The sequence below is a fragment of the Scyliorhinus canicula genome, chromosome 7 (genome assembly GCF_902713615.1).
Source record: "Scyliorhinus canicula chromosome 7, sScyCan1.1, whole genome shotgun sequence".
In the NCBI taxonomy this organism is placed as follows: Eukaryota; Metazoa; Chordata; class Chondrichthyes; order Carcharhiniformes; family Scyliorhinidae; genus Scyliorhinus; species Scyliorhinus canicula.
Genome location: NC_052152.1, coordinates 161,248,547 through 161,392,725, shown reverse-complemented (window position 1 = coordinate 161,392,725; position 144,179 = coordinate 161,248,547). Strand labels below are relative to the sequence as shown.

The window sequence follows — 144,179 nt, the reverse complement described above, 5'->3', positions numbered from 1 at the left end:
CACAACAGAGACAAGTTGGAACTGAACCAACCCTCAGACATACAAACAGCTTTGTCCAACATGAATCTAAATCTTTTTTCCCCTAAATAAAAAACACACTTAAACTATACCTAATTTCTCATGTTTACCAGTACAAATATACATCCTGAAAACTACCTTTATTTTCTGAATAAATATTGGATAAAGTTCAAATTGAACAATTCTTTTTTTGTGCTGTCTTTTATTTCAGGGTGCGCACGAACAGCCCATCTGAAGTGATGATGTCCTGGATACCTCCTCCCCCTTACTGAAGGCCTGGTGACAAGGGCTGTGCGCTCAGGATGGTAAGGTGTGGAGGAAGCAGCAGAACACAGCTGAGAGACATGATTTGATGCATACTGGACATCTCCTCCCGAGCTGAGAATTCCAGTGGTTGACTCCACGATGTTTCTGGTTGCACCTTGGCTCTAATTGCAGCAGTGCTGCTCATGTGTGGTAAGGTGACGGAAGGGAGTCATGAGGCAAGTGTAGAACAGGTTGTTCTTGTCACAAGACTGCCACCCTCTGGCTTTATGTGGAAGCTCAAGGATGGTTGGCTAGTGATGGATGAAAACAGGTCAGCTGGTCTCGCACTAGGTCACACACCAGCTATATGTTCAGGGAGTAGGACCCTTTGCAGTTTTGGTTCAGTTCCCCATTGACACCCACAGAGCCACGTGCATGCATTTGATATATTCCTGCACCATTGAGAATCCTGCTACCCTGGTAAAAAAAAACATGTCCCTACAAATGTGTTCACGGATATCTTCAACCTCTCCCTACTCCGTTCTGAGGTCCCCACCTGCTTCAAGAAGACCACCATCATACCGGTGCCAAAGAAGAACCAGACAATGTGCCTCAATGACTACTGTCCGGTGTCCCTGACACCGATTATAATGAAGAGGTTGGTCATGAAGCGCATCAACTCCATACTCCCAGAATGCCTAGATCCACTGCAATTTGCATACCGCCGCAACCGGTCCACAGCAGAAGCCATCTCCCTGGTCCTACACTTATCCCTGGAGAATCTCGACAACAAGGACTCCTACAACAGACCACTATTTATTGATTACAGCTCCGCCTTTAACACCATAATCCCAGCCAAGCTCATATCAAAGCTCCAAAACCTAGGACTTGGCTCTTCACTCTGCAACTGGATCCTCGACTTTCTGACCCATAGACCATAATCTGTAAGAATAAACAACACCTCCTCCACGATAGTCCTCAATACTAGGGCCCCGCAAGGCTGCATATTTAGCCCCCTACTATACTCCCTATACACGCTCAACTGTGTGACTAAATCTGGCTCCAACTCCATCTACAAGTTTGCTGATGACACGATTGTAGTGGGTCGGATCTTGAACAATGATAAGTCAGAATATAGGAGGAAGATAAAGAACCTAGTGGAGTGGTGTAACGATAACAACCTCTCCCTCAATGCCAGCAAAACTAAAGAGCGGGTCACTGACTTCAGGAAGCAAACTACACACACCCCTGTCTACATCAACAGCACCGAGGTGGAGATGGTTGACTGCTTCAAATTCCTAGGTGTGCACATCACCAAAACCTGTCCTGGTCCACCCATGTCAACACTCCAACCAAGAAAGTACAACATCACCTGTACATCCTTAGGAAACTAAGGAAATTCGGCATGTCCAAATTGACTCTTACCAACTTTTACAGGTGCACCATAGAAAGCATCCTATCTGCCTGCATCACAGCCTAGTATGGCAACTTCTCGGCTCAAGACCACAAGAAACTACAGAGAGTCGTGAACACCGGCCAGTCCATCACACAAACCCACCTCCCATCCATTGACGCCTCCCGATGCCTTGGGAAAGCGGGCAGCATAATGAAAGACCCCTCCCACCCGACTTACTCACTCATTCAACTTCTCCCATTGGGCAGGAGATACAAAAATCTGAAAACTCACACAAATAGATTCAAAACTAGTTTCTTCCTTGCTGTTACCAGACTCCGAAACAACCCTCTTATGGACTGATCTGACTAATACTACACTACTGTATGCTTCACCCGATCTCTGTGTCTATGAATTTACACTGTGTACCTTGTGTTGCCCTATTATGTTGTTTTTCTCATGTACTAAATAATCTGTTTGAGCTGCACGAAGAAAAATACTTTTCACTGTACCTCGGTACATGTGACAATAAACAAAATCCAATCCTGATTTCCTATGCTTATAAGGAGATAGTGATGCCCTCTGTGTTTTTTTTATTCATTTGATGGAATGTTGGCGTCACTGGCAATCCCTAATTACCCTTGCTAGGCCATTTCAGAGGGCATTAAGAGTAAACATGTAGGTGAGACCAGGTAAGGATGGCAGATTTCCTTCCCCAAAGGAATATTAGTGAACCAGATGGACTTTTACGACGTTCGACAATGGTTTCACGAACATCGTTAGACTTTTAATTCCATATTTTATTGAATTCAAATTTCATCATCTACCGTGGTGGGATTTGAACCCTGTCTCCCAAAGCATTACCCTGAGTCTCTGGATTACTGGTCCCGTGAAAATATCACTACGTCACCTCCTCCTCCCATATGTAACTGATGTCGCAATGCATAGCAAATAAGAGATGCTGCCGATGTAGCTGGCATCAACCAAGAAGGATTCTGGCATATAGAAATTAAGGGCCATTGTGACTTTTACAGCACTATCTGCACTGTCCTGCCATGTGGTTGCAGGTCTGTTTAGAAGAGGTGGCGCACTTCAGTGAGTGCCTCGTTGTTAAATTAAGTCAGTTGAGATACTGCAGTTGGGCTGATGTGGAGGTAGGAATATTGCCCTCTGAATATCCTGGGTGGGTATGGTTACGAACCCTCCTCCTCCTCCTCTGTGCACTGCAGTGGCCAGCCTAATTGCTACTTTGTTCCTCAACCCAGACACAGGACCTCATCGCATATGTTTAAATGTTGCAGTTTTGAATTTTCATGGGGCTTCTCGCATTCTGTCACAATGAGCTCCAATTCGAAACCAACCTCAATGAATACCTCAAAATTGGGTGTCAGTAAAGATGCGCAGAAAACTCTCAATATGATTTTTACTGCTCAGGGGGAGCCACCGGTTTGGCTGTAAAATTCTTGCAGTGGAGCACCAAAAGTGGCAGCTGAGTATTTAAAGGAGTATAAATGCCCGAGGATCAGGAAATCAGCAGAGATCACTGTCGTTCAGTAACCAGGTTAAAGAGAAAGGAGGCCTTCATAATGTACTTTCCCTCCACTGGGGAAATAGCAGGACCATTATTAACACTTCTGATAGTCTATCATCACATTCCACGTAGCAGGGGAGTATATGGAAACTCATATATAATCCAGGTAAATTCACCAGAGACTTTGGACCTAATATGCTCCCTTCCCACTGCCACTGTCATCTGAGGACTAAAGAAAGATGGCCGATAGTAGTGTCAGCAGAGGCAAAGTGGGGTGGGGGGGGGGAGGAAGAATCCAGATTAAAGATGTTATCGCTAATCTCCTCATTGTCCACTGTTTTCATGTCTCATACTGGACAATCAAATGAGTTGGCAAACTGTAGTTCTATATAGAACATAGAGTGCATAAGCAGGCCATTCGGCCCATCGAGTCCTTTTTTGGACACTAAAGGCAGTTTTAGCAAGGCCAATCCACCTAACCTGCATGTCTTTGGACTGTGGGAGGAAACCAGAGCACCCGGAGGAAATCCACGCAGACACGGGGAGAACGTGCAGACTCCGCACAGACAGTGACCCAGCAAGGAAACAAACCTGGGACCCCGGCGCTGTGAAGTCACAATGCAAACCACTATGCTACCGTGCTGCCCAGAAGATATGTTTATCTTCTGGTTCAGTCTCACTATTGCCTGTAAATGCTTGGTCATGGGCAATTGTTTTCCGCTGGTTCATCTTTGATGGTGAAGTTGTGCAACAGGAAACAGGCCACCATGAACTTTGAAACAACTGGAAGCAATATGTCAGCCTTTCTTCATTCAAACTTCAATGTACTTTTGATCATAACCCTGCTTTCTGTGTGCATTTTCTTAAATTTTGTGCTTTGTGGCCGTTTTAAGCAAACTTTATGCTTTGGTGCCCAAGGAGGTTATCTGTCCAGATGTTCTTCTCACTTAAATAACCATAGATTGCTGTAAAAGGAAAGCATCATGATTGCTGTAGAGCACTGAAATTTCATAAACTTAATGCTATGCCTATGGTCACAAACCAGTTGCACATTCTGAAGTTGATGTGATATAAGTGTTAGTGCAGCCTTCTGCATATCATCAACAATGTCCTCTGGTGACCTGTGCCACAGAAAAAGAACAGTGGTTTCTTGTTCCCCAAAGTTTCTGTCCATAAAAAAGAATTTAATGATTTTCCAGGAGGAAAATTATGAAAGAGCGAGCACTACTGATTTGCAATTTCTGTTCAAATGTTATAACTACTTAATTTCCAGGTTATTTTTCTTTTCCCATCTTCTTTCATGGTTTTTGTGGATGGTTGGATCTCTCCTTTGTATTTTCACTTACTTGCTTCCCTTATGATTTTCACATTCTTTGACTTGTTATATTTTTGCATTATCTCACTGAAAACCTTTTATATAGTCTAACTACATTCTATGAAACTGCTTTTAGATCACTCACTCGCTTTGATGTACTTGTAAGTTCTCTCACTCCTTTTCATACCTTAATACAATTGAATCATAGAATCCCTACAGTGCAGAAGGAGGCCATTCGGACCATCAAGTCTGCACTGACCCACTGTAAGAACGAGTTGCCGAGGTCCACTCCCCCGCCCTATCTCCGTAACCCCAACTAACCCTTTAGCATGTCCTATCCACCTAACCTGTACATCTTTGGACTGTAGGAGGAAACCGGAGCACCCAGAGGAAACCCATGCAGACACGGGGAGAATATGCAAACTCCACAGAGACTGTCACCCAAGGCCGAAATCTAACCCGGGTCCTGGTGCTGTGAGGCAGCAGTGCTAACCACTGTGCCACCAGTGTACTTTTCAGTCGGCCAACACTGGAATTGCGAACCGTGATTGGGTGGAGAATCGCACGTAATGTAATAACATAATGATGTTTTTTTAAACTATATTTATTCTCCTTTTTCACATTTTCATCCAAATTTACACCCACCAAGAAACAATCAACGGTAACAAATACAATGTCAAACTCCTGGCCAACAATTCCTCCCTCCCACCAACCCCCAAAAAACCTTCAACATTTTAAATACAAACATCAAAGAAAAGGATTCAGGAATCCACCATCCACCCATACATAGTCATCAACAACATACACAGTCCAACCCAGCCCCACCCCCTCCCACCCCTAATGTTCAATGTCATCCAATTCCTGAAAGTGCATAATGAACAAAGCCCATGAATTGTGGAACCCTTCCATCCTTCCCCTCAACTCAAACTTCACCTTCTCGAGTATTAAAAACTCCAACAGATCCCCCCCGCCACGCCAGGGCATAGAGTGGAGAGACTGACCTCCACCCCAACAAGATCCGCCTTTGCGTGATCAGCGAGGCGAAGGCTAAAACATCTGTCTCCGCACCCACTTCCAACCCCGGCTGATCCGATACCCCGAATATGGCCTCCAGAGGACCCGGCTCAAACCTCACATGTACCACCTTCAAAATTACTCTGAAAACCTGCCTCCAATACCCTTCCAGCTTTGGACAGGAACAAAACATATGACCGTGGTTTGCAGGGCCCCCTGCAACGCTCACAAACGTCCTTTACCCCCTCAAATAGTTGTCTCACCTTGGCGTTTGTGAGGTGCGCTCTATACACCACCTTCAGCTGCATCAGCCCCAACCTTGCGCTCCAAATTGAGGCATTCACCTCCGGAGCACCTCACACCACAACCCGTCCTCCATGCCCGCTCCCAACTCCTCCTCCAACTTTGTCTTAAACCCATCCAACGGTGCATTCTCTTCTCCCAGAATCACCCCAAAAATCACTGACACCACCCCCTTTTCCATTCCCCCTGTCGTCAGCACCTCCTCCAACACTGTGGAGGCCGGCGCCACCGGAAAGCTCTGTATCCCGTTCTTAGCGAAATCTCGGGCCTGTATATACCTAAACATTTCCCCCTGCCCCAACCCATATTTTGCCTCGAGGGGCTGGTTTAGCACAGTTGGCTAAATAGCAGGCTTATAGTATAGAACAAGGCCAGCAGCGCGGGTTCTATTCCCGTACCAGCCTCCCCGAACAGGCGCCGGAATGTGGCAACTAGGGGCTTTTCACAATAACTTCATTGAAGCCTACTTATGACAATAAGCAATTATTATTATTCTAGCTCCTTCAGTTCCACAAACTGGCCCCCCCAGAAACAAATCCTTTAGTGCCCTGACTCCCTTCTCCTCCAATCTCTGAAAACTCCCATCCCACTTACCAGGCTCAAATCTGTGATTCCCCCAAATCAGATTTCCCTTCACCCCGCCCCAGCCTAAAGTGCTGGCGTAACTGCCTCCAGATTTTCAACGTCGCTGCTACTACAGGACTCCCGGAGTATTTCCCCGGGGGCCATCGGGAACGGGGATGTTGCCAACGCCCTCAGCCCCGACCCCCTGCACAGACTCTCCTCCATTCTCACCCACAGGGAGTTCCCCCCCTCTAACCGAGCTCCTCACCTTCTCCGCATTCACCGCCCAGTCATAATATAGTAAATTCGGAAGGCCCAATCCCCCTGACTGCCGTCCTCTCTGCAACGCAACAGCACCTTCCTCATCCTGGCCATCTCGCCCCACCCCCCACATATAAATGAGGCAATTGTCTTTCCAACCTCCTTGTAAAATGCCTTTGGCAGAAAAATCATCAGGCCCTGAAAAATAAACAAAACTCGCGGCAACACGTTCATTTTAATTACCTGCACCCGACCTGCCAGTGACAGAGGGAGACCATCCCACCTTGTCAGATCTGCTTTCACCCTCGCCACCAAACTCGCAATGTTATACCTATAGAGTTCCCCCACAATCCCGTGCCACATGCACCCCCAAATATCTATAATGAATCCCCGCCCTACGGAATAGTAGCCACCCCTGCCCCCACCCCTGGTCGAGACACCACAAAATATTCACTTTTCTCTAAATTAATTTTATATCCTGAAAAGACCCAAATACTCGAAGCAACTCCAATATGCCCCCCATCGACCCACTCGGTTCCAATACATACAACAGCAGGTCGTCCACATACAAAGGTACCCTATGCTCTACCCCACCCCTGCACTATCCCTTTCCACATCTCCGAACTCCTCAACGCAATGGTCAACAGCTCAATCGCAAGCGCGAACAGGGGGGGACATAGGACATACCTGCCTAGTCCCACGGTGCAGAGTAAAATATCCCAAATTCATGTGATTTGTGTGGATACTCGCTCTTGACTCCCTATACAGCAGCCTTACCCAATCTACAAATCATGGTCAAATTGCAAACCGCTCCAGAACTGTCATCAAATACCTCCACTCTACTTGGTCAAACGCCTTCTCGGAGTCCAATGCCACAACCTCCTCTCTCCCTCACCTCCGGCGGTGCCATAACCACATTCAATACCCTCCTAATGTTCAAAAAGAGCTGCCTCCCCTTCACAAACCCCGTGTGATCTTCACCTATCATCTTCGGGAGGCACTCCTCCAACCTACCCGCCAATACCTTCGCCAAACCTTTGCGTCCACATTGAAAAGTGATGTGGGCCAATACGACCCACATTCTGTCAGCTCCTTATCCTTCTTGAGCAACAGGGAGATCGATGCCTGCCCCAAAGTCTGTGGCAACACCCCCTTCCCTCTCGCCTCCTCAAACATCGCCGCAATTAGCGGCGCCAACTTATCTTCAAATTTCTTGTAATACTCCACTGGAAACCCATCTGGCCCTGCATCCTTCCCCGACTGCATCCTTCCAAATGCATCTTTTATTTCCTGCTCCGCTATCGCCCCATCCAATATGTCCCTATCCCCTTCCCCCGACTTCGGGTATTACAAACCATCCAGGAATTCCTGCATCTCCCAATTCCCCCCCCCCCCCCAAAGTGGCTTCGACCTATACAATCTCTCGTAAAACTCCTCAAACGCCCTATTAATCTGATCTGTAGCCACCACCAACCACCCTGCCCTATCCCACACCTGAACAATTTCCCTCGCACCTGCCTCCCTCCGAAGTTGGCCTACCAACATGCACTCTGCCTTCTCCCTATATTTGTAAACCGCTCCCCTTGCCCGCCTCAATTGGCGCCCCACCTTCCTTGTGGACAGACGGTCAAAACTCACATGTAACTCCTTCCTTTTTTCCAACATTGCTGGATCCCCATCTTCTGCATAACTCCTATCTATCTCCAACATCTCATCTATTACCCTTTGGCACTTCACCCTCTCATCCTTATCCACCTTTACCTTCAACGAGATCACCTCCCCCCTCACCACCACCTTTAGAGCTTCCCAAACCACCGCCTGCAAAACCTGCCCCGTACAATTGAACCTCACATAGTCCTCAATTACTTTCCTAATCTTATCACAGAACCCTTCGTCCCCCAACAGCCCCACATCTAATCTCCACCCTGACTTCTGCACTGCCCCCCCCCCCCTCCAACACTATATCCACTCAATGCGGCGCATAATCCGATATCACATTTGCCGAGTATTCCTACCCCTTAACTCGAGCCAACAGCGCCTTCCCCACCACAAAGAAGTCAATTCGCGAATAAACCTTGTGGACCAAGGGGAAAAAAGAATACTCCCACTCCCCCGGGTGCAGAAACCTCCAAGAGTCCATTTCCGCCATAAGTCCAGCCAGTTCCTTCGCCCCCCGCGACGGGAAATAGCGAGCGCGACTGTGACCTGTCTAGTTTCGGCTCCTGCACCAGGTTCCAGTCCCCACCCACTATCAATTTGTGTGAATCCAAGTCGGGGATTGCCCCACATACCTTCTTCACAAATCCTACATCATCCCAGTTGGGACCATATACGCTTACCAGCACCACCAGCCTCCCCCTCAATGCCCCTGTCACTATCACACACCTGCCTCCTGCAACCACTTTCTCCATCTGGAACCGTACTCTTTTGCAAACCAGGAGCGCTACTTCTTGAGCACTACCATCAAATCCCGAATGAAACACCTGGCTGACCCAGCCCTCCCTAAGCCACACCTGGTCCTTCACCCTCAAGTGAGTCTCCGGCAGCATCACCATATTAGCCTTCAAACCTTTCAGATACGCCAGCATCCTTGATCTCTTGACTGGGCCACCCAACCCCCTCACGTTCCATGTAACTATGCTAATCAGGGGTCTCTCACCGGCCCAAGCCCCCTTTTTATCCACCATTATTGTAACACCGGGCCTTGCCCCATGAGCTTGACACACCCCTATCCAAAGTTAACATTGAACCCCCTCCCCCTCCCAGAATTCCCCCCTGCACTTCCTCTCGAAAAACCCTTACCCAGTATCGATCACCCCCTCCCCTTTCACACCTCTTCGGCCCATCGAACCCTGCTCGCCAGGTTCCAATGTCCGCAGCCCTTCACCTCCGTTGTGGGGTCCCTACCCAAGGCTTTCCCTTGCCTCCCCTCCCGCCCCGTCCCAGGAAAAAAAATACCAAACCCAAACACCTCAATAAAATAACATAAAACCGCCGCAACAAAGAATGACAATCAAAAAACTTAAATTCTATAACAGCGTGAAGCAAATGAAGAACAATGTAGATCAAAAAAAACTCCAAAACATTTAAAATGCTTATACACTCTCCCAACTCCCCATTTACAGTCCACAACCTCTCTTCAGTCCCAGCCTTCACTTCTGCCCCAGGCCTTCTGTCCTCCCAAACGTCTCCGCCATCTCCACTGTCTCAAAATCTAAATCTCTGGCGTTGTGGGGTACCCTCAGCTTCGCTGGATACACACCAAATCGCACCCACCTGTTGCATAATGCCGTCTTAACACGGCCAAAAGCCGCTCGCCTCTTTGCCAGCTCCACCATCAATCCCTGGTATATGCGAACTCCAGCACCAGCCCACTACACCTCTTTCTTCTGCTTCACCCAGTTCAACATGTGGTACTTGTGGAAGCAGATGATCACTGCCCTTAGCGGCTCATTTAACTTTGGCTTTGGCCCCAGCGACCGATGGACACAGTCCAGTTCATACTGGGAGGGCTCTTCATCCTCCCCCATCAATTCCGGCAACATCGGGCAGCACGGTGGCACAGTGGGTTAGCTCTGCTGCCTCACGGCGCTGAGGTCCCAGTTTCGATCCTGGCTCTGGGTCACTATCCGCGTGGAGTTTGCACGTTCTCCCCGTGTTTGCGTGGGTTTCACCCCCACAACCCAAAGATGTGTAGGGTAGGTGGATTGGCCACGCTAAATTGCCCCTTAATTGGAAAAAATGAATTGGATACACTAAATTTATTTATTTTTAAAATAAATTTCGGCAACATCTTGGCGAAGTACTCCGTCGGCCTCGAGTCCTCTCCCCCTTCTGGCAAGCCCACAATCCTCAAATTTTGCAGCCTCCAGCGGTTCCCCAGGTCCTCCAGCTTTGTTCGAAGCCCCTTATTGGCCTCAACCACCCTCTGCAGCTGATCCCCCATCGAGGTGAGCTGATCGCTGTACTGCGACATGGCCTCCTCCACTCGCTTCACCTTCTCGCTCTGCTCCCTCAGCTCGGCCGATATCTTCACCACAGCTACCCTCACCGGAGCAACTTCCTCCTCCACCAACATCTTCAAAGTCACCACCATCTCCTTCCTTAATGCCTCCATATGCTTCACAAACTGCTTCCCCAGCTCAAAAGGCATCACCTCAGTCATCCCCTCTGTTGTGAACAGTGCGGCCCCATACGGCAGCCCAGCCTCCACCACCTTGCTAGCTCCCTGGCTGGCCCTCTCACCCGACGGTGAACACTCACTCCCTCCCTTCTTCACGGCTGTTTTCTGAATCCTTTCGTCATCCTTTGCCTTCCTTGTATATTCCTTCATTCAATAATTCGCAAATTGCCCCAGGACCGGACTTTAAAACTTCTAAAAGCACGCCTCAAGCAGAAGCCGCCTAACATGCAACTTCCCCTCTATGTGCCGCCCACCGGAAGTCATAATAGCACAATGATAAATGACACAATTAACCTGATAAAGTTTTTCGAAAATAAGAACTAAAAATGCTAGAAAACCCAGCAGGCATGGGAGCATCTGTGAAGAGAGAAACAGTTAATTGGGTGGGATTTTCCAGCCGCGCCCACCCGGCGACCGGAAATTTACATGGTCCGCGTCCCACCCGTGCCAATCTTGTGGCAGGCAGGGCGGAAGAATCCAACCCAATGTTTTAAGTGCAATATGACTCTTTGGATCTGGATATAGGTAGAAATGCGATGAATTTTGTGTTGTTGAAAAAGGAGGAAGGTAAAGGTGGAGCAAAATAGAAGGTCAGAGATAGGTGAGAGGGTGGAATTAAGTGGCTAAGATGTCATAGAATGCAAGGCAAAGGGAGTGTGAATGATAGTATTAAATACTAAAGCATTGGGCCAGAGTACATGTTAATAGCAGAACAAAGATCATCACTATCTTAGAGCAAAATAGCAGGGAATACTAGTAGTAGAAAAAGGGTCAGCACTCTGCAAAAACATGAGGGCAAGATACAGACTGGCACTTTGGGGGGGGGGGGGGGGGTAACAAAATGGAGGAAAGAGTTCATAGTCTGAAGTTGGTTAACTCAATGGTGAATTTAGAAGCCTGTAAGGTGCCTAATCAGAAGATGAGGTGCTGCTCTTCTAGCTTGCACAAGAACTGCATCCTCTCCACATGCACCTTGTCAAGACATCTCAGGATTTTATCTCTTTCAATCAAGTCACCTCTTTCTCCTCTAAACTCTAATGGATACAAGCCTAGCCTGTCCAACCTTTCCTCATAAGGCAACTTGCTCAATCCAGGTATTAGTGAAGTAAACATTCTCTGAACTGCTTTTAATGTATTTATGCCTTTCTTTTAATAAGGAGATGAATATTGTACATAATACTCTAGATCTGGTCTTACCAGTGTCCTGTACAACTGAAGCATAACCTTCCTACTTTTATATTCAATTCACCTGGCAATATGTGACAACATTCTATTAGCTTTCCTAACTACTCGTTGTACCTGCATACTAGCCTTTTATGGTTCATGTACCAGGGCATCCAGTTCCCTCTGTATGTCAAAGTTCTGCAATCTGCCACCATTTAGATAATAAGCTTCTTTTTTATTCTTCCTGCAAAAAAACGGACGGTTTCACATTTGTTCACATTATGCTCCATTTTGTTAGATCTTTGCCCACTCACTCAGCTATTGTCAACAAAGTTCCTGTGAATTAAATTATTTTCTCCAAGATTTGCCAAGCTCTGGCAAGTGGAGCTCGTCAGTGCAGAAAATGGGGCTAAATGTGGCCTCTTCGGGGAGTTGCCTGCTGAGGTCCCTAATCTACCCGGATGGGCATTAGATAGCAGGGTGTTTCTTGGTTCTCCGACCGCCAGGAAACACCTGGCAAATCTCGCACTACGGGACTCTGTCCCTATTCGTCGAATAGATCGCACCCACAATCTGTATCTGGGGCTGGTTTAGCACAGTGGGCTAAACAGCTGGCTTGTAATACAGAACAAGGCAGCAGCGCGGATTCAATTCCCGTTCCGGCCTCCTCGAAGAGGTACCGGAATGTGGCGACTACAGGCTTTTCACAGTTCCTTCATTGAAGCCTCCTTGTGACAGGGCTAAATCGCTGGCTTTGAAAGCAGACCAAGGCAGGCCAGCAGCACGGTTCAATTCCCGTAACAGCCTCCCCGAACAGGCGTTGGAATGTGGCGACTAGGGGCTTTTCACAGTAACTTCATTTGAAGCCTACTTGTCACAATAAGCGATTTTCATTTAATTTCATTTCATAAGCGATTATTATTATCTTGTTCATTGCTCTATCAGAGAAGGCATGGCTATCAATTGTATGACTTCCTTTTACTTCCCTTTCCAATACATCCATAGCTAGCTCTACTTATACTGGTTACTCCTGTACAGCCTCCTGGAAATCTGGCTCTCGACCCATTACATTTCTTATCTCTTCCTATGAACAGCTGTGCAGATATGATGTCCATTATACTTACAGTGCAACCATGTACTTAACAATGTTGCATGATGCGATGGAAAATGAACATATAAATATTGTGTACAAAAAGTTAGCTCTTCAACTTTGCTTTACTGTCAATACTAATTACATTGAGCAGGCTGATGGAACGTGCAGTGTAATATCATTTTGCATTCTTGATAGTTTTTGCGTTAATTGTACAGTGTAATGAAAGCACAGCCACAGAAGAGCATCCTTTATTTATAAACCAATTTTCTAAATTACATCTCCTTGAGATCTTTCCAAGCCTGCTGAATTTGTATCAATTATGCTGAACTTGAAAACACTTTGCGATGCAGCTTTGCATCCATTTGGCAGTGCAGTGAGGATGCCCTCATTTATTTCACAAGGTCGCTTAATTGCTATCAGAGAGAAGAAACTTATCATGTCTTTCTGGATGGGATTCCATGGCAACAGGTAAAAGGGCAGGATTCTAACAGTGAATAAATAGCTAATCAATAAAAAAACTCTTGTTATAGGAAAAACGATAAAAGTTAATTAACTAGAAAGTCTTTGCAGAATTCAAATATCCACAAACTATGGGGCCAATAACTGTCTTTCTGACACTTAGTTTGTTGCTGAACGTTAATGTTCTGCATCAGTTGATAATTTTACACTTTTAAACTGACTTGTTTGAGCAGTTACATATAATTATTGATGTGAACTTTGGCAGGAAAAATAGAAAGCTAGAATGTTTTTCTAAATGGTGAGAGATCAAAAAATTTTGACATTCAGAGGATCCTGGATTTTTTAACATTCATTTTACATGTTGTAGGCATTGCTGGTGAGGCCAACATTTATTACCCATCCCGACTTGCTCTTGAGAAGGTGGTGGGGAGCTGCCTTCTTGAACCCCTGAAGACTTTGAGGTGTAGGTACACACACAGTGTTGTTCGGGGCTGGTTTAGCACACGGGGCTCAATAGCTGGCTTTTAAAGCAGACCAAGGCATCCCAGCAGCAGGGTTCAGTTCCCGTACCAGCCTCCCCAAACAGGCGCCGGAATGTGTCGACTGCGGGCTTTTCACAGTAACTTCATTTGAAGCCTACTTGTGACAATAAGCGATTTTCATTTCATTTCATTAGGGAGGGGGTTCCAAGATTTTGACAATGTAGGAACGGCGATATATTTCCAAGTCAGGATGGTGAGTGACTTGAAGGGGAACATCCAGTTGGTGATGTTCCTAGCTATCTGCTGCTCTTGTCCTTCGAGATGGTACTGGTCATGGATTTGGACTGTGCTGTCTAAGAAACCTTGGTGAGTTACTGTAGTGCATCCTGTAGATGGTACTCACTGCTACTAGTTTGTCAGTGGTGGAGGGTTTGAACTTATTTGGAAGGGGTAGGAGTCAAGCGGGCTTCTTTGCCCTGGAGGTGTCGAGCTTCTTGAGTATTGTTGGAGCTGCACTACCAGGCTTGAAGATCAAGAGAATAGACTTAGAAGACGTAACTATGGTTTCAGAAATGCACATTGGCTCCATTGAATTAATTTCTTTAACAAGCCCCGTAATATTGCACTGTCATTGATGTTCCAAAATTTATTCAAGCTTCATAGGGATATAGCCCCAGTAAGATCTAGTAATTTAGTACACATTCATGATGGACTTGGGATGTATTAGTTCATTGTTATGCCATGCAATACATTTAGCAATTTAACCACTGGGAACCTGTAATTATTTAGCAGTAATTGTAATGTTTTATCATATTTCTGCTGCAATCAGTGAATGAGTAAATTATCCACAGAATATCAAAGGTCATGGATTAGAATCATAGAATGATGCAGCGGAGAATGAGGCTACTCAATCCATTGTTTCTGTGCTTGTTCTTTCTCCTTAGCTCTGTAGATATTCTTTCTTCAATATTTACCTAACTGTCTTTTGGGATGTTACTGTTGAATGTGCTTCCACTCTTTCAGACGGTGCATTCCAGATCGTGGCAACTCCCTGCTTCAAATCCATTGTTTGTTTGTGTCACTTCTGGTTCTTTTCCCATTTGTAAAGAGTGATTATGTGCTCGGCACATAACTTTAATTTTTTTTAAAACAGGTTTGGTTCAAATTTAAGTCCTGCTGTAATCAGAAATTGAATGTAAAATGTGCTTTTTTAAATTCTTCAAAACTTGTCAATGAGTGAAAGTTGACATTGCACTGTTTTTAATTAGTTAGCAGAACATTAAAAAGACTATTGGGAACCATGATATTTATATCTTTTTAATTTAGAGTATCCAATTCATTTTTTCCAATTAAGGGGTAATTTAGCTTGGCCAATCCACCTATCCTGCACATCCTTTGGGTTGTGGGGAGAATATGCAAACTCAACATGGACAGTGACCCAGAGCCGGGATCGAACCTGGGGCCTCGTCACCACGAGGCAGCAGTGCTATAACCACTGCGCCACCGTGCTGCCCGATGAACCATGTTAGGTTTGGATGAGGATTTTACATTAAATGCTGAGCTTGAATCAGGTAACTATCTATGGTTGAAAATACAGTGATTGATCTTTTATGTCCTTGGCTCATCTAATGAGTGTTTCACTTTGTTGTGAGTTATCTGTTTGTGCAATCAATGAATAGTTTAATTTGTACTAATGTATGGGATTTAATGTGGGAGTGATGACCAGTTCTTATTTCAAATTGAAACAGGAGTGCTAATTTAATGACGACTCTTTGTTAAATTAACTTTACATGAACTTTTGTTGAACTGAAGATTCACCACGACTGCGAGGCAGATCTCAGCAGCTTGTTCTTAACGATACAAATTTCAGTAAAGTATTTGCACCATCTATTGATTAATTTTAGCTTTGAAAGATGTAACAGCAGTTTCTGTAATAAAAGAGAGATAATCGAGAGTGATTATGAAAATTGTTACACTTCCTGGTGAATTCAACAGGACCAAAATCTGATGCAATTAAGAATTAATTTGTATTAAACAAATCTGTTTATTTAAAAGAAATGAATCTGCTAAGCACTCTTTAGAGCTGGGAAAAGAACCAGAGGCGACATGAACAAACATGATTTTGAAGTATCAAGTTGCCATGATCTGGAATAGACTATCTGAAAGAGTGATTGAAACAGATTCAGTAGCAATATTCAAATATTCCACATTAATCATACTTATTTTGTAGTTTGTTTAATTTTTACACCAGATTTTAGAGGTATGTACCACAGGATGCGTGATATTTTCGACCATCTGCCATTCTCCAGGTCAATAATTGGAGGGGGAAGTGGGATTGTATGTTTGGGGAGGTTGTGAGTTTAATTCTGAGACCTGGAGGAATACTCTTATTCCCAACTGGTCCTGCAAAAAAAAGTTTCAGACTTATGGGGTGGAATTTTGGCATGTTTTGACAAAGTGTCATCTCAGGTGGGGAAAGCGGATGGCAGCCTGCAAGTTTTTCCCACTGTGGCAAAAAAAATGAAAGGGGTCGGTCCCATGATGGGATCAATCAGATCGGGATGTCTCCGATGTAAATGAATAAAAAGTGAAGGACCACCACCCCCATAGAACCCCACCCCCATGCAACACCCCCACCCAGGCACTGCCCCCTTCAGTGCTGGGGAAATGCCAGGGGATAGTGCCAGGTTACTGCCCGGGGATGACCCTCTGCCTTTGGGGCTATGCTCACTGTGCAGGTTTTACTTGTCAAGTGCACGTTGTGAGGGCACACTGGCATAAATGGACAATTTAACCTGGTTTGGGGGGGGGGGGGGGGGGGGGGGGGGGGGGGGGGGCTACTATCAGAACTTAAAGTCCTGATAATATTTAAATTGATGCAAATGTCGGGATTCCCATTCCGCCGTTGGCGGAGATTAGGCACAATCACAACGTGAAATCCTGCCAGAATAAAAACCGGTTTGGGACTCCGGCACAATTGTCCGCCCCCTCCGCTGTTCCCACCCCTGAAAACAGTGGAAATCTCCTGCACAGAAGGTCTTTCTGTCTTCAGACCATCTGCATACCTGCCTCTGTCTTGTGGGAAGGCCTCAACACCTTCTTTGTCCAGGCTCCAGTTAAACCAGCATTGGAGTCCTGTTGACATAGTAAGAATCAGATTTATGCGGCCTGCACTAGCCAAGTGTCTCATTCACTGTAACATGTCCGAAACAGGTTGGGAATAGTCAGGATCTGAGGGACGGTGAAATTCTTTAATTGCTCACCCAACAGATTTCCACTGGACAGGGGGTTATAATTAATCCCTTGGACTTCTTTAAATTGTTTTCCTGTTCTTGAATGTAAATGTGTTGGATTCCACAGGTGCAGCAATGAGAAGAAAGCTTGGTAGGGAGGATCACACAGCCATAAAGGAACAATCCTTATTTTCTGTGCATCATGTGCTTTGTTCATGGGATATAATACACCATGCGCAGAAACAAAAAAATTGATTCCAATGTATGTTAAGCAGAGTATTGATTCGATCACATAACCTCTTTCGAATCACAATCCAATCACGCTTACAAATTTCACAGAATAGACTTCCAGCAACAGGAGTCGAAACAGTCCAACGATTTGTATCAGAGAGCAGTTAAATATATCTCTAGTAACATAGAAACATAGAACATAGAACAGTACAGCACAGAACAGGCCCTTCGGCCCTCGATGTTGTGCCGAGCAATGATCACCCTACTCAAACCCATGTATCCACCCTATACCCGTAACCCAACAACCCATCCTTAACCTTACTTTTTAGGAAACTACGGGCAATTTAGCATGGCCAATCCACCTAACCCGCACATCTTTGGACTGTGGGAGGAAACCGGAGCACCCGGAGGAAACCCACGCACACACGGGGGAGGACGTGCAGACTCCGCACAGACAGTGACCCAGCCGGGAACCGAACCTGGGACCCGGAGCTGTGAAGCATTTATGCTAACCACCATGCTACCGTGCTGCCATAGGGCTGGATTTTGTTTGAGTGACACAGGCTCACCCCACTCTATTCTACCCCCCCCCCCTCAACCATGCTCCCCTCACCCCCAACCCACCCACTAGTTGGTAAACCAGGAAGAACCCACATTGCTCCTGAGGAGAAGATCTAATGCAATAAATGACCCCTCTCCTTCCAAATGCCAGTCTATTGATTGGGCATAAAGTGCCAATGAACAAGAGCCCCTTCGATAGTTTGGTATGTGCTGGTCTTCCAAACATGAGCTCTGTCATTGATGGAATAGTTACACTTAAAGGTGTTACTTTCAGTTGTAATACTCCAATCTGTAGATCCTGCTTGCTCTGCCTACATTTGAGATTTCACTGTGCAAATCATTTATTCAGTTAGGCTATTAGATCGAGGGTAATGAGGAGAAATAGTGTGATTGCTATTCCATTTCTCACACAAAAACTTGAAATAGCTTACAAATAAATTGCACTCGATTGTACATAACAATGTCATTGACATAGTAAACTAACTGAAAATAACACTTAGAATGTGTGTGACAGTGATGTGTGTGACAGTGATACTTGAAGTATTGTGCAATTATTGAATAACGGGGTACTTGGTAAAGTAGTCGATGGTGACATTGAGGTTAGTGCCATGGGCAATAAAGAGGTGACTTGTCATATGCTCTTGACATGTCTCACACGTCTCGAGGATGATGTCAAAGTCATTGATCATTTCCATCTAATAGTATGTCTCTCATGTGAGTTTTCTGATCTGATCGATGCCCAGGTATAAGTGATGAAGTTGTTGAAGAATATCAGGTCACAAAGATTCCAGTATGATGACATATCTACCATTAGAAATAACTTCTTGGGAGGTGCCTAGACTGCCCCGATAAGGCAAAAATGAACTTGCGTGTTCCAGAATACGCTGAATTGAATCAGGCCATCCTTTGGTAATGGTTTTCCACAGTTTCCATCATATGGAATCTTTCCCTGTTTAATCTTGTATCTGCTGGCATTTGCATTGTGCAAAATGTATCAGCCCAATTAGGAGGTCTTCAAGTTCAACATTCAAGTCAAGTCAACTTTTAGATAGAAAGAACCAAAGAATCTGTGGTACTGGAATTAGGCTGAGAAGACACATAGGCCAGGAACAAAAACCTTCACGTGAGGTCCCAGGCTGAATTGATACCAGTCGTCTGCAGGAGCACTCAACTGAACACATAACTAATTATTGCTATATGGACTTTGTGATTACCCACTCGTGTTTACACAAAAGTACAAGACCATGCTATGAATATGGAACGCATTTCAGACACAGGTGATCAACTTTGCAGCAGGACAAAGGACAGACAAAAGAAGCCATCAGACTCCATAATAAGCTGATGGTTGGTCAGACAAGGGTGTTTCAGAGGACAATGAGCTTAATTGAATAGCCCTGATAAATAGGAGTATCCTGTTTTTCCAATTAATGAGTTGAGGTCTGGATGGGACAATGGAACTCTGGCCAGTTGTGGGCGTATACCCGTAACTCAATGCTAGCAGACCCGTATAAAGGAAGGAACATTTGGAACAGATCTTCAGCTATAACCTCGGAGTTCCCCAGGCACAACCATCGCAAGAAGAATACTTGGTTTCAAAGCCCAGGGAAGATATCCACATCGAGTGATTGTAGCCTGGCCAGTTTCCTTCACTAAGTGCGGGTAAAAGCTAAAGCTCAGCTCTGAGTTGGAGTCATACTTTGTTGAATGAGAGAATTGTGAATAAAATTGCGTCAAACGGTGAACCTGTTTTATCATTTGTTCATCTTGCAAATAAGGGCACCTAGGTAAAAATGTTGATTAATACACTAGTTGAAATATCAGATTTTACACATACAATAAATCAGAAAAGTGTTATGGTGTAGAAAGAGGCCACTTGATCCCTTGTGTCTCTGCCCTCCGAAACATCCAGCCTGATCCCACTTTCCAGTATTTGGTTCATAGTCCTGCAAGTTATGGCAATTTGATTGCATATCCAAAAACTTTTTCAATGAATTAAGGGTTTGGGCCTTTGATAACTTTTCAGACAGTGAGTTCCACATCCCACACCCTCTGGATGAGGTTTTTTTCCTCACCTCCCCTCTAATCATTCTGCCACTCACTTTAAATTTATGCTTCCTGGTTACTGACCTCTCTTGTATGGTAAATAGGCCCTTCCCATCAACTCTATCCAGGTCTCTCACAATTTTGTACATCCCAATCAAATCTCCTTTCAGCCTCCTCTGTACAAAAGAGGGCCCCTGCCTATGCAATTTTTCCTCATAGCTACATGTTGCCAGTCCTGGCAGCATCCTCATGAATCTCCTCTGTAACCTTTCTAGTGTAATTATATCCTTTCTCTAATGAAGCCACAAGAAGTGCACACAGTATTCAGGTTGTGGCTTAACAAATTATTTATACAGCTCTAACATAAATCTCCCTGCTCTTATATTCTCTACTTCAACTAATAAAGAAAAGGGTTCCATATGCATTCTTAAGATCTAAAGATATATCTTCTGTTTTTGAGTGGTTAGACAATATGCTAAGTGTATTCAATGTGATCATCACATTACCTGGCTGGTACCCAATCTCACAGTCATAACCTTGAAACTTTATGAAGAGATGTTCCAATCTTGGTGGTGTACTGGTCAATGGTTTATGCCAAATCATCTCCACTGGCGGTTTCTACCACATGTTAAGAACCCCACTAATGTTAATATATCGTAAAACCCAGAAAGATAACTTGGAAAACCAGTTCTCAGTGGTGTATATTTTCAATGTGATATAAAGTGGGGAAAGATATCCAAATGAGGGAGGAATAGCCCATTCATTTTGTGATCAATTAATAAAGAATATTTATCGACTGAAAAAAGAAAAAACACATGAGAAGAAGGACTATAATACACTACAACAGCACACTTAACTACACTGATGGCTATACACACGCAGTATTACATGAAGTTATCCCTTTGTTCCCAAGTACTTACGTTTGCTGAACTTTGTGAGCCTTTGTTCTCAAACATCAAATATTATGTAACTCTATGCACTAAATCCAGCAGATAATTACCACATACAGGTTATTTGTCCATGTTGGAAAGACCGTCTTCATTTTCAGCAAAGGGGTCATTTTCTCGCTTCGAGTTTTTCACTTTAACCGGCAGCCATTTTAATGATAACTTGTTTTCAGGGGAGACTGTTTCTACAGCTGGATATGGCTATGATGATAACTACCTCTACTATGCCCCTTTCTTCAGTTACTGTGCTACGGATATATTATTCTTTCACTTTGATGTTATTAGATTAGTGCCAGTTCCCTTGGGCGCGATTCTCCGCCCCCCACGCCGGGTGGGAGAATAGCGGGAGAGCCTCCCGACATTTTTCACGTCCTCCCGCTATTCTCCCCCCCCCCCCCCCACGCCCGACCCACGCCACGAATCACCGCTCGCCGTTTTTTACGGCGAGCGGCGATTCTCCGAGGCCGATGGGCCGAGCGGCCAGGCCTTCACGCTCGTTTCAACACGGCAACAAACACACCTGCTCGCTGCCGTCATGAAATGGGCGCCAGATGCCCGTTTGGGGCATCTGGGGGCCCGATTGGCACGGCAGTACCACAGCCATGCCAAGGGGGGCATAGTCCCGCAATCAGTGCCCACCATTTTCCCTCCGCCGCCCCACAAGAACAAGCCGCCACGCCTTGCGGGGCAGCTGAGGGAAAAGACGGCAACTGCACATGCGCGGCTGACGTCATCGGCCGCGTCAGCCGGCTTGACGCTTGACATGCAGCCTTGACGACCGTCGTCAAGGCCGCGCCGCCGTGACGCACGGGGCCACGCTCCTAGCCCCGCCCCGGGGGGAGAATCGGCCCCGGAAGTGGCCGTAAAGGCAGCCGTGGGTCACGGCCTGTCCCACGGCAGCCTTTAAGGTTCTCCGCATTTGCGGAGAATCTTGCCCCTTATCTCTCCACTTTGAAGTTACCTCTTTCATTTATACCCCATTGTTTTACCCTAGTCATATGGGTAAATACTTGATTTTCGCATTGGTAATTTGCATTTCAAAACCCCCCGCAGACAGCTGTCTTTATCTATTCCTCTTTTCATTTTATCCCAATTTCATTTTTAATCTTAATTTTCCCCAATTCTTAACACACAAAACATTTGCAAAATAGATTTGAAAATACATGACTCCAAACAACAAAGCTAATGGGCGGGATTCTCCGATGCCGCGTCAGAATGTCCGCGCCGTCGTGAATGCCGTCGCATTTCACGACGGCGCGAACGGGCCACTGGCAGCATCGATTCAGGCTCCGAAAAGGGGCCAGCAGCGGCGCCGCGAGAAACGCGGTCGACATGGCGCCAGAACAGAGCTGACGGTGCGCGATGCACAAGTCTGCCTCCACTCCTGCTGTACCGTCTGGGGAAATGCCAAGCGTAGTGGTAGGACCTATAATGCAAAGAAGTTCGACACGTAGTAAGTTGGCATGGGTGCCAGGCACAGCTTAGTTATAGAGGCTAGGGCACTTGTATGTGAATGTCACGATTAAAGTCACTGTTGCACCAAACCTCGAAGTCTGGTGGCTGAGGTGTTGTGAAGGGGACCGAGTGGCGCTGGGGTCAAAGGTCGGTACCACGGTGAAGCTGCGTTGGTCTGTAGCTTCCGTTTAGGCATCATCAGCCCCGACTGCAATGGGTAACCCCTATCGCCAAGCAACCAGCCCCTCAGCCGGGGGGGGGGGGGGGGGGGGGGGTGATCCTCAAACATGGCGGGGATGAAAGATTGTGCCAGTATAAAGGCATCATGAACACAGCTGGGGTACTGGGCGCACACATGCATGATCTTCATGCGGTCACAGACCACCTGAATGTTCATGGAGTAGGTCCCCTTTCTGTTCATGAACACGTCCCTGTCTTCCGTTGGTGGACGCATAGGGACATGCATTCCATCAATCGCGCCCTGGACTATTGGTATTGGTATCCTGGCCACGGAGGTGAATCCCGCTGCCCGGGCACCCTGGTGGGTGCGGTTCTCTGGGAACTGGATGTACCGGTCCGCGATGGCATTCAGGGAATCGGTGACTGCTTGGATGCACTGATGCCTGGGAGATACTGGACAGGTCCCCGCTCTGCGCCTGGAATGACCCCGTTGCGTAGAAGTTGAGGGCAACCGTCACCCTTACGGCCACTGGGATAGCATGTCCTCCCCCCATTCCACGTGGTGCCAGGTGAGTTATGAGGTGGCAGATATGGGCGACAGTTTCCCGACACATAGTGAGTCTCCTCCTGCATGCCCTGTCCGGCAGGACCTCGAAGGACATGAGGTGACGGTACACTCGAGGTCTCATGGGGCGTCTCTGGCGCCTTGGCACCACCACCTGCTCCTTCTTCTCCCCCTGTGCCCCATCAAGATCGGTATCCTCGTCCTGTGCATCCCCATCGATGTGGTGGTCATCGTTCCCTTCCGCCTCCTCCTGCTCCTGTCTGGTGGGTGGGACTGCAGCCTGCGCGGGTGCCACCTGCCCCTCTGCAGCCCTTGCCTCTCCTGCAGCCGCCGCTGCCACAGCTTCTTTGAGCTGCCTGCGTCGACGCTGCCAAAGGGCCACCTGCAGGGCACTGGCTCCCACGGCAGCAAACATTGCTGGCTGGTGCCCAAACATTAGGATCTGCGGGGAAACCGGGGGGGGGGGGGATACAACATGTTTAAGGATGGCGCATTGACATCTCAACAGCCTGGTGCCATGGGATACATGTGTGCCACAGCAGGCCGACTGGCATGTTGCTCCCGCGGAAACCCTCTCCCCGGAACATGGAGGCCCCCTGCCCTGAACCCCAACCCGACCATGGTGGCACCCTTCCTCTCACCCCCTTCCTCCCCCACCCCGAGCATGGCTGCACCCTTTCCCAGCCCCCTCGTTCCCCCCCCTCAAGCATGGCGGCACCCTTCCCCCTACTCCCATCTCCCCACCCACCCCCCCCCCACCAAGCATGGCTGCACCCTTCCCCACCCCACTCGCCCCCCCTCCCAAGCATGGCGGCACCCTTCCCCTTATTCCCCACCTCCTTCCCCCCCCCGAGCATGGCTGCACCCTTCCCCAGCCCCCTCGTCCCCGTCCCCCCTAAGCATGGCAGCACCCTTCCCCCTACTCCCCACCTCCCTCCCCCCCCGAGCATGGCTGCACCCTTCCCCAGCCCCCTCGTCACCGTCCCTAACCATGGTGGCACCCTTCCCCACACTCCCCATCTCCCCCAAGCATGGCGGCACCCATCCCCCCACCACCCCAACCCCGAGTATGGCAGCAGACTTCCCCGCCCCCCGTCCCCCACCCCCAAGCATGGCGGTACCCTTCCCTCCCCCACAAGCAAAGCTGCACCCTCCCCCCCCCCACCATCCAGCAGAGGGCAGCAGAGCAGAGCTTCTGATTGGCTGTTCCGGGGAGATTTGCATACGTGCAGTGCAGTCAGCGTATGTTGAAGGTGTACCTGCACAAGTGACTCGAGGAGTTCGACGGAAGGCAAGCATCCAGCAGAGGCCAGCAGAGCAGAGCTTCTGATTGGCTGTTCCGGGGAGATTTGCATACGTGCAGTGCGGTCAGCGTAAGTTGAAGGTGGTTTGTGAAGGGTCTGTTCTCGAGTGACAGCTTGAGTGGCAGGCAGTGCAGCGATCCCCTGTGGTCATTCCCCGCTATACCAAGTATACAGTTTTGGATACTGTTGCGGGGGACGACTTACCAGGGGTAAGCAATGGGGCACAGGTCTCTGGCACAGAGTCTGTCCCTGTTGCTCAGAAGGGAAGGGAGAAGAGGAACAGAGCACTTGTCATTGGGGACTCCATAGTTAGAGGAACAGACTGGATGTTCTGTGGGAACGAAAGAGACTCACGGTTGGTGTGTTGCCTCCCAGGTGCCAGGGTTCGTGATGTCTCTGATCGTGTTTTTGGGATCCTTAAGGGGGAGGGGGAGCAGCCCCAAGTCGTGGTCCACATAGGTACCAACGACATCGGTAGGAAGAGAGATGGGGATTTGAGACAGAAATTTAGGGAGCTAGGGTGGAAGCTGAGAGCTAGAACAAACAGAGTTGTTATCTCTGGGTTGTTACCCGAGCCACGTGCTAGCGAAGTGAGAAATAAGGAGAGAGAGGAGTTGAACACGTGGCTATAGGGATAGTACAGGAGGGAGGGTTTTGGTTTCCTGAATAATTGGGGCTCATTCTGGGGTAGGTGGGACCTCTACAAACAGGATGGTCTTCACCTGAACCAGAGGGGTACCAATATCCTGGGGGGAGATTTGCTAGTGCTCTTCGGGGGGGTTTAAACTAATTCAGCAGGGGGATAGGAGCCCAAATTGTAGTCCCAGTGTACAGGATGTTGAGAGTAGTGAGGTCAGGGATAGGGTTAAAAGTTCGAAAGAGGGCACCGGCAAGCAAGACGCTGGTTTGAAGTGTGTCTACTTCAACGCCAGGAGCATCCGGAAGAAGGTGGGTGAGTTGTCTATAGGGAGTTGTCTATAGACCTCCAAATAGTTCCAGAGCTGTAGAGGAAAGGATTGCAAAGATGATCCTCGACAGGAGCGAGAGTAACAGGGTAGTTGTTATGGGGGACTTTAACTTTCCAAATATTGACTGGAAATACTATAGTTTGAGTACTATAGATGGGTCAGTTTTTGTGCAGTGTGTGCAGGAGGGTTTTCTGACACAGTATGTAGACAGGCCAACAAGGGGCGAGGCCACATTGGATTTGGTACTCGTAATGAACCCGGCCAGGTGTTAGATTTAGATGTAGGTGAGCACTTTGGTGATAGTGATCACAATTCGGTTATGTTTACTTTAGCAATGGGCAGGGATAGGTATATACCGCAAGGCAAGAATTATAGCTGGGGGAAAGGCAATTATGATGCTATTTGGCAAGATTTAGGATGTATAGGATGGGGAAGGAAACTGCAGGGGATGGGTACAATCGAAATGTGGAGCTTTTTCAAGGATCAGCTACTGCGTGTCCTTGATAAGTATGTACCTGTCAGGCAGGGAGGAAGTTGTCGAGCAAGGGAACCGTGGTTTACTAAGGAAGTTGAAGCACTTGTCAAGAGGAAGAAGAAGGCTTATGTTAGGATGAGACATGAAGGCTCAGTTAGGGCACTTGAGAGTTACAAGTTAGCCAGGAAGGACCTAAAGGGAAAGTTAAGAAGAGCGAGGAGAGGACACGAAAAGTCGTTGGCGGATAGGATCAAGGAAAACCCTAAGGCTTTCTATAGGTATATCAGGAACAAAAGAATGACTAGAGTAAGATTAGGGCCAATCAAGGATAGTAGTGGAAAGTTGTGTGTGGAATCAGAGGAGATAGGGGAAGCGTTAAATAGATATTTTTCATCAGTGTTTACACTGGAGAAAGACAATGTTGTCGAGGAGAATACTCAGGTTCAGTCGACCAGGCTAGATGGAATTGAGGTTCAAAAGGAGGAGGTGTTATCAATATTGGAAAATGTCAAAATAGATAAGTCCCCTGGGCCAGATGGGAGTTATCCTAGGATTCTCTGGGAAGCCAGGGAGGAGATTGCAGAGCCTTTGTCCTTGATCTTTATGTCGTCTTTGTCGACAGGAATAGTGCCGGAAGACTGGAGGATAGCAAATGTTGTCCCCTTGTTCAAGAAGGGGAGTAGAGACAACCCTGGTAATTATAGACCTGTGAGCCTTACTTCGGTTGTGGGTAAAATGTTAGAAAAGGTTATAAGAGATGGGGTTTATAATCATCTTGAAAAGAACAAGTTGATTAGCGATATTCAACACGGTTTTGTGAAGGGTAGGTCATGCCTCACAAACCTTATTGAGTTTTTTGAGAAGGTGACCAAACAGGTGGATGAGGGTAAAGCGGTTGATGTGATGTATATGGATTTCAGTAAGGCGTTTGATAAGGTTCCCCACGGTAGGCTATTGCAGAAAATAAGGAAGTATGGGATTGAAGGTCATTTAGCGGTTTGGATCAGTAATTGGCTAGCTGAAAGAAGACAGAGGGTGGTGGTTGATGGCAAATGTTCATCCTGGAGTTCAGTTACTAGTGATGTACCGCAAGGATCTGTTTTGGAGCCACTGCTGTTTGTCATTTTTATAAATGACCTGGAAGAGGGTGTAGAAGGATGGGTTAGTAAATTTGCAAATGTCACCAAGGTCGGTGGAGTTGTGGATAGTGCTGAAGGATGTTATAGGATACAGAGGGACATAGATAAGCTGCAGAGCTGGGCTGAGAGGTGGCAGATGGAGTTTAATGTGGAAAAGTGTGAGGTGGTTCACTTTGGAAGGAGTAACAGGAATGCAGAGTACTGGGCTAATGGCAAGATTCTTGGTAGTGTAGATGAACAGAGAGATCTCGGCATCCAGGTACATAAATCCCTGAAAGTTGCCACCCAGGTTAATAGGGCTGTTAAGAAGGCATATGGTGTGCTAGCCTTTATCAGTAGGGAGATTGAGTTTCGGAGCCACAAGGTCATGCTGCAGCTGTACATAACTCTGGTGCGGCCGCTCCTGGAGTACTGCGTGCAGTTCTGGTCACCACATTATAGGAAGGATGTGGAAGCTTTGGGAAGGGTTCAGAGGAGATTTACTAGGATGTTGCCTGGTATGGAGGGAAGGTCTTACGAGGAAAGGCTCAGGGACTTGAGGTTGTTTTCGTTAGAGAGGAGAAGGCTGAGAGGTGACTTAATAGAGACATATAAGATAGTCAGAGGGTTAGATAGGGTGGACAGTGAGAGTCTTTTTCCTCGGATGGTGATGACCAACACGAGGGGAACAGCTTTAAATTGAGGGGTGGTAGATATAGGACAGATGTTGGAAAAAAGCTCTGTCCGTTGGATTGCTAAATTAACAAGTTTTTTATTTTTTTTATTTTTCAGTAGTTGGGAAGTTAGTTCAGTGGGAATGGAGGCTAGGGCAGTTGAATGTTCCTCCTGCAGAATGTGGGAGGAAAGGGTCACCTCTAGTGTCCCTGCTGACTACATCTGCGGGAAGTGCACCCAACTCCAGCTCCTCGAGAGCCGCATTAGGGACCTGGAGCTGGAGCTGGATGAACTTCGGATCATTCGGGAGGCGGAGGAGGTTATTGAGAGGAGTTATAGGGAGGTAGTCACACCTCAGGTAAAAGAAGAAAGTAGATGGGTTACCGTCAGAGGAGGGAGAGGGAACCGGCAGGCAGTGCAGGGATCCCCTGTGGTCGTTCCCCTCTATAACAAGTATACCGTTTTGGATACTGTTGCGGGGGACGACTTACCAGGGGTAAGCAATAGGGCGCAGGTCTCTGGCACAGAGTCTGTCCCTGTTGCTCAGAAGGGAAGGGAGAAGAGGAACAGAGCACTTGTCATTGGGGACTCCATAGTTAGAGGAACAGACAGGAGGTTCTGTGGGAACGAAAGAGACTCACGGTTGGTGTGTTGCCTCCCAGGTGCCAGGGTTCGTGATGTCTCTGATCGTGTTTTTGGGATCCTTAAGGGGGAGGGGGAGCAGCCCCAAGTCGTGGTCCACATAGGTACCAACGACATAGGTAGGAAGAGAGATGGGGATTTGAGACAGAAATTCAGGGAGCTAGGGTGGAAGCTGAGAGCTAGAACAAACAGAGTTGTTATCTCTGGGTTGTTACCCGTGCCACGTGCTAGCGAAGTGAGAAATAAGGAGAGAGAGGAGTTGAACACGTGGCTACAGGGATGGTGCAGGAGGGAGGGTTTTGGTTTCCTGGATAATTGGGGCTCATTCTGGGGTAGGTGGGACCTCTACAAACAGGATGGTCTTCACCTGAACCAGAGGGGTACCAATATCCTGGGAGGGAGATTTGCTAGTGCTCTTCGGGGGGGTTTAAACTAATTCAGCAGGGGGATGGGAACCTAAATTGTAGCCCCAGTGTACAGGATGCTGAGAGTAGTGAGGTCAGGGATAGGGTTAAAAGTTCGAAAGAGGGCACCGGCAAGCAGGACGCTGGTTTGAAGTGTGTCTACTTCAACGCCAGGAGCATCCGGAATAAGGTGGGTGAGCTTGCAGCATGGGTTGGTACCTGGGATCTCGATGTTGTGGCAATTTCGGAGACATGGGTAGAGCAGGGACAGGAATGGTTGTTGCAGGTTCCAGGATTTAGATGTTTCTGTAAGAACAGAGAAGATGGTAAAAGAGGGGGGGGTGTGGCATTGTTAATCAAGGAAAGTATTACGGCGGTAGAAAGGACGCTTGAGGACTCGTCTACTGAGGCAGTATGGGCCGAGGTTAGGAACAGTAGAGGAGAGGTCACCCTGTTGGGAGTTGTCTATAGACCTCCGAATAGTCCCAGAGATGTAGAGGAAAGGATTGCAAAGATTATTCTTGACAGGAGCGAGAGTAACAGGGTAGTTGTTATGGGGGACTTTAACTTTCCAAATATTGACTGGAAATACTATAGTTCGAGTACTATAGATGGGTCAGTTTTTGTGCAGTGTGTGCAGGAGGGTTTTCTGACACAGTATGTAGACAGGCCAACAAGGGGCGAGGCCACATTGGATTTGGTACTGGGTAATGAACCCGGCCAGGTGTTAGATTTAGATGTAGGTGAGCACTTTGGTGATAGTGATCACAACTCGGTTATGTTTACTTTAGCAATGGGCAGGGATAGGTATATACCGCAAGGCAAGAATTATAGCTGGGGGAAAGGCAATTATGATGCTATTCGGCAAGATTTAGGAGGTATAGGATGGGGACGGTAACTGCAGGGGATGGGTACAATCGAAATGTGGAGCTTTTTCAAGGAACAGCTACTGCGTGTCCTTGATAAGTATGTACCTGTCAGGCAGGGAGGAAGTTGTCGAGCAAGGGAGCCGTGGTTTACTAAGGAAGTTGAAGCACTTGTCAAGAGGAAGAAGAAGGCTTATGTTAGGATGAGACATGAAGGCTCAGTTAGGGCACTTGAGAGTTACAAGTTAGCCAGGAAGGACCTAAAGGGAGAGTTAAGAAGAGCGAGGAGAGGACACGAAAAGTCGTTGGCGGATAGGATCAAGGAAAACCCTAAGGCTTTCTATAGGTATATCAGGAACAAAAGAATGACTCGAGTAAGATTAGGGCCAATCAAGGATAGTAGTGGAAAGTTGTGTGTGGAATCAGAGGAGATAGGGGAAGCATTAAATGGGTATTTTTCGTCAGTGTTTACACTGGAGAAAGCCAATGTTGTCGAGGAGAACACTCAGGTTCAGTCGACCAGGCTAGATGGAATTGAGGTTCAAAAGGAGGAGGTGTTAGCAATTTTAGAAAATGTCAAAATAGATAAGTCCCCTGGGCCAGATGGGATTTATCCTAGGATTCTCTGGGAAGCCAGGGAGGAGATTGCAGAGCCTTTGTCCTTGATCTTTATGTCGTCTTTGTCGACAGGAATAGTGCCGGAAGACTGGAGGATAGCAAATGTTGTCCCCTTGTTCAAGAAGGGGAGTAGAGACAACCCTGGTAATTATAGACCTGTGAGCCTTACTTCGGTTGTGGGTAAAATGTTGGAAAAGGTTATAAGAGATAGGGTTTATAATCATCTTGAAAATAACAAGTTGATTAGCGATACTCAACACGGTTTTGTGAAGGGTAGGTCATGTCTCACAAACCTTATTGAGTTTTTTGAGAAGGTGACCAAACAGGTGGATCAGGGTAAAGCTGTTGATGTTGTGTATATGGATTTCAGTAAGGCGTTTGATAAGGTTCCCCACGGTAGGCTATTGCAGAAAATAAGGAAGTATGGAATTGAAGGTGATTTAGCGGTTTGGATCAGTAATTGGCTAGCTGAAAGAAGACAGAGGGTGGTGGTTGATGGCAAATGTTCATCCTGGAGTTCAGTTACTAGTGGTGTACCGCAAGGATCTGTTTTGGGGCCACTGCTGTTTGTCATTTTTATAAATGACCTGGAAGAGGGTGTAGAAGGATGGGTTAGTAAATTTGCAGATGACACGAAGGTCGGTGGAGTTGTGGATAGTGCTGAAGGATGTTATAGGATACAGAGGGACATAGATAAGCTGCAGAGCTGGGCTGAGAGGTGGCAGATGGAGTTTAATGCGGAAAAGTGTGAGGTGGTTCACTTTGGAAGGAGTAACAGGAATGCAGAGTACTGGGCTAATGGCAAGATTCTTGGTAGTGTAGATGAACAGAGAGATCTCGGCATCCAGGTACATAAATCCCTGAAAGTTGCCATCCAGGTTAATAGGGCTGTTAAGAAGGCATATGGTGTGCTAGCCTTTATAAGCAGGGGGATTGAGTTTCGGAACCACAAGGTCATGCTGCAGCTGTACATAACTCTGGTGCGGCCACACCTGGAGTACTGCGTGCAGTTCTGGTCACCACATTATAGGAAGGATGTGGAAGCTTTGGAAAGGGTTCAGAGGAGATTTACTAGGATGTTGCCTGGTATGGAGGGAAGGTCTTACGAGGAAAGGCTCAGGGAATTGAGGTTGTTTTCGTTAGAGAGGAGAAGGCTGAGAGGTGACTTAATAGAGACATATAAGATAGTCAGAGGGTTAGATAGGGTGGACAGTGAGAGTCTTTTTCCTCGGATGGTGATGACCAACACGAGGGGACATAGCTTTAAATTGAGGGGTGAGAGATATAGGACAGATGTCAGAGGCAGTTTCTTTACTCAGAGAGTAGTAGGGGTGTGGAACGCCCTGCCTGCAATAGTAGTAGACTCGCCAACTTTAAGGGCATTTAAGTGGTCACTGGATAGACATATGGATGAAAATGGAATAGTGTAGGTCAGATAGGCTTCAGATGGTTTCACAGGTCGGCGCAACATCGAGGGCCGAAGGGCCCGTACTGCGCTGTAGGGTTCTATGTTCTATGTTCTATGTCAGAGGCAGTTTCTTTACTCAGAGAGTAGTAGAGGTGTGGAACGCCCTGCCTGCAACAGTAGTAGACTCACCAACTTTAAGGGCATTTAAGTGGTCACTGGATAGACATATGGATGAAAATGGAATAGTGTAGATCAGATAGGCTTCAGATGGTTTCACGGGTCGGCGCAACATCGAGGGCCGAAGGGCCCGTACTGCGCTGTAATGTTCTATGTTCTACATACCATGGCTGCACCCTTCCCCACCCCCTTGCTCCCCCCTACCATGGCGGCACCCTTCCCCCCACCCCCATCTCCCCCCCGAGCATGACTGCACCCTTCCCCACCCTCTCATTTCCCCACCCCCCAAGCATGGCGGCATCCTACTTTTGCATCTGTCTCCTTGGCTCCTCCGTGTTTGGGACTACTTGCAGTTCCAACAGTGTCATTGCTCTTGGTGGCACTTCTGGGTTGACACCTGCAAGTTCTCTGATTGGCTGTCAGCTGTCAGAGGCAGGACCTCCTCAGAGATAGGACTGGAATTCCTCTCCAACTGAACTAACAGCCCACTGGCTGCAAAATCGATAACAAAGCCAGGTGGAGGTGGGCACACACACTCTAAATAGCAACCAGACTTTCTACCAATGCATCACCCTTTATAATACTATCTCCATGTGGCTGCTTCTAGATCAGACCACATCTTCAACCCCACATTAAAAGATCTATCATCTCCTTCAGGGCATTATTTAGTAATATTCCCTGCTGTTTGTTCATTACAAGTTTCTCCCTACCTCTTTCAAACTGTTGGATACAATTCTCCATAATGGATAAGTTTCCATGTTGCTCATCTTCACCAAACTGCCCCCCCCCCCCCTCCCCCCTCCCGCCTTTCTCTTGATCCTTAACATCTTTTCCTCACCCCCTTCCTCCAGCCAGAGCTATTTGAGATCCACGCCTTGTTAATCCAGAGTGACCCCTACACAGAATCCGAGCCAAGGATAGAGGGGCAAAGAGTGGAGAATGAAGTTGAAGGATGGGGCGGAGTGAATAAAAGGAAGGGAGCAGGCATGACTGAAAGCAAAGAGAATTAGGAGAAGAGCATCAAGAAGAGTAAAAAGCTATTCCTCCAGCTCAGAGACTGCAGTGAAACCACCTCCATGGCGAATGCTTGATAACATTTATCCAATGACTGTCAAACTATTGTAAGGTAATTTTGGTTTTTTTGGGGGGTTTTGGGGGGGGGGGGGGGGGGGGGGGAGTCCTGTTTAGCTATTTTTAAAAATTTAAAATGGACACCTTTGAGGAGTTGGCGGTTTTAAATAATCTAAAAATGCAGCTGGCGCAGCGGTTAAACGGCCGTTTGGTGGAACGAGCAGCGGCCACAGGAGAATTGGCCAGCATCCTTCTCCCCTCAACACACACACACGCCCCCACACACCTTGGAAACCTTTCCAGCCGAAGAATTTATTCTGCCCCCACCACCGAATCTCAGGATCATCAGGAAAACCCAGCTTCCGCACCCAACTGTCGACATTAACAGACCTTTCAGTCAGAGTCACGGAAAATGTTTAAGAAGTTGCTCTCATATTTGCCACACCGTGAAGAAATTGTACATCCAGAAAAAGTGAGTACTGTATTTCGAAATTCATGGCTGCTGGACTCGTGGGTGGTGCATGTTTATTAATACAACCTCATCATCTGTTGCCCAATTAAGTCCTGTTCTTAAATTATTACAAAACATGACCAAAACATGAAGTTATCGGCTTGAGACATTCACCATGGGCACGATCTGACGGAAAGGTTTCTAAGTGTGGTATCGAGCGGGAATTGCCGGGTGCTTATTGATGGGCGACCAGGCGAAACCGCTACCGGTATCTAACGCCAATTAGGGCTGGTAATGATGCCCCACGGGCTTCATGTTGGAAATTAATGTACCGCCAGCAGATGTGCCCGCTAATGAGGGGGAGCAGCACTTAAACCGATCCTGTAGATCAAACCCCAGACTGCACACAGCCTAGTCACTGGCCAGGCCAGCTCCACGATTCGGAGATGTCAACCTGGCCAGACTGTTGGACGTGGTGGCGTCCAGATAGGATACTCTGATCCCCCGAGGGGGTGGGAGGGTCAGCGCCACCTGGAGGCAGTAGCCATCAGCACGGGAAGTGTCACCCAGTGCCGGAAGAAGCTAAATGACCCCACCCCCAGCACAATACCGTGCCAGTGCCCCAGCACACCCTGGCATCCACCAGCACAACCCACCTGTGACCAGCAGCGATGCCCACACCTGTCCCTCACCATAGCGTTTCCCCCAAGATGAATGAAGTGTGCGGCTCACTATGCTCTCTCTTTGTCCCCACAGGAGAAGTTGGCCCATAACAAAATGGAGTTGCTCCAGACGGACAGCAGGGTGCCAGTCATTAGAGTCCTCACCCCCCCCCCCCTCCCCCCCCAATGAGGAATGGGCCTCGGAGTCCGCGGGGATGACTGAGGACAAAGCAGCCAATCACATTGAGCTTGGCTAGCGCTGCAGAGGTGAGGAGCCACCGGCCCCCATTCAGATGACATGTCACACGTGTGCTATTCATGCCAGGATAATGATCCTTCCCTTCCTTTGACCACATGTCCATTCTCCAGCAGGATCACCATCCGATGATGCCAACCCATCTGGGGTGGCCCCCAACCCGCCTCCCAAAAAAACCTCGGAGGAGAGTTCCATGAATGCCACTACTGAGACGTCACAGCTGTCATCCCCACCCTCCACCAGTGCAGACACACACCTTGGTGGGCGAAAGTGGACAGGCTTCTGGGGCACAATCTGGTGAGCACTATGAGGTTGCTGATGAATATCAGGTGGAGGCAGGAACATCTGGAGGGATGGCAGTTGGAGGACTGCTGGAATCTAGGACCCAGCTGGGCCACTGTCAGATGTTGAGCCTCTGGACCAGGTTATCCCGGAGCTGATACAGGTGCTCGGATGTGACCGGGAGAATCAGAGAGGGGTGTCAGCAACACTACAGTGGGTCCATATCTGATTGGTGGAGTCCCAAAGACTACTGGCGCAGGAGATGGCATCGGCTAGGGTGGCGACTGTAGTGGGTGAGCCTGGAGCACGATGTTAGCAGCATGAGTGGTGGTGTTCAACGTGTTGCTCAGTCAGTGACGGCCATGGCTGAGGGCCTCAGCTGCATGTCCCGATCACTGGATGACGTCTCCCTGACATAGATGGACCTTGCCAAGATGCTGTGGAGCACGTCCCAGTGCCTGAGGACAGTGTCCCAGTCTCGGGTGGACCTAGCCGAGGCGCTGCAGAACATGTCCCATCCTCAGGTGGACCTCGCCGAGGCGTTGCAAAGCATGTCCCAATCTTAGGTGGGCATTGCTGAGCCACTCCAGAACAGTCCCAGTCACTGTGGGAAGTGTCCCAGATTCAGATGGACATTGGCGAGACACTGCAGAGCATGGCCTGGTCACAGAGGGGCATTGCTGAGGTCGTCGACACCATGGTGCAGAGAATAGGGCAGAGCCAGATGATGTATAGGCTTCTTGGGCTCAATCCAGATGCCCCTCCATCCTACAGTGACCCCCAGCGCTGTATGGGCGTCAACCGGGAGGGAACACTGAAGGCCAACCCGGAGGCACCCTACAGGGAAACGATGGAGGTTACTAGCTCTCCTGAGCCCCCCCTTCTGGTGTGTGTAGGTGTCAGCCGGCGGAACAGGGTGGCACGGCGAGTCATGTGCCACAGGCAAGTCGGCCGGGGCCTTGCGATCTCAGGGCCATCCAGAGGACGCCTGCCAGGGGCATCAAAGGCCACAGGGCGCTGTAAGCAGCAGGCTGCCTCCACCTCATGTGAATCCTTGGGACATGAGTTTAGAGGCAGAGCACGGAGGGCTAAGCCAATACAGGATCACTGAGGGCGTACTGGGGGCGAGGGAGGGTCTCACAATTGGTAGCTAAGGTCAGTTAGGATCACGATTGTTCACCATTAAAAAACGTTACACCCAAGACATGTGAAGCCTCGTTATTCCGTACTGCGGGCCAGCCTGTACCCTCCTCCTCCAGCCCCAGACTCCCAGGCATGGTGGTCCTGGGTCTGCGCTTCCATCCCCCAGGCATAGCACACGCAGGTGATGGATGTGAGCACACTGTCAGTAGACAGACAGGAGTCAGACGATGGCACCAGAGCTCAGCTCACAGTGGGTTATCATCACCCTCCTGCCTTGTACATTGTCCCGCAGACAGTACCGACACAGGCCCATCACCTTGAAGACTGCTCCTGCGGGTCCTCGCCGAGCTCATTCTCCATCCTTTCCTGGTCTGGCTCCTCTTACGAGGCCGCATGTTCCTCCTCTTCCATCACTAGCACGTCGCCTGCTGCCGTGCCAGGTTGTGGAGGGCACAGCTGACCAAGGTGGGTCATTCTGGGTGTCTGTCGAAGACATCAAAGATCTCTGAGTGTTCCAGGATGTAGTTGTTACAGAATCATAGCATTTACAGTGCAGAGGGAGGCCTTTCGGCCCATCAGGTCTGCACTGACCCTTGGAAAGAACACCATACTTAAGCCCACGCCTCCACCCTATCCTTGTAACCTCACCTAACCTTTTGGACAATGAGGCAATTTATGGCCGACCCACCTCACCTGCACATCTTTGGACTGTGGGAGGAAACCGGAGCACCCGGAGGAAACCCATGCAGAAAGTGGGAGAAAGTGCAGACTCCGCACAGACAGTCACGTGAAGCTGGAATTGAACCCTGGACCCTAAAGCTGTGAGGCAGCAGTGCTAACCACTGGGCCACCGTGCCGCCCGTGTGTGCATGCTTCCCTGGGAAGCACGTGCATGATCTTCAGGTGGTGGTTGCACACAAGTTGGACATTTAGGGAGTTGAACCTTTTCCTGTTGGGTGCTCCCACACCTTCTGGTACTTGCAAGGAGTGCCATCTATTACATGCATGCCATCTATTACACCCTGGACCTGGGGCATCCATGATGGCAGAGGATCCTGCTGCCTGGGCATCTTGATGGGCCTGGTCCAATTCAAAGTGTATATTGTCAGCTGCTGGGCTCACAGGACATCCTGACTTCACAAGTCTCCGCTTGAGCCCTGGAAATGAACCTGAGGTGTAACTGTTCAGGTATAACATATTGGCATGGATAAAAGATTGTCTGGCTAACAGGAACCACAGTGTAGGCATAAATGGATTTTTTTCAGGTTACTGAGATGTAACAAGTGGTGTGCCACAGGGATCAGTGCTGGGACTTCAACTGTTCACATTTCATGTAAATGACTTGAATAAAGGGATGGTTACCAAATTTGCTGATGCCACATGGACCTACTCAGTTAATAGAGGTCTATAAAATAATGAGGGGCAGAGATAGTCAACATCGTTTCCGAAAGATAATGGAGTCTAAAACAAGAGGGAATAGGTTTAACGTGAGGGGTAGAGATACAAAAGGGTCCAGAGGGGCACTTATTTCACACAGGGTGGTGAGTGTCTGGAACTTGGGCAGCACGGTAGCACAAGTGTCTAGCACTGTGGCTTCACAGCGCCAGGGTCGCAGGATCGATTCCCCCCTGGGTCACTGTCTGTGAGGAGTCTGCACGTTCTCCCCGTGTCTGCATGGGTTTCCTCCGGGTGCTCCGGTTTCCTCCCACAGTCCAAAGACGTGCAGGTTAGGTGAATTTGCCATACTAAATTGCCCTTAGTGTCCAAAAAGGTTAGGAGGGGTTATTGGGTTACGGGGATAAGGTGGAAGTGAGGGCTTAAGTGGGTCGGTGCAGACTCGATGGGCCGAATAGCCTCCTTCTGCACTGTATGTTCTATGTTCGATGTAACGAGCTGCCAGAGGCAGTCGTAGAGGCGGGTACAATTTTGTCTTTTAAAAACCATTTAGACAGTTACATGGGTAAGATGGGTATAGAGGGATATGGGCCAAATGCAGGCAATTGGGACTAGCTTAGTGGTTAAAAACTGGCCGGCATGGACAAGTTGGGCCGAAGAGCTTGTTTCCATGCTGCAAATCTATGACTCAATGTTGGGAAAGTAAGTTGTGAAGAGGATAAAGGGGCTATAAAGAGATATAGATAGGTTAATGAGTGGGTAAAGATATGGCAAATGGAGTATAATGTGGGAAAATGTCCACTTTGGCAGGAGCACTAAAAAGCATATTATCTAAATGGTGAGAGATTGCAAAGCTCTGAGGTTCAGAGCCCTTAATGCATGGATCACAAAAGCCTAGTATACAGGTACAGCAAATTATAAGGGAAGCTAATAGAATGTTACCTTTTTTGCAAGGGAAATTGAATACAAATATTGGGAGAAATGCTTCAGTTGTCCAAGGCATTGGTGAGACCACATGTGTAGTATTGTGTACAGTGTTTGTCAACTTACTTAAGGAAGTAAAGGAAGTTAAGGAAGGAAGTAAGGAAGTATTGGAAATTAGCAAACGTGACGCCACTGTTTAAAAAAGGAGGTAGGCAGAAAGCAGGAAATTATAGGCCAGTGAGCTTAACTTCGGTAATAGGGAAGATGCTGGAATCTATCATCAAGGAAGAAATTGCGAGGCATCTGGATAGAAATTGTCCCATTGGGCAGACGCAGCATGGGTTCGTAAAAGGCAGGTCATGCCTAACTAATTTAGTGGAATTTTTTGAGGACATTACCAGTGCAGTAGATAACGGGGAGCCGATGGATGTGGTATATCTGGATTTCCAGAAAGCCTTTGACAAGGTGCCACACAAAAGGTTGCTGCATAAGATAAAGATGCATGGCATTAAGGGTAAAGTAGTAGCATGGATAGAGGATTGGTTAATTAATAGAAAGCAAAGAGTTGGGATAAATGGGTGTTTCTCTGGTTGGCAATCAGTAGCTAGTGGTGTCCCTCAGGGATCTGTGTTGGGCCCACAATTGTTCACAATTTACATAGATGATTTGGAGTTGGGGACCAAGGGCAATGTGTCCAAGTTTGCAGATGACACTAAGATGAGTGGTAAAGCGAAAAGTGCAGAGGATACTGGAAGTCTGCAGAGGGATTTGGATAGGTTAAGTGAATGGGCTCGGGTCTGGCAGATGGAATACAATGTTGACAAATGTGAGGTTATCCATTTTGGTAGGAATAACAGCAAACGGGATTATTATTTAAACGATAAAATATTAAAGCATGTCGCTGTTCAGAGAGACTTGGGTGTGCTAGTGCATGAGTCACAGAAGGTTGGTTTACAAGTGCAACAGGTGATTAAGAAGGCAAATGGAATTTTGTCCTTCATTGCTAGAGGGATGGAGTTTAAGACTAGGGAGGTTATGTTGCAATTGTATAAGGTGTTAGTGCGGCCACACCTGGAGTATTGTGTTCAGTTTTGGTCTCCTTACTTGAGAAAGGACGTACTGGCGCTGGAGGTGTGCAGAGGAGATTCACTAGGTTAATCCCAGAGCTGAAGGGGTTGGATTATGAGGAGAGGTTGAGTAGACTGGGACTGTACTCGTTGGAATTTAGAAGGATGAGGGGGGATCTTATAGAAACATTTAAAATTATGAAGGGAATAGATAGGATAGATGCGGGCAGGTTGTTTCCACTGGCGGGTGACAGCAGAACTAGGGGACATAGCCTCAAAATAAGGGGAAGTAGATTTAGGACTGAGTTTAGGAGGAACTTCTTCACCCAAAGAGTTATGAATCTATGGAATTCCTTGCCCAGTGAAGCAGTTGAGGCTCCTTCATTACATGTTTTTAAGGTAAAGATAGATAGTTTTTTGAAGAATAAAGGGATTAAGGGTTATGGTGTTCGGGCCGGAAAGTGGAGCTGAGTCCACAAAAGATCAGCTATGATCTAATTGAATGGCGGAGCAGGCTCGAGGGGCTGGATGGCCTACTCCTGCTCCTAGTTCTTATGTTCTTATGTAAATGAATTGCAAGCAATTCAGTGAAAGTTTACCAGTCTAAATCCTGGAATGGGTGAGTTGTCTTGTGAGGAAAGGTTGGAGAGGCTAAGCTTGTATCTGCTGGAGTTTAGACGACTAAGAAGTGACTTCATTAAAACATACAAGATCCTGCGTGCACTTGATGGGGTGGATCTGGAGAGAATATTTCCTCTTGTGGGAGAATGTGAAGCTGTTTCTGTTTAAAAATGAGGGTTCACCCATATAAGACAGAGATGAGGAAAATATGTTTCCCTGAGGATTGTGAGACTTTGTAACTTTTCCTTTGAAGGCGTTGGAAGCAGTGTCTCTGAATATTTTTTATTAAGGGCAGCACGGTGGCCTAGTGGTTAGCACAACCGCCTCACGGCGCTGAGGTCCCAGGTTCGATCCCGGCTCTGGGTCACTGTCCGTGTGGAGTTTGCACATTCTCCCCGTGTTTGTGTGGGTTTCGCCCCCACAACCCAAAAATGTGCAGAGTAGGTGGATTGGCCATGCTAAATTGCCCCTTAATTGGAAAAAATAATTGGGTAATCTAAATTTATTTAAAAAATATATATATTTTTTTTTTATTAAAAGGTGGATAGATACTTTGTAAGTAAGGGGGTGATAGGTTATTGGGATTGGCAGGATGCAGATTTAAGGTTACTATCAGATCAACCATGATCTGATAAAATGGCAGAGCAGGCGTGAGGAGCTCAATAGCCGACCCTGCACCTTGTTCATGTGTTCGTAATAAAGTGCAGGCCATTTAAGACTGAGATGAGGTGGTGAATATTTATAATTCATCTTCTCTAGAGAGTTGTGGGGTCTGTCGTTGAGTATGTTCAAGACTGAAATTGATTGATAGATTTCTACATCAAGCGAGATGGAGCGGGAAATGGTGTTGGAGTAAGGTCAGTCATGATCTCGGTGAATGGTGTTGCAGGCTTGAAGGACTGAATGGCCTACTCTAGCTTCTGTTCCATTGCTCTGGTAACATCTGTGGTGAACAAAAGAGTTTAATGTTTCAAGTTGTGACCAGAATGACAATAATTGTTTCAGATATAGTGGAGAAAAACCTTGCTTAGTCTGATTTTTCTTTTACACTTTTTCTCCAGCATTCCAGTGATTCATCTGAGCTTAATAATGTTTCAGTTGCGATGCGAGATGTCTGGAACTCTCAAACTGACTACTTGATGTCAATGATAGGCTATGCTGTAGGATTGGGCAACATCTGGCGGTTCCCTTATCTGGCTTACAAAAATGGAGGAGGTACTGTAATAAAACTGATAAGAGGTATTATGGGAGCGGCGTTTTCAGAACCCCAAAATGTATCATGGAGTTCAACCAACCTCTCCCTTTAATGTATTGTTGCTTTTGAAGCACACGGCTGGGTCTCCAGGTGTGGCATTACAATTATGGACATGTGGGTTTTTAAACACAAAACAATGTTTATTCCATGAATTCAACTTAACCTTTTTAAATAAACATTGGATCACTTACCACCCCTTACTTCAAAGATAACCCCGAAAATAATACAACACTAAATAATCCATCAAAATGTTCCTTCAAACCTCCAAAAGACTTAACACCTTTAACAACAGAAACACATCAGTTTAAACCACCCAAATGATTCAGATATAGTCTTTCATGCCAGAGATCACAGCAGATCCAGCTTACTGCAAAAAACAGACACACCCAAGCTCTTTTTCTCAAAACTGAAAACAAAACACTGCAACACGGCTGAGCTAAAAACCCAGCTCCACCCACATTCTGACATCACTTCAGTAATATGAGCTGCTCCATTTCTTAAAGGTACATTGCTTAAACATCCATTTCTTAAAAGTACTCTCACATGACAGAGGAGATCGTAGAGAATTATGTTCAAATTAAATATGGAGGGAAAAAAATATTTCTAAAGGACAAACGAGGATAAAATATTCTTGCACTTTCTTCTTACCCTTCTGAGCCTGTCCAAATGATATTGAGTCCCGTTTGCATCTTCAAGAGCCAATTTTAATTAAATTCTTAAATTCCTACACAGAAAGGCGGGGTAAAAATGGATGGCATTAGTTTTAATTTTGTTACTGTTATTATTTTTAACTTGCCATTGTATTGTATAAATTACCTGGGTTTTGAAAATGTTGTAGAGTGTAACTGAAGTAATGGCCCTTCATATTATGAAAGGAAAACATCATTGTGAACTGTGAGCTTAGGTTCAGCATTACTGGCTGTTTAGAGCTATCTCTGAGTTGGGAACACATCCTCATTTAGCAACAGCAACCAAGTAATTAATTCTATGTAAGTTACTTGGCTTTGGTGAAATTGATCAATTTATTGGTTATGGCAGCTCTTTAAGCACCTGGCAGAGTAAAGGTGTTGTGCCAAACTTGAAAACTTGGTTGTTTAATAATTTTTAGAATTAGCAACAATACCAGATGACTGAATTACAGGCATCTGGCTTATTATGGCTGGTGGGCGGATGGGACACCTTCTTGATGTTGAATAAATTATCAGTATGCATACTGTTGTGATCGTAGGAATATATTCCTGTTGGAAATGCTAACGGTATTTCTAATTTATATTCTAAATGTTCAGTGGCAAACCATATTTACATTTGTCTGATTCGCTTCATATTTTTATTGATTGTGTAGGTGGTTTCGTTCTTACCTACATAACCATGCTGACACTAACAGGATTGCCAATGTTTTTCTTGGAATGTTCACTTGGGCAGTTTTCCAGCTCGGGACCTGTTTTAGTTTGGAAAGCTGTGCCAATCCTACAAGGTTGGTGTTTATAAAGCAACATGGCATATTTTGTATTTTTAGAAGCATGGGTGTTGAAGTTTTGCAATTTTTTGGTTTATTTCAACGAGAACAACTAGCATTGCTGATTCAATTTCCTGCTGAGCACGTATGGAATTTATTTAATCAGATTTTTGCCAATAAAGCTAGACAGGATTTATGTGCCACAATTCTCATTTTGCCTGTTCAAGTGGATAAACAAGCCCACAAGTTCAGCAATAGATAAGGACAGAGCTCTGGGTTGCAGCAAACTGCAGGAAATTTACATTCAGTAATGAATGTGTACATCCATTACTGTTTCATTATTTTGGAAGACCGACTTTTGGATTCGTGCTTCTACTGCTTGGTCAGTTCTTTGCATAATGCACTTAAGTATTTAAACATTCAACCTCGGGTCCATTTTGTTTACTATGCTGTTAAGTAGCAACAGGTTTTTTTTGAATAATTTACTGCTCATTTATTTGAAGTGCTCCTAAAGCCAACAAATGAGTGTGATTTTCCCACCGTGTTCCACCCGGCGCTGATTCGGGTGCGCCGGGGTAATTGCGGGAAAGGCCCAATTTGAGATTCGCACCAGGTGTGAGCCATTTTCCAATTCACCCAGCCTGCTTCCAATGTGAGTTCCAGATGTCGGCCAAAAATTCCGGGGTCACTATGCCTAGTTTGCATTCATTTCAATCTCATTAATAATAATAATAACCTTTTATTGTCACAAGTGTGAAGTTACTGTGAAACATCCCTAGTTGCCACATTCCGGCGCCTGTTCGGGTAAGCTGGTACGGGAATTGAACCTGCACTGCTGGTCTTGTTCTGCATTGCAAACCAACTGTCTAGCCCACTGAGCTAAACCAGCCTTTACATTAGCGAGATTGTAGTTGAATGCAGCGGCCGCCTGGGAGTCTCCCGAACCCCCCCCCCCCCAAAAGAGAAGTCCAAGTCCCGTACTAGCCTCCCCGAACAGGCGCGGGAATGTGGCAACTAGGGGCTTTTCACAGTAACTTCATTTGAAGCCTACTTGTGACAATAAGCGATTTTCATTTTTTTCATTTAATTTCATTTAATTTTCAAGTGGGTGTTGTTTAGTGCGCCTCTACAAAAATTGGGAAGTGGTGCAGTGGCTGCCAAGAGGAAGTGAGGAGGTGAGTAGCCCTTCCCATTTAGGTGGGGGGGGGGCTGGAGAAGTCCTGGTTGGGGGGTCTCCCATGGTGGGTGTGAGGGGTTTTGCGTCTGTGAGGCCTTGAAGCCATATTTAAATATTGCGGAGACCCATAACGGGGGCAACCAGAGCTGAAGCCTGTCAGTCCTACCAAACTCTCCAGGAGAGAGCCCTACTGAGGCTTCGCCCCCTTTGACTGTGAGCAGCCTCCAGTTTCACAGCTGAAGGCTATTTCAAATGAAGTATTAGTCTTGTTAGTTGTGTGAGCACTTCATGCTCCTGAATTCTCAGGTGCCTCCTCGAAGGAACAAATGCCATGCCTGGGAGAACGATTAGTGCACTGGATGTCCTGCAGCCTTTGATGCCTGAACAGTGTGCCCGTACTCTAGGCGCATCAGCACCATAGAGGTAGCTGCTAACAATTAAACACTAAAGAGCAGTACTTCAACACTGACAACCCTCTCTGGGCCCAAGGATAAGTGTCCGCATGAGCGAAGGACAGCAAAGCACTGGCTCTCTGATGTTGTTGGAATAGGTCTGAGGTCTGGGGGCTCCTGAACTGGCCAGGGGGAAGTGTAAAGTGAGATTTTCCAGTACAACTGACTTACTGGATGGCACTCGAGAGAAGGAAGGTCAGTCACGGTAAGCGTGGGGGAGGCCTGGGGGGTTTTAGTCTCCTAGGATGGAAATCCAAACTGATTGTCAGTCTCTCTCCCTCTCCAATTTACATTCACGCCACACAACTGCCAGGCAATGACCATCTCCAACAAGTGAGGATTGAACCATTGCTCCATAACATTCAGTGGCATTATCATCGCTGAATCCCCCACAATAATCATCTTGGGGGATACCATTGATCAGAAACTGAACTGGTATATTAATACTGATATTAATACTGTGGCTATCAGAGCAGTTCAAAGGCTAGGAATCCTATGGCGAAAAACGCAACTCCTGACTCCCCAAAGCCTGACCACCAATTACAAGGCACAAGTCAAGAGTGTAATGGAATACTCTCCACTTGCCTGGAAGAGTGTAGTTCCAATAACACTGAAGAAGCTCAACACTATCCAGGACAAAACAGCCTGCTTGATTGCTACCCCTTCCACAAACATTCAATCCCTCCATCACAAACAGTGGCAGCCATGCCATCTACAAGATGCACCGCAGTAACTTGCCAAGGTTCCTTAGACAGTACCTTTCAAACCCACGATCACTACCTTCCAGAAGGATAAGATCAGCAGATACCTGGGAACCCCACAACCTGGAGGTTCCTCTCCAAATCACTCTCCATCCTGACTTGGAAATATATCGCTGTTCCTTCACTGTTGCTGGGGTAATATCCCTCAAACTCCCTCGTTAATAGCATTGTGTGTGTAGCTATACCACATGGACTGCAGTGGTTCAAGAAAGCAACTCACCACCACCTTTTGAGGGGCAACTCGGGATGGGCAATAAATGCTGGCCGAGCCAGTGACGCCCAAATCTCATAAATGAATTTTTAAAAATGAAAATTCTTTCCCGATACAAATATGCCTGCTAATATGGATCCTGCAGAGGCTACACTCGCTGTGCTTGTAGCAGCCGAGACAGGCAGATGCCAGAGGTGGCACCACATGTTCAGGTGGCTGCCGCACACCCTGAAGACCCGGCCGCCCATCAGGTTGAGGAGGGGAACCGAAGGAGAGTCCAGTGACGTGCCAAGGTGTACAGGAGTCATTGGCCTTCCATGGCAGCATATGCCGCAGGAGACTGCATCTCAACAGGGAGACAGTGCAATATCGGTGCCATGCCCCTGCGGACATGGCATCCTATCGAGGAGGAGTGCACTCACTCCTGGTGGCCATGAAGATCACAGCAGCACTAAACGTTTGTGCTACCATGTCATTCCAGAGCTCGAGCAGGACTTGTATGGCATCTTGCAGTCATCAGCCCAATGATGCATCCAGGAGGTGAAGGATGCTCTCTATGTCTGGGCATCTGACAATATCACCTTCGACCTAGACCAGGCCCATCAACATGCTCGGGCTGCAGGTTATGTTGCCATCGCTGGGATGCCCCATGTCCAGGGCGTCGTAGATGGCATGTACGTCAGCCTGCGAGCATCAGGGCATCAGGGAGTGCCCTACATTAACAGGAAGGGGTTCCCTTCCTGCCATGCCTTGGACACCAGCACTCAAGGCGTCGTGCTCCAGGTTTTCCTGTGGTTGCCACCCTTGCAACATTGACCTGGGTGCCCCCCATTGCGGGCACCATCTTATCCACCTGAAGGTTTTGGAACTCCTCTAATTGGTCTTGCAGTCGCTGGAATGGTGCTGACACCCCCTCCTGAATGTCACAGCTGTGCTCTATCATCTTGGCATCTGGCTGGGACATTAGGTGGAGGGGATGACTCTGAATGGACAAGTTTTATCAGATAGTGATCCTGCTAGTCAATGTATATGTGGCAGTGAGAGGGAAGGATATCAGCAACTCACTTGAGTCAGCTCATCTGGATGAAGGTGCAGTGGATCCTCACCTCTCTGGCGTAGGCGAACCTCACTGTCAGGATTATTTCAGTTAGTTGGATGTCCCGCCTTGGAGAGCTGTCGGACAGTCAGATCGGCCAGCAGGTCTGTTGCCCTGGCAGCGCTAGTGGCAGCAGTAGACAGGACTGCGGCTATGGTCCCCTCAGGACCAGGTAAAATGTGAGGTCTCATAGCAGTGATGGTAGATGAGACTAAAAGAGTGTGGATTTTGATGGAGAGACCAGGGTAGGAAGGGTCCACATGCCGGTGAAAGACCTTGGGGAAATAAGTGCCTGCTGTGGAAAGGTGGCATCACACCCTTTCCTGCCTGAGGTATGAGAGGGATGACCTATTAGGTTTCCACCCTGCTTCTGACCACCTACCACCAGCTTTGGCCACTTAGGGGTTTCAAATGGAGTGAGGGGTAGGCTCAGCTTGCTCAACTCTCGGAGAAAATTAAGAGAGGCTGTGGCATGGGGGAAACATACCAGCAGGAATTGGTTGATAGCAAATGTGAGTGGGAGGGCTGAGTTGCTGATGAACTATCAGATTGGGCAGCTGGGAGAAGTGCAGACATACATTGCATAGTATGCATGCTGAAATACAAACTGAAAAGCATCCTGGCAACACACAACCCGGCAATTTGTTGACTCGAGACAATTGCTTCAATTAGGGGACAATCCTGTAAAATTTGGGACTGTTGGCCACCCTGGGTGGGCTGGCTGCCCGAGGCCTTGTCCTCCCCATGTAAAATTGAAGTAGATCATCGGCGAGTGGAAAACAGTGGGAAGGCCACCTGGGAAATTTGACAGAACCTCTCCAACTGAAACATACTCCACTTTCCCCACTTCATTCCCAGGTCAACAGCTAGCACTTCTCCCCCCCCCCCCCCCCCCCTCATTATGCTGGAAACGTACTAATGAAGGAAATTCTCTTGTGCATATTTTGTGAATTCTTTCCCCTTCTAATGGTTCATGCTTCCTTTATTTTCACAACCTATAGTAGGATACTTGGACCCCATTATCATTGCACTAAACTCCTTTGACCTTTATGAAATTTACCTGTACATTTATTCCTCTCTTCCCACTGTTGGTGGTTGATAGATTACGCTCCGCTTCCATATTCTTAATTTCAATAATTTAAACCATTGCCAGAGTTAACCTGGTACTTTAATTGCCTATTGTTCCCCATGTTTGAGGTCAGGTGCTTGTTTTCATCACTCTGGCTATTTGTACCCACAGCTCATCAAACTGTTTTGACACACTCTATAATATATTTCCGTAAAATAGATATTCATTCAAACTTCAAAACAATTTCAGAAATAGAGTTTTTGAAGTTTATACATTCTCCCTGTGCCTGTATGGGATTCCCCCCAAAAAAACGACTTAAATTTGGTTCAAAGAATATTTAATTGAATGAACTGTGCTCTTTTGGAGGGTCAGTGCGGACACAATGAGCCAAATGGCCACCTTCTGCACTGTCGGGATTCTTTGGATTCGAGTAAAAACTAAATGGTGGGACCCGTCATTGAACAAAATCATTGATTTGTCTAACCAGGTAAAAGTGAAACGATTTACTGCAGCCAAATAAATTATTTCTAACCTTAGTTCCTTTTTCTCCTTTCATTTGAAGGTGTCGGTGTCACTATGGTCTTTGTGTCAGCATTTGTGGCCCTCTACTACAACTGCATCATAGGCTACTCTGTGTACTATTTCTTTGCTTCCTTCCAATACCCCTTGCCGTGGTCGGAGTGCTTTGATTGGTGGGGCGCAGATGAAACATGCAGTGGAAAAATGAAAGGTATTCTGTCAGCAATCTTAGTTTGAATTTACCAGTTTGATTAACAAAGATACAGTAGTTCTGATGATCAGAACTTTTATAGGAAATATGTAAAGCTATAAATATTTTGGTGATTTCTAAGCTGAAAGTAAACAAGTTAGTCAATTATCTTTGAATGGCAATATTTATTCTATTGCAGATGGGCCCGTGGAGGGAGTCATTTCTCGGGGGGTGGGTAAGGTGGAGGGAGATGGACATTGCAGATAAAATATGTGAAGAATTAACTTTACATTTCCTGTGCTTTTGTATTTTTGGAAACAGGGAGCGGGATTCTCTCAGCCCGGGGCCGGGTCGGCGAATCCCAGCGACGCCGGCACGAGATTCTCCGCAGAGCAGAGAATCGACGCCATTCGCACCAGAGTGGTTCGCAGCGCCAGTCGGGGGCCGCTCTACGCGGCTGGCCTGCCGATTATCAGCCCGCGATGGGCCGAGCGGCCGTCGTAAAAAAGCCGAGTCCCGCCACCGCCATCCACACCTGCTCTTAGCCGGCGGGAACTCAGCGTGGAAGGGTTGGGGGGCCCTGTGGCGGGAGAGGAGGGCTCTGACAGAGGTGGGGGGGTGCTCCGATGTGGCCTGGCCTGCGACCGGGGCCCACTGACCGACGGGCGGGCCTCTCTGGCTGGGTGCCTCCTCTCTTCCGCGCCGGCCCCTGTAGCCCTGCGCCATGTTGCATCGGGGCTGGCGCGTTGAAGGAAGCCACTGCGCATATGCGTGTTGGTGCCACTGCGCATGCGCGGATCCCATGGCGCCCAGTTGACATCGGGATCAGCAGCTGGCGCGGTGTGACCCGCTCTAGTGCCGTTCTGGCCCCCTTTAGGGGCCACAATTGCTGATCCTGAGACCGTATTGAAGCCGTCGGGAAACACTATGGCGTTTCCAATGGCGTCAACACTTAGCCTCAGGATCACAGATCCCGCTTGTGGTAAACATCACTAGTGGTATGTTGTTTATGTATTACGGCACTGCCCATATATTACAGGTACGACGGTAAATCCCTGCCTGCTGGCTCTGCCCAGCAGGTGGCGTATAAAAGTGTATGCTCTCTAGCGCTGCAACCAATCTGGTTCCAGCTACAGGAGGCACAACATCTTGTTCAATAAAGCCTCGATTGTTCCACCATTCTCGTCTCGTGGTAAATGACGGTACATAAATTTATTGAACAAGATTTTAAAGATGAATTTCCTCATCAAGCCTGATCACCTGCAGCTGAGCCCTCACGCAGCCAACACTACGTTCACCTTCGACCACTGGCTATCGTGCTTCGAAGGCTACCTCGGAGCAACCACTGAAGAACCCTCGGACTCGCCATAGCTCCGAGTCCTCTACTCATGGGTGAGCCCTGACATTTGTACCCTCACCTGGGATGCGCCCACCTACTCCAAAGCGATGACACTCCTAAAGGGACATTACGTTAAACCAGTGAATCAAGTGGACGCCAGGCACCTCCTGGCCACGAGACGGCAACTCCCCAGGGAGACTCTGGATGATTTTTTACAGGCCCTACAGATCCTCGGTAGGAACTGTGACGGCCAGACTGTTTCGGCAGTCAAACACACCGAACGTTTAATTTGTCACGGGCATGAAGTCTACGTACGTCCGCCAGCGACTATTGGAAGGGGGTACGCTCGAACTTGCGGGAGCTGGGCAGCTCGCTAAGTCATTAGAAGTGGCCTCCTGAAACCTGCAGTCCTACACCCCCCAACCGCGCGTTACCCTCGTGGGCATCGTGGGCCCCACAAGCTGCCGGCTCCAGCTCCCCGCAAGGCTGTGCCGCGCTGCGGCCAGCCAACCCTGGGGGGGGGGGGGGGCCCCAAGTGTTATTTTTGTGGACAAAGCAAACACCCCAGGCAGTGCTGCCTGGCACGGAGTGCGACCTGCAACGGGTGTGGGAAGAAAGGGCACTTTGTTTCCGTGTGCCAGGCCCGGTCGGTCGCCGCTGTTTCCATCCCCGGCATTTCTACACCCCCCACATGCGACTCAGGGACGCCGCCATCTTCCCCTCCGCAAGTCACGTGCGGCCATGGGTGCTGCGACCTTCTCCACCACAAGCCACGTGCGGCCCGTGGGCGCCGCCATCTTTGATGCCGCCCGCCATGTGCGCCACTTGGGCACCGCCATCTTTGGTACCATTTTGGACCGTGCCTCAGGACCCCTGCTCGCCTGGCCGTTCGCCGCCTACTACTACCTCTATCACCGCTGATCAGCCTGGGACCTCCAGCATCTTCCGCAGCTCGCCTCCATCACCCTGGATCAGTCTCGGCCCCGCAACCCCCTAACCACTACGACGCCGGTGAAGATCAACGGGCACGAGGCGACCTGCCTCTTTGACTCCGGGAGCACAGAGAGTTTCATCCACCTCACTACGGTAAAGCGCTGCTCCCTCCCGGTACACCTCATCACCCAGAAAATCTCCCTGGCCTCCGGATCCCATTCTGTTGAAATCCGGTGGTACTGTATCACGACCCTCACCGTCCAGGGCATAGAGTTCAGCAAATTCAGGCTCGACGTCCTCCACCACCTCTGCGCTGCCCTGTTACTCAGCCTGGATTTTCAGTGCCATCTCCAAAGCCTGACTTTGAAATTCAGCGGACCCCTGCCCCCCCCTCACCGTCTGCGGCCTCACAACCCTTAAGGTCGATCCACCTTCACTGTTTGCGAACCTCACCCCAGACTGCAAACCCGTCGTCACTAGGAGCAGACGTTACAGTGCCCAGGACAGGACCTTCATCAGGTCGGAGGTCCAACGGCTTCTGCGAGAGGGGTTCATTAAGGCCAGCAACAGCCCCTGGAGAGCTCAAGTAGTGGCAGTAAAGACCGGGGAGAAGCACAGGATGGTCATTGACTACAGTCAGACCATCAATCGGTACACACAGCTCGACGCGTACCCCCTCCCACGCATATCTGACATAGTCAATCAGATTGCACAGTATCGAGTCTTTTCCACAGTAGACTTGAAGTCCGCCTACCACCAGCTCCCATCCACCCGGAGGACCGGCAATAAACAGCGTTCGAAGCAGATGGCCGCCTCTAGCACTTCCTTAGGGTTCCCTTCGGCGTCTCTAATGGGGTTTCCGTCTTCCAGCGAGACATGGACCAAATGGTTGACCAGTATGGGCTGCAGGCCACCTTCCCGTACCTAGATAATGTCACCATCTGCGGCCACGATCAGCAGGACTACAACGCAAACCTCCAGAAATTCCTCCATACCGTCAAACACCTTGACATCACCTACAATAAGGAGAAATGCATGTTCCGCACCAACCGCTGAGTCATCCTTGGCTTATGTAATGGAAAATGGAGTCCTAGGGCCTGACCCCAACTGCATGCGCCCCCTCCTGGAACTCCCTCTCCCCCACTGCCCCAAGGCCCTGAAATGTTGCCTGGGGTTTTTCTCATATTACGCCCGGTGGATCCCTAATTATGCGGACAAGGCCCGCCCATACATCACGTCCACAGTTGTTCCCCTGACGGCTGAGGCCCGCCAGACCTTCAACCACATCAAGGCGGACATAGCCAAGGCCACGATGCACGCTGTCGATGAGTCCCTCCCCTTTCAAGTGGAGAGTGATGCATCGGACGTGGCTCTGGCCGCCACACTCAACAAGGGGGGCAGGCCCGTGGCTTTCTTTTCCCGCACCCTCCATGCCTACAAAATTCGGCACTCCTCTGTCGAGAAGGAGGCCCAAGCCATTGTGGAAGCTGTGCGGCGCTGGAGGCATTACCTGGCCGGCAGGAGATTCACTCTCCTCACTGACCAACGGTCGATTGCCTTCATGTTTAGTAATACACAGCGGGGCAAGATCAAAAATGATAAGATCTTGAGGTAGAGGATTGAGCTCGCCACCTATAACTATGAGTTCTTGTATCGCCCGGGAAGCTCAATGTGTCCCCTGATGCCCTATCCGCGGTTCATGTGCCAACGCACAAGTGGACCGACTCCGGGCTCTCCACAATGACCTCTGCCACTCGGGGGTCACCTGGTTCTTCCATTTTGTCAAGGCCCGCAACCTGCCCTACTCCATTGAGGAGGTCAGGACTGTCACCAGAGACTGCCAAGTCTGCGCAGAGTGCAAACTGCACTTCTACCGGCCAGATAGAGCGCACCTGGTGAAGGCCTCCCGCCCCTTTGAACGCCTCAGCATGGACTTCAAAGGGCCCCTCCCCTCCACCGACTGCAATGTGTACTTCCTCAACGTTATTGATGAGTACTCCCGCTTTCACTTCGCCATCTCATGCCCCGACATGACTTCTGCCACGGTAATCAAAGCCCTGCACAGCATCTTCACTCTGTTTGGTTTCCCCACCTACATCCACAGCGATTGGGAATCCTCTTTCATGAGCTGCGTCAGTTCCGGCTCAGCCAGGGCATTGCCTCGAGGAGGATGACCAGCTGCAACCTCCAGCGAAACGGGCAGGTGGAGAGGGAGTAAGGGACAGTCTGGAAGGCCATCCTGCTGGCCCTGCGGTCTAAACCTCTCCCAGTCTCCCACTGGCAGGTGGGCCTCCCAGATGCTCTCCACTCTATCCGGTCGCTCCTCTGCGCTGTCACTAATGAGACCCCTCATGAACGTGTGTTTGCCTTCCCCAGGAAGTCCACCTCCGGCGTCTCGCTCCCAACATGGCTGACAATTCCTGAACCCGTTCTCCTCCCGAAGCATGTGCGGAGCAATAAATCGGACATCTTGGTCGTGAAATTCCACCTCCTACATGCAAACCTGCAATATGCCGACGTGGCACACCCCGACGGGCACCAAGACACCGTCTCCCTCCGGGACCTGGCACCGGCTGGGTCCCCAACCACGACCCCCGACCTAACACTGCTCCTTCAACCCCGGTTGCCTCATTCACCCTGCGCCACCCACCCTCCCTCCAGTGAAACTCACCGCAGCCCCCATCCCAGCAGGATCCGTCCTCCCACTGGATCCACTCAGGGGTGACGAAGACGAGGACAACACACTCCTGGAGTCGCAGGTGACTATGCTGGCACCCACATCACCACCAGGACTGAGGCGATCGCGGCGGAGGATCAAAGCCCCCGACAGACTTAATTTGTAATGTTTTCGTTACCCCCGCTGGACTCTTTTTTAACAGGGGGTGAATGTGGTAAACACCACTAGTGGTGTATTGTATGTATTACGGCACTGCCCGTATATTACATGTACGATGATAAATCCCTGCCTGCTGGCTCCGCCCAGCAGGCGGCGTATAAAAGTGGATGCTCTCCTGCGCTGCAGCCATTCTGGTTCCAGCTATAGGAGGCACAACATCTTGTTCAATGAAGCCTCAACTTTTCCACCATTCTCGTCTCGTGGTAAGTGACGTTATCACCGCTCAGGGTCTTGCGGACCTTTTTATCCAAAACCTTACTGTGGGCTACTGGAAATACTAACTTGAAAGCTCGTTGAATCATTTATGCTGTGACATATTGCGGGAAAAAATAAATTCCAACCTTAGTCCAGTAGTGCAGAAAAGTTGTTCATCTGATGGTTAGCAACGTTGAGTGAAACTCCACTTTTATTCTCGTCACCAGTTTAGTGGCCACAGATGAGTCTGACGCAGGTGGATAAAGATAAACTTTGTAATAACTTGTACAATAATCTTCAGATCCCAGCCGAGTCTGAGATGCCGGTTCGAAGTCTAGCCGACTTTTATATCAAAGTCTATTAACCTGTCCATGGGCTCCCCACCCTCAGCGAGGGAGTTTGTACTCAACAAGGCTCATGGGAGACTAATTGCTCCGACCCCATAGGTCTCATGCAGGTTGTAACATGTAATATGTTCCATTCTACAAAAGTGGCAAATTTAAACTGCACATGCCTGGATACCCACATTTCTTTTATTCCAGTGGCAGAACAAATGGGGTATATAGTCAATCATAATCATCAAATCAGGGGATCAACCTGAGTTCAGTGTAATATAGGAGACCATGCCAGGAGCAGTAGGCATTCCGACAAATGAGGTGCCAACCTGGTAAAGCTACAACAGGAATACATGTTCTAAACAGCAGAAGCAGCAAGCTATATACAGGGCTGAGCAATTTCCCCAACGGGTGAATCTGATCAAACTTTAGCAGGCCAAAATGGTGGTGAATGGTGGTGGACAATTAGGCTGATGTTCATGGTCATTTAATTCAGCCAGGAAAACAAGCATTAGCAAATTGGAAGAGTTTTTAAAAATTGTGTATAAATCATTCAGCAGATGCTGCAGTTCTACCATTAAAATGAGATTAAAGCATTTGAGCATAATCTCCTTTAAATGAGAAATCATGATTAACAATTCTAATTGTGAACGTCCGGTAACCACAGAAAGCTCAGTTGAATTTTAGTAATTTGTTGAAATATCTAATAATCCACCCTTACTGTCTCTCAAATATACATTTTTTTGTATCCTGTTATACTGGTGACGAGCACAATGTTCACCCAAGAGAACATGTGGCTTTGAATTGAAAGAACAACCGAAGGCACATTTGGGCCAGATGATATTCCAATTTCTCAGGCATTTTCTGTCTTGTCCCTCAGTGAATCTCAATAAATCCAGATTATCCGCCCCAGAAATAATTTCAAATTGCTTGTCTTTTACATTCATAAGATTTAATGATTAGTGTGGTGACATGCATCACTGTAAATACACAAGGGGTTAATGTAAATACATATGACAAAGTAAACATTAGAGGGAGCACCAGAGATGTCATGACATGCAGACATACAGCTAATGAACACATAGAATAGGACACGACCAATGGGCAGTCAAGACACCCAGAGGTGACACTACCACAAGGGGGCATTACACAACCCACATATAAGGACAGGGCACACATGCTTTGTCTCTTTCCACAGGCGACACTTAGAGAGTAGGACAGGGGCAGATCAGAAGCATCACACCCACCACGTTGCTTAGAGCAGACTGGTTAGTTAGACTGAGTTACTATAACAAGATTAGCAGGAGAGTCGAACTCATAGAGAACTGTGCTAATGGTTCAATAAATCACATTGAACTTACTTCAAAGTCTGGAGTATCTTTTGGTCAACGGTGCATCGAGTTGCAGCATGTGTTATCCCAGAGTACATAACACATCAATTAGATTCTGTTTATTCATATCAGATCACATGTTGGATAGGCAAAGTTAAACACCAGTATATGGGTTTATTTAAAGTAAGTTCACGTAGTTATAATTTGGCAAACTAGATTAATACTATTACAATTTACAGATCTTTCCTGCAATTTTACACTGGCTGATGGGAGTGTTCAAGTAGGAAGTGGTGAAATTTGCAGAAATGGAACTCCGGTCTATGTAACTCAACAAAGCCCAAGTGAGCATTACTGGGTGTAAGTAGAATGGCTGAATAGCTACATTGAGAGATTTTATCTTTTGTGAAATTATCAAAATGGATATGCTGATTGACATTTTTAAATTTTGATTTTGATATACCTAATGTAGAACAATGAGGTTAACCTAATTTATTTTTTAATACATTTATGGGATATGGGGTGTTGCTGGCTTGGGCAACATTTAATTGTGCCACCCCATTTGAACCTGTCATGACAAAATGATTAAAATAATGGATAATGTAGTTTTGCTTCAGTAATGCATTGTGTGCAGTCAAAATTTGATTACATTTTAGATTTTTAACATGTTCTTAAGAAGTCTCACATTGAGCACAACATTTGAAAATTAATTGGCTAAAAATAACCTTTGCTTGATTTCCTCCTTGCCATTTTAATTAATTGCACTGATGACAGAAATGCCGGTCATGTTCGGGAAGGATGTGTGGGGCTTGATAGAAGTACCATATCCATCAATGTGATAGATGTGAATTAGCAGATAAATTGATATTTTTGCCATTTTAACCATATTTGATCATTCTACCAAAGACATGCTTTGAAATAGCTTTCACCTGTAACAAGTGCCAAATTTTGGGTTAATTGAAAACTTTAAAAGGAATAAAACTAAAATCTGGTGGAGGTTAAGAATTCTATAGATATTAATAGATCTGTTTGATTCACATAGAGGTCAGTAAATTATTTACAAATTATTTATTCATGCAGACAGTACAGAAGGAGTAGTCTTAACATCCTAAATCCAAGTTATTTTCAAAAATAAAACAGGAATCAAACACATATTGAATTTAATTTCAATTTTGTCATTCTAAATACATTGACAGTTATGTTACATTAAAGAGGAGGTGATGGCATAGTAGATATGTCAGAGGCCTAGACGAATGATCTGGAGCGATGGATTCAAAATCTCACCATGCTGGTGGAATTTTAATTCATAAATTTGGAACATAAAACTAGTCTCACAGTGATAAAACCCATATTATTTACGGTGCTATGTCTTTTCGTCCGACGTCATTTCGTCCAACGACACTTCGTCCACGTCTTTTTGTCCAACGTCTTTTTGTCCGCCCGTCTTTTGGTCCAACGTCACTTCGTCCAATTATCCAATTACAAATAGTTTAATTTAGTTTTTCAATGTTACTGCTCAAGGATCCTCTCCACCTTTTTCGCCTCTTGAAGTTGAGTTCTGCATTTGTGCTGCTTGATCTCCAGACATTATTAAGATAAGCTGCAGGATATTCACCCATGTATGCTCCAGCATGATGAGAGCCATTGTATCTGATGGAATATTTGATCATTTCAGACCTGTAATGTCAGAAGCCACTGCCAACCCTAATCACTCGACGAAAATCGAGTTTAAATCTGCTTCTTTCAGAACTGCATTTTTAGATTTTTTAACTTTTTAACTGCATTTTTCAACTTGCATTTTACTTGCATTTTATCAATGACTTGCATTTTAGCAAGTAAATTAACGGAGTTAATTTGTAATTGGATAATTGGACGAAGTGACGTTGGACCAAAAGACGGGCGGACAAAAAGACGTTGGACCAAAAGACGTGGACGAAGTGTCGTTGGACGAAGTGACGTCGGACGAAAAGACGCGACACGATTATTTACTAGTGTTAAAAGTAAGAAAATGTTCACTAATGCTAACTAAGGAAACCTGCCATCCTTGCCTACATGTGACTCCAGACCCACAGCAATGTGGTTGACTGTCTTCTGAAATGGCCTAACAAGCTACTCAGTTTTAGGGCAATTAGGGATGGGTAACAGCTGCTGGTTTTCCCACAACTTCCACATCCCATAAAGAATAAACATAGGGGGGTGGGGGAGAGAATCTAAAATGATTATCAATGACCTGGACATCTTTCAAACACATTTGGGCTGGGGTGAAATCTTTACAAGATGTAATTGCCATTATAATTTGCTAGAAAATGTGTAACGAATAGTATAATCATCAGACGTTATTTTATTCAGTAAAGCAGTTTTGCGTCGTACACATTCGATTGACGAGACTGGTGAGCTGGTCTGGTATTTAGCCCTCTGCTTGCTTCTGGCATGGCTAATAACTGCGCTGGCCCTATATCATGGAATCCGATCTTCAGGAAAGGTAAAACGGTTTAGGAAAATAAAATTGTGATTCTGCTAAGAAATGTAGGTTCTTGCACCAATGTATCTAATTTATTGATAAAGTAATTTTCTTTGTATTTTCTGTCTCACAGTCTCATATTCTCCCATTCTTTTCATCTTCCTTTCTGTTAGTTTCCCTACCCTTCTCTCTATCAGTTTTGTTGTTTCTGATGTCTACAACTCTCTTCTCACTTTTCTCCTATATTTTCCGATAAATTTCTCATTCCCTGATGCTGCTCAGTTAGACCTGGGGGATATTGGAGCAATTGAGGTAAAGCTTTGTGGGGAAAAGTGATGGCAATGATTGGAGACACAAAATTCTACATTAGGTAGCTTAACTTAAGCTATAGTATATAATAATGTGATGCAGTAGAGTTCTGCAAATTGCAGCTCCATGTATAATTTGTGCTCAAACAGTCCAAGGAGGAAATCCAGGGATGAGGGACTCCGTTACAAGGATAGATTGGGGAACCTGGGTCTTCTCCCTTTTGGATAAACAAAGGTTGAGAAGAGATTTGATAGAGGTGCTCAAAATCATGAGTCTGGACAGAGTAAATAGAAGGAAATCATTTCAATTGGCAGAAGTGTCAAGAACCAGAGGACATTGATTTTATTCCAGGCAACTGTCAAAGAACCACAGGCAACATCTTCAATGAAGATACTGAGGAAAAGTTCTATTCTGATTTTGATGAATCCTCACTGCTACCTCAAACAAAAAAGAAAATAATTATCTCCTGGGGGACTTTATGCCAGGCTTGGCCATGACTCAGGTCTGGAGCAGAGCCATTGCAAAACATGATAGAAAGGCCAATGCAAATAGAGTCCGACTGAAAACATGTGCTCAACTGGGCCTCATTATTATAAACACCGTCTTCGCCAGAAGGATAAATAAAAACTATATGGAGGCATCCTAGGCTAAAGCATCGGCACCTCCTGGGTCAAAGGTCTAAGTGTCTGTTTTTTAAAAGTCCTTTCAGGGGATGTGGGTGTTCCTGGCTAGGCCAGCATTGATGGCCCGTCCCAAATTGCCCTTGAGAAGGTGATGGTGAGCTGCCTCCTTGAACCGCTGCAGTCCATGTGGTGTTGGTACACCCACAGTGCTATTCGAGAGGGAGTTCCAGGATTTTGATACAGTGACAGTGAAGAAACCGGGATTATAATTCCAGTTCAGGATGGTGTGTGACTTGGAGGTGATCTTGCAGTTGGTGGTGTTTCCATGCATTTGCTGCTATATTTTTTGAGGTGGTTGAGGTTGCAGCTTTGGAAGATGTTATTAAATGAGCCTTAGTGAGTTGCTGCAGTGTATCTTGTAGATGGGACATACAGCTACCACTATGTGTTGGTAGTGGACAGAGTGAATGTTTATTGTGATGGATGGATGCTAATCAAGCAGGCTACTTTGTTGTGGACAGTGTTGAGTTTTGAGTGTTGTTGGAGCTATATGTATCCAACCAAGAGTATTCCATCATACTCTGGATGTGTGGTCTTCTAGATGGTGGACAGGCTTTGGGAAGTCAGGAATTGAGTTACTCTCTGCAGATTTCCTAGTTTCTGATTTGCTCTTTTAAGCACAGTATTGATATGACTGGTCAGTTCAGTTTCTGGTCAATGATAATGGCCAGGATGTTGATAGTGGAGGATTTCTCAATGGTAAGGCCCATAACCATGAGGTTATGGGCCTCATGGTAGCATGGTGGTTAGCATCAATGCTTCACAGCTCCAGGGTCCCAGGTTCGATTCCCGGCTGGGTCACTGTCTGTGTGGAGTCTGCACGTCCTCCCCGTGTGTGCGTGGGTTTCCTCCGGGTGCTCCGGTTTCCTCCCACAGTCCAAAGATGTGCGGGTTAGGTGGATTGGCCATGCTAAATTGCCCGTAGTGTAAGGTTAATGGGGGGATTGTTGGGTTATGGGTATACGGGTTACGTGGGTTTAAGTAGGGTGATCATTGCTCGGCACAACATCGAGGGCCGAAGGGCCTGTTCTGTGCTGTACTGTTCTATGTTCTATGTTCTATGTAATGTCATTGAATGTCAAGGAGAGATAGTTGTATTCTGCCTTGTTGTAAATGGTCATTGCCTGGCACTTGTATGGCACTAATGTTACTTGCCATTTAGTAGCCCAATGTGGAATGTTGTTCAAGCACTGACTGCTTCACTTGTTCCATGTGAGGGACTGATTATCAACTTCTTTACTTGGTGAAGAACATTCCACTGGCACAAATACATCACAACTTGCATAAGTCTAAGCCTTAAACCAACTAACCAAATACAGAATTTCTATGTACAGCTCATGGCCCCCATTTCACGATAAGAGTCCATGCCTGTTCATGCTGGTGCAAGAGGCCAGTGACAGATACAACATCCTGATGCCCAGAGACAGGTCCAGAAAGCCGCCCCACCTGACAAGGCCTGTACTGAGGTGGCTATCGAGATCAGTGGGCACAAAGTTGAGCACTGCACTTGGCTGCAGTGCTGCAAAAGGTTCACCAACCTTCTGCAGCCGTCAAGGGTAAGTACAGGATTGCATGGGTATTCCAGCGAAGTCGCAAATGAGGACACCGATACCAGAAATGTTGGGGAACACAGGTTTAATGAGAGGGAGGTGATCAATATGAGTAGAGAAATGGTAATAGGGAAATTGAGGGGGTTGAAGGCTGATAAATCCCCAGGGCCTGATAATCTACATCTCCGAGTACTTGAGGAAGTGGCTCTAGAAATAATGGATGCATTTGTGGTCATCTTCCAGGATTCTATAGACTCTGGAACAGTTCCTACAAATTGGAGGGTAGTAATGTAACTATTTAAAAAGGGAGGTTGAGAGAAAACAGGGAATTGTAGAACAGTAAACCTGAAGTTGGTAGTGAGGAAGATTCTAGAATCCATTATCAAGATCTTACAGCAAAGCACTTAGAAAAGAGGATAGAGATAGAGAAATACAGCATAGAACAGGCCCTTCGGCCCACGATGTTGCGCCGAACTTTTGTCCTAGGTTAATCATAGAATTTTGGACAATTTGTCATGGCCAATCCACCCAACCTGCACATCTTTGGACTGTGGGAGGAAACCGGAGCACCCGGAGGAAACCCACGCAGTCACGGGGAGGATGTGCAGACTCCACACAGACAGTGACCCAAGTCGAAATCGAACTTGGGACCCTGGAGCTGTGAAGCAATTGTGCTATCCACAATGCTACCGTGCTGCCCTTAAGAAGTTAACCTACACTCCCTTATTCTACCCTAATCCAAGTACCTATCCAATAGCCGTTTGAAGGTCCATAAATTTTCCGACTCAACTACTACCACAGGCAGTGCATTCCATGCCCCCACTACTCTCTGGGTAAAGAACCTACCTCTGACATCCCCTCTATATCTTCCACCATTTATCTTAAATTTATGTCCCCTTGTAATGGTGTGTTCCACCCGGGGAAAAGTCTCTGACTATCTACTCTATCTATTCCCCTGATCATCTTATAAACCTCTATCAAGTCGCCCCTCATCCTTCTCCGTTCCAATGAGAAAAGGCCCAGCACCCTCAATCTTTCCTCGTATGACCTACTCTCCATTCCAGGCAACATCCTGGTAAATCTCCTCTGCACCTTTTCCAAAGCTTCCACATCCTTCCTAAAATGAGGTGACCAGAACTGCACACAGTACTCCAAATGTGGCCTGACCAAGGTTTTGTACAGCTGCATCATCACCTCACGGCTCTTAAATTCAATCCCTCTGCTAATGAACGCTAGCACACCATAGGCCTTCTTCACAGCTCTATCCACTTGAGTGGCAACTTTCAAAGAACAATGAACATAGACCCCAAGATCTCTCTGCTCCTCCACATTGCCAAGAACCCTACCATTAACCCTGTATTCCGCATTCAGATTTGTCCTTCCAAAATGGACAACCTCACACTTGTCAGGGTTAAACTCCATCTGCCACTTCTCAGCCCAGCTCTGCATTCTATCTATGTCTCTTTGAAGCCGACAACAGCCCTCCTCACTATCCACAACTCCACCAATCTTCGTATCATCTGCAAATTTACTGACCCACCCTTCAACTCCCTCAGGATAGGACAGAGTTCGCATGGATTTAGTAAGAAGTCTTACAACACCAGGTTAAAGTCCAATAGGTTTGTTTCAAATCACTAGCTTTCGGAGCACTGCTTCTTCCAAGGATGAGGAAATGTGAAAATAGTGCCCACCTGTTTAGCCCTTGCGACAGGCCAAAAATCCCATGGACATCTGCAGATTGGACCTTTATTTTTGGCCTTTTAATTGTCAATGAGCACGAATCTGGTTTGCGCATGTGCCCACCATCTCAATCATGCATATGCCCCTGACATCTTCTGGTCGGATTTTAAGCAGTTCAAGAGTCAGTTGCGCACCTGGCCCAGACATGTCATTCTGGCCCTGATGTGGGTGGATGGCCTGCCAAAGAGAGTTAAATAGCAGCGATGCCGGCAGGATGCATTCCCCACCGACTCCCGTTGCATGTGGTCCAGTTGTATGTGGTATGTGTGAGAGATGCTTGAGAAGAAAGACAACATTATTTGTTTTGGCCGATCTTGATAATTTTTTTTGAGGAATCGTAACCTTTGCACTCGCCACTCTTTCTTCAGACCAGCTCACATGTTCTGATTCAGGGGGTTTTAACGCAAATTGTATGAGGATGTTGTAGGTAAAAAGGATTAGCTATTTCACAGATGCTGCAGGTGAGGATAATGGGTCACATTTTCTTTTGGCTAGTAATATGGAGCTTGTTTTCCTTGATTAGGTGCTTTATTTCACTGCCACATGTCCTTACCTGCTTATACTTATGCTGTTTGTTCGAGGAGCTACTCTGGAAGGCGCCAAGAATGGAATCGAGTACTACATTGGAAGTCAGTCAGATTTCTCAAAATTGGCTCACGCTGAGGTAAACTACTGCTTTGATCTATAGATTTCATCCATACTTTTCAAAGAATTATACTTCCTTATTTATTTTGCTGCCTTTTGTTTCATTTTTAAGCTTTAAACTTGTAAGAGAGATTGAGTTGAGGCCTTTACTCTTTAGTGGAGTTAAGGCCAGGTTGAGATAATAATAAAAATAATAATTGCTTATTGTCACGAGTAGGCTTCAATGAAGTTACTGTGAAAAAGTCCCTAGTCTGTTCGGGGAGGCCGGTATGGGAATTGAACCCGCGCTGCTAGCATTGTTCTGTATTACAAGACAGTTATTTATCCCACTGTGCTAAACCAGTGCTTATCACCCATGATCGAGTGGCGGAGCAGACTCGATGGGCCAAATGACCTAATTCTGCTCCTATATCTTATGAACTGCATATTTCAGTCAATCTAATTTATCTCAAGTTAAGTTTTAATTTGAAGCTGTTATGTTTTCTAAGGGGTTCTGTTCCTATCAATAAAAGACAAAAATGAAAGGCTGCCGACCGTGGGTTTCTGTACCAAATAGTCAGACTTTATTTACAGAGGTGTTGCTTGTACACAATCTTGATGGAAGAGAGGGAAAATCACCCAAGTGTCTCTGATGATGCCACCACATAATCATGTGACAGATAGGCATTGGTTACAATACATAACATCCCTCCTCCGTTACTCCTGTAGTGTGACAACTAATATCAATTTTTACTCATGGTGATTATTAAACCAAACATGTATATAACATACATAGACATCGGTTCAGCTTAGGCAAAATCGGTTGTTCAGGAGTCTTTGTTTTCACACTCTCGGTAATCTGTTCCACACTTGGGACAGGCACATCATCAAATTAAGTTGGTCCTTCTTCAGGTTCTACAGGTGCTGTTGTATTAACTGGTGTAGAATCTGGATTCAACTCAGTCATAGGATAGGAGTGTTCGATGTTGGCCGTTCAGATACCAATTCTGCTATTCTCTTTTTGAAGCAAGGGTTTGATTGGTGTGCCTCCTCCAAACTTTCTCATCATTGGTTTGCATAAGAACTGGACTCTGTCTTTGTGTGCGTTGAGGCAGGTACCCACTTCTCACTTGATGAGTAGTTTCTTGCTAAAACTCTTTGTCCTTGGTCAAAACCTCTTTATTTCTATGTCTGTTCATGGCAAGTAATTTGGTCTTCTTGTCACTCTACAAGAGTTGTAGTATCATGCGGTAAGAGCAAATCAAACTTGGTTTTCAATTTCGATTTTAAAAACAATATTGCCGGTGGGTTTTGGGTTGTTGCATGGGCAGTATTTCTATTGGAAATGAGAAACGTGCTTACTCTCTTAGCTAACAGTCCTTTGTCATTATTCAGTGACAGTACCAAATTCTCCGCCAATCAATTGGTGGAAGGACAATGAGGTGCTGTTTTAGCATGCTGTATGCCATTGTGCTTAAGGTAGTCCATGAATTCCTTTGACGTGAACTGAGTCCTGTTATTGCTAATTAATTATTCCGGCTTACCCAGTCATGCAAATACTTCATCCAGACATTTGATTATCTTTTCAGTAGTCGTCGACTTCATTATCATTATTTTGAGCCATTTGAAATGTGCGTCCACTAGAACAGGAAACTTGTATCTTCAATTGGTCCCACAAAATCAATATGTACTCATTGCATTGGTTGCTATGACCAATCCCAAGGGTGAAATGGTTGGAGAGGTGGAGCATTTCATACACTGGCACAAGTCTGAAACAAACCAGCCACCAAAAATAACTCATGGCGACTTCTTTCATATGTACGATTCCAGGATGCCCTTCATGGAGTTTATCCAGTATATGACTCCACAAGCATGGAGAAATGACTGTGTCCCTCATATAAGTACTCTTTACTACCTTTAATTGATGTTCCCTTGTTCGGTATGGCTTGAATTCCATATTCCTCCCCTGTTTATCCAGTGGTATATCTTTCAAAATCATGTCCGTGATCTTCCCCATCACCAGATCTGACATAGTGTGTCGTTGCACATGAGCTGCTGAAATAGGTACACTATCAACCTTGTAAAAGTATACATAGTTCACGTAGTTTTCCTGTGATTCAGCTTTGTCCTACATTGGTAAACATGATAGTGCATCGGCGTTCGCATGTTACTGAGACCTTCTGTATTTAATCTTGGCAATGATGCATTGAAAGATTGAGGCATCTGCAAATGACTCTCGGGGAGAACGGTATTCTTTTGTATGGACCAGTGATTATTTTTAAATGCCTATGGTCCATTAACAAGGTAAAATGTCTTCCATACAAGTAGTGATGAAATCATTTGATGCCAAATATTATACTCCAAGCTTTTTTTTCCAATTGAACATAATTCTGTCAGTACTTGTCAACGTTTTCAAAACAAAAGCTATTGATCTTTTATCTCCATTTGGCACTATAGGAGCAGCAAAGGTTAGGAGGGGTTATTGGGTTACGGGGATAGGGTGGCAGTGAGGGCTTAAGTGGGTCAGTGCAGACTCAATGGGCCGAATGGTCTCCTTCCTCATTGTATGTTCAATGATCTATACTTAATTATTCTTAATTGGGGCAGCATGGTAGCATAGTGGTTAGCACAGTTTCTTCATAGCTCCAGCGTCCCAGGTTCAATTCCCGATTTGGGTCACTGTCTATGCGGAGTCTGCACATTCTCCCAGTGTCTGCGTGGTTTTCCTCCGGGTGTTCTGGTTTCCTCCCACAGTCCAAAGATGTGTGGGTTAGGTGGATTGGCCATGCTAAATTGCCCTTAGTGCCCAAAAAAAGGTTAAGTGGGGGTTACGGGTATAGGGTAGATACGTGGGCTTGAGTAGGGTGCTTTTTGTAAGTGCCAGTGCATACCCGATCGGCCGAATGGCCTCCTTCTGCACTGTAAATTCTATTATTCTATGAACTGCACACATCCCATTGGGTGGTGCACCACATGTGAGTTGTAATTTTAACTTGCGGTCAAAATGCATGAAGACTTCCGATTTCTTGAGCACGTTTTTAACTTCAGTGTGAGCCTCTTTGCAGTCTTTTGTCCAAGTCCATTGTTGGTTCACACATAATAATGTATGAAGTGGTTTTAAGATGGTAGCAAGATTTGGTACATTTTCCATTGTAATTGTTGAGTCCTAAACAGACCTCTGTTGTGGTATATTCTGCGGTGTTGGTGCTTCTCCCGTCGTTATCAATTACACGGCCAAAATAGCTTATTGATGGCTGAAAAAATTCACATTTCTCTCTCTTGACATGATTATCTTTCAAATAGCTCCAAAGTCTCTTCTAAATTCCCCAGGTGCTCTTGTTCAGTTCTGCTAGTAAGTAACATGTTGTCCAAATACGATTGAACATCATGGAGGCCACTAACTAAGAAGTCCATGGACATTTGGAATAGGGCCGATGCTGATGTTATTCTGAAATTGTACCTGAACAGTCCTCTGTGTGTTACAATTGTTAGAAGATGTTGTGACTCAGCTGCTACCTTCACCTGGAGGTATGCTTGGGATAAATTTATCTTACTGTACCATTGTACACCCGACAATCTAGCAAATAGGTCCTCATTTAATGGTAAAGGATCCTGGTCAGCACAGACACTAGGTTTGATCGTCATTTTTAAGTCACCACAGATTCTTACTGAGCTATCTGGTTTGATAACTGGGACAATTGGGGTTGTCCAATCACTCATCATGACTGAGTCAATCACTCCATCTTTGACCAATTTTCCAGGTTCCACTTCGACTTTTTGTTTTATAACATATGGCACAGTTCTTGCCTTTAAACATTTGGAGCGCTAACTAACTTGGAGTATTGCCTACTTTTTAAAGAGTTTCTATCATGTCTCTTTCCCATCAATCAGTTAGTTCGCAGCTTGCCAATTTAGTTTGGTTTTGCTCAACCTCGCTCTTCCGGAAAATTTCTTTTTACCACGCACAATGACAATTTTGCAGATTGACCATTTACTTTGACTTGCTTCATGATATAACCATTCATTGGAACCATCTCTTCTATGCAAGTTCTAAAGATGATGTCAGATGTCTTTAGTCGTACATCCTTGAGCTTATGTTGATACAGCTTTTCAGAGAAACGTGATACAACAGCTTCTGTACCTATTTCCATTTTACTTTCATTCCCATTCAGTTTTGGACAGACCCAAAATCTCTGTGTATTACCTTACATTGATAATATGCTGAGCTTTAGTTCTTTGATCTCCATAGACATTGTGTCTTCCTGGGAATTTTCATTGTCTTCGGGCATTCTGTAGACTCTGCGGATTTGGGTGCGTTCTTGAGTTTACCTACCTTCGAGGTTTGCGAATTCTGTCCGGGCAAGCACACCTTTACACTGTGACCTTTCTTGCCACAATTATGACATTTGTTGTCTCAACTCCAAAATTCCTGTGGAGAAACTCACCTGGGCACACCTATGGAATGCTTGCGTTTTAAGAAATCATTTTTCTCAGCATCCGTCTTGTGTGATCGGAGAACTAGCGCCAATTTCGGAAGCTTCTTTTGCTGCCAATTCCATAGATAGTGCTATTTCAACAGCTGAGTATCAGCAGTTGTCTCTGGATTGTCTAATTTCTCAATCCGCACACAAATCTGTCTCATAACGTGTCCTCCAGCGTCAATTCAGATTCTCAATTCTTGGCTAGTCTCCATTGTACATTGTAACAAATTATGGAATACTTTCCCCCTCTTCTTGACTACGGTGATGAAATCTGAATCTCTGCTTTGATTAGTGGTTTGGTCGAGAAGTCTTCTTCAAGGATCCTATTACTATACTTTGCAGGGCGGACAAAACATTTTAATAGGGTGAAAGTTTTTCATCTTGCACAAGAAAGTTACTATTTTAATTTAATTCAGCATCCTGTTTGCAGCAAGGTAATATCGGAATCTCTCTTAGAAAATCCATGATTCCACATTCTCATCGAATGTTTCCATTGTGCCATTTTTTCCCCACTAATTTAAAATGGTAGTACTTTAACAATTCCTCTTCTCTAATTTCCGTTCTCTTCAAATTTAAGCTGTATTATTTTTTTTGTTGTTTACTTTTAAAACATTCTTTATCGCTGTAGTTTTCCCTGTTTGGACAGTTACTTGCCAAAAGCAGGTGTCTCCCTCCTCAAGTTCGAAAGATCTAACTCTGCAGCCCGCCAAGTACGAAGGCGTACAGCTAGAAAAACTCCCCAGCTCGATACCGTTGTATAAATCGATTGGCACAAGAGTCCTCATTCTGGCTGAAAAAAATATCTCTTCTCTCCTCCGAGCAGTCCTGGGTTGCGGTCACGTAGTAAAAACTTGAGCAACAGTCCTGAGTGCTTTCTATCACCTCTTAAAGTTTAATATGCACTTCTAGCAAGGCTAAAGACCCCACTCCCGATGGCCAGTTTTACCGCACATTTATGGACAATGGAGTGTCGCCCGAAAATGATCCACACCTCAAAGTCCGGGTCTAGGCTGTTTATTTCTCTATTATTTTTGGAAAAACATCCTCGTCACCAGCTTTGTCTTTTTACTGTTCACTGTTTTTCGAAGGGTTCTGTTCTTATCAGCAAAAGACAACAAATGAAAGGTTGCCACACCTTGCATTTCTTAATCAGTCAGACTTACAGAGGTGTTGCTGGTTCAGTCTAGATGGAAGAGTGAGAAAATCTCCCAAGTGCCTTTCATAATGTCATCACATAATTGGTTACAAAACCTAACAGAAGCCGACTCAACTTTAGTCCCAAGTGATGGTTAAGTGTCCTTGTGCAGGTTCTGTTCCCTTCTTTGTCTGCATATGTTGCTCATAGTTTTATTGCACATTATGTAATACTTCACACTTAATGTTTAAGTTTGATTTTGCTATTTGTTTGACCAAATGCATGCCTTGAGTTAATCCATCTACGGATTACAACTGAATCTTTTGGTCCTATTTTACTGCCAGCTGCAAATTTAACCTGTTTGCCATATACGTAGATTTTTTAAAATAATTAAATCTCAACAGATGTCATGGATTAGGATAATGTAGTTCTAATCTCCGGGTGATTATCTGGAAAATACATCTCTTAGTTAGTATTCAACTTGCAAATAAGGCATTTTTATAAATATGTATCTAGTGGTATTAAGATCTGATTCTTATTTTGATGGAATGATTTCTGATCTGCGGTGATTTTGATGGAACAATGATAGATCCTAGCCTGTAATTGCCTCTCTGCCTTACCACTCTTTTTAATTTTGTCTCTCTCGCATTCTATTCATCACATGTGCTCCACTATGCCTCGGTGGTCTAAAGTATCTAAAACCAGGAATTCAAATATGCATATGTATACCCCTACATTTGCATCTCTCTTTATTACTTTTCCTGAGCGTCCCTTTCCTGCTGCTCCTGCTGTCTTTGTTGATATCAATCACTGTGTAGGGCCCTGACATATTTTACTTTTAAAGAATCCTATTTAATTTGTATTTAGTTGAAACCTGGGCATGAAGGAAAATACCAAACGATACATAATGTAGGGGCGGTAAGGGGGTGCAGTGGTTAGCACTGCTGCCTACGTCGCTGAGGACCCGGGTTTGATCCTGGGCCCGGGTCACTATCTGTGTGGAGTTTGCACATTCTCCCCGTGTCTGCGTGGGTCTCACCCCCACAATCCAAAGATGTGCAGGTTAGGTGGATTGGCCATGCGAGATTGCCCTGAATTGGAAAAAAAATAATTGGATGCTCAAAAATTTAAATTAAATGGTACATAACATTGAAGGTGAGTTCTGGGTCTATTGAAATAGATTTGTTTGGTAACTGATGCAACACATAAAGGTAGTACAACTGGAGGAAGTGATGGGCCAGAGGTAAGATGGGAGAAAGGAGATGGGCGAGAGAGTGTGACCTGAGATTTCAGACTGAAGCAGCTAACCTGGGATCTCTGTATGTTTCGGAGAGACTGTGGGTGAGAATTTATGGAGTCTGGGGTTTGGCATAGCCTGTGTGCCGAGGCTTGGAAACAGCTGGGGAGAGCTTTGGGAGCAGAAACTAGTGAAAAAAATGACCAAGTAGCATTGGAGGGAGACACAGCTGAGAGAGAAGATCCGAGAACTGGAAGCAGGTACGTGTGTGTCTGACTTTCATTCTATTTCTCATTATTTTCTTTTTATTAGAATACTGTGCAGCTGCTGCGGTTAAGCAATTGAGCTACATTTGAAAGTATACAGAAAGCAATAATATTTAGACTTTCTGTCTGAAGAATTTGCAACAATGAAAGGCCGCGGAGGAACTATCTTAGTTTAGGCGAGAACAGTGGTCAGAAGTAATTTCATTCGGGATGAATGAATTGTAAAAATCTAATTATACATTGTTAAAATAATTTGTCATCATGTACAGAAAAGAGTTTGGCTAACTTGTTCCAATTCTAATTTATTGTATCTTGTATTCATTAGGTTTGGAAAGATGCTGCAACACAAATATTCTATTCTATCGCAGTGGCCCTGGGGGCCATAACGGCACTGTCATCCTACAACAGATTCCATAATGACTGTTACAGAGATGCCATTGTTATCTCTGTTGTTAATTGTGGTACAAGTGTATTCGCTGGATTTGCCATCTTCGCCATCCTTGGGCACATGGCTCACGTACAGGATAAGTCCGTGCGAGAAATTGTGGAGTCAGGTAGCTTTTATACTCAACATAGTGGGAAGGGGGTGAGCTTCTGCAAGGGTTCTCTTATTTGACTGTGGCAGAAGAGAGTGAAAATATTTTTGGTAATATTTAATATTGTTTTGTACTGAACCACCAGATTCTGTAAAGGTTTTTCGTCATGCCTCATTTTCTTTTGAACCTAGTGTTATTGGAGACACTTTTCCCCAGAGTAGCACTCCCAACAGTGCTTGACGTGAAGACCAAGCACAGCAGGAATATGGACAGAGACCAATGAAAGAAGGTCTCCGCTCCAATAGCTCTAAAGTTTTTGATGTGTTCTCTGCGGGACCCCTTAGCGCTGTGCCCGATTAAAATGGTGCAATGTAAATTATTGGCTTTTGCTGTGTTTACAGCCTTAACACAGTCTGCAGTGTCGTTTGCTGTTCCAGCACCAGACAAGTTCACTGGCAAACTGCCTGCGTAAAAGGAGGAATTATGAATTTTCAGTTTGTGGACTGGGAATTCAGAGTCATTTGGGAATTGTAGCCAATGTGTATCCTTGAAGTTGAGGTTTCTCTAATCAAACTTCCTGGTTTTCTTTGACATGGCACGCATGTTTGATAGGATGTGGTGTGCTTACACGAAAATTTTAACACAACTTTTGCTTTCAAACCTTTGATGCAGCTCCTCTGGGAAAGTTGGTATTCAAAAGTTTGAATCCTGGGAAATATTTTATAATAGGTGCATAATTACCTGAGAGATATCAGCCTGCGCGAATTTTTACATATGGAGTTTGGGCCTCTTATTAACTTTATAAATGATTTGAAGTTAGGATCTACATAACAGCTACATTTGCAAATGACAGAAAACTACTGGAGATTGTAGGTTCCAACAAAATTGTCAGGTGAAATAGAAAGTGCTCCACATGGCGACCATAAGATCCAAGAAAGAAACATTAATTAACGGGAAAGAAAATCATGTGGCTGCACATGAAAGCGACCTTCGGATTCTGCCTGACAATATTTTGAAGTCTTTATAACAATGCAGAATCACATTGAGGAAAGCAAATCCATTGTTGGGATATATCAGTCCTTATTGAGCATTAGTGAGATACCCTGCCACTCAGATGACTGTGTGGAGTTCCTCTTATCACAGCACAGAAAGGATATTGTAGCTTTTTTAAGGATACAGAATACAGCAACCAGAATGAAGGCATGATTAAGGAGCAATTATGTAACTTGAGCATGTTCTCACTGAAAAAGAGAAGGTAGGGAGGTGATATGATTGATTTTTGTACTCCAAAGAGCTTAGACAATGTAGACCATGGCAAGGTTTTTCACCTTGACCAGAGAAGTACAATTAAAGGACACTGTCTCCATTTGCATGGGAGTAAAGTAAACTGGAAAAAAATTCTGGGAGTTGGAAGGCAAGGGGGAGAGATGTACTGTTGGCTTTCAGCACACCTGTTTGTGGTATTTTAACATAGCTACTAAATTATAATAATACGTTTCAGTTGAATGCATAACTGCAGAAATAGTGTACCTGATCTCACCTCTGATGTGCATCCTGCGGACACACCTAGACGCAGCAGTAGACCACATAAGATCAAGAAGATTCAGGACCATTCACTGGCCACTGGGGGGCGTGGTGTCACAATCTGTAGCTAGGGGAAATGGAATGTCCAATATTCCTACCAAAACATGTTGCACCTGATACATGTGACTCCTCTGTCACGTTAATCTACACGGCCTCCCTGAACCTCTGGGCATGTTGGACCCTTGCCGCTGCCTGTACTCCGGCTCCTTCCCGGTTTATCCACAATCCCCTCCTGGTCTGCTGTCTCCTCCTGAGATGAAGCCGCAGGTCCTTCCTCTTCCAGCATGTTGCCCAATTGATTTGCCAGGTTGTGGAGGGCACAGCAAACCACCACAAAGCGGGAGACCCTTTGACCCGACTCTACAGGGTACTACCAGAGCACTTCAGGCATTGGAACCGCATTTTGAGCAGTCCGATGCACCGCTCAATGTCAGCACGGGTGCCAACATGGACCTCGTTATATCTGGTCTCCAGCTCGTTCTCCGCACTGGTGTAATCAGTCAGGACCTCAGCGGGAACCCCATACCCCCCAAGAGGCAACCAGTCATCCTGGGGTGGTTCGCGAAGACACCGGGGCCTCTGAATGTCACAGAATGTAGCTGTCATTCATGCTCCCTGGTAAGCGTGCACACAAATGCATGATCCGGTGGTGATGGTCGCACACAAGTGAACATTCAGGTGCGTAGAACGCCTTCTTGTTAATGAAGAGTACTCGCTGATGCCCTAATGCGCGCAAGGCAACATGCATGCCACCAATTACCTTCTGGACCTGGGGCATCCTGACAATAGCGGATAATCCAGCATCCCGGTCAATTTGGTGGCCTTAGTCCAGCTCAAAATTGATATAGTCAGCTGCCTGGGTGCACAGGCATCCGTAACCTCACGGATGCACTTGTAGGCTGTAGCTTGTGAAATGCCACACAAGTCCTCACTTAACCCCTGGAGTGAACTTGTGGCATAGACGTTCAGAGCTGCCACGGCCACCGGGAGCGGGTGTGTCCTCTAAGGGGTGCCATGTGTTGACACGGAGTCTTCCGCGGCACATGCTGTCTGTCATCTGCTTGAAAGACGAGCGATGCCTTTACACCTTGGGACGTCGCTGGCGTCCCCCTCTGGGTACCCCTTTGGCCTGATTAGCGGCCACGTTGCTAATGTGCATTGGCCTCCTGCACATGGGGTGCTGCCTCCAGCCTATGGTAATTCTGCTACCTTATGTGGCGTCAGGCCACCTGGGCTGCCATCAGCACTGCGAGGGCATTCTCTGTGGGACCGACACCACCATCCATTTTGGTATCTGTAAGGAATTGGAGAAGGAGATAGACTGGCAATCAGTTAGGGCTTTTATCCCCCGGCCACAGCAGGAGCCCCGAGACCCCAGACCCTTGCCAGGAAAATGAGGGAAACCATGATCAGGTGCTCTCCCCGATCCACACATTTGGTCATGAGGATATCCCCAGTGCTGAAGCCCAGCTTGAAGTTTGATTGTTGGCTGCTGCCTCCATGGTACAGATGCTTCTAGAGGTCAGGCAAACAGAGGTCATTGAAATGTGATACAATAATCATCGTCTGAGACATGTCCTGTGTACCCAGGAGAATATTTTGTTTATTAAACGGTCAATAGTAACAAAGATTTGAAAATCAACTGCATAGCATTCCACATATCACATTAAACAACAAGGAAACGTCACCATTCCATATTGGTATCAATACAAAGTTGTATCGGCTCATTTTCACAAAAACAAACAAACGTAAGGCATTACCCCTCGCAGGTTCCTCAGCAGAATCAGAGGGAGCAGCATAGTGGCACAGTGGTTCACAGCGCAGGAACCCAGATTCAATTCAGGCCTTGGGTCACTGTCTGTGTGTAGTTTACACTTTCTCCCATGTCTGCGTGGGCTTCCTCTGGTGCTCCGGTTTCCTCCCACAGTCCAAAGACGTGTAGAATAGGTGGATTGGCCATGCTAAATTGCCCCTTAGTGTCCAAAAGATAAGGTGGGTTTACTGGGTTATCAGAATAGGGATGGGGTATGGGCCTAAGTAGTGTGCTCTTTCCAAGGGTCGGTGCAGACTCTATAGGCCGAATGGCCTTCTTCTGCACTGTTGAGGTTTTATGATTCTATGATAAGGCTGAGAATGTTTTATCATGCCAGAACTTTGTCATAGAAATGATCTGCCCACCAATGTGTTACTTGTTCCATGTGTCAGTGCCATTCTCCATCCAGGAGCCGCAGCTGTGCAGGCCTTCCCACACAGCCCAATCTCACCAGAATCAAATTCTGGATCCACATATTCCACTGGAACTCAAGGTGCAGTTGAACATCCTTGACTTCCAGTGTATTTAACTCGCGGTGACATGTCAGTTACATGGAGCACTCACCATACCAGCAACAAAAGCATCAGCAATCTGCAAAAGCATTTCTTCAATGGCATCATCAGGTGGCCCATTTGGATCAATGTCACGCACCATGTCCCGCAGCATCACCTTGTTTCAAACCGGAGTGCTTTCCGGATTCATTCGTCTCTCTGAGCCTGGTGTTCCAGGACCCAGGTACTTTCGAAAAAATTGTCCTTCTTTCCGGCTACAGAAAAGGAAGGAAACAGCAACAGCAGCCTCCAGGCCCTTGCAGCCACCAGCAGAAGCTAGCAGCAAACACAGCCAACAGCTGTGGAGTGTTCTCACAACCAACAAGGCCAATTCCTTATTAGCAATAGCCTTCAGCTGTGAAGCCAGAGGTAGCTCACAGTCAACAGGAGTTAAAGTGATGTTCACCATATAACCAAGAACCGGGCTCTGTCCTGGAAGTGTTTGGTAGGACAGACAGGCAACAACTGTAGTTGCCCCTGTTATGGGTATCCACAATATTTAAAGATCGCTTGAAGGCCTCACACATGAAAAGCCATTCAACGCGCCCCCATGGGGAGTCCCCCATTGAGCACTGGGCCAGCAGCTCCAGTGCCCTTGAGCTGCATGGAAATGGCTACTCAACTCCACAGTTCCCCTCAGCAGCTATTGTGCCAGATTCTGGTTTTTTAAAAGGAGCATGGTTCATTCCCTGGAGGCCATTACATTCTACTTCAATCTCACTAATGAGATGGAAATTGATGCCAATTAGGATCAATTTGGACATGATCTGAAACTGGTCATCGGGAGTGGGCCGATTAGACAGCAAACTGGTTCACTGACGCCCAGCACAAATCTCGATTTTGGCCTTGTTCTTGATTTAACAGATGTGTTCTGATCTATTCTGGGTGCAACACTGCGGTTAAACCTGATTTTTTTTTCCCATTGCAGCAAGTGTAGAACACTAGGAAGATGGAAAGAGGCAGAGTTGGCCCTCGACACATTTCCCAGTTAACAATTACATAGAATAGAATAGAATAGAACATTACAGCGCACTACAGGCCCTTCGGCCCTCGATGTTGCGCCGACCTGTGAAACCAATCTAAAGCCCATCTACACTATTCCCTTATCATCCATATGTTTATCCAATGACCATTTAAATGCCCTTAATATTGGCGAGTCCACTACTGTTGCAGGCAGGGCATTCCACGCCCTTACTACTCTCTGAGTAAAGAACCTACCTCTGACATCTGTCCTATATCTCCCTTCAATTTAAAGCCATCACCATCCAAGGAAAAAGGCTCTCACTATCCACCCTATCTAATCCTCTGATCTTCTTGTATGCCTCAATTAAGTCACCTCTTAACCTTCTCTCTAGGATGCAGTGTTGGAAATGAGAGGGATTTCATAACCCCAGCAATTGAAACTGATGTACCTCAAGCTTACCTGGTCAGCCAATTAAATATCAGCAATTCACATGCCTTAGCGCACTGTATTATTGACTTGATTTCATCAAAGAGTGACATATGGGGTAGAATAATGCAGTTGGGGTGGATGCCCCCCACTCCCACCACTTCAGAAGCCAAGTTGGCTTGGAGCCAACCTAATCCACACTGGCCTGTCCTGCATCCATAAAACACAGGGCTGAATGGAGGCAGAATGAGACTTCTGTTCCTCACTGGGCAGTAAAGGCACATTAGGGCTGTGGACCCCTAGGAATAGGTGAGTTCAGGGTTTTGGGCAGGGAGGGTTTGTTCAGGTTAGGAACAAAGGTTTGGAAGGGGGGTGGTTTAAGGCTACGGGCAGATAGGAGAAAAGTGGTTCTATCTTGGTGGGGGAGGTGCTCTAGATCCGCAAAGGGGAGCCCCCAAAGGTGGAACTGTTATGGTTTGTAACCAAGGAATCAGTGCAGTGTATTCCTTGATTACTTTGTAACATCATCAGAGGCACTTTGGAGGTTTTGCACACCGGGCTAAATCACTGGCTTTGAAAGCAGACCAAGGCAGGCCAGCAGCACGGTTCAATTCCCGTACCAGCCTCCCCAAACAAGCGCCGGAATATGGCGACCAGGGGCTTTTCACAGTAACTTCATTGAAGCCTACTTGTGACAATAAGCGATTTTCATTTTCATTTCATTTCTTCCATCTTGGGACTGTGAGCAAGAAACACCTCTGCAATAAACTCTGATGACTGGTTAAGTAGCTTGCAGTGTGGCAACCTGACCATCATTTGTGCTGTGAAGAAAACTCCTAAAAACATAACAGGAACATCCACTTCCTTCCCACTGTTTGAAGAATTACTTTTTAAATCGGGCTGGCCACTCCTGACAATTGCCCATGCAACCTGTTTTATGGTGTGGACAGTGTGCTATTAGAATCAATTGGCATGACAAAAACATAATTGACTCTTGATTATCTATTTAAGTATGGTGGGCACACTGCTGATTTTGGAACTTCCTCACTGCCCGTATTATGGAACTAAGCCCGGGTGGGTTGGAAAGTGTTGGAGAGGACACCCGCCCGACTTCACATTACCCAACCTGCCGAAAACATGTCCATGAGGTATGTAAAATGCAGCCCATGTGAGACCTCTGAGGAGATGACCCATGCCCCAGCTCAGATACACTCACACCCATTAAATTGATAATTGGATTTTCACTTGGTGACTCACCATCAAAAGGAACCAATGCAGACAGTGGTGGTCGTGGCAGTTGGGGAGTGCCTGTGTCAGAGGGCAAAGCATTCTCCAAGTTTTTCCCAGCTGGACATAGTAAGGACGCATCAATATAAAAGGTAATCATTGAGGTGCATTATAAAATCTGTAATGTAGTGGCAGGCCTTCCATGCACATAGCTTACAATTGCAGAGAGAATGGTGGAGTCCACATTGAGCAGGAATGGATTGACATTGCAGGACAAGGCAAGGATGTATTGGTTCCATGGATAGAGTGACAACCTCATAGAAGATCAATCAACTATCAAGTGGTTCAATGCATGTCTTAATCATGGCTGTCCAGATTCTGGATATCAACATGTCTGGCATCATAAATTGGATGACAGACTATTTAGCCTAGGCCTTACATGCTGTTTTCCACTACAGTGGTGGGAGTAAAGTCTCATGAGAGTAATAATGGCAATAGGAGGTCTAGAAGTGGGACCTCCACTTAAAGCTCTCCCACTTCTGACCTGTTTCAACAACCCCAAACCTCAATTTGCACGCATCACACTGCCTACTCGCCTATTGGCCAAGACTTCTGCATACGTGTAGGTGGAGCTTTCTTTGGTAGGGCCCTTGTGGGCTCCAACACAAGTCTTTGACCAAAAGCATTTCAACAGTCAGAGCAAAGCTTTGAACAGTGCCTCTGTTCAAATCACAGGACTTGCACCATGCAGAGCTGGTAGGAAATGAAAGAGTAAAGCTTTGTACTTGCATAAAGAAATGCATGTATGTATATGAGAAAGTGTAATGCTGTATCATTTCCAGTAGAAACTCATAGAATGCATTACTTTGCACCACTTTTGAATGCAGTCTTCTTGGTTACTATATAGCAACTCACCTTTTCAGTTGTTTGTTAATGAATTTACAGGGACCAGTGGGGGTATGTATAGTCAGTGGCTGGTTGCTTTGTGTCAGGGAATTGGAGGTGGAGGTGCAGGGCAGGAGAGAGGACATTGTGTGTGATTGCCTCATTGGTCCCATGGTGGCAACAATAGAACTATGCATAACAAATATGTGGCTTCAATATGATCAGCTGGTGTTGTATTTGTGTGCACCATTTTCCACCTTTTTCCTCTTCTTCCTCTGCAGGTGATGTGTGTTCAGCATCTTGCTTCTCTCTGCTGCTGCACTATTCTTGTTTTTCACTGCTGTCTTAAGCCAGGTTTTAAGTAGGTATGTTTTGTCTCTTTGTAGCCCCCGCCTTTAAGTTTACTTGCTGGTACAGACAAGTCAGAGAACATGGACTGCTTCAAGATGCAAGCATTATGACAACTCACAAGGAATTTTCTGCACACCTAAATTAACATTTTCTCAGAGTTGCACATCAACTACACTCTGATGGAATGGAATCTTTTGTACTTTGCAAATTCAAAAGCAACATACAGCAGATTCTGGACTACTCAATAGATCAAACAGCATTTCTCGGAGAGATTCTCATGCAAAATCTTCACCCGCTTCACCCTGAAATGTTGATTTTATTTCTCTCTCCACAAATGCTACCTGATCTGAATATTTCCATCATTTTCTATTTGTCTTCTGGTTTAAGATCCCACCAGGTTGATCTGGAGAAGCGCAGATTGCAACATGTCTGCAGTTGATAACATCCTGCACCTGTGGGAAGCTAGCCACAAACACAAGCACACGCTCATTCAGACTAAATCTGACATGAACAACTCACTTGTGGCAGGTCATCTTGGTGGGAGGGCAGTGGATCCGCACCTCTGCAGCACAGGCCAACCTCCACTTTGGTGTCCAAAGCGTTCAGTCAGTGACGGCCATGGCTGAACGGCTTAACATCATGTCCCAGTCGCTGGGGGACGTGTCCCAGATGCATGTGGACCTCACTGTTGGTGAATGCTCTATCCTCAGTCACCCCCATGACCAGGACTTATTCCTTGCAGGGGGTGAGGACTTTAATATCCGGTGCCCTGCCGCATCTCTGGGCCCTTTCCTTTCTGTTATGGGCCAACCTCTCCTGCGAGGACAAAGAGAGCCACATGCTTTATGCATTGGGTGGATGAATGGCAGGAGACAGTACTGTGCACAGCTGCTGTGCATGGGTCGGTTGTGCTTGTAGGTGCCAGGGTATGCTGGGATACAGATTTGGTATTATGCTGGGGGGGAGGGGGGGGGGGTAGTGCTAGCCACCACCATTCGTTGGGGGGGAGGTGAGCTTTGGGATGGTATGCGGGACAAGTGCCGGAGGGCCGATGCCAACTCACCATTGCTGCCTGTTGGAGGCTATTGAGTTTCTCACAACACTGGACTGCGGTCCTCCCCACAACACTTCCTGAACTGACTGCCATTGCCTTGCAGGTGGCACTGACTGACTTGCGGTTGACCTCCAACCCCCTCGGGGGAACAGGGTGTCCCAGCCCGACTCCACCATGTCCAATAATCTGGCCAGTGGGTCATGAATGCATTAGAAGGCACATGATGTATGAGATTACAATTGCAGGCAGATATTCAGTTGGTGCTGCAAATTGAAGAGAGATGCATCGCCAATAATGCGCAATGCAAAAATGTCTCATCACTAACATGGCACCAGTATTTAATCACGGAAAAATTGGTAAGAATATAGCAGAAATGAACTACTATTGACCTTTTTCAATTTCCACCAATTTTCTTTTTGCCCCTTTTCTGAAACTATTGACTTCTCAACAGGGTATATTTATTTGTTATGAGAACCCATGAAGTCTTGCTGAACTCATCTTTCGCTAGACTAGTCTGTGACTGTTGGCTTAGCTATTCAAATTGCATATTGCAACCAACTGTGATCCTGTTAATCGTCCATCATCCACTCAGTCAAATTGCTAACAGATGTAACTGAGTTACATTTACGAGCTACCATGGCACTGATCGATGATCAAACGTAGGGTTTTCCTGCTATGTATGGCCTGTCTCATTAAATAATCTTGATTAACTGTCAGGAAAGCAAGAACACTATACTTTTCTAATACAGCAGCTGGAATTCTCCAGTTGTCGGAATTCACTTTTTTCCCACTGGAAGCTCACCCCCAGCAAGTGGGTTTTGCGGCGGCGTTGGGTGGTTTCACTGGGAAATCCCATTGACAAATTTGACAAATGCAAGCGTTTAGATATATTGGATTATAAACATTTGGCAATTTTAGAGTTAAGAGCCTGGTTTAGAGTGTGTTTGACTGCAGTAGTCATGCTTTTAAAAGAATCTTGTTTTGCAACACCAGAAAGTATTAGGAGACATAGGTGAAATTGACCCGAGTACATATCCTGGGCGAGTGCACTGTTGTTTGACTAGGGGAAGTCCCTGGGCAGTTGATATGTTTTCAGCCTGGGGAACTTAATTTGTTTTTATCTGAGGGAGACAATGTCATTTACCGGGTGGAGCTAATACATTCAGACATTTTGAGAACGTTTTTGAGTTGAATTCTGATCTGACTACCCTTTAGACCAGAAGTAATTAGTTTTCTCTCACAGTAGGATAGTTTAAAAAGATTAATAGTATTTACAGCAGTGCAGACGTGGCTGAAGACAAAGGAAACAACTGAAACAATCAGTTGAAACAGCTTATTGAAGACATCCAGCCAGAGTCTGCAGGAGTTCTAACAGGAGCCAAATCTGTTCTGGAAAGCAAGAATTGCTCTGTGTCATTGGGATGTAGGATAGATTGAGAGCTGTATTTTGTTTCTTGTTTGGATTTGTATTTGGGTTTCAATTTGTTTGTTGTCACGTATACTGAGGTACAGTGAAAAGTATTGTTCTGCATACAGTTCAGACAGATCATTCCATCCATGAAAAAATATACAGGGAAATCAAATACTCAATGTAAGTCCATGTAAACAGGCATCTGGTGAAACATGCAGGAGTGTAGTACTGCTCAGTAAAAGAAGATGTGTGAAGAACATACAACATACAGTGCAGAAGAAGGCCATTCGGCCCATTGAGTCTGCACCGACCCACCTAATAACACCTCCTAACCTTTTTGGTCACTAAGGGCAATTTATGGCCAATCCACCTAACCTGCACATTTTTGGACTCTGGGAGGAAACTGAAGCACCCGGAGGAAACCCACGCAGACAACGCACAGACAGTGACCCAGCAGGGAATCAAACCTGGGACCCTGGCGCTGTAAAGCCACAGTGCTATCCACTTGTGCTACCGTGCTGCCCTAAATCAGATCAGTTCCTAAGAGGGTCTTTTAGGAGTCTGGTAAGAAGCTGCTTTTGAATCTGTTCGTGTTTTCAGACTTTTGTATCTCCTGCCAGGTGGAAGATGTTGGAAGAGTGAATAAGCCAGGTGGGATGGGTCTTTAGTTATGCTGCCCGCTTTCCCAAGATCGATGGATGGGAGGTGGGTTTTTGTGATGGACTGGGCGGTGTTCACAACTCTCGGTAGTTTCTTATAGTCTTGGGCCGAGCAGTTACCATAGCAGGGTGTAATGCAGCCAGATAGGATGTTTTCTAAGGTGCATCTGTAAAAGTTGGTAAGAGTCAGTGTAGACATGCCGAATTTCCTTAGTTTCCTGAGGAAGTATAGGTGCTGTTTTGCTTTCTTGGTCATAGCGTCGACGTGGGTGGACCAGGACAGATTTTTGGTGATGTGTGCACCTAGGAATTTAAAGCTGTCAACCATCTCCACCTCGGTCCCATTGATGCTGACAGAGGTGTGTACGATACTTTGTTTCCTGAAGTCAGTTCTTTAGTTATGCTGACATTGAGGGAGAGATAGTTGTCGTTACACCACTCCACTAGGTTGTATATCTCCCTCCTGTATTCTGACTCATCATTGTTCGAGATCCGACCCACTATGGTTGTATCGTTAGCAAACTTGGAGGTGGGTTTGGAGCCAAATTTTGCCAGTCATATGTGTATAGGGAGTATAGTAGGGGGCTAAGTGATTGGGAATAGAGATACTCATTAATGGTATTGTATTTACTGTATTGAGTAGTATTGTTTAAGGGGTAATTGTAAGCTCTTTTCAGGTGTGATGTTAAAGAGATAAAAGTTTTGTTTTAAAATACCAAATCCCTGTTTCTTACTGCAAACAAACCTGGAGCAAAGTATTCTTTCAATTTACAAAATAATAAAAAATATTGGGGTTTCGGTCCAGTATCCAAGCCACTGTTTGGTCTGGTATTGTAATACAAGGGGCAGGAATAACCCGCTGCCAGCGGACGACACGCGGGTGGGGTCAGAGAATCCTACCCAGAGTACATTTTTCTCATGTTTATTTATTGTTGATGGTGCCTGAAATTATTTTGCACAGTATAAATACTACAAAACAATATTTCATAGATTTCTAATGAGCTGATTTATTTTTTAAGTAAATAACAAACGTTTACAATATCTCTGTTTTAAGAATTGTTAATACTTTTTTATCAATTTTATCCATGGTTTAGGTGTTGGTTTAGTTTTTATTGCCTACCCAGATGCCCTCGGACTCCTGCCAGTATCATCATTTTGGGCCGTAATGTTTTTCTTAATGCTTATCACTCTGGGAATTGACAGTCAGTTTGCAATGATGGGTAAGAAAAATAATATTTCTTCTTTATGAAAGGACACTGTATAATCAATTTTTCCATAGTAATTTTACTTAATTTAACAATTTATTACTGCATGTATTGTCTTTAAATGTTCTTTGCTAAAATGCATGTTCCACCTATTAACGCCACTGTAATTATGAAATTGGGAATTGAATAGATTTATCTTTGCACTTAATATTGGATTGAATTGGATTGGATTTGTTTATTGTCACATGTACCGAGGTACAGAGAAAATAATTTTTGAGAGCAGCTCAAACACATCAGTTAGTGTATGAAAATAAAATAAAAAGAAAGTACAAAATAGGGCAACACAAGGTACATAATGTAAATACATAGTCACCAGCATCAGGTGAAGCATACAGGGGTGTAGTATTAGCAGACCAGTCCCTAAGAGGGTCGTTTAGGAGCCTGGTAACAGTGGGGAAGAAGCTGTTTTTGAATCTGTTTGTGCGTGTTCTCAGACTTTTGCATCTCCTGCCCTATGGAAGAAGTTGGAAGAGTGAGTAAGCCAGGTGGGAGGGGTCTTTGATATATATTGTTCGATCTTGAAAGCCAGAAGAACAGTTACTCAGGAAGTACTGGAAAACTAGTCAATTCTAGCATTAATGTAACCCACCATAACATTAAATTTTCAGTAAGACGTTAATTAAAGAAAACGGCAATTAATAATGAGAAGGGAGCAGGGGGAAAATGGAGAAGGTTGGATTTGAGTGGCAAAGTCATGATGAAATAAGGATTTTTTGAAAATGGAGGAGAATTAGGCAATACAATTTCAGAGAACAGGGAGCGCACTCCTGCACCTTGTTGGTCTCCAAAACGGGCCTTTTATGAATCCAGTGCTACTTTTTCACATAATGATGGTGGAACCTTAAACTGCCTCAATTCTACCATTTGAAATTCCCCCTCCCTAATTTCTGAATGGTTGATTTTACTCTGCTCATCTTTTTGACCAAACTTCATCGCCTTTAACATCATGGCTCAGAATTAATTCCCGTATGTATTTATCTTCTTCCCTGTCGCATACAGTGTGTACCTGAATGTACAACACTAGACAAAAAACAGGGTATTCAGAACAGCAACTCCGTATTCTTTGAAAGTGATCTGCCAGCTGATTCTTTTCTTGTCCCAAATGCCCACGCACAAGAATTGTCAAAAGCTACACTGAGATAAGCCTGAAGAGCGTGACCTTCGATAATGATAACACATGGAGTAAAATCTTTGTTTGGGAGTAGTTCGAAGTGTGCCTCCTTTTTAAGATGGATTACCATGTCAAATTGCAGGCAAAATGTTGTAAGACAGTGCATGATTGTTGCAAATCATCCTGGGCCCGGATCACAAACACAGTAATCAACACATTATAGTTCACAAAAATATTCTTCCACAAACTTTTGCCTCGCTTGTAATCTTTTGAGATTGAAGAGCTACTCAGCAGTCATGGGTGTGATTTAACCAGCCACGTTCCTCCGAAATTGGGACGGGACATGGCTGGTAAATCCCATGAGCGGCCTCTTCCGGGATTACTGATGCTTGTCACCCCCTCGCTGGATCTAACAAGATCTCGCGAGATGTTGCGACCTGGATTTGGGAATTTAACTGTGCAGTTATGTCGACGCCAGAACTAACCAGCCCTCCGGGATCTATCAGCCTCACCGATGATACCCCAGCTGAGCGCCATTTAGCACTGGTTTCCACAAACGGGGACCAGGCAGAACGGCACTTTTTTTTTGGGGGGGGTGTCTCCAGGCAATTGGAAGCCCTCAGGTGTTGACCTCAGGAGGGATTGCGTCTTAACACTGCCTATACCACTTGGGCACCCTGGCTGTGCCAAGGTGCTCAGTGGCATTTCACCTGTGCTGGGGATTGGGCTCAACGGTGCCTTTCCCTCTATAAGGTGGGGTGCAGGGGAGTAAGCTGAAGGATCCCGTAACTGGTGCATGGGGGGGGGGGGGGGGGGGGGGGGGGGGGGGTCCAGGAATGGGTCAGCGCCGCGATGTTCCTGCATTGGCGAGCGAACCCCTGAGTGCAGGATATGTACTTTGTGTGGCCTTGGGTGGCGGAAGGGGGATAAAGAGAGAGAGAGAGAGTATGTGTACCCTCGAGGCCAAGAATATTACAGCGCCAGGAGTGATACTCATTGGAGTTGAGCAGAATAGAGGTCATCTTATTGAAATATATAAGCTTCTGTTGAGATGCTGAGAGGACGCTTCCTCTCGTGGGTGAATCTAGAACTAGAGGCACTGTTTAAAAATAAGGCGACCCATTCAAGACCAATGTTGAGGAATTTTTTCTCTGGTACTTGTCTTTGGAATTCTCTTTCACAGTCAGCAGTGGAGGCTGGGTCATTAAACATATTGAGGCTGAGTTAGATTTTGATCTACAAAGGAGTGTAGCGTTATAGGGGGCAGACGAGTGTAGTAAGGCTGCAGCCAAATCAACTGTGAACTTATTGAATGGCAGAGCAGATTCAGGGGGTCAAATGACCTACTTCAATCCCTATTTTATGTTGTGCTGTGAATCTAGAAAGATGCTGTAGCAAAAATAGTTAGTTATTGCTGTTTAAAACCAGACAGAGTTATTGGATGCCTTTTAAATCTGAAATTCACATCTTGCAAACCTTTGCCTCGTACGATAATTTAAATGTCCTAAATCTCTGTTCTTTTCATAACACCAAATATTCAATATGATATATTTTGCCTTCCCTGTGTTGTAGTTCCACATCGGAAAATAAAAAGCAAGGCACTTTGAGAATGGCTAGAAATGTTGCACTTATTCTGGATTTAGCAATACAATCTGATTTTATTGCACCATAGAGGACCCCTGATGTGAGATTGAAAGTAAAGCCTATTCTTTTGTGGGATGTGAGCAGCACTGACCAGGGCCGTTTTTGTAGCTCATCCCTAATTTCCCTCGAGAAGATGCTGGCGAGCTGCTTTCTTGAACCGCTGCAGCCCATTGGATATAGGTACACCTACTGTGCTGTTCGGGAAGAAGTTTCAGAATTTTAACCCAGCACCAATGAAGCAACAGTGATTGTCGTTCCAAGTCAGAATGGTGTGTGGCTCCGAGGGGAACCTGCAGGTAGATGGTGCTGTTCCCACTTGTTTGCTGCCCAGGCTGCTGTCAAGGAAGCTTTGGTGAGTCGCTGTAGCACATCTTATCTATGGTATGCACTGCTGCCACTGTGTGTCAGTGGTGAAGAGAGTGAATATTTAAGGTGGTGCATGTGGTACTGGTCAAGTGGGCTGTTTTATCATGGCTTATTGAGTGTTCTTGGAACCGCACTCACCCAGATGAATGTAAAGTATTCTAGATGGTGGAGAACGCTGGGGAGTCAGTAGGTGAGTTACTTTCCACAGAATTCCCACAGCATTTATACGGCTGGTCTAGTTAGTGACCTCCTAGATATTGATAAAGGACGATTCAGCGATGGTAAAGCTATTGAATGTTCAGGCGAGATTGTTAAGATTATATCTTTTTAGGGTGGTTAAGTAACATTCATGTCCCACAAATGACCAACCATAACCATGTATCGGTCCAAACCTGAATGTTGTCTCGGTCATGCTGCACATGAACATGGACATGAACTGCTTCAGTACCTGAGGAGTTGCAAATGGTACTGAACATTGTGAAATCATCAATGAACATCTCCACGTCTGAACTTCAGAAGAGGGGGGAGGGGGGGGGGGGGGGGGGGAAAGGTCACTGATGCAGCTGGAGACAGTTGGGCCTAAGCATTGTCTCACGGCATCCAGTGCGGTAACATAAATGATCCCAGAGTGGCCAGCGAGATCCCTAGGAAGAGTTTTCTTTGAGCAGCGGAGAATGCCCTGAAATTGATTTGCTTCTAGAAAGGGGCCTTGGAAAGTGTCATGGCTCCAGTGGCATCTGTTGAGCTCTGGCGAGCCCTTGAAAATCCTGGAGATGGTGTAAAAAGTTGAGACAGGAAGAGACTGTTCTAGCATTCCTGTCATAAGATTCAACTGTATTTTGAATAATCCTATAATGCAAACTATTTCAATATTTGCTGCATATTTGCTATTTCTTAATTTGTCTTATTTGAATTCCATTGGCGTAAATATTTGCACAGATCTGTTCTTAATTCCTCTGCATCCTTAAGCAGGAAATTGCTGGAAAAGAAATGGCAAATGGGCAGCACGGTAGCACAGTGGTTAGCACTGTTGTTTTGCAGCTCCATGGTCCCAGGTTCGATTCCCGGCTTGGGTCACTGTTTGTGCGGAGTCTGCACGTTCTCCACATGTCTGCGTGGGTTTCTGCCGGGTGCTCCGGTTTCCTCCCACAGTCTAAAGATGTGCAGGTTAGGTGGATTGGCCATGCTAAATTGTCTCTTGGTGTCCAAAAAGGTGAGGTGGTGTTATTGGGTTACAGGGATAAGTTGGAGGTGTGGGCTTGGGTAGAGTGCTCTTGCCAAGGGCCAGTGCAGACTCAAAGGGCCAAATGGCCTCCTTTGGCACTGTAAATTCTAAAAAGAAAAATGTGAAAGTCACAAGTTGTTATTGTCCAAATAGACCATTAAATTCAAGGGATTAGAAGATACCATGAGTTGAGTACCTTCTGAATTTTCTGTCAATTTACATCATTCCACCACTTGCTGCACACATGCAGCGTCTCAGCCTCAGCATTATATTATATTTAAAGACTTTGTTAGATTTTTACATGTCTATTAATGCATATTTGCATGCTTATGGAGCTGTATATTTATCAGGAAATGTCAATCTGATTTGGGTTTTGTCCACACCAGAACTTGCTGAAGCAGGGACTCGGCAAGTCAGAACTAGTGCGTATATTTGTAACAATGTGATCATTGATCATGCTGCACCAATCAAGCTCTCTGACCCAAAACTGAACAATTTCAATTGCGGCTTCTCATTCCTTCAGTTATTGTTCGAGTGTTTTAAATTTCCATTTTTGTTTCTTTATCTTTTTCTTCTCCCAATCCAATTTAACACTCGCTTTCTTTCTGGGATTGATTTGACTCTAATTCACCCACACTTATTCACACTCCTTCTCAGTCCTTCACCTGTTTATTTCCCAGTTGTTAATTCTCGTTGGTTAAGGAGTTACACCACTGACGGGGGTTTCAGACCATGGTGATATCATCTCAAACATCCAGCAAGTTACGGCACAAACATTTTGTGTATGGGGGATACCCCCAGATCCAACAAGTTCTGGTGCATTTGCAGATAAAACATGCATTGATTTGCAGCATCTGTTAGTATATGCAGCTTCATATGCATGCAAATTCATTTCAAAAAATGATTTTAACTATTATGAGCAGAATTTTAATGAAACCAACCCACTCATAGTGGAAAGTCTGCAGCAGGTCAGGAACCTGATTTTTACTGAAACAGACTTTGTCATGACTGTTCAACTTGACCACTGCATTAGCATCCTGCTTCCTGCTTTCTGAACCAATCAGAGTGCAGGTGTGATGATGGCTCCCATCTGTCAATTGAAGGATTTAGAGTTAAAAGTTTAGAGTATCAGAATGGCTGCATTCTACATTTGTTCTTCAGGTTTTAGAAGCCACAGGAATGGTAGTGCAATGTGGGAAAATGAGTGAGGGCAGCACGGTAGCATTGTGGTTAGCACAATTACTTCACGGGTCCAGGTTCAATTCCCGGCTTGAGTCACTGTCTGTGCGGAGTCTGCACGTTCTCCCCGTGTGTGCGTGGGTTTCCTCCGGGTGCTCCGGTTTCCTCCCACAGTCCAAAGATGTGCAGGTTAGGTGGATTGGCCATGATAAATTGCCCTTAGTGTCCAAAATTGCCCTTGGTGTTGGGTGGGGTTACTGGGTTATGGGGATAGGGTGGGGTTGTGGGCTTGGGTAGGGTGCTCTTTCCAAGAGCCGGTGCAGACTCGATGGGCCAAATGGCCTCCTTCTGCACTGTAAATTTTATGACAATTCTCTGGAGTGAAGTGTTGCTTCCTGCGATTAGGAAGAAGAGGCAATTCTCTGAAACCAAACTGGAATGGTTGGAAGTGGCCAAGGATGTGATCGGCAGGACAATGGTACCTCAAACCAGGATTCATGGCCACAACAGGTTCGGTGACAGCCTGCTTCCAAGTATCAAATCTCACTTTCTGACTTCCCCAGCATTCTCCTGCACAACACTCTACGGATCAGTACATTTTGCAGCTGCACTCAATCCTTTCTCTCTCAAGGTATCCCCTCACAACCCCATCTGAACAGCCAACACTGACAATCACCCTCACCTTTGTGCCATTTCACACTCATTCCTCAGTCATCCTCTACAAATATTGTAATTCATTCCTCTCCACACAGTCCATTCATTAAACTCCTAATTCACTGCTTTCTGTCCTTGCAGGAACAAAGATTGCACAAGTCCAGGGAAAGACATCAGGGGTGGCCTTCCAGTTAGATCTTCCTTGAACACTTTGGAAATTGGCAGGGTGCATGTCCATTGAGAGATGGAGATCTACCAGAAACCTGGGGGCAGAATTTGCAATCACAGAACATTTGTTGCCGAACAATCACTAATGTTGATTTGCCGTCACAACCTCCTGAAATGTGAACAGCTACACAATCCTGACTTTTTAACCTAATTCCCATGCCAGTTCTATTTTGTGTCTTTTATTTCCTACAGGTTGGTTAAGCATGAGACAGGAACTAGAGCAGGTGGAGGCCAAAGGGTCCTCTGAGGTGATTGTGCACAAGAACTGCCACACGACTCATGCACGCCATCCACCAGCTCAGATACAACCATCTCAGTGAGGATACCAAGGGAAAAAGTTTATTACACAGTGAAGTACACATTGTGTGATGAGGAACAGATTTAGAGATGGATATTAGTGGTGAGTCCCTGTCAGCTGGCACAGGGCATCCTCAGCTGCATGCAGCTACTGATCCCCAGAGGTTCATCCATAGAGAGGACTATTCTGGAACAGAAATTGAATATTTGTAACATTCTGTCCAGCATTTCCTGAGACAATGCATATCCTTGGATAGAGAGATACAAGTAGGTTGTCTTAAATATAAATGCCATGATTTCCCATGCACGGAGAATCAGTCAACCAAATGCATGCTTTCCCTGTCTAGTGGCAGTTATACTCAGATGGAGGAAAACTCGCCTTTCAGCACTTCACTGAAGTGGAGCCAACTGTTTTTCAGCTCTCGTCTACCACGGAAGTGCAGGTGGGCCATTAGATTAATAAAATTAAAATTAAAAGATTAATAAAAGGGTACATGGAGGTAGTAACTTTTCTCATGGTATTCCCACTTTTCATTCCTTCAACCCCACACAAGGGGCTGGTTTAGCACAGTGGGATAAATAGCTGGCTTGCAATGCAGAACCATGCCAGCAGCGCGGGTTCAATTCCTGTACCGGCCTCCCCGAACAGGCGCCGGAATGTGGAGACTAGGGGCGTTTCACAGTAACTTCATTGAAGCCTCTTGTGACAATAAGCGATTATTATTATTATTGCATCAAACTCCAGAGAGCCCCTGCTGACTCCTTCCCTGATGACATTTGGGGCGGGATTCTCCCGGGGCGGGGGATCCCGGCGTAGCAGAGTGGCGCTAACCACTCCGGCGGCGGGACTCCCCAAAGGTGCGGAATTCTCCGCACCTTTAGGGGCCAAGCCCTCACATTGAGGGGCTCGGCCCATGCCGGAGTGGTTGGCACCACACCGACTGCCGCCCAATTGGGTCTAGTAGCCTTTGATGCCCGGCGCCGGGGCTGGCCAAAAGGCCTTTGCCGGTTCGCGCATGTGCCGGTGCGTCAGCTGCCGCTGACGTCACCACCGGCGCATGCACGCTGGGGGATTCTCTTCTGCCTCCGCCATGGTGGAGGCCGTGGCGGCGGCGGAAGAAAAATAGTGCCCCCACAGCACTGGCCCACCCGCCGATCGGTGGGCCCGATCGCGGGCCTTGTCACCGTGAGGGAACCCCCCGGGGTCGGATCACCCCGCGCCCCCCCGGGGGTCCGCTCACGCCGCCGATCCCACCGCCACCAGAGGTGGTTCAAACCACGGCGGCGGGAGAGGCTCCCAGCGGCAGGACTTCGGCCCATTGTGGGCCGGAGAATCGCCGCGGAGGCCACGCCGATCGGCGCGGGGGGCATGTCGATCGGCGGGGCGCGATTCCCACTCCCGCCGATTCCCGGGTGGCGGAAAATTTCTGCCACGGCGGGGGCGGGATTTTCGGGGGGGTCGGAGAATTTCGCCCCTGCTCTTGCACTGGGCTGTCTTTTGGAAGATGCTTAACAGTCCCAAAATCCAGAGGACGCACGCCACAGGTACTTCAGCAGTCAAAATAGGAAAACAAACAGCCTTCCATAAGTTATGCTGAAGCCACACGTTTCAAATTTCCGTTTTCCATTCAACTCAATTATGCCTTCTGACTACCAAATGAACATCAACTATCAGGACAATCATCTGAACAGAGACAGAGATGAGTAAAGGGTTTGTGGTCGTAGGACGTTTTTGCCTTTAAAAGGCAATGCAGTGGGCCCAAGATTGTTGCATCAAAAAGCTACATGCATCAAACTATCTGCATCCTATCTGGATGAGCATGGATTTGGGAGGCGACAGCCACTTTGGAGAGGGAAGGAAGATTGTATTTGGAGTTATAATTTTCGAGTAGGTCAAGGTTTATTTTCAATGAAGGGAGTGATGATGGCAGCTATGAAATGGAAACATTAACAACAATATTAGCTATTATTGGGGTTGAATTGGATAGGAGTGTGAAGCAGTTTTTCAAAATGGTTGAGATGGGTGTACTTGCGGTTGTAACATAAATGTAAGAACTGCAAAGGTTAATGAAATGTCCAAATCAACCACTAAAGGGAGCTAGATTTTAAAGTATGTAAGACATTGATGCTAAGCCTTGAGGGGACTGAAGTGAAGGAGATGGCGAGAGTACAGACTGAAGGAAAGATAGCATGAGTGAGAACAGATCATAGTTAATGTAATAATGTAGATATTAGTAGTAGGTGAGTGTAGATTATATGTTCATTATCAATTGTATTGTATCGGAGTAAGTGTTGAATCCAAATAAGTAGTGTTAATAAATTTAAATCTGTTTGTGGCCTTTGTTAACACTACACCAACCATCCTTAAAATTAGCAACGCAAGAATACCGCAGTGGCAAAATATTCAGATCATTCCAGAATATGAGGTACTCCTACACTTTTTAGAAAACCAGAGGAAAAGAAAAATTGATAGATGGGAGAAGAGGCTGAAAATGAAATTCAATATCAGCAAGTGAGATGTCCTTTTGTAAAATAATTAACAGCAATAATTATGCTCTGAATGTAAGCAGGCCTGGTCTTCCGCGTTCACAGAACCTTAATGGCAGAATCTCGCATTGAAAACTCGCTATATATATATACATATATACGTATAAACAGATTATTTCCAGGCTTTTCTCCAGGTATAGATTATAGCGGTCATGAAATATGTGTGAGCCAACACAAAACTTTAATAAGACCTCTGTTAGACTCTGTGAAGTATATGATTCAACTCTAATGGAAAAGGACTTTAGACAGGGTGCAACACAGATTCACCATGTACGGGGAAATAAAATACAATGGCTTGATAGACTTTCATTCTTAAAATATGAAATAAAAACAGAAAGCTGGTTTTCCTCAGCAGGTCTGCACTTTCAGTACTGTTTTTATTTCAGATCATCAGCATCTGCAGTATTTTGCTTACATTTTATTGGATTTTTCTCCTCTGGGCAGTGCAGATAACAGGGTAATATAACAGGAGTGGTAATAATGGGAAGGTATAAATGTATGAGAGGTCAGCAATACAAAATTAAAAGCAAGGAGATTTTGGGACTGGAGAATTGGAAATTTGCGATTTAAGGCAGACTATTTCAACTTTCTGCAGTTGATTGGGTAGATGGGTGAAAGAAAATAAGTTAAAGGAAAGTAGAAACAGGGTGGGTTGATGTGATGAGAACAATTTATTTGTGCACAGGGTGAACGCTGACACAGACTGCACCTCTTCTGTAGATCTGTTGCAATCTCTCTTACTCTTAATCTTCTTCTAATGAACTTTTTCTGGTGTCTCTTAAGAACTAAAGTTTTTCAGCCATGGCGTTGTTGTGGTAATTCTCTTCTTCACCATCTTTGTGGCTTCGATTTGTCCTAAAATAAATCACTCAACGCGTGCCAAACTGCAACCTAATTAATTATTTGTACTAAAGATAAATGGTGCCAAACTTTTGGGCGCGATTCAATGGCCACATCATGCCTGACTTGGTGACGTGAGTGGTCTCTCGTGAGATTTGCGACATCTTGTGAGTTTCATCCGAACCTCGCGAGACATCACAATCTGGACCTCGCTCGATCTGCTTCTCGTCCTCCCTGGGCAAGATCCGGGTATACATATTTAAATGGGCCATTAGGCTAATTTAAATATGTCTGCCCCAGATTCTCCTAGGCCCAGGGACTAACTGCATCACCAGCGATACTGGACCAAGTGCCATTTAACACTGTTCCACAGAAACATGGGGATCAGGTGTAATGGCACCTGGGAAGTCTCCAAGGCCGGGAAGCCAAGGTGGTAGGGGACAGGGCAGGGTGGCCCGCTGGCTCTCCCTCTTCCATGCAGCACCTTGGCACTGCTAGACTGACACAGGAACTGCCAGGCTGCCTGGGACGCACTGCCCGTGTGCCCTGGTGTCACTGCCAAGGGTCTTGTCCTGTGGAGGGCAATGCCCATTAAATGGGGATTGAGGGGGTTATGAAAGGTGGTGGGGTGAAGGGTGGGTATGCAGTGGCCTAATAAAGGTTGTGGGGTGTTGAGGGTAGGGTCCTGAAGGCGGGCTTTGAAAAGGGGGGCCATGAAGGGAGGTGGGGAGGCCTGAAAAGGGAGGGAGGCCTCAGCAACCCCATGTCCTCTCTTGGGAAGGGTGGAGTAATGCCCATGAGTGCAGGGGGTGGACATTTTACATGGGTGGGGGGAGTATGGGGGACCCTCGAGCTCACTTGGGAGATCGGACACCCTTTCAAAATGGCGGGCTGATCTCTGAGGAGCCGGTCTCGCTGACGGGTTTAGCTCCGCAGTAATGAAAACATTTCTACATCTGGGCTGGATTAGGGAGAAACTCCTGTTACAACCCCTGAGCTAGTGCCGGGTCAATTCCAGCCTGGAGCTGCAACACAATTGAAATTAATAACTAATTCTCAGAAAAACGCCCAATGTCGTTGGCCCTGAGCTTCCCAATAACTACACCAGGTTTGTAAATTTAAATACAATTAAGTTTATTAATAACAGGTATGAATTAAATATGCAGCAAATACAACAGGTTAAATATGATCTAATTCGTAATCCCCCATTTTAACTTACCCCCACCCTCTCTCTCTCTCTCTCTCTCTCTTTATTTTTATATATTTATATATATATACTCATGCAAGACAAACAAATGAAGAGTGATGAAAATAATGAGTAGAAGGATAAAGAGTCTTTGTTTCAGATGGTCGTTTTTAAGCACACTTTCCTTCAAACCAGGCTTTCGGGTCGGGATTTTTGCTTTCCAGTCTGAAATGGTTTTCACTGTAGATTCATTCAGGTCTCTGCAGTTTCAGAAATACAGCAGCCTTTCTGGAGAAAAACAAGGGAGAGAGAGAGAGAGAGCAGGTCTTGTGCTCAGCGTCCACTCTGTTTTTCCTGGGTCTCTGGAAATCATCTCACTCAGGCAGGACCCAGTCACCTGCCAATCAATCAAACCAAATCCTGCAATCTCGGGTACCACAAAGTCTGAGTCTGCTATCCAAAGCTACCACAGGGTACTATGTGGTACTAGTTCCTCATTTCCCTTGCTCGATTTAAAGACATATGCCCATTAAGCATCCATAGATCAAAATGATTACAGCAAAACCTAACCAGCACATCTTTGGGTTGCGGGAGGAAACCGGAGCACCCGCGGGAAACCCACACAGCCACGGAGAGAAAGTGCAAACTCTATACAGACAGTCACCCGAGGCCGGAATTGAACACGGGACCCTGGAACCCTGGGGGCACCCCTGGGGTCCGATCGCCCGCGCACCCCGTGACCAATCCCGCCAGCACAGAGGTGGTTTAAACCACGTCGGCAGGATTGGCCGGTCAGCGGCGGGACTTCGGCCCATCGTGGGCCGGAGAATCGCCGTGGGGGGCACGCCGATCGGCGGGGCATGTTTCCCGCTCCCGCCGATTCCCGGGTGGCAGAGAATTCCAGCCACGGCGGGGGCGGGATTTACACCGGCCCCGGGGGAATCCCCAACCCTGTGGGGGGGTCGGAGAAATCCACCCCATGTCTGTTTCTGTAACCCACATCTTCATTCACCTGAGGAAGGAGCAGATCTCCGAAAGCTAGTGATTCCATACAAACCTGTTAGACTTTAACCTGGTGTTGTAAGACTTCTTAGAGTGCTCACCCAGTCTAACGCTGACATCTCCACGTCATCGTTAGATCTCAAAAGGAATGACGAGGCCTCCCATTAGATTTATCCCCCTCCCCACTCGGCCCTTTCAGGCTGCCCTTTTCTGGATCCCTACACCTCAACCCCAAACTTTATTAGGCCACTAAATACCCGCCCCACCCTTCATATTTCCTTTACATGGGCATGGCCGTCCCCCTCAGGCAGTGGCACTTGGAAGTGCCCCTGTCAGCCTGACAATGCCACCAAGGCACCTTGCCAGTGCCAGCTTGCCAGAGAGAGCCAGTGGGCCACCTTGCCCTGTCCCCATCACACTATTGTCTCAGAAAGCCTGGGAGCCCTCCTAGTTACCATTGTGTTGTGTCTTGCCACATTTGTGCGGAACGGTACTAAATGGCACCTGGTCCTGGCCTTACTGGGGACACCATGGGCGGAATTCTCCGACCCCCCGCAGGGTCAGGGAATCGCCCGGGACCTTCATAAATCCCGCTCCTGCCGTGGCCGGAATTCTCCATCACCCGGGAATCGGCGGGGGCGGGAATCGCGCCCGCTGGTCAGCGGGCCCCCCCGCGGCGATTCTCCGGCCCGTGATGGGCCGAAGTCCCGCCGCAGTCATGCCTCTTCCGCCGACGTATTTTAAACCACCTCTGTGCCGGCAGGAGCAGGCAGCGCGAGCGGACCCCAGGGTCCTGGGGGAGGAGCGGGGCGATCGGACGCCGGGGGGTGCCCCCACGACGGCCTGGCCCGCGATCGGGGGCAACCGATCGGCGGGCACGCGTGATCTTTGGGGGGGGGGGGGGGCAGGCGGGGTCTACCTTCTTCCATGCCGGCCCGCTGTGTGGGTCAGCCATGTCGCGCAGGGCCGGCGTGGAAGCAGCCGCTGTGCACATGCGCGGACCCGCGACCAGCAATGCAGGGCTGTGTATCGGCAGCCGGAGCTGCATGGAAAACTCCGCCACTATGCTGGCTCCCTATGGGCCACGGAGTCGCTGGGCCAAGAGGCCCCTTGATGCCAGCGTGAAACACTCCGGTGTTTACACTGGCCTCAACACTTAGCCGCCGTTTTGAAGATCCCTGGCCCATTATTTTATCGGCTCCGGGAGAATCCAACGCAGATATATTTAAATAAACCTAATGACTCAATTAAAGATGCCCAGCAAGGACGAGATCCAGGTCGTGACATCTCACGAGGTCCGGATGAATATCGCGAGACTTCAACAGTCCTCTCGCGAGACTCAACTGCCTCGTCGCGACACCAAGTCAAATGTGATGAGGCCAATGAATCACGATGGTCTTAACAACCCAATTTGTTTTCTGCACTGAATATGCAAAATTCTGATACAAGTCAGACTGCATATCATATTTGGGAGGGACTTTGCACATGTGCATGGTGCACCTGCCAGAGGTATGCAGGGTAGTGAGATCATAACGTCAATCAGAGTGTAACACTGATCCAGTACTGCTATTTTGGAGCTTGGTGCTCCAGCTAACATAACCTCCTAATGGTACTGCTGTATACAAATTTAAACACCCCCACCAGCATAAGTGATCAGCAACTATCAGGTTCATTGTTAATTTGTTTCTGTTAGCTATTTGCAAATTCTAGATATTTTTTGTTGAAGATTTTAGAGTGTAGTATGACACGTGCTGAAGGACTTGGTCCAGATTTCAAAGCTTCTGCATGACCCAATTGTTCTCAGACATGGATGTAGTAATGACTTAAAGAATAAACATGTAAAATGCCATGCAGAGCGAGATAAGCTGCCAGAGGAGGTGGGGAAAGAGGGGTGAGAAGGGTTCTCGACATGAGGCCATACCTGCCCAGGGTGTTTCCAGGAGCAATTCTCCCACCTGAAACGCAGCATGGCACAGGGTGTCAGATGGCTGCATTTCACCAAGGATGTGTGTATTGAAATTTGCTGCAGCAGTAACTGCAACCTCAAAATAAGACGAGGATCACATTCCCAGTGGTTTTGAAAGTGACCAGGGCTGTGAGCTGTGACAGGCTCCTTCTAGGCTGGCGAATAAGAACGTAAATATTTGGAATATGCCAGTTTTCATCCACTGTTACACTCTATTCAAAGAGGTTTGGCTGTATCCCACACTCTCTTGCCTGAGAGCGTCAAGAATCATGAGTATGTGGCTTTGCAGGGACTGAAGACTTCCTTATGGTCCAGAGCACCATTAGTTGTAGCCATGTGGCTTTGGAGACACTATTTCAACTGTAAGATGTACCACAGCCAAATGGGATTCCACTCCCTCAACACCCAGCTGCTTTATAACCATATGCAGCAAATCATGCAGGTCAGTGCCTGGTATCCTGGTAGTAATTATGATGCCTTAATTCTGGAGTGGTCTGCAGTGCCCTTTGCATTTAAGCCATTCTGACAAACCAAAGGCGAGTCTGAGTGTTACAAGTCTGATGACTCCACTGTGTGACCCATGTATACAATGAAAGCCACGCTACCACACAGAACGATAGACCAGACCAGCGGGATGCTGAAACAATGCTTCTGCTGCCTGGACAGTTTTGGAGGAACACTGCAGGACTCCTTACACACAGAAATAAAGCTCATGAAGGTCTGTTTGCCATCATGAAAGCACAACACTTTCCACCAGCTATACAGTGAACAGGAGCAGAAAGGGAAGGAGGAGGCAACTGAGACTGCTCCTTTCTGGCTGGTGATTATCTACTCATCCAATTACGATACTAGTAAATGCAACAACAGTTCCCCATTTATCAAGAACCTCACACCTTCATGTTGTTACTAAATGCAGGCACAATGCAAAAATAAAAGTCAACAAAAATAAACATTCCAAAATGGATTCCTAAATTAAAAGCAGATATATTGCATTCAAATGTCACCAAATTTCCCTTTTGCATTTCTTGACCTACCTTCCAGATGTCTTTGTCTGTCCTTGTGCTTCTAGGCAGCTCTACTCCAAAGGCTGTAGCATAGCTGGTGAAAGGCTACTGATTTTCAGATGAGAAGACTGGTCTGGAAATGGCCATGGGGATGACTTCAAGCTCTGGAATTTAAAGGCCTGGCTTTGGAATGTATTCCCTTGGCATGGGTGGCAGCAGTCTGGACTGACGAGGATCAGCAAAGCTGCTGGTGAGGGTGGGTTTCACAACTACAGTCATCTTGAAAGGAGACAGCAGATTTGTGCTCCACAGCTATTTTTACTTCCTGGGGCAGCACCTCAGCAAACCTGGTAGTCTATTGCAGGACAGATTGCTGGACTACTCTGACAGCCTGAAAACTCCTTTGAATAGAGGTACCTGAAACCACGATGGCAGCAAGGGGTGACTACATGACCATAGTCCTTTGGTATTTGAAACAAGAAAGGTAGGTTTCATAAGAATACGGAGAGTCCACACCGAGTAAAATACAAACAAAGTTTTATTTACACAAACAATATGTGCACTCCTCGATAGATCCCACCGGGTTCCTCTCTACGATTGGTGCCTTACTGACCAACCGTATATACAATGGTTAATTGAGATACCCCACCCCTAGTTCGTACTCCGCTAAGGAGCATGGGGAACAAACATTTCCACCCCAGATGTCGCATGTGGAATATTACAGTAGGGTTGCGGTGAGGGGAAGGGGGAAAAGTAAGGTTCATGCTTACGTCATCTGCAACTTCTTGGATCAAAAGATATTGTGGATGAGGGTGGAAGTGAGATGTGTGAAGGAGGATTAAGTGTCATCTTTCATAATTTCAGCTATACCATTAATAGCCACTCCAATGATGTTGAGCACCATCCTCTCCATGTGGGTTAGGACATGCAGTTGTCCCTTTCTCCATACTGGTTCACGCCCACTGCTTCCGGCGCAATTGATGTCATGGTTGGATAATTTACAGCTGGTATGCTGCCTGCAAAGGAGTCGCTGGTTTATCACACATCATGATTCCCAATCTTGTTTGCTGGCATAATCATATTTTGCAACCAGCACATTTAGAAATGTATTAAATAAGTGGTTACCTTAAGTTTTATAAAATTACTTCTTGATGCTTTGTATTATCAACTCAATGAAAACAAACCTGATTGTACAGGGGAAAAAATTGCTAATGCTGGAAACCTGAAATAGAAACAAAATTTGTGCAACAAACACTAAGCACTCAGGCAGTATCTGTAGAGAAACAAATGTAGTGTGAATGTTTCTGGTCATTTGGCTTTTCTGAGAACTACTGTGCTTCTCCAGCATTTTCTGTTTGGAAGCGGATTTAACTGAGCAGGTCGCAAAACTGCTGTTTTTCCATATCACTGTACATGTGGAAACAACTGAAGTAAGTACAGAGATTCTTTCATAAATATTGCTCTGATAATGGGTGCATGTGAAATTATATTAGAGTGTATGAAATAGGCATGCTGCAAATTCCCACGCACTCTGATACATTTCCCAACAATAAAAACAAAATGTGCTGAAATGCACAGCTGGCCTTGCAGCATCTGTGGGGAGAGATAAACAGTTAACATTAGGAGTCAAATATGATTCTTCAGAGCTGAACAAGAGTATAAGTTTGATGGGTTATGTGCTGTTAAAAGGGAAGAGGGCAAGGAAGAATGCCAGAACGATGAACAGTTCTGTCAGCAAAAAGATGAAAAACAAGATTCAAATTGCCAAACGTGGCAAAAAAAAAAAGAATCAAAATGGTGGACAGTGTTCAAGGTCTGCAATATTAGAGTTGTGTCCAGAAGGCTGTAAAATTCCTCATTGGGAAATGGGGTGCTGCATCTCGAGCTTGCGCTGGAACACGAGAACACTACAGCAGCCCAAGGACAGAAGTGAGATCATTCTTCAGTAACATTAGTTCATAAAGTTCATTTTCAATTTCTACATACTAAGTTGTAAAAAGTGAAAATTTTAAAGACAAAGTTCATAGTCCTACTTTATTATTTGTGCACATACTTGAATTGAATCAGTTAATTGAATTCTGCTTTAATAAAAACTGGGCATCCTTGACGTGCTGTGGGCCATCAGCAGCAGCAGAATTGTATTTAATGACAATCCGTGACCTGATGATTGGTATATCCCTCATGCTACCATTACCATCAAGATAGGGAAAGAATCCTGGTTCAAGAAGCAGTGTAGGGGAGCATGCCCGGAGCAGGGCGAGGCATTCTTCAAAGTGAGGTGAAGCTCCAATCTGGGAGCGTTTTCATGCTAATCAATGGAAGCAGCATGCTGTGAACAGCACTCAGCAATACCACAACCAACAAATCAGGTCAAATCCCTGCAGTCCTGCCATGTCTAATCATGAATGGTGGTGGACAATTAAACTAACAGGACAAGGAGGTTTCGGAACATCAGTGCAAAAGACGAGGCTGAAGCTATTTGCAACCACCTTGAGGCAGAAGTGCCATGTGAAAAAACCTGCCCTGAACTGGAAACTGATGTCAGTCTTGTGTTAATTTGATTACCACCACATGATAAAACCCTCATAATGCAACTTTTCTTTCTGCAAAATTATTGAGGTTTTTAAAATTAATTTTGTTTTTTTTATATGAAACCTGTTGCTAGAGCTGGACACTAGATGAGGGTGGTAGTGATGTGTTGCAACTTCAAGCCTTCTTGAGTCAGTGTGAGCAAAGAAGCTGAATCGAATGGTCATGGTCCTCTCGTGCAGGTTTAAAAATTAATGAGCAACAGATTTCACAGGATTGTGTAAAGTCTGCTTACTTCTTTGCTTCCTTCCTTTCCGGCAGACTCCTTGAATTCCCATGGACTCCTAGGTATACAGGGATCCTGATCATCAATCACCCTATGCCTTCTGACATACAACTCCTCAGATTTACCATTTTCATTCTTGTGGGACTCGCCACCTCCCTATCTCTGTAATGTTATCCAGCTATATAACTCGCCAAACACTTTCTGTTCCTTCAACCTCTGGCCTCTTAAGCATCGTTGCTCCACTACTTACAGAGATGGGGTAGGAACAATTATGGAATGGGGTGAAGTTTTGGGGGCAGTTTGGTGCATGTGAATACAGTGATTGAAAAATGAGGATGAGAATTTTAAGCACGTTGTCTGGGAGATTGGGAGCCAATGTAAATCAGTGAGGACAGAGGGCAATGAATGAATAGGACTTGGTGTGGCAATTGTACAGACTGCCGTACAGTTTGTAAATGCATGAAAAAAAGCTAAGACAGGGAGTGGGATTCTCCATCCCCGGGATGCCCAGAATGTACTCTCTGATGCAATGGAGAATCAGACATCAGCGCACAATGGGTACCAACCCGAATGCCATGCTCCGACCCTTCACCAACAGTATGAACACATTGCACGCCAGCGGGAACATGAAAATAAATGCAAATGAGTCATAATGACCCATTTGCATCTATTTAGCGGACCCTGTGACCTATGCTCTGCCCTCCCATGATTCTCTGATCCCCACGGCCAAAAATCACATTGGTGCGGTTAACTTGTGTCTGTACAATCGTGGATTTCACAGTGGGCCAAGGGGGAAACCATTGCCCCCGTGGCCAATGATGCCAGGGCCATGGCTGCAGAGACAAACCAAGATCATCGTCCCCTCTGCACTGCAGATCAGCCCAGACCCACCCAACTCCCATCCCAGCAGCCCCTAAACCCGGAATTGCCTGGATGCCCCACGGGGGTGACCCATCCCACCGCCCCAGGACCCCTGTAATCGGGGGACCCCCACACAGGGACCTCTGTAGTAGGGGAAACCCCCCCCCCCAAGACACTCAAAAGGGAGCCCGGTAATAGGGGGGCTCCCCACAGGGAATTCTATAAAGGGGGAAACCCCCCTCACGGACCCCCACCTAAAGGAACCCCCTCCACAAACACACAGATTCCCCCCACACTCTGACACCCTCCCTTCACAAAGACCGCCTCCCCAGAAAAGAGCCCCCTGTCTGGAAGCTAGAGAGCAGCCCAGGCAGGAGCTGTGGGAAGTATTATAGCTGGAATACTTATCTTGCAGCTTCACGTGATGATTCTTTGAAGGTGAGCAGCTGTGCCTGCCTCTGGTTCCCACAGATTCACTATCTGCAATCCTTTCATGGCTATTGAGTAGTGATTGACAGCTCATAAAAAACATCTGTTGCTTTGATCCATTCAAATCCCTTCACGCTTCAGTGGCCCAAGTGGTGAAACCCAAATGCTTGTAAGTATTGCCCACATCAAAGAGATGTAAGTTGCACTAAGTGCATTCCAATCACTCAATTGTGGGATTTCACTGCACTTAGCTTGCCCCATGCCCAAATTTTGTTTCAGCAAACCTAAAGAGCCCTTTGCATTTATGCCAAAGTTGCAATGGGAGCAGGGTAGAAATCCTGATGTCGAAACACAGGAAGAAGGGGTAGCCTCCAGAAATGAGGTGACACAACTAACACTAGGTTACGAAGGAATAAAATGAAAGCAAAAAAATATAAACAAAGATGAGAGGACTTAAGGGTCCTGAGCCACGTGGTTGAATGAAACATTTGAGAGGCAATTGGAAGCTGCTGGCCGGTCTGCTTCAAACACACACTCACAGTTCATTCATTCGCCTTGATCTTCTTGTGATCTAACTCCTCACCCGTTGCACACACTAGCCCTGTGCATCACATCTTCAGCCTCTTTTGGTTATTCAGCTCCATTGCCATTCATTTCAGTGAATCATCTGGAGGACATGTGAAATGCATATTCATGAACCAAACTCACACATGAAGGAAATGCCTTCTCAATTCATTGTCTTGGACATTATGACTAGGAAGTTTGACAAGTAGGTGAACAAACTTAAAAGTCTTAGAACATTTCAAAAATCTAAATCAGAAAATATAATTTTGAAAGTACAAGTTGTGCATTCTACCCTTTGGTTATTTTTGACAGATCCCATGAAACCTTGTGGCCCCTTGTTGAGGATGTCTAGTGTAAAGAGGACTAGCTTTCCAGTGCTGGAGGGAACGAACTCTAGTCTCAAGGAGACATCTCATTCTGTCTTCCAGTCTGCAATATTTTAGATTATATAGGCTCAGAAAGAACAGTAATGTAGACAGTATCTAGAAAAGGAATTGATTACTGATTTATTTTGATATTTTGTTTTCACCAGAAACAATTATAACAAGTTTAACAGATGCATGGCCTAATTTTATGCAAGCAAAATTCAATTATCTGGTAATCATCCTTTGTCTATCATTCTATACCATTGGTCTCATATTTGCAACACAGGTATGTAATCCAATCATTTTTACTATGTCTTTATAGTATTGTTGTAAACAAAAATGTTATTACCATGATATACAGTTTGCATTACAAAATATTGGTAACAGTGGGTCTGCTATTTCACTTTTTTTGAAAATGGGGAAATGCATGGTTTTATAATGTACAATTCAGAATATAATTTCATTTACTGAATTGAAAAATCTGCTACTGATGAAGGTGCACCAACAATACAAATTTTTTATCCCTTTTCAAGCGGTTAATAAAGCACTATGTTCATATATGTAGCAATATATTAATGTAATTGTAACATTCACTTTTCTGCTTAAAATTATGTGATGACATGTAAAAGCTGATTTAACAATCCCACTGACCAGTAATGAGAACCTCTAATGATGCAACACGTTTCATGCTGAAGAAAGACAAATAAGGTGGTATGTCACTCACAAAGGGAACTGTGCCTCATTGGAATGTACATTTGATTATGCAACCAAAGCCCTGGTATTGCCAACTTAACACCATTATGGCACCATCATCAGCACAGACACAGCAATGGGTCACCAGAAAGCTACAATCACCTTGAAGCAACCAGAAAGGGGAATAAAAATTGCCCGGCATCATCTTCATCCAGAGATCAAATTTTTAAAAACATAAAATGGAAAGGTGGGCAAAGACAAGTATTCTTACAAATGCATGCACTGCCTATTAAATGTAGTTATCCATCCTTAAACTGTAAGTGGCATCTACTAGTAATATTTACTCCTTGAAAGAATAAATAAAATAGGAAAAGTCTCCTTTGTCGAATTCAGGAAAACTGAGGAGCACTGTGGTTGGAACTATTAAAATGTAGGACCCTTAAGGAAACCACAGCACAAAATACTGTAAGACTCCTGCTGTTTGTTTCTATCCATTCCCTTTATTTTTTGCAATTACCATTTTGATTCACGGGTGATTAATGAACCTGTGACTCTAAGACAAAGCAACTTGTATGTGGTCTGTGCCTTTAGTTCAAGCAGAGGATTGTAGCAGCAGGGGAGATCAGTGATGACTCGCTTTGACTGACTTGTCTGGCAAACATGAACTGGCTTGAAATGTAGTGCATTGCCCGGTAACCAGCGGTGATTGGTTCTGATCTCACTGAGATATTTTTCAGAGACAAGGCGGGGTTTCTAATTTCACTTTTGGTTCTGAAGCTTGGATGGAGCAGCCCTATGTCTCACTGAGCAGATGTATTCTCATAAAAATCCAGTGTAAGAGCTCTTCTCTCTCACCAGTAAGACTGGATGCCATTCTCTTGAGACTGAAAAGGATTGAAGTCAACCCATGGGTTTGGTTTGAGACAACGGATCTCAAGAAAGAAACATGCTTGAAGGTGAATCTTTGAGTTGAAGGCCTAGTTTATAAAAGTTAGTGTCTCTCCAGAAGAAAGCTAACTGCTTACGAATACTGAACAAATTACACTGCAAGGAGACCATCTCCAATTGTAAACCCAAGGCTTCAATCAGCCAGCATGTTGGGAGGAAAGCTTGCTGCAAAAAACTCATCATCTGAAGCGAGGACTCTTTATTTCTTTACCCTTAAGCCTTATTATTTTTACCCCTTTCGGGGCAGCATGGTGGCCTAGTGGTTAGCACAACCGCCTCACGGCGCTGAGGTCCCAGGTTTGATCCTGGCTCTGGGTCACTGTCCGTGTGGAGTTTGCACATTCTCCCCGTGTCTGCGTGGGTTTCGCCCCCACAACCCAAAAAATGTGCAGAGTAGGTGGATTGGCCACGCTAAATTGCCCCTTAATTGGAAAAAATAATTGGGTAATCTAAATTTATTTAAAAAAATAAAAAAATTTTTTACCCCTTTCCACCACTCTCTATTTGTCTGTCCTGTGTGTGGGTAGAGGATGGGACAATTAAAAGGGGTGGTGTAGTAGGTTAGCTTGCTTGTAATCCATATGAAATTACTGCATATTACATCTCTATCTCTGTTATAACTAAACAGTTTCAACTTACATACCTGTTGACTGTAATTATTGGGCAACCAAGGGCCAAAGATTTTGGGACTTTTATACAAATGATTGGTTAATTCACTTGCGTTGGGATGCCAGAGTCTGGAATTGACCGCGCACTAGCCCGGGGTGTCGTTACATAAATTGGAGGCTCGTCCAGGATTTTTGAAACAGTAGATGGCGTATTTGGGTTCCTGTAGAAATTAAAATGAGGCACTAAGTTTGTAGCGATATAACAGAATGGCTCTGGAATCTGATAAGCATTTGCTTCACGTGGACAACTGAACTCTGGTTTATTTAAAAGAGCTTCGCAAAGACAAGCTAGTCGAACTTGTAAGTTAAGAGGTACCAGCTAGAGCGAGGAAGGTGGAGATAATTGTACCATTTGCTCAATATTTAAATTTGAAAGAGATGCTAGGAACACAGATGAGTCCACAAGGTAGTGTAGCATCATCAGGGACGTTTTCTGGTGGGGATGCTGTGCTGGAGAGAGTTGATTGCAGTTAGAGCATGAAAGGGAATTAAAAAGAATAGAAATGAAGAAGCAGCAAATAGAAAGAGAGCTGGAGCAAAAAGAGAGCAAAGGAGATGGAGCTGAGGCAAAAAGTACAATAAAAATAAATGGAGATGAAGCAAAGAGAAATGGAAATGAAGCAAAAATAAATGGAGATGGAAATGAGGAGAGAGGAAAATAAGAGAGAGCTTTTCAGATTAATGAGTGGGGAGCTGCAAGAAAGTAGGGGGGGTGCTTAATCCTAGAACAGAACTCAGTTGTGATATGTTTAAATTCATACAGATCCTCCCAAAATTCAAAAAGAAGGAAGGAGAAACATTTTTAGCGCTTCTGAAAAATAGCAACCCAAGTGAAGTGGACATTGCCCTTGCAGAGTAAACTAGCGGGCGGGCATAGAAAGGTTATGTTTCCTTGTCAGAGCAGGAGTCTAAAGATTATGAAATGGTTAAAAAGGCTATTCTGGATGCGTATGAATTGGTTCCTGAAGCAGACAGGCAGAAGTTTCAAAATTTAAGGAGACAGCCGAGACAGATTTATGCTGAATTTGAAAAGTTGAAGCAGAACAATTTTAATAGTTGGGTACTAGAATTGGGAGTTGATAAATCACTATCTTCTATAATAAGAACCCATGATGAAGATCAGAGGGTGAAAAAAACTGCTAGGCAAGCAGCATTTTGACTGACGATAATGAGCTAACCCATAAATGTAAACCTTTGTTCTATCACCCCCCACAATTTTGAAAAGGATAGGAAGTGAGGGAGTGAAAGGAAGGCAGGTAGCTAAGGTAGAGAATAGGATAGCTGGGAATTCCCTGAGATCTCGTTCTACAACAAGGAAGGAAGGTACTGAGTGTGGAGGTGAGACATGGAAGCGTTGTGTTACCATTGTAACAAGGTGGGACATGTTCATTCAGCATGTTGGGAGTTGCAAGGAAAGCCCATGGGAGTAAACACTGCTGGGGGAGGAAATGTGAAGTATGAGGTAGATGATAGATATGTTGGATTTTTGTCCAAGGGGAAGGTCCCCCATTTTCCTCAACCTATGTAGCCAAACCCATAACAATTTTAAGGGGCACGGACTACTCAAACTCTCATTTTGGAGAAGAATTTGGTTCTTCCTACAGTGAGCTCAATGAAACATAAGGTACAAGTTAATGGTATAGGTAGGGATTGTACCGAGTTCCATTGTATAAAGTACAATTGGAGTGTGATATAATCCTCCTAGTCAGGCCCAGTTGTTGTTGGAGTAGTTAAGGAATTCCCAGTGGAAGGAGCAGACTTACTTGCGGGGAACAATTTGGCAGGACTGAAGGTTGTAACTTCACCCATGATTGCAGAGAGTCAAAGGGAAGTACTACAGATAGCACGTGAGATACCAATTGTAGAGCATGTGAGAGGTGGGGGAAACCATTGGGCAGGAAATGACTCCAGTAAATAAATGTTGACAGATGTTGCTCACATATCGAAAGACAGTGGTAGTTAACCAAATTCAGGGAATTCTAATACTGAAGGTGACCATAAGAAAGGGGAGTTCACATGTAAGAGTGATAGGGATACAGAGCCAGACAAGAGTTTTTACTCAATTTTGGTTCTGATTGTGAAGTACTGATCAATAGCTGTTACCGAATAGACCTGTCACTCATTGATCTTGAACAAATGGTGAGTGATTCTTGCAAAGCTAGTAAAGAAGAAAACTAAGATGAAGAGGTTACAATTGTCACACAAAGAAGGGTGCATATAAAGCCAGTCAAATCTAAGAGGATTGAACTCTCAGCTGTATTTGTTGCTGAAGGTAGCCATATGAAGGACAGGAGAGAATAGAACATAGAACATGCAGTGCAGAAGCAGGCCATTCGGCCCATCGAGTCTGCACTGACCCACTTAAGCCCTCACTTCCACCCTATCCCCGTAACCCAATACCCCCCTAACCTTTTTGGGACACTAGGGGCAATTTAGTATGGCCAATCCACCTAACCTGCACGTCTTTGGACTGTGGGAGGAAACCAGAGCACCCAGAGGAAACCCACGCAGACACGGGGAGAATGTGCACACCCCGCACAGTGACCCAGCGGGGAATTGAACCTGGGACCTTGGCGCTGTGAAGCCACAGTGCTATCCACTTGTGCCCGTAAAATGTAAAACTAATGGAGCTGAAGAATGTTTGTTGGTTAGACATGAACCTAATACTTCTTTCAGCATTGACAATCCTACTTGTAGTTTAGTTGCAGGAGATCCTCGAAATCTGATTGTCATTAGACAATCAGAAAAGACTGACTGCCTTCAAATGGCTTTAAAGTTTTGAGGATTTTAAACTTTACTTTGCCAGTACGTCCCTGCATATAACACATATGGGCTTTGCATACTGATTTGAATTGGCATAATCAAAGCCATAACTCAAGAAATCATCCTTATACTGCCTTGTTCCAAATTTCAGTTTCTTTTTAATGGATTGTTCACCCGAGGCTATGGAACTCTGTTTAGAGCTAACATTGCTCTATCCTGCCATGGACTCTCCTTGGCAGCTCTCTCCAGCATATTCAGTTTTGAGATCCTGGCCTGTTTGTGTCTCTGGCCCCCTCTTCCTTATTACAAAATAATCCATCTTCAACTCTTCACACAGTCGAATTGCTTGCTTGCTGGGAGCTACAAAATGGAGGAATCTCTCCTCCATGATTTCATATCCAGAACATGGATGTGCAGGGTGCGTGACGTCAGTGTACTTTGCCGCTGCTTCTGGCAAAAATGCTCCATCGTTTGTATTTTAAGGCTGGTCACGGCCGTCGTTCTCAACTTAAAAGGACTTTATTTTGAAACTTTACCAAGATCTGATTTTTCCAAAATTGTGACATTTTTGCTACTGAAAATTAAAGCAATTTCAGTTGTATATGCGGATCATTACATTTACACAAAAACTTTGTTTTAAATTTATTCCCATTTCTTTAGAAATTTCAACAAGTATAGAAATAAGTATGCTCTTGTTCTTCCTTTTCAAACTATGGCTTTAGATGAGATGAAGTAACTTGTCAAAAACACACAATGTCACAACATTTCTTAGTGGTTCTACTGCATTGCACTAACCAAACATCTAAGTAATCTCCTTCTCCATTCTCAACAAAAGCACTAACTTCCTGGTTTCCAGAGAGTGGTGACACAAAATGATAACTGTGTAGGTCTCTTCCAGTGTTGACATGTGCAGCTGTATTGAATAGCCTAATTTCACTGGTATTCCCCACCGACAAACCTAGCCTAACTTCCCTCTCACTGTCCTGTTGCTGTTACTGTCGTCAGATATATCCACCCCAGTCACAGACTGCTGACCACTTCCCGACATGCAGTTCACCTCGTGGGAGTGCAAACAGATGTTGTGCCGGCCGGTGAGCATCTAAACCACACACCCGCATCGATGGGGGGGAACGAGCCAAGCAGCACGCAGAGGGCGAGCACCAGAGCGGAGCTCTAAGCTGGAGCCACCATTGTTAGCATTGCGTCCCCACCTGGCTGCCCGTCAGCCCCCCCCCCCCAATGCACGGTGACAATCACGCAACCCATTCCCGTGCTGTCCCCTTGAATGCCACAGGGACTGCCCGCGGACAGCATTCTTAAAAGCTGGTCGGTGGCCATTGGGAACTTCTTCCTGCGATTAGGAACAGCGCAAGCAATCGCTCCACAACCCTCCCGCTACCTGCCCGTGACCCACTTGTGGATCGTGACCCTGAGTTTGAATAACCAGTAGTCCAATGCTGCCTTTATTGTTTCTTTAGGACAGCTAGAACAAACATGTAGATAAATAATGTATAATTAAAACCTACCTTATAATGAATAATTCAGTCATACAAACTAATGAAATGCATAAACTGTCTCAAATGTTAACAGTTTATGACAAATCACAGCTTTTCTGTATATTTTGACGTATACCAACTATATGTGCAGTTGGATTTAGCTGTTGAGTTTGACATGAGAGGAAATGGTCCACGTTGTTGATAAGCATGGATATAATGAGGTAATCTAGTTAAATGTTTGGACTTTTATCATTGCTGTGCTGTATTTCAAAGGAGAATGACGGCAAAATAATTCAAAACTGTAATGAAGACATGAGATTATTGTTAAGTTTGTGTCAAAGATGAAGACTAACATTTATGGTTTAGTAAAGTACAAATTTTGAGCAGAGTAATTTCCTTAGTATTTTTGCCAATATTGTCTGTTTAGGCAGGAATTTACTGGGTGCAATTGCTTGACCATTTCTCTACTGGTTTGACTCTACTTATAACTGCTGCGTTGGAGCTCTTCGGTATAATCTTCATCTATGGTAAGTATAGTGCAATACTATTAAAGTAATAGCATCCTTAAATGCAAAGAGCCCATTTTTACTTCTTTAGGGATGGACTAAGCAACTGGATAGGATAAGTGACTGACAGTTTACTTATTCCATTTGAAATTATGGACCATAATTTTCTGGAACTGGCCATCTCGTAACATGACGCATTAGTTAGACTCGCTTCTGCACATTTAGTTTTTTTTAAATTGCCCACAACATTGCTGTTGGTTGGTGCAAGGTGATAATGTGTAGCAAAGGCAATAGGGAATTTGGGACCATGTTGAACAATAACAACAACTTAGTGGGCAGGATTTTCCAGCCTAGGCCGATGCAGAGATCGTTCACTCCCACCAAAAGTCAATTGACTTTTGGCTGAGCCATTGAAGCTCCCACGACTGGTTCCGTCATGATTGGGCCAGAAAATTCTGTGCCAGAAAGTTCTTCAGAGGAGCGTTATCAAACACTCAGCCTTATTATGCCATAATTGGAAGTTTGATCAAGAGATTAGTTATAAGGAGTATTTTTGAGGAAGAAAGGGAGGTAGTGAGGTTTAAGGAAGAAATTCCACAGTCTAGGACCTTGGCCCCAATGGTGGGGCAATTAAAAACAAATAAACTCGAGAGGCCTGAATTGGAGGAAAATGTACACCTCAGAAGGTTGTAAAGCTGGCTGAGATGATAGAAATAAGGTGAGGCAAGGCCATGAAAGGATTTCAAAATCAGGATGAGAATTTTAAAATCAAGGCTGTGCTAGCTGTGTATGTACATCAACAATCATAAGGATTATAGGTGAACTGGGCTTGGTTTGGGTCAGGATACGGGGAGAAGATTTTTAGCTGCCCTCATGTCTAAACTGAGAAAATTGCTCCGGTTCCATTGGAATAGTCAAGTTTAGATGTAACAAAGGAATGGGTGAGGGTTTTGACAGCAGGTGAGATGAGGTAGGAGTGGAGTCAGGCAATGTTAAGGCGGTTGAAATAGATAGTTTTAGTGGTGGCGTGGATATGTGTTTGGAAGGCCTCTCAGGTCAAATATGACACCAAGGTTCCAGAAGAGTCTGGTTCAGCCTGAGGCAGTTGCGAGGGAGCGAAATTATCAAGATTTGGTAGGTAGGGATGAGAGCTGATGGCTAGTTTTGACACTTTGGTCTTTCCAATATTTAGTTGGAGGAAATTCCTGCGGATCTAGTGCTCAATATTGACCTGCAATATAACAGGGGATAGTACAACGCCTGAGAAAGGTGGTGATGCGCTAAAGCTGGATGCCATCAGTGTACAAATGGAACCTGATGTATTCTTAGAAACATAGAACATACAGTGCAGAAGGAGGCCATTTGGTCCATCGAGTCTTCACCGACCCACTTAAGCCCTCACTTCCACCCTATCCCTGTAACCCAATAACCCCTCCGAACCTTTTTGGTCACTAAGGGCAATTTATCATGGCCAATCCACCTAACCTGCACGTCTTTGAACTGTGGGAGGAAACCGGAGCACCCGGAGGATACCCACGCAAACACGGGGAGAACGTGCAGACTCCGCACAGACAGTGACCCAAGTCAGGAATCGAACCTGGGACCCTGGCGCTGTGAAGCCACAGTGCTAATCACTTGTGCTGCCCAATGTCGTTAATGCCGTTGGATAATGTCGTTAAGGGACAGCATATAGATAAGAAATAGGAGGCACACACAAGGATAGATCCTTGGATGTCACCAGAGGTGACAGTATAAGAGCAGGAATGGAAGCTGCTGTAGGTGTTTAATTGATTATGACTGGACAAATAAGAATGGAACCGACTAAGCATAGTTCACCCACCTGAATCATGGTGGGGACGGATTGGAGGAGGATAGTGTGCCCAGTGGTGTTAAAGTCTACAGACAAGTTAAGAAAGATAAGGAAAGATAGTTTTACTTTGTCACAGTCACAACATCATTTGTGACTTTGATGGGAATCATTTTGGTACTATGGCAAGGGAGGAAACCTGAACAACAGAGCAAACTGTTTATTTCCTTGTTCAAGACTAAATGTTGGAGCAATAAACAGAGGAATGTCCAAGAAGAAGGATTGGCAAATTGACTGTCAAATCAGGTACAACCAGAGAAATGACAAGAGGGAGTAAAAGGTGGGATTAATAGCGAGAAAAAGTAGGACAAAAAATGTAGGATTTGACATTTGTCACGTCTCCTAAAACAATTCACAATGTGAAAAATTGAGACACCCACTGATAATTGTTTACTTTCTGGGCAAGAAACATTGGTAATCTTTAGAAATTATATATTAAACGGTTACTTATGCTATTAATTAAACACTTAATTCTCTATGACATATTCAATATGCAAATACACCATGGAAATTAGAGGGTGGTAAAGTATGAGTTGCAGGCTTCACAAAGCTAACTGAGCATTGCAATTCAGCCAGCAACTTATGGACATTTGTACTTTTCCGGGTACCTCTTCCTTGTGTTATGACCAAGTGAGGAGTGAATTGTCTCCCCTTTATTCAGTTTGTGGCAAATCTTTTCAGTTTGTGGCAAAAAAGGTTTTTAAAAATATATATTTTCCCTGTAAATGCCTTTTCCAATCCAAATGTACTTGCTTATCAATAAGGAGCAATCAAGCCAGATTTTCTTGAGACAAAATAAGAATCAGAGGCGGGATTCTCGGACCGACCCCCCCCCCCCCCCCCCCCGCCCCCAGCGGGTGGGAGAATCGCCGGGGAGCAGCATGAATCCAGCCCATGCCGGCGGCCGAATTCTCCGGTGCCGGGGATTTGGCAGGGGCAGGAATCGTGCTGCCCCGGTCGTTGGCCGCTAACAGCGCCCCTCCCAGCGATAAAAAAACATTTTTTTTTATTTAATGACACACAAATAGCAGAAGTAAGAAGTTAGAGTTCAAATAGAAGTTAAAAAGAATAAATGATTGAGACGTTTGCCTGTCTGAGATTGCACTTTCTCCCCTTGTCTGCGTGAGTTTCCCCTGGGTGCTCCGGTTTTCTCTCACAGTCCAAAAATGTGCAGGTTAGGTGGATTGGCCATGCTAAATTGCCCCTTAGTATCAAAAAGGTTAGGTGGGGTTACTGGGTTACGGAGGTAGGGTGAGAGCGTGAACCGAGGTAGGGTGCTCGTTCCATGGGGCGGAGCAGAAGCGATGGATCAAAATGGCCTCCTTCTGCACTGTGGGGATTCTATGCTTCTGTGATTGTTGAATGTTACGGTCATTTGAAGTTAGCGTGTTTTCTTTAAAATTCTGGAGTTGAATTAAATTGCACCTTTCTGGAGACAACTTTGGCTTCGGGGAGAGAAAGAATCCTTACTGCTTCTTTCAGCCATGTTTCCAGATTACTTTGATGACTCTCTCTGTATCTGGCTTGGCAAAACCAATATTTCAACCTTCTGTTTGTTTATTCCAAGAAGAAATATGATTAACATATGTTCCAGTCGTTGTTTTTGAACATAGAACATAGAACATAGAACAAGTAAGCCTATTTCTGATCTTACATTTCAGAAACTTTTGACACATTCCATGATAGTAGAAAACAACAGGAGCTGGGGTTCTTCTATCCTTCACAAAGGGTTTTGATTGTTGGCTATCTGGCTGGTTAGCAGTTTCCATTGTCTTGACAGAATTACAATTAAAGTCCAGCGCTTTGCATTTTTAATGCCATCTTTTTCAAGCATTTTTTGAAGTGAATCTTGACAGCCCCAGGTGTGGCATTCCAAATGCAACATATCAGCAATGCAATCCATATAGTAAGTCTCCAGAAAAGGCCAACATACAATCCCGGCCAAAGGTGGCAGCCATTTTTGGTGAGTGTCTTTTCTTGTATTTTTTTTAAAAACAGATAGTCTTTAAAAGGCTCGATGTGTTTTTGAAGTTATAGGTAGACGTCAGTCAATCGCAATATCCCATTGTTATGACACTATGAGTTTCTGGATGATCTGTACATTAATGGCAACATGTGTCATGCAGTTACTTATTTTTGCAGCAAAGGCTGCTAAGTTGAGTAACTGTTTTGTTGCATGTATGTTTGATAAAATGCAAAACTAGAGCAAACAAGCTACCTGGAAAAATGTTAAAGAGTGATTTATTTCTCTTCTTCTCATTCACAGGGGGTAACAGATTCATTCTGGACATTGAGATGATGATTGGTAAAAAGAGCTGGATCTTCTGGCTGTGGTGGAGAATATGTTGGTTTTTTATTTCTCCTTGCCTAATATTAGTAAGGAAATGTTATATCTTTTAGTGATTTAAGCTTAAAAAAAAACTAATTCACAAATGCTATCTCTATGTCTAACCTTTGTGGAATAATTTCAAACAGGGAATCTTGATCTGGTCATCAGCCACATTTGTCCCACCACAATATGGAAAGTTTGAATACCCAATTTGGGCGATATTGTTTGGTTGGGGTATATTTTTCTTCTGCGTTATTTGGATCCCCATTCTGGCAATTACGAAAATTGTACAAGCCCAGGGCTCCAACTTGTATGAGGTAAGGAAACAACGATATTTGTATTAAATCATAAAAATTAATGGCACAGAAGAAGCAAACCATTTGGCCCATTCTGCCTGCGGCAATTAACAAAAGTACTGCAACAGCTACAAAAATACTAGCCAGCCTAAATTCACTTTATGGGTGGCGAGGGAGGTACAGCTCCGGATGGCCCTAGTGGTGCAGTGGTTAGCACGGCTGCCTCACAGCTCTGAGGACCCGGGTTCGAAACTGGCCTCCGGTCACTGCCCATATGGAGTTTGAACATTCTCCCGAGTCTGCATGGGTCTCACCTCCACAACCCAAAGATGTGCAGGGTAGGTGAATTAGCCACTCTAAATTGCCCCTTAATTGGAAAATGAAATTGGGTACTTTAAATCTATCAAATGTAAATTCCGGATGGCCCAGCCTCAACAGATGGAGATCCTGCAATACAATGGGCATGGGGTCACTGAGAGGGAAGGATCATTTGGTCAGACATGAACAACTCACTCAAGACAGGTTTGGATGAAGGGGCAGTGAATCGTCACCTCTCTGGAAGAGACCAACTTCAATGTTGGTGACTGCATTCTCCTCTGGCAGGCCCGTGATTTCCAGGTCCGTTCCTCATAGGGGCTGAGGACTTGGATCTCCAGGATTCCTCCTTTCATGGCTGGTAAGGTTGCCGAATGCCCCATGTCAGAACCCGCATTTGTATAGATGCCCATTAAAAACCTAACTCGCTGGAATCACACTCTCGCTTCAAATCTAATGGCCACACCGGCAGCTAATTAGACTGGCGTGAATCACAAATGTTTTTAATTGACCTGCATCCGGTGAACTGCACTTCATTCACAACTTTGAGTTTGTGTGTGCAGCATGCACCTACCTTTCACTGTACTGCGCTTGCAACAGCTATGATTCAGTGCCAAGGCTGATCAGGCAAGACTAGCGGGAAGGGAGGGAAGTTGAAAGATACATGCTGATGGGAGGGGTTGGGATAGGGGAGTGGTGTGGGGAGGCACACAGAAGCAAGGGAAGGGGCTCAAAAGCACAAACCTGACTGGATTGGGGGAAGGGGTGACTGGAAGATATATGCCCGACTGGGTGTTGGGTGTGTGCGTGTGGTGTCGGGGGGAGATTATGACTAGAGCCCAGAAGAGACGGCGTCGACAAAGCCACATGACATTATTAAGGGGTAAGGATTGATTGACATGAGCACAGTGAAAAAGGAAAAGACAGAGACGCATGACTGGGTTGGGTGAAATGCAGTCTTGGGGCAGTGCACACCAGGTACACCAGTGCATTCCAAACAGAATTGAATATAATGGTAAGGAAGTGTTGCTGCAACTATACAAGGCATTGGTAAAACCGCATCTGGAGTATTGTGCACAGTTTTGGTCCCCTTATTTGAGGAAAGATGTACTGGCATTGGAGGCAGTTCAGAGGAGGTTCACCAGATTGATTCCAGAGATGAGGAGAGATTGAACAGTTTAGACCTATTCTCTCTAGAATTTAAAAAAATGAGGGGAGATCAAATTGAGGCATACAAGATGCTAAACGGTATGGATAAAGTAGACATGGAGCTGATGCTTCTTATTATGGGGCATTCTAAAATGAGGGGTCAAATCTTACAATAAGAGGTAGCACATTTAAAACAGATTTGAAGAAAAACTACTTCTCCCAAAGGGTTGTGAATCTGTGAACTTCGCTATCCCAGAGTGCGGTGGATGCAGGGACAGTGAGTAAATTTAAGGAGGAGTTAGACAGATTTTTAATTGGTAATGGGTTGAAGGGTTATGGAGAACGGGCCGGACAGTGAAGCTGAAGCCAGGATGGGATCAGCCATGATCACATTGAGGGTGTTAGGCTCAGGAGGCTAAATTGCCGACTCCCGCTCCTAGATCATGTGCTCTAGGCAGGAGATGCTCTGTCTGATTTCGTAATTCAGCTCTTGGTCTATAACATTGTAGGTAGCAGATGAAGAACATTAATAGAATGGAGGGGCGGGCAGACCTGATGGGCCAAATGGCCTAATTCTTCTCCTATATATTATGAATTTGAATAGTCAGGTCCCTGACTGTTACTGGAAATGTAATTCACACCCAAGCCTGACAAACATACTTGGGAGCCACTGAAAAATGCACTAGTTAAAATGGCTTCAATGTGGGTCACCATTAAAATCTATAAAATCCACATATACCAGGCTTCAGTGCAGCAACATCAGGAGAATAAACAAATCTGAAAAATCTATATACATGAGCTCCATGCAATATGATCCTCTGACACAAATCTACAATATGCATTCCCAATCCCAAGTTTGATAGGTAACTGGCTTTGCTTGTGGACATAAAGGTGACTCGCTGTACTGAGATTGTGCGAAACAACATAGACCTAAGGGGCACCACATTATTCTCCCCATGTCTGCGTGGGATTTTTCCAGGTGCTCTGGTTTTCTTCCACAATCCAAAGATGTAGAGATTAGATGGATTGGCCATGCTAAATTGCCCCTTAGTGTCCAGGGCTGTGCAGATTAGGTGGTAATATAGGGTTGCAGGGATAGGGCAGGAGCCTGGTTAGGCTGCTCTCACAGAGGGTCGGTGCAGACTCGATGGGCTGAATGGCCTTCTGCATTGTAGGGATTTTATGATTCTATGAAATATCATCTGGGCCCAGCTATTTATTATCTACTTTCAAAGATCCTCAATATTTCCTTTCTCACTATGTTTATTCAATCTGATCTTTCATATTCCTCCCCCATAACTGCTGTGTTTGCATCGTCCCCCTCTTTTATGAAGTCAGACACAATGGTTGAAATCTTTCGGCAGTTGTCGCCGGCAGGATCTTCCATTCCTGCCAACAGTAAACCCTCGATGTGGGTTTCCCAGCGGTGGGGGGATACATAAAACGGCAAATCCCATTGACAGCAGAGGGATCAGAAGATCCTGCCACAACCAATGGCGGGCCGCCTCCTTCTGCCATGAAACACTGCGGTGGTGTTCTTTAACCATAACCACATCTTTCATCAGTACACACAGACTAACATTTTTGCTCTCTTTTTTTAATAAACAATTTTATTGAGGTAGTTTTTGGCTTTATAAACAGTTACAGACATCATCAGAAAGGAAGCAAAAAAGGCAAAAATGTGCAAACATCCACGTACTTTCAATACTTCCATCGTAACATATTGCACAAGCCCGCTCCCCTCCCACCGGTACTACCCGCCATATTTTCCCTCCTACTCTACTCTTACCCCACCCCCCTGCTGACGCTCACTCTCCCGCAAAGAAGTCAATAAATGGTTGCCACCTCCGGGTGAACCCCTGCACAGATCCCCTCAAGGCGAACTTAATTTTTTCCATCCCCAGGAAACTCGACATGTCCGCAAGCCACCACTCAGTCTTCGGGGGCTTTGAGTCCCTCCACGCCAATAATATTTGTCGCCGGGCTATCAGGGAAGCAAAGGCCAGCACATCGGCCTCTTTCTCCCCCTGGATGCCCGGGTCTTCCGAAACCCCAAAAATTGCCACCCCTGGACTCATCACTACCCTTGTTTTTAGCACCTGGGACATGACCCCCGCAAATCCCTCCCAGTACCCCCTCAGCTCAGGGCATGCCCAAAACATGTGAACATGGTTCGCTGGTCCTCCCGCGCACCTAGCGCATTTGTCCTCTATCCCGAAAAATTTGCTCATCCGAGCCACCGTCATATGGGCCCGGTGAACGACCTTAAATTGGATCAGCCCGAGCCTAGCACATGTCGCGGTCGAGTTTACCCTACTCAGGGCCTCTGCCCACAGCCCATCCTCCATTTCCCCGCCTATCTCCTCCTCCCATTTAAGTTTCAGTTCCTCTGTCTGGGACCCTTCCTCCCTCATGAGCACCTTATATATACCCGAGACTCTGCCCTCCCCTTCTTCCCTCCTAGAGACTCTTCTGTCGAGGATCCCCATTGGCGGGACGCGCGGGAAAGATGGGACCTGTCTACGAACAAAGTCCCGCAACTGTAAGTATCTAAAATCATTTCCCCTTACCAACCCAAATTTCTCCTCCAAGCTCCTCAAACTCGCGAAGCTCCCTTCCAGGAACATATCACCCACCCTTCCCGCCCCTGCTCGCCGCCATACTCGGAACCCCCCATCCATACTGCCGGGGGCAAACTGATGGTTGTCACACGTTTTTGCTCTCTTAATACGCTCTACTCTTTTCTAGGTTATCTTTTTGCTCTTTATGCATTTATAAAGCCTCTTTGGTTTTCCTTGATTTTGCTCGCCAATCTTTTTTCTGCCCTCACTTATCTTTCTGAACTTTTCCTTGAACTTCACTTCTGAATTTGATATACTCCTTTCGGCTTTCTGGAATATTAAACTCTCGTTATCTGACATAAGCTCCCTTTTTTACGATATTCTACCTTGTCCGGATTTCCCCATCATCAAGATTCACTTTTTCCGCTGGCAGGGCACCCCCGCCCGCAGGTTTGCAGCGGTTTGCACCTTCATCAAGAGAATAACATAACAAGAGAATAACATACACACGGTACTTTTAGCATTGATTGTATCCCAGTTAATAATAGAGATTGAAATCCCTACTGTAGCTGTGCTGTTGGTGTCATAGATTCTGACTCTACAGCACAGAAAGTAGCCCTTTGGTTCTCTGTGTCTTTGTTGGCCATCAAGCATCTACCTGTTCTAATCCCATTTTCCTGCACTTGGTCCACAGCTTTGTATGCTGTGGCATTTCAAGTGATCATCTAAATGTCCCTTTAATATGAGGGTTCTTGCCTCTACCACCCTTTCAGGTAATAAGCTCCAGATTCCCGCCACTCTCTGGGTGAAAAGGTTTTCCCACAAATCCCTTCTAAATCTTCTGTCCCTTACCTTAAACCTGTCCCCGCTAGTTACAGACCTCTCCGGTAAGAGGGAAAATAACTTCCTTTCTACTCTATGTCTGTCATAATTTTGTACTCCTCAATCAGGATCCCCCCTCAGCCTTCTCTGCTCGAAACCCAACCTGAAATGCTCCAACCCAAATAACATCCCGGTGAATCTTCACTGCACCCTTTCTAGTGCAATCACATCCTTCCTACAGTGTGGAGACCTGAACTGCACATAATACTCTATCTGTTGCCTAACAAGCAGTTTATGCAGCTCCAACATAACCTCTCTACTTGTACATTCTCTGCCTCGGCAAATAAAGGCAAGTATCCCATATGCCTTCTTAACCATCTGTCCTGCTGCCTTCAGGGATCTTTAGGCATGCACTTCAAGATCCCTCAGGTCCTCTGTGCTTCCTCGTGCCATACCATTCATTATGTATTCCCTTGCCTTGTCAGTCCTCACAAAATGCATCACCTCACACTTTTCAGGGTTAAATTCCATTTGCCACAGTTCTGCCCATCCGACCAGCCAATCTATGTTGTTCTGCATTCTAAAGCATTCCTCTTCACTAAATATGACACCAGTCTAGATCATTAATGTACACTACAAACAGTAAATCTAGCATCAATCCCTGTGGTACACCACTGGACACAACCTTCAGTCACAAAAACAACCTTTGACCATCAAGTCTAGATCATTAATGTACACTTCAAACAGCAAGAGATCTAGAATACTGGTCAGGATTCTCTGGCCGCGTTCGCCTGGCGACAGGTAAATCCCGCCTGGGGTCAATGAATTTTTCCATTCTACGCAGCTCGCCCGTGGCATTCTTGGGCAGGTGGGGTGGGAGAATCCAGCCCTACACCTCAAGAAGTATTATACATTGCTACTTTTTTTATTATGTTTTTAAAGTGGGAATTTATGCAACAATAGCACTGAATAGAAAACTATACTGAATTGTAAGAAGAGAAACAGGCCTGTCTCAAGAAGGGTTCCATTAACTTCCAGATTACAAGCCGAGATATATTTAACAGTGAGAATAAAGTTAGATTTGATTGTTGAAAGGCCTTTGAGAAATCAATTGAAATAAATGATATTATAATCTGATCAAGACTTTTTTAGGTGTTATGTTGAAAGGAAATCAAGCACACATTATCAAGCATTTTCTTACTCTTTTCCACAGAAATTTATCGCATCTTGCAGACCTGCTCCTGACTGGGGTCCACTCTTGAAAGTGAACAGGGGAGAAAGGTACAAAAATCAGATCGAATAAAAGCTGGATTCTTCCGTTAACTGTGTAATAAAAATCAGAATTTAAGGATTTTATGTTTAATCTGCATCAACTTTGTAATCAAGTATTTTGAAGGCTGATAAAGGCTTTTGAAGGCTTGTAAAGAAAATGTATTGTAACAAATTACCTCAAAAGACTGATTATAAATATTTTTGTCTATTTCAAAGTCAACACTGCAATATATTTCTACTCAAAATCATATTTGTGATACAATTAAAGATGTAGAATTTTGAATGGCAATGAAAAAAGAACAGTTTCAGTAGTTTATTTGATTCAGAAAACTTGATCTTCAATAATGTTTGTGATTCTTTAATCTGTCTCAATTGTCAGGCAAATTTTATGTTGGTTCTATCAAATCAGGAGCTCTTCATGCAGGATAACATGTCGGTAATTGGTTGGTAAAAAGCCAGAATACTTAAGTATCATGATGTAAATAAAAATGGATTCCAATGCTGAAACTTGCAATGAAACTGATGTGATGGATGACCTGCAAGGCTACAAAATAACTGCATCGCATTGACCTTTTATTCCTGTTTGCTCAAAATGAATGATGCTACAAACGTTCAGCCATCCTTTAACCATGTGTAGTTGCAACTGCATTTTTGGTCAATATTTATGATGCCTTTTCTCAATCTTGGTAAGTGAAAATATCTCGTTCATGAGCCAACATACTTGTATATGACTGGAAACAGTATAAACATGCATGTTTTCGGAAAACAAACATCACTGTTTGCAATAAACTGAACAGCTAATGAAATGAATAATTCTCTTATCTGCATATATGATCAAAGCTTCCTTTATGTAAGGCAAGTTTCCAGTGCATTCAATATTTAATAATCAAATTTGGTGTATCTTATTTTCAACAGGCCCCAGACTGACCTAGCATACTATGTATGCACAACATTTTAAGTATACACTTGGACTGTTTTGAAAATCTCTTCTTTTTGAATGCAATAGTCAGGATTTGCTGCTTCAGTTCTCCCTACTTCAGACAGATGTGGGGCATGCGGTGATGGAGTGGACAGGGAGCTGTTCTGTCAGCTTACAACCAATAGCATTGGCCCTTGAGATATCTAGCTTAAAATTGAACTTTAGATACGGGAAGGTATATTTGAAGTAGGTGGTAGTGTTGTAGTTAAAATACTGATAATTTGTGGGATGGCTGGAAAGCTTCTAGACTGCTGTAAAAATTCAAATGGCTTCACTTATGCCCTTCAAGGAAGGAAATGTGCCATTCCTATTCTCTGCTGTACAAGTAACTTCAGTTCCGCACTAAATTTTAATGCCTTCTCATACGGTACAGCAAGCTACACAGCTGTACAAAATCAGCAACGAGGTAACTTCTCCTTATCTCCTGTACAATTTCTTCCGAGCGAATAGCTGGGGGCTAGTGCCTAATTTGGAAAAGCTGTCATGCAAACTACTCAATATTAAACAGTGTGCCGGAATAATACTGAGAATCATATCTATCTGTCAACATTTTAGCTTCCTCCTACCCCTCATTACATATCAGTCCATTTGAGTTGCCAAATGTTTACTTTTTCATTTGAGCATCATTTGAAGGAAGCTCCCGGAGTAGCAAAGGCACCCTGAATGGTAGATTTCAGTGACTCAGTAATAATAACAAGCATTGAGCTGTTTGAGTCTAAAACAAAAGCCAGCCAAACTAGGTTGGCACCAAGTAGGCAAAGAATCATAGAATGGTACAGCACAGAAAGAAGCTATGAAGTGTTCACTGTACATGCGGAGTAGGACGCATTTGCACCACTGTCGAGGCTGCTGACACCCATCCGGGGCCACAGACTGACGTGAAGACCTGCTACAATAACGTCCATACAGTGACCAGGGGCGTGATTGAGTGGTGCTTCGATATCCTGAAGATGTGCTTCAGAATACAGGAGGGAGATAGAGAACCTGGTGGAGTGGTGTAACGACAACAATCTCTCCCTCAATGCCGCAAAACTAAAGAGCTGGTCATTGACTTCAGGAAGCAAAGTACTGTACACACCTCTGTCAGCATCAACGGGGCCGAGGTGGAGATGGTTAGCAGCTTCAAATTCCTAGGTGTGCACATCACCAAAAATCTGTCCTGGTCCACTCACGTCGACGCTATCACAAAGAAAGCACAACAGCGCCTATATTTCCTGAGGAAACTAAGGAAATTCGGCATGTCCACATTAACTCTAACCAACTTTTACAGATGCACTACAGAAAGCATCCTATCAGGCTGCATCACAGCCTGGTATGGCAACTGCTCGGCCCAGGACCACAAGGAACTTCAGAGAGTCGTGAATACCGCCCAGTCCATCACACGAACCTGCCTCCCATCCATGGACTCCATCTACACCTCCCGCTGCCAAGGGAAGGCGGGCAGCATAATCAAGGATCCCTCCCACCCGGCTTACTCACTTTTCCAACTTCTTCCATTGGGCAAGAGATACAGAAGTCTGAGAACACGCACAAACAGACTCAAAAACAGCCTCTTCCCCACTGTCATCAGACTCCTAAAAGACCCTCTTATTGACTGACCTCATTAACACTACACCCTGTATGCTTCATCCGATGCCAATGCTTATGTAGTTACTTTGTATATCTTGTGTTGCCCTATTATGTATTTTCTTGAATTTTGTTTAATTCCCTTTTCTTCCCATGTACTGAATGATCTGTTGAGCTGCTTGCAGAAAAATACTTTTCACTGTACCTCAGTACATGTGACAATAAATAAATCCAATCCAATCCAATCCAAATGCCTGGACTGTTCTGGAGGGACCCTCCAGTATGATGCTGAGAGGGTCGCCCGCATCATGGCAGACTGCTGCACCCACCACAACATTGCGCAGCAGAGGGGCGATGTGCTGGAGGAAGAACAGTAAGCCTGGTCTGACAAGGAGGATGCAGAGGAGGGTGAGCGTGGGCAGAACATGGACCCCAGGCAGGCACGCGAGGTCACACAACATGAGCGCCAGGTCCAACATGCATGGGCTGCTCAGATCGCCTCCAGGTTTAACGACTAGAAGGTGGGTACGGTGGGGAGTAACTGGCCAGGGGCACAGACACCGTATCCCAATCCCACACCTCTTCACACCCCCCACTGGCCACCCCCCCCCCCCCCCCCCCTCACCGCCTACAACCTCCTCCGTGATACATACCTGCAGAACTATGGGGTGGGTGCCCTGGAGTGACAATAACACTGGGTCTGGTCCAAGGGATGGAGGATGAAGACGACCCATCTTGCGATGATGTCTGGTGCTCCGCATCTTACACCTGCCCATGGTAGGTAGCACTTTCCACTGTCCACCTGGGTGATCCCTCCATGTGGGCTGGCCATCACATGATCCCATCGGATCCCTGGAGTGGCGGTGGTGGGGACAGTCAGGAGGGGGCAGCACAGGCCACCTACAGGGGCCTCCCCTTCCCCAACGTCTGCCCATTTCCCCTCCCCCACAGCCAGCCCAGACTACCCCACCCCTCACACCCATCAGACAGAGCACCAAGGCAGTTTGTAATAGTGGTAAGAGATATTTATTGTGAACAAAAATATACAGGTTTGTGCACTAGCCCCCATAACTAAACTGTGCCCTGCCCCGGTACTAACTTAACTGCTGTCTACTTTTCTGGCCCTATGGGCCCCAGCGCTAGATCCCCAGGCAATACTGCAGGAGTGGAGGCGGCCGGCTGTGATTCCCATCCTGCGACAAGGGTCCCCATTGGCGGGCGTCTTCTGGGGCGACCAGGCCTGGATGGACCTATGGACCTGCTCGGCTGTCTCAGGTGGCATGGTGCCGCCCTGTTCTGCCTGCTGCCCACCAGATGCGCCAGGGATTGGGGTGGGGGGGGCGTGTCCGAGGTGCTGCGGTGTTCCATCACTTCCCCTGCGGAATTCATCGGTACAGGCTTCATCACCTCCTCCTCCCTCGGGATGCCCAATGGCCCTCGGGCTATTCTATGGGTGTGAGCGGAGCCATCCTGAAGCCCCCCCCACCACCTAGCACCACCAGGCCCGCTCTGGTCTCGACCAGGGTCTGCAATCTCTGAGGAGCGGGACTTGTCAGGGAGATTGGGCCTCGCCCCCCTCAGATCCAGCGAATCCTCTTCAAAACATTTACTTTGTGTCTTGGAGGGCACAAAAAGCACAATCTTCATTAAAATAAACTTCTAAGTGCCATTGTATGACACGTCAGGTTCGTTCCTCTTGCTAATGGGAATCACGCCACTTTTCCTGCTGACGGGAGCACTTATTCAGAATAATGACCTCCATCAGCCTCAGGCTGCTCCGGCAGTGGCAGAGAATCCCGGGAGCCGGGAGACTCCGGCTTCGAACAGGCTGAGCACATTTAAATCAATTCTGTTATGGGCCAGGGTTTAGAGAGCCCCAAAGTGTACCATGGAGTTCTCCTGCCCACAGCTTTGAATAGATTGTGGTTATGGGGAGCACACGGTCCGACTCTGCAGGTGTGATGCAACAGAATTCTACAGTACTTTTAAATTAAAACTTTATTTATGAAACCAGTTAACACTTTATAAACCCACAGTAAACATCTTAACAACTGTCAACACCAATAAATTCCCAAACTCAAGAAGGCCAGACGGTAGCCGTGTAAAAAAAATCACTGCTTTAAAACTCACCGGTGCAATGCACATTCTGGCTGAGGCAACTATAGCAGCACCTGTCAATTCCTGGAAAGAGATAACTAGTCAGCTGGATTTAAACCCTCTCAGATCTTTGATCTGCAAGTCATTCATCCGTCTCCCTTTGATATTGATTTCACTAGGCTGCATTTGACAGCTCACACACACATTTAGCAGACTGCATTATTCCATTCATTTTCCTTCACGCTTGAGTGACCTTGAAGTAGTCAGTTGTAAAAGTACCAGAAAGCACTTAACTCTCTTTGATGTATTCTAGGAGCTGTCATCAAAGCTTGATGTTCATAAACATTGCAGTTAGTTTTACAGCTGGATTCTCTGCCACTCCTTTAAGAGCTATTGCCTTGCTGCTGACCTGCATATTTCCTCTACACTGAAGCTAGGTCTTGAGAGGCTCAGGTCTGGGGTCTTTTCCAGGATGGCAAGACCTCCATCTGTAACCATGAAAAGCTTTAAACTCTCTCCCTGATTGTCAGTATCAAAGATATGTTGGATGAAAAACTTTGAAGTGCTTTTACTATTCAATTTAGTTCCCCTTTAATTTCTTTAAGCTTCTGGGCTGGCTGTGAACCATAAAAGCTTTGAACTGCATTGTTTACATTAAATTTCATGGTCCATCACAAGCCTCTTGATTGACAGGTCCAGGTTGTTTCAAAGGAGGGATAAGCTTTGTTTGTTTTTACAGCGCTTCACAGTCCATTAACTCTGAAGTGCTTCTTCATTTGAGCGGGTGTTGTTTCTAACTGCAATTTTTTCATAGAAGTTTTTCTTTTTTCTGAAGAGCTTCTTAGAAAGAGCAGATGCTGTATCTAACCGTAGAATTTTTTTAAAGAGGTTGTTTCTTTTTTCTGATGACCTTCCTAGAAAGACCATTGTGGTCTGTCTGAGTGTTTAATTTCTGCTGGGGTTTCATAATAAGATTGAAATGCCTGCTCATGAGGGCTGATCAGGTTCTTGCCATTTCTGGGTGACAATCCGATCTCGCCAGCGGGAGTGACCCAAGAGACTTGCAATGGGTTTGTCACCAAAAGAGCAAGAACTCTTTTCCAGGAGAGGCCCCTTGGCTTCACATCAGACTCTGATTTTAGTTTGTGGCCAGCGTGATTCCGCGCATGCGTGGGGGTTCCCGTCTCTGCAATATTGCGGAGCCCTACAGGGGCTCGGCACGGAGGAACATCGGCCCGCACAGAACCAGCCCACCCGCCGATTGGTGGACCCCAATCATGGGCCAAGCCACCGTGGGCCCTTCACCCCCACCCCGGGGTCAGATCCCCCCGCACCCCCTCCAGGAGAGCCTCCGCAAACACACCTACCAGGTCCTGCCGTGTGGCACCTGAGTAACATATGGCAGTGGGACTCGGCCAAACTCGCCGGCCACTCATCGGGGCCGGGAGAACCGCCGGGGTGGGGGACGCTTTCAACGGCCCCCAACTGGCGCGGCGGGCCCCCAAGAATCTGCGGGGGAGAATCAGTAAGCCGGCGGTGGGGCGGTGGGGTACGATTCTCGCGCCTCCCCCCCCCCCCCCCACCCCCCGGGGATCCTCCGACTTGGCGCGGGGTCGGAGAATTCCGGCCATTATCTCGTATAAAACCTTGCCTTCAGCTCATGATTTGACCTCAAGCCTCTGCAGTTCCAAGAGAATGGCACTCAAATCTGCTGGAGAGAGGGGGAGTTCTCACCTTATGGAGAGAGTTTAGCTGGATTTTTTGGGAGAGAAATAGTTGGAATCTTCCACCCAGACTGCAGAACCAAAAGTGAAACTCAAATGGAATCTCATGGCTCTGAGAATATTCCAGAGAGATAATATCCAATCACCACGTTACCGGGCAGAGCACTGCCTTCTGGACCCATTTATTGGCCCTCAGTCACATCAGTCAATTTGGGTCATCACTGAGGTCACCCTAAAACAACGCAGCCTTCTCCTTGAATTAAAGGCACAGGCCACCTTCGTTTACGACACATGTCCATAAATCATCCATTGATAAAAAATGCAACAGAAAAAATAAGAGAAAGGGGAAAGAAGGGAAGCAACAGAACAAATAGAAGTACCCTTACAATGTGCCTCCACCATAATTTCAGACAGTGCACTGCAGATCTTCATGTCATCATTGCTTCTTTTGCCAAACACCTTAAATTGGTGTTCTCAGCGCCTTGTCTTTCCGCCACATATAACATAAGGGCCGGAATTCTCTGATCGTTCATGTTGGTGGGACTCTCTGGTCCCACCGACAATGTACCCTCTCCCACGGGTTTCCCAGCAGCATGGGGTGGCCTCAATGGGTTGACAGTGGCGGGAGCAGAGAATCCAGCCAGCAGTGAACGGCGCACCACCTCCCGTTGCCGAGAAACACGTGGCTGGGCGGTGAGAGAATCCCACCTCTGGGGCGGGATTCTCCGCAGACCGTCGTAACGCCGTTTTCTGGCGAGAAAAATCGGTGTACATGACTCATGGCTCTGAGAATATTCCAGAGAGATAATATCCAATCACCACGTTACCGGGCAGAGCACTGCCTTCTGGACCCATTTATTGGCCCTCAGTCACATCAGTCAATTTGGGTCATCACTGAGGTCACCCTAAAACAACGCAGCCTTCTCCTTGAATTAAAGGCACAGGCCACCTTCTTTTAGGCGGCTATTCTCCGTTCCCGGAGGGGCCAGCAGCTGACTGACGCGATACGCGTCAGTTTCACCAGCTGCGGAAGTGGTGAGACCCGGCGTTTTTTTGGAGGAGGAGGAGGAGAGAGACAGACCCGGCATTTGTTGGGGGGGGGGTTCCGGCATTTGGGGGGGGGGTTCCGGCATTTGGGGGGGGGGGGGGGGGTTCCGGCATTTGGGGGGAGGGGTTCCGGCATTTGGGGGGGGGGGGTTTGGGGGCAGCGGCGTGCAGAGAGGGGGGGCGACGGATGCCCGGGGCCAACGCACTGTCGCCCCCCCCTCTGAACGCCGCTGCCCCCTACCCCAACCACCCCCCCCTCACCACCCCTACCTCCCTCCCCACCACCCCTACCTCCCTCCCCACCACCCCTACCTCCCTCCCCACCACCCCTACCCCCCTCCAACGCCGCCCCCCATCTCTCGCAGCGCCGCAACCCCCCACCCTCAACGCCGCAACCCCCCTCATCGCCGCAACCCCCCCCTCAACGCCGGGTCCCCCCCCATCAACGTCGGTACCCACACCCCGTCCCCCTCCCTCTGAAGGCCGGTACCCACACACCCCCCCTCTCTCCTCCTCCCCCCCTTCCTTCCTCCTCCCCCCCTCCTTCCTCCTCCCCCCTTCCTTCCTCCTCCCCCCCTTCCTTCCTCCTCCCCCCTTCCTTCCTCCTCCCCCCCTTCTTCCTCCTCCCCCCTTCCTTCCTCCTCCCCCCCTCCTTCCTCCTCCCCCCTTCCTTCCTCCTCCCCCCCTTCCTTCCTCCTCCCCCCTTCCTTCCTCCTCCCCCCCTTCCTTCCTCCTCCCCCTTCCTTCCTCCTCCCCCCTTCCTTCCTCCTCCCCCCCTTCTTCCTCCTCCCCCCCTTCCTTCCTCCTCCCCCCCCTCCTTCCTCCTCCCCCTTCCTTCCTCCTCCCCCCCTTCCTTCCTCCTCCCCCCTTCCTCCGTTAGTGGGGGGGGGGTGCGGCGTTAGTGGGGGGTGGGGGGTGGGGGGGTGCGGCGTTGGAGGGGGTAGGGGTGGTGAAGGGGGTAGGGGTGGTGGGGAGGGGGGTAGGGGTGGTGGGGAGGGGGGTAGGGGCGTTGGAGGGAGGTAGGGGTGGTGAGGGGGGGGTGGTTGGGGTAGGGGGCAGCGGCGTACAGAGGGGGGGGGGGGGCGACGGTGCATTGGCCCAGGGCATCCGTAGCCCCCCTCTCTGCACGCCGCTGCCCCCAAACCCCCCCCCCCCCGATGCCGCAACCCCCCCCCGATGCCCCCCCCGGATGCCGCAACCCCCCCCGATGCCCCCTCCCGGATGCCGCAACCCACCCCCCGATGCCGCAACCCACCCCCCGATGCCGCAACCCACCCCCCGATGCCGCAACCCCCCCCCCCGATCCCCCCCCCATGCCCCCCCCCGATGCCGCAACCCCCCGGATGCCGCAACCCACCCCCCCGATGCCGCAACCCACCCCCCGATGCCGCAACCCCCCCCCCGATGCCGCAACCCACCCCCCGACACTGAACGGCGTCAACCATCATCAATGGTTGATGCCGTTTTAAAGCAACTGTGATTTTCGCCGACGTGACCCGTGGCCACGTCGGCGGGACTTCGGCCCATCCGGGCCGGAGATTTGTGGAATCTAAAAATATAATGAAATCCCGCCGGCGCCAGCTGTTTTCAGAGGCTGCCGGCGGGATTTGCACAGCGCCGGTTTTTGGCCGGTCAGAGATTTAAAAACCCTGCGGGAGCGGGAATAACGCCGCTGCCGGCCGATTCTCCGACCCTGCGTGGGGTCGGAGAATCCCGCCCAGGATCTCCCTTCATACGTTAGTGGGGAATCAGCAGCAAACTGGAGAAATGGTTATTGCACTTTTTCAATTATATATTTTCCATCATATGTAATATCTACTTAGTTATTTTTCAAACTTATTTGAAAAATAGTCACACTTTAAATTCTAAAGGATTTATTGAAATAAATTTATTCTGTGATTTTAAAACAGAGTTTGCCTCTGTGATCATTAACAGGAGAGAGGCATAATGCTATTACAGCCATCCCTAGTTTAGCATTCTGAACGGGCTTCTAAAAATGGTATGCTCAACGAAAACATACTAACTGAAAATCATTTTCCTGTCAGAAAGCATGTAATTAGGGCGGGTCATGTCCCTGACCTGGGATGAGCGAATCCGACATTGGGAGTGCTGGGGGTTGGAATTTGGAGGGGTGCGTTGAACATCAGGGGTGGGTAGGACATTCGAGAGGGGTGGTGGGGGCTGTACATTCAGGGAGTTGTGGGGATCAAACATGGGGATGGTGGGGAGCATCGGAAATCAGGGAGGGGTCAGTATGGGGGTGGCAGGAGCCCTGATGGGTCAGGGTGGGATTGGGTATGGAGGGGTGTCCAGCCCAGCTGTGGGGCCCAGTCAGGGATTGAGAGTTCAGTAGGGTTGGGGGAGGTATCCAGCCGGGTTGGGGAGATGGGCCCGGTGGTGTGGTGCCCAGCCGAGTCAGGGAGTTGGGCCGGGTGGGGGGGGTAACCAATTGGGTCAGGGGGTCAGTTCAAGTCTGTGGGGATGGGGGTGGTAGTGCCAACTAGTTTTGGTCAACTCAGGGTTGAGAGTCAGCGGGTTGGTGGGAGGTGCTGTGTGGGTGAGGGGTGGGGGGAGCTCACTAGGGTCGGGGATGTTGTGGGGTGGGGGAGGGATATCTTGTTCAAGGATCATTTTGGCTGTTTAAAATAATTATGCAGAAGTTTGAAGAGATCTGGGGCGGAGTTGTCCGACCCCTGGCCGGGTCGGAGAATCGCCGGAGGGCCGCGCGAATCGCGCAACGCCGCTCCAATGCCGGGACGCGATTCTCCGCAGCGGAGAATCGGCGCCACTGGGGCTGGCGTGGTCAGCACGGCTCCAGTAGGGGTATGTGCCTACTCCCGGGCCGGCATGACGATTCTCCAGCCCAGATGGGCCGAGCGGCCGTCAACAAAAAGCCGAGTCCCGTCAGCGCCATTCCAACATCCTCTGAGCCGGTGGGACGGCCTGTGGGGGGGGGGGGGGGGGGGGGGGGCCATCCTTAATGGCCTGGCGTGCGATCAGGGCCCACCAATTGGCAGGCCGGCCTCTCTGTCGAGGGGCCTCCTTTCCTCCGCGCCGTCTCCTGTAGCCCTGCGCCATTTGGCGTCGGGGCCGGCGGAGGGAAGAAGGGCACCGGCCCACTTGCGCATTCGCGGACCCCGCAACGCGGGGTTCACGCAGGGATTGGCAGCTGGAGCGCTGTGGTCCGCTCTAGCGCCGTGCTACCCCACTGTGGCCTGGAGAATCGGGTCTTGAAACGGGCGCCGACACCGGAGTAAAACACTCCTGTTTTTACGCCAGCATCGGGACTTAGCCGCCCGATGGGAGAATCCCGCACCTTATTTCTTCAAACATTTTTGGAGTAACTATTAGCATAGTGCTGGCAAAATCACCCGAAGTTAGTGATTTAAATTGCTTTGTTTCACGTTACCAGTGCTGTGCAATTGCCCAGTTGAAGTTAGAGCCTCTGGATAATAGCCGTGTAAATGCTTACCTGGGAAGTTCTGAGAGTAATTGCCTAGCGCATCTTTGGGGACCACGTAAATCCAACAGCACACAAGTTATGCCGATTATTTTTTCCTGGCCATATGCTAAATCTGTCAATTCCCCTTCAGATGCAGCATGTACATTATCCTTTAGTAATTAAATAGCAATTAACTGGTCCTTGTTGGTGAATGTGGTTTCAGTATCTCCTCTCAGCAAGTTGCAGAAACCACTGGGCAAATCTAAAATTACTTAAGTTGCCAGAGGTACACACATCCTAGGTAATGAGATGAAGGTCAGCCTGAGACATTATTTTAAAAACAAAATAAATATTTACATTATTATGTGTTAAAGTGATTACAATAAGACAACCGAACAGACAGTGCTAGTGGAATGAAAGTGATCTATTTCCATGTTATTAACATATTGTTCAAGTTCTTAACCCATAATAGCACTGAAAGAGGAGCAGATGCTAGGTTCCTCGTCCTAGATTCTAGATGGGCTGGAATAGAATGCAGGAAATTTCTCCTTAATAATAAATTGATGCCAAAGAGATAGATGTAACTATGCCTCCAGTGTAATTTATTCAACATGTTGCTGCTGTTTATTCATGATCCAATAAAGCAAAAACTTTCTCCATACGCATTGCCAGTGTTGCACATTATACATTGGCTAAGTCACAGATAGTAACACGCCCACTAGGAGGGAATGCCATGAATCCTCTTTGACAAAGCTTTTGGCCAACTGAACTAATCTCCTTATGTGGCATAGTGTCAATTTTTGTTTGATCGCACTCCTATACAGTATCTTTGGACATTTTACCACAGAAATGTTGAAATATAAATGCAATGTGCTGTTGTTTATGTATCATACTAACTAAATTTTGCCTCTCTATAATGGTTAGCCAGTATTGCTCTGTTGTGAGGCTGGCAAGAGGATTCATTCATCTGTCTTTAAACAATTTCCTCGTGTTTTTTTGTTTCTGTTTCTTTTGTTAACCACGTGGACTTCAGTTCTCATGAGTGTTTGTCGCAACTGGGGTAAATCAAATGCCCCTTCACAATTACTGTCACTCTGTTTCCTAGCATTTCCAATTTTTTAACCCCTATCTGGAATGTTTGGAAGAAGAGGGTTTATGAATCGATCAGGCTGCACAAATGGTCAGGACCATCTACAGACCAATGACCAGATCTCCCTCTGACGTTCGCTTTGTGAATGTGAAGGTTTCTATTCCAAAAGGAAATGCCCGTTATCCTACCCCAATTATCAACTGCTCCCTCCCCAAATGTATGTCTTCCTACATCTAATATCCTCAGAATTACCATAATTGACTTTGCTTGCCATGTTCATTTCCTTATGAAACAGAATTGAGGTGATTCTGACTTTGAGTGATAGTTGAAATGGGTAATATTTCATCAGCAACTGCCATACCTCCTGATTTTGATAATAGGCTGTTGAGCCAATGGTACCTATTTTACATTATTTCCAATGTCAAAAACATCTCCATGAACTGTAGCCTCCTGTTAGCAACACAAGTGGCACGCATGTTAAAAGTCTTGCCACTTTAACGAAAACTTTACTCAGTTTAAAGCTTTTACCTCACCGTTTAATTCTATTTTTCAGCATCCATACACTTTCATAGAATTTACAGTGCAGAAAGAGTCCATTCGGCTCATCAAGTCTGCACCGGCCCTTGGAAAGAGCTCCCTACTTAAGCCCATACCTCCCCCGCAACCCCACCTAATCAGTTTTTGGACACTAAGGGCAAATAAGCATGGCCAATCCACCTAACGTGCACACCTTTGGACTGTGAGCTGTGAAGCAATAATGCTAACCACTGTTTATTACCCATCCCTAGTTGCCCTTCAGAAGGTGGTGGGGAGTTGTCTTCTTGAGGTGTAGGCCCACCCACTGCGCTGTTATGGAGGGAGTTCCAGAATGTTACCCCAGTGACAAGGAACGCAATATATTTCAAAGTCAGGGTGGTGAGTGACGTGGAGTCAAACCTCCAGGTGGTGGGGTTCCCAGGTATCTGCTGCTCTTGTCCTTCTGGATGGTAGTGGTTATGGGGTTGGAAGGTGCTATCTAAGGAACCTTAGTGAGTGACTGCCGTGCATCTTGTAGATGGTGCACATGGCTGTCACTGTTCGTTGATGGTGGAGGATTTGAAGGTTTGTGGAAGGAGGAGCAATCACGTGGACTACTTTGTCCTGGATGGTGTCAAGCTTCTTGAGTGTCTTTGAAACTACATTCATCCAGGCAATTGGAGAGTATTCCATTTACACTCCTGACTTGTGCCTTGTAGATGGTGGACAGGCTTTAGGGCTTCAGGAGTTGAGTTATTCGCTGTAGGATTCTGAGCCTTTGGCCTGCCCTGGTAGCCACAGTATTAATATGGCAAGTTCAGTTTCTGATCAGATGTTGATTGTGGGGGATTCAGCAATGGTAATGCCATTGAATGTCAAGGGACGGTAGTTAGATCCTGTCTTGTAGAAGATGGTAATTGCCTGGCACTTGTGTGACATGAATGTCTGATGCCTTCTACATTGACATTGCCCAGACCCTTCTGTGTGCCACACCCATCTGAATGTTCACATTTGCCTTAAAGCTTGGAACTCAGACATTTATTTCTTTATTTCCGCATTCATAGCCTGTGAATCCCAAAGTTGAATATTGCTCACACTCACCTTCCTGACCCTGTTTCCCAACATTCCCATTTGTGTTGTTCTTTCTATTCACTTGCTTCTACATCACTGAACTCTGAAGCTGTCAGTTTTTTTTTTATAAAGGATGCTGAGAATATAGATAGTGGTGGGAAGGAGTTGTAAGGCAGGAAATGAGTCAAATGAGCAATTACGGGGGAGACAGGATATAGAGCTGGGGGAAGACTTCCATCCCCTTCTTGTTGATTCATGAGCTGTCTTGCCCAGCCCAATCTCTCTTCGGACCTATAATCCAAAATGATCCTGAACACCCCGGGAAGTGGGTACACATGTGCATTATCTTCATCTGGTGGTCATTTGTGTTAAATTCTTTCCTGCACCTGCCTTTCAGAAACTCTGCTCCTGTGACCAAAACAGACCTGAATCCCTGGCTAAATCTCTCCCTCCACCACAACATATATACCATCCTGTGTGCTAGGTACTCTACACTTACGACCAAAAGGTATGGACTTCAGCCAACTGCAGCTTCCGTCGCTGACCTGGCACATCGCCCACTTACTTCTAACTCAAAAATACAGAAAATATGAAAAAAGAGAAGCAAAGAAGACAAAAGGAGAAGTAAGGAAAGAGAGAAAAGTAGAGAAGCAGAGTTGAAGAAAAAGTGAATGAAAAGGAGAAGAGAAGCATTGAAGCATGATTTGAGGATTTCAGGGAGATAACAGAACCAAATAATAATAATCTTTATTGTCACAAGTAAGCTTACATTAACACTGCAATGAAGTTACTGTGAAAAGCCCTCATCGCCACATTCCGGCTCCTGTTCGGGTTCACAGAGGGAGAATTCAGAATGTCCAAATTACCTAACAGCACGTCTTTCGGGACTTTTGGGAGGAAATTGGAGCACCTGGAGGAAACCCACGCAGACACGGGGAAAACGTGCAGCCTCCACAAACAGTGACCCAAGCCGGGAATCAAACCTGGGACCCTGCCCCTATGAAGCAACAGCGCTAACCGCCGTTCAACTTGCTGTGTGCAAAATCCTGAAAAATCCACCACTGAGCATCACTTTCCACATGTATTCTTCTTCTCCACCTAATATTGGTAATGCCATTTTCCAATGTTCCCATTGCTCTTCCGACCAAGTTATAGCAGGCAAGTTGGAGAACCCTTGCAAATGTTCTCCAGTACTTCAATTTAAATCAGGGCAATATATATAAATGAAAGCCAGCTAGCTAGTGGCCCACAAACATATATTTTGTTCTATCAGGAGATGGCACTGTTGGCTATAGAACCAAATGAAAATACAGCGCAGTAATGTTTATTGTAGTCCATCTAATAGGTCCGTTAGTGGAACATATTTAATGTTTCTCTCATTGCAATGTTGATGAGATGTACCTGGTGGTTTAACATAATAATCAGAGAAGACCTGCAAACCTGAAATTAAAGTAGAAAATATTGAAATAGCTCAGTAGGTTGGACAACTGTAAAGAGAAAGATGGGGGTTGACTTTCCAGCTCATTAACTCTTCCAATCCACATAGGCTGCCTGACAGCTGGATTGGATTCTTCTCCTGCTTACTTGCTGTGGGCTGTCAATGTGAAATGGCAACTAACTCACTGCGCTCTCTTTGTGGAACCTACATTAGTCATAAAAGGTAACGTGGAAAACAGAAAACACACTTTTTTGGCTGATTACTGTTAGGAGGGAAGGGCATAACATTTTGATGCAACCTTTAAAACTTTGCAAGTAGTTAAAAGACTGCAGCACTTTTTTTTTGCGGCATGGCTGAAGTCTGGAGGATGTCAGCGGAAGGTCAGATTCTTTTGATGCATCAGCCAACTTGCTGATGGCAGATTGAACTGCCAGGTGGCAGTGTCTGATGGGCACTGAGGGCATAACAAAGGTTTTCTCAGGAGATATGTAACGGAAAAGGTGGAGGAAATGGTTGGAAGGAGGCAAGTAGGTGAATACCCGACTGTGTGGTAAAGTTCTGGAGATGGTCTCACTGCAGAGTAGCTTTTTCTAGTACTTGTGCCGCCCATGTGGCGCTCCTCAATAATACCATGCAAGTAGCGGTACTGACATAATTCTGCTCAGCGAAGCAGCTCTACACAAAACAAATTTCTCCATTATATGTTAAATATGATCCCATTTACCCCTTGAGTCAAGGAGAAACCTTGGGCGGGATTCCCCAATAATCGGCGCGATGGCCGGGACCCGGCGACAAAATCGGTGCAGATCTCGCTGGCGTCGGGCCCCCCCCCCCCCAAACGGTGCAAATTCTCTGGCCCGGGATGGGCTAGTAGCGGCGTGACAACATTCGTGACGGCGCCACCCGCCACAGACACGTGGCGTCATTCACGCCAGGCGGCGTCACAGCACAAAAGACGCCCCCCCCCCCACCCCCCCCCCCCGGAGATCTGACAAGATGGCCGCCCGCCACGCAGCTCCGAGGTTCCAGGAGCGCGACATCAAGGCGATGCAGTAGAGCAGAGGAGGCAGGCCCTGTACCCCGGACAAGGCCGCAGGGTTGCCCCATGCTTCAGCCGGCGCCTGTGGAGGGAGGTGGCAGAGGCCGTCAGCGCTGTGACTGTAACACCAAGGAAAGGCGCCCAGTGCCACAAGAAGTTGAATGACCTCGTCAGGGCAGCCAGGGTGAGTAACCCCTCCCCCGCCGGTGAGCGGCACACCCCCAGGTGCAACCAACCCTAACCCTAACCCTAATGTTCTGCGTACCAATGCCAATATACGCACAAACGCGGGCCTGCATGTATATCCCTGCCTAACACTGTTGCCCTTTATCCCTGCCACCCACAGGAGAAACGCACACACAACAGGGAGTGTGAGAGGACCGGAGGGGACCCAGCTGATGAGAGACCACTCACTGTCCATGAGGGAAGGGCCCTGGAACTGGCAGGTGGACCCGGGGACTGGGAGGTTGCCGATGCAGAGGTCGGGGGCGCACCACCAAGTGAGACCCCACCACGGCCCATCCCCATTCCCCCAATATCCCCCTCCCCCATATCCCCCATACCCCATATCCCCCCTCCCCGTACCCCCACTCCCACATCCCCCCTCCCCCATATCCCCCCTCCCCATATCCCCCCTCCCCCATATGCCCCATATCTCCCCTCCCCAATATCCCCCCTCCCCATTTCCACCGATCACCACCTGCGTGCCTAACCATGTATGCTGTATTGTGTATTGCAGGGCCAAACGTCGAGGCACCCGTCCCCGCGGATGCCGACCGCCCGCAGGATGCCCCAGGGCGGCCACGAGACAGGGAGAGACCCGGCCCCTCCGGCATGCGACGCCCACACGACGCCCCAGGGCGGCCACGAGACTGGGACAGGGCCGGAACAACACGGAGATGACGCCCCCATCTCATGCGGGTGCGGCGACGCAGGCGTGTGACACCCAGCGATGAGGGGGGCAGCCACAGGCCCCCGTCGCAGCCGAGCCAGGACACCCCTACCCAGGACACCACTACCCAGGACAGCCCTACCCAGGACAGCCCTACCCAGGACACCCCTACCCAGGACACCACTACCCAGGACACCCCTACCCAGGACACCCCTACCCAGGACATCCCTACCCAGGACACCACTACCCAGGACACCCCTACCCAGGACAGTCCTACCCGGGACACCACAATCCAGGACACCCCTACCCGGAACACCGACACACATGACACCGAACGACAGGACAGTGACACACAGCGGACGGGTGGACACGAACCGCCACCCCAGGGAACCATGGATTCTGGGTCGGACGATGCTCACGACACAATGCCACTGCTGTCTCCAACACCCTCCACCATCGCAGAAACACTCACCTCGGTTGGGCACTTTAGTGATGAGGCTTCTGGTACACTCACTGGTGCGCACAACACAGCCGTACCGGTACAGCAGGTGAAGATAGGAGCAGCAGAGGGGCCGGGAGGTCAGAGGGCATCTTGGCGCAAGCAAACATCTGCCGCCCAGACGGGTCCCGGGTTCCTGGAGTTACCACACCCACCCATAAACCCGATGGAACCAGGGACTATCGAAGGGGGTGACGGCCGGCTTGTGGCGGTTGCAGACGCAGGTGGAGGAGTCCACCCCGCGCCCAGGAGCTGGGAGTGATGCGTGCCACCCAGGCCGAAACCACACGGGTGGCGTCTGCGGTGGAGGCAATGGGTGCGACGGTGTCAGACATGGGGAGCAGTATGCAAGGCCTGGGGCTTTTCGTAGAGGCGGCGTCTGTGGCCCAGGACATGGTTGCCCTCTTACAGGAAGCCATGAGCCAGAGCCAGCGGCAGATGGCAGAGGCGCTCAATGCCATGGCCTTGTCTCGGCAGGCCATGGCCCAGTCTCTGCAGGCAATGGCCCAGTCTCAGCAGGCCATCTCTGAGGACATGGGTGCCATTGCCCATGTGCTGTCCGGCGTCGCCCAGATACAGACAGGGATGGCCAACTCCCTGAGCTCCATGGCTGCAAACTTGCAGACCCTTGTTGACACCAGGGCGGGCCTCCAGGACTGGCAGCGCCAGGTGTCGGGGGTGCGTTGGATGGCCGGTCCATTCGCACCCCTGTCTCATGTAGAGGCCCGGGGGCATCGGGCACCCCGAGGGAGGAGGAGGTGCTAGGGCCCGTCCCGGGTCCGCCTGTAGGGGGGGTCCCGGAACACCGCGGCACCTTGGACTCCCCCCCCCTTCCGTCCCAGGTGCATCTGGTGGGCAACGGGCAGGGGAGGCTGGCAGCTTACCATCCCAGTCACCCGAGCCGCAGCCTGGCCCATCGAGGCCAGGCCGCCCCAGGGAACGGCCGCCAAAGGGATCCCGAGTCACAGGGCAGGAATCACAGGAGTCCACCTCCAGTTCTGCTGTACCATCTGGGGAACCAACTAGACGTAGTCAAAGGGCCCATAATTAGACACTAAGTTGGCACAGATGGGTTATAGGGGCTAGATCATGTGTATTGACTGTTTGTCATTAAAATCACTTTCACACATACTAATCTGCCTTTGTGCTCTATCCGAAGCGTGCAGGGTGTGGTGTGAGGTGAGCGCCAGTGTGTGTGTGAGGGGTGGTATTACCTCGGCCCCAGGTGAGTGTGCCCCCCCCTCTCCCCCCGGGTCGCCATCGCCATCCCCCTGGGCAGAGGACGGGACCGTGCGCTGCAGTGTCACGGCCGCATGCAGGGATGGTCCGGGTGGAAGGTGGTACCGTGGCCATGGGTCAGATATTGTCCAACGATGTAGAGCCAGGAGCTCATCGCAGAGCGTGTCATCATCATCTTCCATGGCCTGCAATAGACACGCTTCCACCGGCGACCGTGTGACCCTGGCCCGTTGTGCTGCAGGTGGATGTGCAATGGAGGGGTGGTGTGCATGCGGGTGGGGTGGGGGTGGTTGGTGGTGGGTGAGTGGCGGGGGGTGAGGGTGTTGGTGGTGGGTGGATGGGGGGTGAGGGTGGTCGGCTGGTGCCGTGGTGTGCAGTCTGTGCCCATACTCGGTGATTCTCATGCCCCCCCAGTCAGTGAACCGGGCGGCTATCAGCCTGTCCCGTGCCCGCTGGCCCAGCCGGTAATGGTGGGCAGCCACTCGCCCATGTCCAGCCCGTCTGTCCTGACCATTGCCCCCATCCTCCTTATCTGGGGAGGACTGCACCTCGTCCTGCTGCTCCTCCACTCCTCCCTCCTCTGCCTGCAGCACATCGCCCCCCTGCTGGGCTATGTTGTCCAGGACGCAGCACACCACAATGATGCGGCCGACTCTATCTGGCGGGTATTGGAGGGCCCCTCCAGAGCAGTGCAGGCACTTTATCAGCCAAAGCACCTCTCTATCACACCCCTGGTCGCTGCATGGGCATCGTTGTAGCTGTTCTCCGCATCAGTCTGTAGCCTCCGTATAGGCGTCATCAGCCACGACCGCAACGGGTAACCCCTGTCACCCAGCAACCAGCCCCTCAGCCGGGGTTGGCGTCCCTCAAACATGACGGGGATGTAAGAGTGCGCCAATACGTATGAGTCATGTACACTTCCTGGGTACCGGGTGCAGACGTGCAGGATCATCATGTGGTGGTCGCAGACCACCTGAATGTTCATGGAATAGGTCCCCCTCCTATTGGTGAACACGGCCCTGTTATCTGCAGGTGGCCGCACGGCGATGTGCATCCCATCGATCGCGCCCTGGACCATGGGAAACCCGGCCACAACAGCGAAGCCCACGGCCCGGGCATCCTGGCTGGCCCAGTCCACAGGGAACCAGATGTAGCGGTCTGCAATGGCACAAAGGGCGTCTGTCACTGCCCGGATGCATCGGTGCACCGATGTCTGCGAGATGCCGGACATGTCCCCACTCGGTGCCTGGAATGGCCCCGTGGGATAAAAGTTCAAGGCCACCATAACCTTGACGGACACGGGGAGAGGGTGTCCTCCCCCAGTGCCACGTGGTGCCAGGTGTGCCATCAGGTGGCAGATGTGTACCACGGTCCCCGGCTCATCCGGATTCTCCCCCTGCATGCCCGGTCTGTGAGGTCCTGGTATGACGAGCGGGGCCGGTACACACGGGGCCTCCTCGGGCGTCTCCGTCGCCGTGGCGCAACCACCTCCTCCTCCTCCTCCTCGTCCTGTCGGGCGGGCAGCCCTCCAGCCTGGGTGGCTGCCACCTGCCCCTCTGTGGCATGCTCCTCTACGGCAGCCTGCGCCGTCTCCCTGGCACGCTCCTCCTCCCCCAGGGCAAGGTGTAGACGTGCGGCTGCCGCCACGGCGGCCAACATCGTTGGCTAATCAGCGAACATAACGGCCTGCGGGGGGTGGGGGTGGGTTGGGGGAACGACGACATGTCATCATTGCCCATGCACACGCCCCCCCCCCCCCCCCCCCCGCAGCCAGGGTGCAATGGGCTGCATAGGCGCGACTGTTGCAGGCTGCCACCTGGCCAGGCGGACGACCTCCCTTGTCCTCTCCCCCCTCCCCAGCACTCACCCTCCCTCCCCGGCACTCCCCCCCCTCCCTCCTCCCCGGCACTCACCCTCTCCCCCCTCCCCGGCACTCACCCCCCCTCCCCGGCACTCACCCTCTCCCCCCTCCCCGGCACTCACCCTCTCCCCCCTCCCCGGCACTCACCCCCCCTCCCCGGCACTCACCCTCTCCCCCCTCCCCGGCACTCACCCCCCCTCCCCGGCACTCACCCCCCCCTCCCCGGCACTCCCCCCCTCCCTCCTCCCCGGCACTCACCCTCTCCCCCCCTCCCCGGCACTCACCCCCCCCTCCCCGGCACTCACCCTCTCCCCCCTCCCCGGCACTCACCCCCCCCCTCCCCGGCACTCACCCTCCCTCTCCGGCACCTGCCCCCCCCCCTCCCCGCACTCACCCCCCTCCCCGGCACTCGTCCCTCCTCCCCCGCACTCACCCCCCTCCCCGGCACTCGTCCCACCTCCCCGGCACTCACCCCCCTCCCCGGCACTCGTCCCCCCTCCCCAGCACTCACCCCCCCTCCCGGCACTCGTCCCCCCTCCCCGGCACTCGTCCCCCATCCCCGGCACTCACCCTCTCCCCCCTCCTCAGCACTCACCCTCTCCCCCCTCCTCGGCACTCACCCTTTCCCCCTCCCCTGCCCTCGCCCCCCTCCACGGCACTCGCCTTCTCCCCGGCACTCGCCCTCTCCCCCCTCCCCGGCACTCGCCCTCTCCCCCCGTTCCCCGGCACTCACCCTCTCCCCCCTCCCCGGCACTCACCCTCTCCCCCCCTCCCCCGGCACTCACCCTCTCCCCCCTCCCCGGCACTCATCCTCTCCCCCCTCCCCGGCACTCATCCTCTCCCCCCTCCCCGGCACTCATCCTCTCCCCCTCCCCGGCACTCATCCTCTCCCCCCTCCCCGGCACTCATCCTCTCCCCCCTCCCCAGCACTCATCCTCTCCCCCATTCCCCGGCACACATCCCCCCCCCTCCCCGGCACTCGTCCCCCTCCCCAGCACTCACCCTCTCCCCCCTCCCCGGCACTCGCCCTCTCCCCCCTCCCCGCACTCACCCTCTCCCCCCTCCCCGGCACTCACCCTTTCCCCCCTCCCCGGCACTCACCCTATTCCCCTTCCCTGGCACTCACCCTCTCCCCACATCCCCAGCATACCTCCCCCCCCTCCCCGGCACTTCTCCCCCTCGCCGGCACTCACCCTCTCCCCCCTTCCCCAGCACTCACCCCCCCCCCCCCCCCGGCACTCGTCCCCCTCCCCGGCACTCACCCTCTCCCCCCTTCCCAGCACTCATCCCCCCTCCCCGGCACTCGTCCCCCCTCCCCGGCACTCACCCTCTCCCCCCTTCCCAGCACTCACCACCTCTCCCCGGCACCCATCCCCCCTCCCCGGCACTCGCCCCCTTCCCCGGTCCTCGTTACCCCCTCCCCGGCACTCGCCCCCTCGCCCCCCCTCCAACACCCTCCACCCCTCCAACCCCCCTCACTCCACCTCACACCCCCCCCTCCCCCACACAGACTGTGGCCACGCCGTCACTTGTCCTGCGACCACCCCATGCCGTGACCTACCTCCACGCTGTCCGGCGTCAACCATCAGTACTGCTTGACGCTGTTATACAAGGTGGTTTAATTTCCGCCGGCGTGACCTGTGGTCACGTCGACGGGGCTTCGGCCCATCTGACGGGGAGAATTCGGGCAGCCCCGGGACCCATTGAGTCACGGAGCCATTCTCCGAGGCGGGCGGCACGATTCACGCCGTGCCAACTTTCTGGGGGTCGGAGAATTCGGAGGACGGCGGGGGCGGGAATCACGCCGACCCCCGGCAATTCTCCGACCCGGCTGGGTGTCGGAGAATATCGCCCCTGGTGGCTCAGTCGATAGTGTTCTGATGTTCCAGAAGTAACTGACAAACCTATTAACTATGGCACTCGCAATCGAAAAGCCCACTAGTCTTTTTACAAAAGGTTACATTGCCCCTGCAAAAATCAATTATTCTCACCCTTTGTAATCACAGCAAAAATACTAAATACAAACTTAAATACATGAAAATTTCTCAGACTTGTCACACCTCTCCCCTTAAAACAAAAGTGAACCAAAAATGAGAAGCTGGCTTAATTTTTCCAAAGCATATTGAACTTATTTACTGAACACTACTCTTCTATTATAAAAGACATAACTTGTCATATTCATACATGCAAACCTAACCTCAGAACAGTCCATTTGAGTCGTTCTTTCCCAATCTTTTTTTCTGGTCCAAAATCATCCGAACATCAGCATTATATTGTTGCTTCAATTTGAGCTTGTCCTCATGAGATTTTGCTTCCAGCATATTTGTCTTCATCTCTAACTCTTTCTCGTGCATTCAATCTAAAGTGTGCTTTGGCAATCTCTCCGTAGCTCCGACTTATCTCTTACCTCCCATTCACCATCCCCCTCCTCTCCAACTATATAATCTATTATATTTCTAACCCTCTTCAGCTCTGAATAAGTCGTGCAGACTCAACACGAACTCCATTTCCTTCTCCATAGATGCTGCCAGAGCTGCTGAGTTTTTGAAGCATTTTTTGTTTTAATTCCAGCATAACCTCACCGCTCTTATAATCTATCCTGTGACCGCCAAATTAAAGTATCCTGTATGCTTTCTCATCAACCTACACTGCTACCTTAAGAGATCTGTAGACATACACTGCAAGGTGTTTCTGTAAAATGTGATTGCCTCTGTAACAACAGTGGATACAAAGAAAGTATTGAATTAGTTGTAAAGGGCTTTGGGTCATCCTGAGTATTTAAACAGTGTTATATAAATGCAACTTATTTCTACCCACCTTGCTTTCTCCACTCCAGGACTTGGGCCATTTAATTGTAACAGACGAAGCCCTGGCATTGAACCTTAAAATCATAACCTTCAGTTGCTCAGTGAAATCAACTTTGGGACTCCGGAAATGTTATCACTTTTCCTTTTCTAGTTAAGCACTATGTTTGGATTGCCCATCCACTTTCCATTAAAGCTCAGGAGGCAGAGTTAAACTGTATTTGTTCACAAGAATGATCCCAGGAATATAGGGCTTGTCATATGAGGAGTGTTTGAGGACTCTGGGGTTGCACTCAATGGAGTTTGGAAGGATGAGAGGGGATCTCATTGAAACTTACAGAATACTGAGAGGCCTAGATAGAGTGGACTTGGAGAAGATGTTTACACCAGTAGGAGAGACTAGAATCCAAGGGCACAGCCTCAAACTGAAGGGACAATCCTTTAAAACTGAGAAGAGTAGGAATTTCTTCAGCCTGTGCATTTGTCTGTTGTTGACTGGAGTCTCGAGTCATGAGTTATGTTGTCAGCAGTTAACCTTGTACCTAACAGCCATCTTTTGGTTTTCCATGGTGGTTTAAATACTGCTGCAAAATGAGTGCACTGCGATTCCTGCTTTGAATCCGAGTGCTGGCCTGCATGATACATGACCTGTGGTCACACACCAGTTATGGAAGTGGAATCCTTTTTGATTCAGATAGAGGGCAGAGTTGACGTG

The 144,179-nt window shown here is 47.0% G+C and overlaps 1 protein-coding gene across 1 annotated transcript; it reads left to right on the top strand.

The window, feature by feature from the left end:
- Positions 1-33,187: 33,187 nt before the first annotated feature.
- Positions 33,188-120,902, top strand: LOC119969492 (sodium- and chloride-dependent neutral and basic amino acid transporter B(0+)-like). The gene is made up of 14 exons (XM_038803179.1): positions 33,188-33,439; positions 40,830-40,983; positions 42,366-42,497; positions 47,808-47,975; positions 55,223-55,340; positions 57,330-57,462; positions 62,247-62,387; positions 69,792-70,020; positions 82,022-82,147; positions 102,643-102,761; positions 109,471-109,570; positions 113,683-113,792; positions 113,892-114,062; positions 120,102-120,902. The coding sequence occupies exons 1-14, from the start codon at positions 33,380-33,382 to the stop codon at positions 120,189-120,191; spliced, it is 1,851 nt and encodes a 616-aa protein (XP_038659107.1). The 5' UTR covers positions 33,188-33,379; the 3' UTR covers positions 120,192-120,902.
- Positions 120,903-144,179: the final 23,277 nt, after the last annotated feature.

Bases quoted from the DNA above. Each gene is read 5' to 3' on its own strand.
- LOC119969492 (XM_038803179.1), top strand. From the start codon at position 33,380: ATGTTTAAGAAGTTGCTCTCATATTTGCCACACCGTGAAGAAATTGTA. The intron at 57,463-62,246 runs GTAAAACGGTTT...TTCCTTGATTAG, and splicing joins GAATCCGATCTTCAGGAAAG to GTGCTTTATTTCACTGCCAC. The intron at 114,063-120,101 runs GTAAGGAAACAA...TCTTTTCCACAG, and splicing joins AGGGCTCCAACTTGTATGAG to AAATTTATCGCATCTTGCAG.